Below are 134,102 nucleotides of genomic sequence, written 5' to 3' on the forward strand. Positions count from 1 at the left end.
AGAAATACTTTATGAATCTCCAACAAAAGCTTCTTAAAACACAGAGTGTTTATATCCGATACTGTTTTTACCTTCATCTGTACAACGTTTCTGTCGGAGTCATTAATCACTGACATTCTCCCACCTGACTTCCTCAGAATCATCTAACTTTTTGTACAAAAATGTAATCAATCCATGCATTTCTTTAAGAAAAGAAAAGAGACGATTTTGTGTTTGTGGTGATTAATTTAATCATTTAATTAATCCTCTGATCTTCAGCAGCTCTGTGTTAGAGAAAGAAAGAAACAGAGAAGTAACAAACAATGGAAGCTTTTTCAGTTACACAGGTAAATGTGCAGAGACAACTTCCCACTCCACTCTGTTTATGAATTTAGATCAGCTCAGTCTAACGAATAAAAGTAAAAGGTCATGACTTCCTATACAAAGTGTTTGGACACAAATACAGCAAGAACAATTTGCAGTTAATACTTCAAATACTTTATATAAATAAACCTGATCTAAGGTATTATTCCAAACTATACCTCAAATTTAAGGATAAATCAGGCTGATCTGGTACTCATGACACAAAAACTAAAATAGTAATGAATAGAAATGAATCTTAAAACACACTCACACAGAGCTGCTCTACAGAAAATCTCTGAGCTCCTCCCACCTGAACCTTCAAAATCAGCTGATTTGTGTGTGTAATCACTTATTTATTAGCTGGGACTACATCCTCATTTAAGGTTTGACAGCATTTCTAGTAGATAATGACAGATGGACTGAACATGAATTGAGGCTGGAGTTTAGGGAAGGCCTCAGAGGGGACTGGCTGCAGCTCCCGAGTCGGGCAGAAGTAAAGTGAAGCTTTAATCCTGGTTCAGATGGATTAACATTAACAATCTGTAAATCATCAGGATGGAAAAATAAAAAATTTCTACAGAAAGATTAAAAAAGGGAAAGTTAAAAGAAACATGAAAAATTATTATTCAAAAATTAAAAGAAATTAAAAATCAAAAATATAAAATACAGCAAGTTGAAATCTCAAAGTCTGTGGTTAAAGGACCTCCTTAGCAAACAGCCACAGATCAAACTAACCCGTACATCCGTGTGTGTCATCCTGTTTTACACAACACACCCATCACCTGTGTGACACCAACATCTCCACCTCTAAGTAAACATATGTGAGGAAATGTTGCCACATATACAAAGTAACAGGAAGAGAACATGTTTCAATTAAACAGGCAGATGTGCAGAGACAAACTCGCAACACTCTGTTTATGAATTTAGATCAGCTCAGTCTCATGAATAAAAGTAAAAGGTTTTGATTTCCTCTGTAACATGTTAGGTCACGAATAAAACAAGAGCTTGAATTTGCAGGTAAAACTACACAAACTATATATAAATAAACCTGATGTAAGATATTATTTTAAAACCTGCCTTTAACTAAAAGGTGAAAAGCAGACATTATAAATAAAGTTGATCACATACTGAAAGCAGCAATAAAACCATCACACCTGATGGTGTTTTTACCTTCATCTGAACAAAGTCTCTCCTGATCTCTTCAGAATCAGTTGATTTATGTGTAAAAAGCTTAATAAAGCTACAAATTTGTTGAAAAGTAAAAGAAGGAAACCACAGAAGCATATTTTTCTGTTTCCAAATACTGAAAATATGATCCGTTTGCTCAGAAATGTTTTAAAAGTCATGTAAAATCGTCTTTGTGGTTGTGGAGACGTGACTCTCATGAAGAGTGTCACACTTCCCTCATGAAGTGCTTTGAAATGGTTTAAAAATCATTAATTTAATGATTTAATTAATCACTGGATCCTCAGGTCTGTGTTTGTGGAAAAGAGATGTATGTGTGTTTGTGTCAACATCCTGGTCAAATTGGTTCAGAAGTGTGTGTTTGTCATTGGTACAGATTGACCCTGTGAATCAATGACATGACCTGTGTGTACAGTAAAGTACATTTATTAACACTAAAAACAAACCTGACTTTTGTCTCCTTGTTTTGTGTTCATGAAATGTGTGACTGTGAAGTGATTTCATATCAAAGCTTCTTGTTAGAGCTAACATAGCTGTGGTCAGCTCAGCCTGTTTAATTAATCCAAACAGTTTGAAACATCTTATTACAAAACTTTATTCAATTACTTTATGTCCCACTGAGATGCACCCTACACTGCTTACCAGCTTGTGTTTAATGAAAAGCAATGAAAAGTCAGTCTCACAGGTGACTAAGTACATTTACTCAAGTAAAGTTTATAAGTAAAACTGATAAGTACTTTTATGCTTTCATTAATTTATATTTTAAAAAAATGTATAAATATCATGTTCTTTACAAACTAAATATGGAAAATAAATGATTAACTAACCTACAGAAAATTCATTAGCAGCGACTTTCATCTTTAAGTCCATTATTTTTTAGAAAAACAGAGAAATAGATTTCATACCTCCAGCTTCATTGAATGTGAATGTTTGCTTCTCTCCCTGTGTATTTGTCCACTAAGATCCTATCAGAGACAGAGACGTGATGTGAAAGACACACATGATGAATCAGCAGCAGAGATGTTCCTCTTGGATTGAATAAGAGGAACCATTACATGTTCACTTCCCTTCTCTGTGCTGGACGTGAGCTATCATAACAAAATTTGTGACGTGTGGTCATCAAACAGTCAGTTTGATGACCATTTGTTTTCTGTCACACACATATACCTCTAACAAAGAAAATAAAATCAGGAGATGGGGAAGAAACTAGTACTGTATTGCTTTACACAAATTCCTTTTAATATCCCAACACATTTTATTGTCTTCTTCTCTGGTTTTAAAAATACTATATTCTTCTGTGGGCCACATTTCAGTCAGAAAACACTTCCACCATGAGGTCAAACTGGAACATTGAACGTGACTTTCAACAATTTTGTGTTTGTTTATTAAATCTGTTATTTATATTTTCAAAATAAAAATTTGAAATAATTAATCGAGTGATTGGTTGGTAGACCTGAACCCCCTAAAAGTAGCATATTAAATTTCATGTGCAGCAGTACATTTATGTTTCAACTCATCTAACCTCTCTGTACTATTGCTATGTGATTGTGACTTTCTTGTGGAAAACACTGAGTGTGCAAGATGGAAAAAACAAGCTGTAAGCTTCAAGCTTCAGTGTTGATCATGACACACTTCATGTGTCTTCATTATTATGGCGCCTACATAATGATGAGAAATCAACTCCCAACCACTAGAAAGATTATATCCACACATTGGATATAATGTTGGTACGAAGACTGTTCATGCTGCACTGATCATTTTGCAAAGTTTTTGTCCAGTAAATCTCAGAAAATCAGTTTGGTTTCGATGCTCAATTTATTTTTCACACCAACATATTAAAAATAATTTGCTATCCTCAGGGTTACAGAACATCTGCCCCTTCTCCTTTTTTTTTGTCTTTGCAATTTGGACAGCCAAACATTTTTTTCTACCAATGGTCAGTCTAACAGATCCTCCTCACTGACCCGTAGGTCACAAACAGTTGTGATGACGTACAAAAAACATTGTTTTAAACATTTCAAAATTGGCTTACTCTTGTTTAAAACCCTGTGGATTTTTTTCAAGTCAAAAGCAAAAAAATATAAAAAAAAAAAAACATTTTTAAAGAAAATAAAACCTGAGACTGAAATTATACTCCAAAATCAGAAATCCTAATCCATTCAATACAGTGTATTCACAAGTTGAAAAAACAGCAACAGCGAAGGTTTTTCTCCCTGTCAAAAAACTGTGAAGATGAAAAAACACTGTAGTTCACAGAGTCTCTGACAGACAGCACAGAGACACATTAAGACAGTCTGAACAGGTTTGAAATAATCAGAGAAATTTACAATAAAACCAACTCTGGGCGTGTGTGATGTCTGTCTGCTGGATGATCAGATCATCTGTCTGTACCTGAATGTTCACTGACAACACTGAGAGTCTGAACAGCAGCAGGAGACTCAGAGTTTATGTGGGAAAACTAATTTGAAACATGCTGCAGTTCAACAGGAGGCTGGTAAGAATCCTGAATCTGTTGTTGTTTATGTTTATTGTAGATCAGAAATCCAACAACAGCAGCAACAAAAAGTAGAGCAGAAACTGGCAGACCAACTTTCAGTCCAACAGATCCATCCTCCTTCCCTCCATCCTCTGTGTCTCCTCCTGTCTGACCTGCAGGTGAGAAACAGGTGTGAGGTGTCAGCTGTCAGGTAGGTGATGAGTGAAGAACAGAACAGAATCCATTTCCTCTTCAAACTGCTGTCAAACATTATCTACTGCACTCTGATCACATCACTCAGACCAGCTGCTTTCTACAAAGTCTCATCAACAACATCTTTAGAAACAAACATCAACAAGCAGGAAGCAGCTTCACCTCTGATCACACACACACTCAACTCTACTCACTCACCTGGAGGTACGACAATATGTGTGATGCTGCTGAATGCGTTTTCATTTAAAATTGGTTCTTTGATTACAATTGATTGATTCTCTCTACGTTTTTTTTCTGTCTTGACACAATACTCGTATGTATGTATGTATGTATCATTAATCGTCACATTCTTCAGTATCAAAGACACGTCTCCATCCTTCATCTGTCTGTCCTGCAGATCCACCTGGTGCTTAAAAGATCGATGTTGGTTGTCTGGATCAAACAGGTTATCTCTGTAAAAAAGCACATACAGGGAGTGCAGAATTATTAGGCAAGTTGTATTTTTGAGGAATAATTTTATTATTGAACAACAACCATGTTCTGAACCCAAAAAACTCATTAATATCAAAGCTGAATGTTCTTGGAAGTAGTTTGTAGTTTGTTTTTAGTTTTAGCTATTTTAGGGGGATATCTGTGTGTGCAGGTGACTATTACTGTGCATAATTATTAGACAACTTATCAAAAAACAAATATATACCCATTTCAATTATTTATTTTTACCAGTGAAACCAATATAACATCTCCACATTCACAAATATACATTTCTGACATTCAAAAACAAAACAAAAACAAATCAGCGACCAATATAGCCACCTTTCTTTGCAAGGACACTCAAAAGCCTGCCATCCATGGATTCTGTCAGTGTTTTGATCTGTTCACCATCAACATTGCGTGCAACATTGCCTCCCAGACACTGTTCAGAGAGGTGTACTGTTGTCCCTCCTTGTAAATCTCACATTTGATGATGGACCACAGGTTCTCAATGGGGTTCAGATCAGGTGAACAAGGAGGCCATGTCATTAGTTTTTCTTCTTTTATACCCTTTCTTGCCAGCCACGCTGTGGAGTACTTGGACGCGTGTGATGGAGCACTGTCCTGCATGAAAATCATGTTTTTCTTGAAGGATGCAGACTTCTTCCTGTACCACTGCTTGAAGAAGGTGTCTTCCAGAAACTGGCAGTAGGACTGGGAGTTGAGCTTGACTCCATCCTCAACCAGAAAAGGCCCCACAAGCTCATCTTTGATGATACCAGCCCAAACCAGTACTCCACCTTGCTGGCGTCTGAGTCGGACTGGAGCTCTCTGCCCTTTACCAATCCAGCCACGGGCCCATCCATCTGGCCCATCAAGACTCACTCTCATTTCATCAGTCCATAAAACCTTAGAAAAACCAGTCTTGAGATATTTCTTGGCCCAGTCTTGACGTTTCAGCTTGTGTGTCTTGTTCAGTGGTGGTCGTCTTTCAGCCTTTCTTACCTTGGCCCTGTCTCTGAGTATTGCACACCTTGTGCTTTTGGGCACTCCAGTGATGTTGCAGCTCTGAAATATGGCCAAACTGGTGGCAAGTGGCATCTTGGCAGCTGCACGCTTGACTTTTCTCAGTTCATGGGCAGTTATTTTGCGCCTTGGTTTTTCCACACGCTTCTTGCGACCCTGTTGACTATTTTGAATGAAACGCTTGATTGTTCGATGATCACGCTTCAGAAGCTTTGCAATTTTGAGACTGCTGCATCCCTCTGCAAGATATCTCACTATTTTTGACTTTTCTGAGCCTGTCAAGTCCTTCTTTTGACCCATTTTGCCAAAGGAAAGGACGTTGCCTAATAATTATGCACACCTGATATAGGGTGTTGATGTCATTAGACCACACCCCTTCTCATTACAGAGATGCACATCATCTAATATGCTTAATTGGTAGTAGGCTTTCGAGCCTATACAGCTTGGAGTAAGACAACATGCATGAAGAGCATGATGTGGACAAAATACTCATTTGCCTAATAATTCTGCACTCCCTGTATTGTGTCTCCAGGTCAGCTCTGTTCCACTCTACACTTATGATGATGTTGTTGTTTGGAGCTCGACATGGCAGAGTGACGTTCTGTCCAGATTCAGCTGTGATGATTTTCTGGTCTGAAAGAGGAAACGACACAGAGCAGAGAGGTTAAAGGTCAAAGTGCAACTGATCACTACTTCAGCAGCCAGAGGGAGTGAGGAGTGTATGCACATATATTAAATTATAGTACATCCGTGCACGATATACATAAAAAAGGAATCAAAAAAATATTTTATTAATGCTAAAGTACACACGTGATCATTATGACAGTAAATGCTGTTAATATCACACAGTACCACTGCACCCCACCCTACAGAGATCTGACCTTAATCTATTCCTACTGACACAAAAGTCAGTTACAACCTTCATCACTCTATATTAACAAGATGTCTTCATACAGTCAATTGTGCTGTTATTTTATTTTTATTTACCTACTTATTTTTCGCTGCATAGAATTTGAGTAGTGCTTTTTTTTGTTAAAGCTCCCAAATCTTATATTATGACAGTACAGGGTCAAAGTTAGTTTAATTTTAAGTCGGAAACTCAGAGGGTTGAAGGGATGCAATAAATGAGGAGATTACTGTGGATGACAGTAGCTGTGTTATATAAACACTTATACAGTGAAACGTGCTGATAATAAGTGAACATAATGTGTGAGAGAAAGCAGCCTCTCATTATAAGACACTGTGAGTCTCTGCATGCTGCCTTTATGGAGCTACTGCTGTTTGTATACACTGAACAAAAAGCTTTATATAGAGGCATTTCTTTACACATAATATCTGTAGAATGCCTTGAAATGTAGACAATGATTCTGACATTTTTTTTTGTACAACCATTTAAAACATTGGGACAGATCTACAGAGAATCAGAATCAGAAAGGGCTTTATTGCCAAATGTTGAGCAGGTTTACAACATTAGGAAATCGCTGCGGTGGCATGTGCCACCCTAAAATAATCTGTGGCACTAGAGGTGGCAAGAGATCATTTTAAGGCGCCACATGCCACTCCACCTCTGTAGATCGGCCTCTGGCTGTATGCTGACTCCTGAAACTACAACACATTACACTTCTTTGTCTCTGTGCTGGAAACTGCACCGCTGACCAAGCGGGTAAATTCACTTCTCCGAACCTCATGACGTTTACACACAAACAGACAAACTGATTCAATATGAAACTACATGTTTGGGAAGTAACATGTAAACCAGACTGATGTTTATTCCTCTTTATCTCAGAGGGAAACACCGTTTGGTTTATAAACCTCACCTGCAGAGACAAACACGAAGACACCGACAAACAGCAAAGTCGAGCAGAGCGACAGACATTTCCGTGTTTTCTGTTTTTGACGATCTAACCCTTAGTTTGTTCTAAAAGTTTTAGTCTGTTGGTATTTTCAGTTAATAACAAAACCAGAGTTTTAAAACTGACTATATGAGATTTAATTTAAGGTTTAAATAAAGATAAAATATTTGTTTTTCAGCTACCCGTTCAAACTCCACACCTTCGTTTTCTAAGAAAAAATCGCGTTGGAGTGATGTGTGTTTACGCTGCTCTGTAGGACTAAAAGGTGTGATTTGTTTTTGTAATAAACTTTATTTAGAACAATAGTAATGTCTCAAACAGACACGCGAAATATTGAATCATTCAGAACAGTATATCACACCTCCTTTTCCTTTTCTCCCTAATATATATATATATATATATATATATATATATATATATATATATATATATATATATATATATATATATATATATATATATATATATATATATATATATATATATATATGGGGCTAGGGGAGGGTCTGTGCTGACAGACATGGGTTACTGACCTGGTAGCCTGGCTGCCCCTGGGTGGGTCCGGGACGGGCGTGGGGTTCTGGGGGTGTTCCGTCTCTGGGCTGGGGCCCTGGCTGGGCCTTGGGGGCTTGGGTCCTGGTTGGTATGTTGCCGGGGTTGTGGGCGGGTGGGTGTATGGGGGCCCAGCCCTGGCGCAGGGTGCCGCCAGTTCATTGAACCGCCCCGCAGGTGGTTCAATGAACTGGTGGGGGAGGTTGTTACATCTTCCAGGAGATCTCCTCTCTTCAGGAACTCACTCTGCAGGAGGGGAGATACAGGAGAGGCGGAGGAAGATCTCAGCCTGGGCGTCTATTGTCTTGTGTAGTCTGGAAGATGAGTGGATGACGTGGTGGGTGCAGTTTTCTCTGTGGTGGGGTCAGGTGGGCTGTCCCGGGCTCTGTGGGGCCAGGCGGCGCTGCTGTTCTGGCCCCCCGGATGGGCCTGGGCCCCCTTTCCCTGGCGGGTTGCAGAGTATGGGGGTGCCTACTAGGGTCAGCGGGGGAGCTGGCCCCAGGGAGGGGTCACTTGCACCTCCCTTCCTTCCCTCCCAATCTCCAGCTTCCTCCCTCTTCTCGCTCCACCACAATCACCCACACATGCAGGGCCGTGGGGTAAAGGTGTGTCACCAGGGTGCAGGGGAGGTATCCCCCCCTCTGTCCCCTTCTGGCTGCCTGTGCCTCAATTTTATCTCACAACTTAGACATTCACATTACTCACACTCTCATTGCACATACATATAGGATCTTTGGGGTGGGCACACTACACGGACTCCAAAAGACCTTCAGGGTGTACACCTCACCCCTGGCGTCCTTGCCCACCTTTCAATTTTAAATACACGTAGACACTGAGGGCTATAAGGAGGGGCTATGTGCTTACCTGCTGCTCTCTGGCAGGTAGCTCCATGCCCTCCTGGGTTTTAAATGCACCTTAGAACACACATGCATCAACACTACATATGAGCGGGCGGAGGGAGGTTTGGAGTCTTCACACCCCCGTTCTCTGCTGTCTGCTGGAGCGGGGGGGCCAGGAGGAGGAGTTGGCCGTCTGATTGGGGTCTGGAATGTGGGGCCTCCCTGCTGCTGCCAAGTCGGGGCGGTCTGCTTCCCTCCACCCCAGTGAAAAGGGTGACATCACCTTGGTCTGGGTGCAGTTTCCCCCTCCAGGGGCAAGGGTACCTAGACCTGGGTCTTAGAGTACGCTTGGGGAGTGTGATTGTGTGTACAGTGTCTCTTTATGTCTGTCTCCACGTTGGATGAGTGTTTAGTAATTGCATATAACATAAACAGATTTTGTGATGGGAAACTGTTCTTGAAGTACAGAGAGAGAGAGAGAGCTGTGCATGAAGTGGAAGCAAAACCGTAAAAGTCAGAGGGAATTCATGACGATGTTTATGTGAAGCGAAGTTTGGATCTTCTTTTGCTACTGGTTCGGTCAATATTGTTTGGAGAGAGATAAAACTAACAGCTTTAGAATCAGCACTAAAAGGGCGTAAACACAAAGCCCGGACCCTCGCCGACAGATCAGAATCAGCGAGCTGTCGGCTTTCAGCCCCGACTGCGTCCGTGCCGTCAGGTGAGAAAGGCGACATCTCACTGATTCTGACCCGCAGGTTGTGCTGTGTGTTTACGTCTTTGTGCAGAATCCGTGTACCTGCTCTCATTTACTGTTCTAGCTGTTTGGTGGTTGTTAAAATTTTGTGAGATCTCACCAGAGATTCTGGCATTTCGGGCAAAATAAATTTATATTAAAAAATCGATTCAGGATTTTAATGAATCGATTTCACGTTATCCAAGCCAGAATTGATTTTAACCGATAAATCGATTATAAAAACCCACCCCTACTTACAACACAAGAAACAGATCTTTCAGATATGATGTATCTACAATAAAACCACGTCAGCCTCCTCCAAATTGGCTGGAGAAGTGGTCAGAGACAAAGGAATGTCTTTGATCACTGCTTGAACTAAGACTTTACAAATTTAAGAAACACAATGACAACATTCAACAATTTGACTCTAACAATAACAATCACAAGCACTGTTCCCTCTAGTTTTATATGTGTCTGAATAAACACACAAACTCCCTGGGCGATCCCTTGGACCACTGTGAGCAACATCAGACGTGTGCACTGTGGTCACGCCAGCATTGAATCCATCCAAGTTACATGGTTTATTAAAATGACAACATTTACATGTATGTTAGACTACTTTTAATTAACTGCTTTAGCCCACTTACAATGAAATTAAAAAAAAAAAAAATCTTGTTCATGACCTGTGTAGTATGTTAACACTATTGGAAGTAAAAATACCTTGAACTCCAATTTTGAAAACACAATTTTGAGAGAAGCCAATTGAGTCTAATAACAGATTAAATGCCATGTTGAGGCTGTCATTTTTAGCATCTACATGGATGTTAAAATCACCCACAATAACTATTTTATCTGAGCTGAGCACTAAATCAGATAAAAAGTCTGAGAAATCAGACAGAAACTCTGTGTAAGGCCCAGGTGGACGATAGATGATAACAAATAAAACTGGTTTCTGAGTTTTACAGCTGGGGTGGACAATGTTAAGCATCAGGCTTTCAAATGAATAAAAGTCTGTCAGGGTCTTTCGCTGATTAATAGGCTGGTGTGAAAACTTACTCGGCCTGTGCTTTGAGATTTCTGGTAGTTAGAATGACTCGGGGGTGTTGATTCATTTAAACTAACATAATCATCCTGCTGCAACCAGGTTTCTGTAAGGCAGAGTAAATCGATTTGTTGATCAATTATTAAGTTATGTACTAACAGAGACTTGGAGGAGAGAGACCTAATATTTAATAATCCACATTTCACTGTTTTACTCTTTGGTTCAGATGTGGATACTGTATTGTTCTTTCTTAGTGATTTTTTTTTATGTTTAAGTTGTTTGTTGCTGGTTTTTAGTTTGTTTTTTGACTGTTTTGGAAGCTGACACAGTCTCTATGGAGATGGGGTTTGGGGTAACAGAAGGAGAGAAGCTGCAGAGAGACGTGTAAGACTGCAACTCTGTTTCCTGGTCCCAACTCTGGATAGTCATATTTTGGGGGGTTTAATAAATTTGTCCATATTTCTAGAAATGAGAGCTGCTCCATCCAAAGTGGGATGGATGCCGTCTCTCCTAACAAGACCAGGTTTCCTCCAGAAGGTTTGCCAACTATCTATGAAGCCCACATCGTTTTTTGGACACCACTCAGACAGCCAGCAATTTAAGGAAAACATTGCGGCTAAACATGTCACTCCTGGTCTGATTGGGGAGGGGATCAGAGAAAACCACAGAGTCTGACATTGTTTTTGCAAAGTTACACACTGATTCAATATTGATTTTAGTGACTTCCGATTGGTGTAACCGGGTGTCATTACTGCCGACGTGAATTATAATTTTACTGAATTTACGTTTACCCTTAGTCAGCAGTTTTAAATTTCCTTCAATGTCGCCTGCTCTGGCCACTGGAAGACAATTGACTATGGTTGCCGGTGTCTCTAGCTCCACATGTCTGAGAACAGAATTACCAATTACCAGAGTTAGACCCCCGGCGGGTAAGTCGCCGAGTGGGGAAAAACTGTTAGACACGTGAACAGGTTGGTCGTGTACCTGGGGCTTCTGTTTAAGACTATGCTTCCTTCTCACCATCGCCCAGCCACCCTATTTCCTGAGCTGCTTGGGGTCTGCCAGGGAACAGCTAGCGGGGCCTACGCTATCTTTGGCTGCACCAGCTACAGGGGCCTGGCTAGCTATGGGTGAATGAAGGGTGCGAAGCCGAGTCTCCAATTCAGTAATCCTGGCCTCCAGAGCCGCAAATATGCTACATTTGTTACAAGTATCACTACTGCTGAAGGAGGCCAAGGAGAAACTAAACATCTGACACACTGAGCAGGAAAGTGCAGGAGGGACAGGTGAAGTAGCCATGGTGCTAACGAGTCGGCTACAAGCTAAGCTAAGCTAACAAAACATTAAAGACACAGTCAGTGAATACTTTGGCTATAAATTAGGTAGTGAGTACACAGAAAATGTGCTTCGGATGAAGCATGTGAAGATTATGCTATGAAGAGAGAATGTATCTAAAACTTTTTTAATAAATCGCTAAGCAGATAAGCTACTCAAAAACATGACCGTGTTTGAGCAGGAACAGGAAGTGATACTCTAGTCTCGTGATGGCACCCTACGCTCAGCCTTCGACCAGGTGATTAAGATTGATGGTCACGTGGTGCACCCTGAAGCCGTGCAGACCTAGCCGCGCTTCGTGTTATTTAAAGATAGTGTCATACTTCGGCTGGGTGGCAGGCGAGAATTGGACCTAAATGCAAACTCACAGGAATGGAACTTAAACTCAAAAGCACAGCTTTATTGCTGGGAAACAAGCGATACAACAATACAAAACTAAACTGGGAAAAACTAATTATAATACAGGGAGAATCAAACACAGCTATGAGGGACAGCGCGATATGGAACAGAGGGAGACTCAGACATAAATACCCAGAGGGTAACGAAGAAAGTGGAAGCACATGGGGAACACAGCTGAGGATAATTACACGTGACAGGACGGGAAAGACACGGAAACTGAAAATGCTGACACCAGACACGGACCTTCAACTCAACACAGGACGTACATAGAGGCAACCTGGAGGGAGAGAGAGAAAAAGGAGCAGCACATGACAGGGTGAGAAAAACACAGAACACGAGGCACCAGAACTAATATCACAATATAGACACAGTTACACAAAGGGAGACACGGAGGGCAACCCTATTAAATATACAGGGAACCAAACAGAAAACAAGTCCAGGAGCCGCAGGACCAGACAAAGTCACAGGCAAAGAAGCTGGACCAGATGGCGATATGGCAGCCACAGAGGTTGGAGCGGATGGAGGCGCTGATGGCAGAAGCAGTTCCTCTGATCCTCAAGTAGGAACAGATGGCTGAATGGGCCCCTCGGACCCTCCAGCAGAGACGAGGAAGTGCTTGCCGGGCCCGAGTCAAAGAAAGGACAAAGAGAAGAGAATTACTGAGCATTTAACTGGATTTATTTGGATCAAAGATAACAAGAAGAAGTAAATTATCTGAGTCAGTAGAATAGCAGGAGAAGTAGAAACAAATAAACACAAAACTAGAACCCAACCAGAAAGAGAGAGAGCAAGAAACTGATTCCAGCAGGTGATTTACTTCCTGTTTTACTTCTAAAAATGGCTAAGCTCCGCCCACACAGAACAGTCCAGACAGGAAGTGTTGGAGCTGTCACACCTCTCAAATGGTGAAAATCAGATGACCACTGAAGGTGGTATGATGGTTTTGAGTGTCAAATATCCTTGAATTAGCCCAGAGACGTACAGACACCTGATCTCCAACCTCTAGAAGCAGTGAGGCTCCATTAGAGGCGCTCACACCACCAGATGTTGGATTTTCTTGTGCAGCAAAAATGTGTTCTCCATTCCTGTACAACGGAGCAGCAGCACGGACGTTTCCAAGTCCAAATATGTGCAACTCAAAGTGGTAGACTCCTTTCACTGGTGCATTGAAAATACCTGTGGGACATTTGTTTTTGTTAAATGGAAAATCAGCTTTTAGAACATTTGGAACATCAACCTTTCATCAACATAACTGACAAGTGACATTCAGTGTTATTACCTGTGTGTGGGTTGTAGGCATTTCCAATGTTTGTGAACACGTGTTTGAAGATCAGTATAATATTTGTGTTAAAGGGTCCAGTATATCCATGACCTTGATCCAGCAGAGAGGCTGAGAAAGCCACCTGTTTGACTGAGAGAGAAAGAAATGTCATCATTTTAAACTTTCTGTTTTAGAGTTTTAGACTCTTCCCAAAAAAAGTCACCATGACAAAAACTTTAATCTCCAATGAAATAAATGTTTTGACAGCTGAAAGCATTTTATTGTCACAGAAGAAATCAAACTCTGTGATTAGAAAATGAAATTTGAAAACTCGTCCTTTAGATCAGACAGGAAGTTATTTTGTAGCTTCTGCCAAGACAACAAACTGTGTTATTCAGTGTTTCAGTTGCATCTGGATTTGTGCTTTAGACAAACAAAACATGAATTCAGATGAATGTCATTCAGTAAATTAGATCAAGTAACAAACTTAATGTGTGTTCTGATGTCTAAAGAGTGATGTTTAGCTGTTTTTAGTGTCAGTGTCTTAAATTCAGACATTCAAACATAAACACTAATTCCTGATTCCTGATAAGATTTACATTTACAATAATTGATTACACAGCAGTGGAGAGTAGACTTTATCACAAAAGATGTCTTTCTGAAAGCACTGTAACTAAGTTTAAGAATATAATCCACCCACTGTTATCATCTTCAATGCCCTGTACCAACACAGAGCAGAGCACCTATCTGAATTGATTATCTTGTTAATAATTTTACCTCCTCACTACGTACGACTCTGGCTACTGTAGCTCCTGTGAAAACTAAGGTCTCTAATCAGAAGTACCTGACTCCGTGGTATAATTCTCAAACACGTACCCTAAAGCAGATGACTCGTAAGCTGGAGAGGAAATGGCGTGTCACAAATTTAGAGGATCATCATTTAGCCTGGAGAAATAGTTTGCTGCTTTATAAGAAAGCCCTCCGCAAAGCCAGAACATCTTACTATTCATCACTGATTGAAGAAAATAAGAACAACCCCAAGTTTCTCTTCAGCACTGTAGCCAGGCTGACATAAAGTCAGAGCTCTACTGAGCCAACCATCCCTTTAACGTTAACTAGTAATGACCTTCACGAACTTCTTCACAAATAAAATTTTTATCATTAGAGAAAAATTTACCAATAATCATCCCACAGATGTAATATTATCTACAGCTACTTTTAGTACCATTGATGTTAAGTTAGACTCTTTTTCTCCAATTGATCTTTCTGAGTTAACTTCAATAATTACTTCCTCCAAACCATCAACGTGTCTTTTAGACCCCATTCCTACAAAACTGCTCAAAGAAGTCCTGCCATTAATTAATGCTTCAATCTTAAAAATGACCAACCTATCTCTAATAATCGGCTATGTACCACAGGCCTTCAAGCTGGCTGTAGTTAAACCTTTACTCAAAAAGCCATCTCTAGACCCAGCAGTCTTAGCTAATTATAGGCCAATCTCCAATCAACCTTTCATATCAAAAATCCTTGAAAGAGTAGTTGTCAAACAGCTAACAGATCATCTGCAGAGGAATGGTTTATTTGAAGAGTTTCAGTCAGGTTTCAGAGCTCATCACAGCACAGAAACAGCTTTAGTGAAGGTTACAAATGATCTTCTTATGGCCTCTGACAGTGGACTCATCTCTGTCCTTGTCCTGCTAGACCTTAGTGCAGCATTCGATACTGTTGACCATAATATCCTATTAGAGCGATTAGAAAATGCTGTAGGTATTACAGGTACTGTGCTGCAGTGGTTTGTATCATATCTATCTAATAGACTTGTTAGGAGTTGGGTTCTGGTTATGTGGTGTTTTTGTCTGTGTGTGTGTTTTGGTGCCCCCCTTTTTGTATAGATAGGCGGGGCAGTGAGTCACTGAACCTCGCACACCTGTTACTCATCAGATGCATTCTTCAGAAGTGTTCTTTAGGAGCTACCTGACAGAAGACTAGTGTCGGAGTATTGACGTTTTTGGAGAGTCTGTGATTCTGCCCCTGCCTGCTGGAGCCGTTGGATTATTTCTGGTGACTGTAAGGAGTTTTGTTTCCTCCCCAGGATTTCGCCTTGTCTGGTTTTTTTCCGTCTGGAGGTTTTGGCAATAAACAGTACCAAGTAACTTCTCCAACTCTCTGTGTAGTCTACTTTAAGCTTTTCTCGGTTATCGGGCAAGACCCTCCTAATTCTCACGTCCCTCTCCTTTTTTAGATCGAGTGCACTACCTGTGTGTGTTTCCGTCACCTGCACGTCCTGGCTCCGCATCCCCATTCATATGCTGTTGTACATACTGTGTCCTTGTAAAACCTCCCCATCACTGTAAATAAACTGTCTTCACCGCAACTCTGCCTCCGTGCGTTCTGCTCCCTGGGTCCATCTGCATTTGCCATAACAAGACTCCAATTTGTACATGTAAATGGAGAGTCCTCTTCACACACTGAGGTTAATTATGGAGTTCCACAGGGTTCAGTGCTAGGACCAATTCTGTTTACATTATACATGCTTCCCCTAGGCAGTATCATTAGAAGACATAGCATACATTTTCACTGCTATGCAGATGACACCCAGCTCTATCTGTCCATGAAGCCAGATAACACACACCAATTAGTTAAACTGCAGGAATGTCTTAAAGACATAAAGAGCTGGATGGCCGCTAACTTTCAGCTTCTTAATTCAGATAAAACTGAGGTTATTGTACTTGGCCCTGAAAATCTTAGAAATATGGTATCTAACCAGATTCTTACTCTGGATGGCATTACCTTGGCCTCCAGTAACGCTGTGAGGAACCTTGGAGTCATTTTTGACCAGGATATGTCCTTCAACGCACATAATAAACAAATATGTAAGACTGCTTTCTTCCATTTGCGCAACATCTCTAAAATTACAAATATCCTGTCTCAGAGTGACGCTGAAAAACTAGTTCATGCATTTATTACTTCCAGGCTGGACTACTGCAATTCATTATTATCAGGATGTCCAAAAACTCGCTGAAAAGCCTTCAGTTAATCCAAAATGCTGCAGCAAGAGTACTGACAGGGACTAGAAAGACAGAGCTGATTTCTCCTGTTTTGTCTTCCCTTCATTGGCTTCCTGTTAAATCCAGAATTGAATTCAAAATCCTGCTCCTCACATACAAGGTCTTAAATAATCAGGCCCCATCTTATCTTAATGACCTTGTACTACCATATCACCCTATTAGAGCACTTCGCTCTCGCTCTGCAGGCCTACTTGTTGTTCCTAGAGTATTTAAAAGTAGAATGGGAGGGAGAGCCTTCAGTTTTCAGGCCCCTCTTCTGTGAAACCAGCTTCCAGTCTGGATTCGGGAGAGAGACACTATCTCTACTTTCAAGATTAGGCTGAAAACTTTCCTTTTTGCTAAAGCATATAGTTAGGGCTGGACCAGGTGACCCTGAATCCTCCCTTAGTTATGCTGCAATAGACGTAGGCTGCCGGGGATTCCCATGATGCATTGAGTTTTTCCTTTCCAGTCACATTTCTCACTCAATATGTGTTAATAGACCTCTCTGCATTGAATCATATCTGTTATTAATCTCTGTCTCTCTTCCACAGCATGTCTTTTATCCTGTCTTCCTTCTCTCACCCCAACCGGTCGCAGCAGATGGCCCCGCCCCTCCCTGAGCCTGGTTCTGCCGGAGGTTTCTTCCTGTTAAAAGGGAGTTTTTCCTTCCCACTGTCGCCAAAGTTCTTGCTCATAGGGGGTCATGTGATTGCTGGGTTTTTCTCTGTATCAACTGTACAATATAAAGCGGCTTGAGGTGACTTTTGTTGTGATTTGGGGCTATATAAATAAAATTGAATTGAATTGAACAGTGTTCAGATATTCAGTTCAGATATTGAGGAGGGATACAAAACAACACTGTTCCAGAAGGGTTAGGTCAAACGATGATTCTAATGAACACACGCGTGGGGAGATGAACACTGTCAAACAATCAGCATCGATCTCCGCCCAAACAATACACAAGCAGTTGTTTTATAGCCTCAGGGTATTATTATGACGCCAGGTGCTTCCTGTAGATCTTTTCTCGCTTATCTCTGGAACATCAGAACACGTACTACAACAAACTGTCACTTATTCAGGCACAAAATGCAGTTACAAGCTTGCAAAATATGTCTGAACTCTTACCTAGAAATGAATCTACGTACGATGTGTGTGTGTGTGCGTCTCGACCTCAATTGCACTCTGCCTCACCTCTCACCTCGCCTACTAAAGCTCACAACCAGACAGAGGCCACTCTCATATGTGTAACAATCTACTGAAACTATATGCGTAATATATTGAATAAATGTTTTAATCAAATGCCACTATTCAAAGCTTAATAAAAAGGATATAAACGAATAAAAGATAATAATGAATAACCTGGTTATGTGTGTTTTGTAAGCGTTTAGGCAATCCTTCCATAGCTCTAAGTCGCTTTGCACAATAGATCATCCGGACCTAGCGCCGGACGAAGCTTCTGACCATCAATTACCTGACTGAGCTTCAACTCTTTAAAAGCGCAAACTGCAAGGTGTTTATAAAAATAGTTATAATTGCACCTGGAATAAAGGCTAATTGGGTGCCAATATGTTTAAACATCTGAATGCAATATCAATGCTGTAGATTATATTATTAATGCAATGGTAATGATGATGGTTATGAATAGTAGCAGTAAAATATTTGGCTCATATCAACAACAGTAATCTGGATATTTTAATTTTGGATTTAACATCAAACATTAAGTACTGTGCTAAAGGCTCTACACTACCATGCCGGCCATGCATGATGACAGCAGAGTGAGCATTAGTCAGCGCTCCCTATGTTCCCCCAAGGCTTAATGCAGACAAAGAACCATGACACAGTTGACAGTTTTACTGCAGCACAGAGAATATGTGTGTGTGATTCTAAAAAATCTGAAAAAAAGATGTCATTAATAACTCAGTTATAACAAATCAAGATGCAACAGCATGAGCTAGCTATATGTCAACTTACCCGCTATATCCAAGGTACAATTAATGTAGTAGGCTAGCATGACACAACATCCTCCTCACAATATTATATGGCATGTTAAAGTTTGCCAGAAACTGAAAACTCGTTCACAGCCTGCACGACTTAATGAACAGTTGGACGCACACAAAGACACACAAGCAGCAGTCAACTGTGAATGTGATGAAGCCCTGAACCAAGAGACTACCCAGATAGCAAGACGACATTGAATTGATGTTGATTTTTCATCCGATCCGTTGTTATGGTCAGGGTTGAAATGCCAATGTTGTAACAACATTGAAATACTGTGGTAAACCGACAGTCTTGCTATAGGGACATTGTAATGATGTTGATTTACCGTTGTTTTTTGTCATTGATATTTGATCTATTTGTAGTCGACCAGGTGACAACAACAACGTCGAGAAAACGTCTATTTATAGTTGACCATCATTCGGCGCCGGCCACCATCAAAAAGCCATCAATTTGTAGTTGAGCGTTAAATTGCATTGCAACTGAGGGGGTATAAAGTACCAGAGAAAGTAGATTTATTGTTCTTTTGTTATCAATGATTTCTTTTTTTTTTTTTTTCTTTTTTTTTTTTGCCTGTCCCATTTGGTTCTTTAGCCATCAGAATTGTTGTCTGAAGACCAACAAGGATACCCAATGGATTTACTTTGCCAAATGGATCTTCGTGGCATTGCCGTATTGGTCCATTTGGTCGATCTTTGTTTTTATTATTTATTATATTTTATTTTCAGATGTTACAGACGGGACAGACATCAGTGAGGGATAGGAAAGGGAGAAAGAAAGAGGAAGGAAAGGAAAAACAGAAGGGGAGAGGGACAGTGAGAAAGGGGGGGAGAAAAAAAATAAAAATCTGCTGGATCACCTGTTGAGAGAAGAATAGAAGACAAGCAAAAAAACAAAAAAAAACAAAGCAACATACTAAACACAACACCATCGCATTAATCTAGCTAAGTGTAAACAGCAGTAAATACTAAATATTCAATGTTGTTGTGCAGCACGCAGGACAGATGTGCTTCGAAGTAGTAGCCAAGAAGGGTGTAATTTAAGTCTACGAGCAGTGAACACCCGTGTGCATACCTGTGTGGATCAGCGTGCTTGTATTCCAAAGGTTTCTCCATGTAACGATCTGCTAGGGAGTGTGGGGGGGGCCACAGCCCCGTCCTCCAGGGTATGAAGCAGGTATGGAGGAGATCAAAACTCCAGACATCCAGAGGCCCCCAGAACACAAGAGACCATGGAAAACCAACAGAGGGGCAGCCGCGCCACTGTCCCAGCAAGAGCTGAGGAGAGTCCCAGATGAGGGTTCACTCAGCAGCCGCGGAGCAGAAGCCAGGGGGAGTTGCAGTGACGCGCCCGTGAGCTCCGCCGGCAGCCAGCTGTGCCTGAGTGACCGAGCCCCAGGCCGAGAGGCCGGGGGCACCCCACCTCCGAAGTGGTCCGAGCGAGCCCCAGGTTCCAGGCCCCGATAAGCGGCCGCCAAGGAGTGAGCCGGTGTGTACCTGGACGCCCACCCCCAGACACAAAGAACCACCAACGCACTGATACCTGAGGGAGTCCGCCACCGGCAGGGGAAGTGGTGGTGGGTGGAGATAGGCCTCCAAACCTTGGAGGGCCTGAGGTGTCCCCAGAGAGGTGGTGTCTGATACCCAACCTGACATATAGACACAGACATACAGGCACACACAGACACAAACATCCATTCCCCCCCTCATGCTCTCATGTGCACTCACTCCACACTCAACCAACGTGGAGACAGACATAAAGAGACGCTGTACACACGATCACACTCCCCAAGCGTACTCTACAAACCGGGTCTAGGTACCCTTGCCCCTGGAGGGGGGAACTGCACCCAGACCCAGGTGGTGTTACCCTTTTCCCTGCGGTGGGGAGAGGCAGACCACCCCGACTCCGTAGCAGCAGGGAGGCCCCACACTCCAGACCGCAGTCGGACGGCCAACTCCTCCTAGCCCTCCCGCTCCAGCAGGCCGCAGAGAATGGGGGTGGGAGAAGACTCCAAACCTCCCTCCACCCGCTCATTGTAGTGTTGATGCATGTGTGTTCTAAGGTGCAATTAAAACCCAGGAGGGCATGGAGCTACCTGCCAGAGAGCAGCAGGTAAGCGCATAGTCCCTCCTGATAGCCCTCAATGTCTAAGTGTATTTAAAATTGAGAGGTGGGCAACGACGCCAGGGGTGAGGTGTACACCCTGATGGTAATATGGACTCGGTGATTGTGCCCACCCCCAAGATCCTATATGTATGTGTAATGAGAGTGTGAATAATGTGAATGTCTAAGTTGTGGGATAAAATTGAGGCAAAGGCAGCCGGAAGGGGACAGAGGGGGGGGGGGGGGGGGGTAGCCTCCTCTGCACCCTGGTGACATACCCCTACTCCAAGGCCCTGCATGTGTGGGTGGTTGTGGTGGAGCGGGAAGAGGGAGGCAGCTGGAGATGGGGAGGGAAGGAAGGGAGGGGCAGGTAACCCCTCCCTGGGGCCAGCTCCCCCGCTGACCCCAGTAGGCACTCCCACACTCCGCGACCCGCCAGGGAAAGAGGGCCCAGGCCCATCCAGACCGGGGCCCAGTGCAGCAGCGCCTCCCGGCCCCACAGAGCCCGGGACAGTTCACCCAACCCCACCACAGAGAAAACTGCACCCACCCCACCATCCACTCATCTTCCAGACTACATAAGACAGTAAACGCCCAGGCTGAGATCTTCCTCCACCTCTCCTGTATCTCCCCCTCCTGCAGAGAGAGTCCCTGAAGAGAGGAAAGCTCCTGCAGATGTGACCATCTCCCCCACCAGTTGAAGAGCCCCCCAGGTGGCTCGACGCACCGGCGGCACCCTGCTCCAGGGCTGGGCCCCCATGCACCCACCCGCCCACAACCCCGGCAACACACCAACCAGGACCCAAGCCCCCGAGGCCCGGCCCGGGCCCCAGCCCGGAGACGGAGCGCCCCCAGAACCTCACGCCCATCCCGGACCCACCCAGGGGCAGCCAAGCTACCAGGTCAGTAACCCACGTCCGTCAGCACAGACCCTCCCCTAGCCCCGCTGCACGCAGCCGCAAGGAAACAGTCACCTGAGAGCCAACAGAGCCCCCAACCGGACATGACCGCTACCCCGGGTTGAGCCCCCCAAGGAAGATGCCTCCGGGGAACCCCCCGACGCCCTAAGCCTGTCCCTACCCCCACACCAATCACAACAGTGAAGGCGGGACCAAACTATGACCCCCCACCCCCACTAGGTGATGGAGCTGATAAAAGGAGCCCAGAGCAATTGATCTGATGTGGTGGCAGAGGCTGTATCAAGACTAATGTAATCTAATAGATAATTTCTATATTGGTTAGAATTAAGATTATTTTTATTTTTCCAGTTCATGAGGACTGTTTTCTTGGCTATGCATAGGGCAGTGAAAACCATATGGGCTATATTCTTTTCTGAAGTGACATTATCTAAGCTGCCCAACAAACACACTAAGGGGGAAGTTGGAATGTTACATTTCAGACACTTTGATAAGTCTTCACATATCTCGCGCCAAAACTTTTGCACTGGTGGACAGAACCAAAGAGCGTGGATGTAATTGTCTGGTGTATTGCCTTGACAGTGTGAGCAGTTGTTGGAGGATGTAAAGCCCATCTTGAACATCCGATGACCTGTATAGTGCACTCTATGTAGTATTTTGTATTGTATTAATTGCAGACTGGGATTTTTAATTAATTTAAAGGTTCTTAAGCAAATCTCAGACCAGAAGTTTTGGTCTAAGCTGACTGATAAATCTGCTTCCCACTTTGCAATAGGAAGGGATATTGATTCATCTAATTTAGAAAGTGTTCTGTATATTTTAGATAATAATTTGGGGGATTTAAGAGTAAGAAAATGTGCCGCACTTAGTGGTGTTTGTAATTCAACTTGACTGAGGTTAAATTTCTTTTTTACTATGGATTTAATTTGTTGATATTCTAAAAATCTTGTCTTGTTGATCCCATATTGTGCAACTAGTCTGTCAAATGGAATAAATTCTGTTCCCTCTAATATATGTTCTAAGTATTTAATTCCTTTACAACTCCATTCTGGGAAATTAATCATATTATTGTTTTGTAATATGTCAGGGTTATTCCAGATAGGTGTACGTTTGCATGGAATTAATGAAGAATCCATTATTTTTAGAAACTCCCACCATGCTGTCAGAGAAAAGCTGATGTTGATACTTTTAAAGCATTCATGTCTTTTGATGTTTGAGCTAATAAATGGTAGGTCTGAAATCTCTAGATCCTTGCATAGTGCCTGTTCAACATCTAGCCAGGGCTCAACTAAGAAGGTATGTTTTAACCATTCTGAGATGAACTGAAGCCTGTTGGCTAAGAAGTATTGGTAAAAATTAGGCAGATCTAATCCTCCTCTATCCTTGGTTCTTTGTAGCGTTTTTAAGCTGATACGCGGGGGTTTATCTTTCCAAAGGAATTTGGAAATATATGAATCCAGAGATCTGAACCAATCTTGTGATGGTTTGTTAGGGATCATCAAAAATAAGTAATTTATTTTTGGCAAGATCATCATTTTTATAGTGGCGACCCTTCCCATGAGTGATATGGGTAAAGATTTCCATCTAGTCAGATCGCCTTCTACTTTCTTTAGAAGTGGGATGTGGTTTAATTTAGTTAAGTCTGAAAGCTTAGGAGAGACATTAATACCTAAATATTTAATATTTCCGGATTGCAGTGGGGCAGAGGAAGAATTATGGAAGGAGCAGTTAATGGGGAGAACTGTAGATTTTGGCCAGTTAATTGAATAATCTGAAACTCTTGAAAACCAGTTTATTAAAGTAATTACCTCAGAGAGGTTGGTTTGTGTGTTTTGCAGAAAAAGCAACACATCATCCGCATAGAGACTGATTTTATGTTCTATGTTCTTACATTTTATGCCCTTAATTGTTGTAGCCTGTCTAAATGTTGCTGCTAGAGGTTCGATAAAAATTGCAAAAAGTGAAGGGGAGAGTGGGCATCCCTGTCTGGTGCCCCTCAGGAGACAGAAGCTGGAGGATGTCTGGTCATTTGTTCTGATACGAGCTGTTGGGGAATTGTATAATATTCTTATCCAGTTTATGAAAGAGTTTCCAAAACCAAATTTGTGTAAAGTTGCGAATAAAAATTTCCAGTTAACTCTGTCAAATGCTTTTTCTGCATCTAGAGATAATATTATGGTTTCGATGTTTTTATCGTATGAGTAGTCTATTAAATTAAGTAATCTACGAGTGTTTGTTGAGGAGTGCCGACCTTTTATGAAACCAGTTTGGTCAGGATGAATTAAGAGGGGAGTCATTTTCTCTAATCTCTTTGAGAGAGCTTTGCAGATTATTTTAAGGTCTACATTTAAAAGAGAGATTGGACGATAGCTTGAGGGAAATAAAGGGTCTTTGCCTGGTTTTAGCAGGAGACTAATGTTGGCAGAATTCATATTTGGTGGTAGTCTGCCATTTTCCTCGATTTCCTGCAACATGCCGTGGAATACTGGTGCCAAAATTGTCCAGAATTCTTTGTAGAATTCTGCAGGGAAACCGTCTGGACCTGGGGCCTTATTATTGGGCATACTTATCAGGGCTTCCTGGAGTTCACTTGGCGTCAGTGGCGAATCCAGTTCCATTGCTTGACTGTCTAGTAATTTTGGAAGAGTTACGTTGTCAAGAAACAGATCAATTTCATTTTTAGATGGGTTTATTTGTGGTGAGTATAAAGTTTCATAGAAATCCCTAAAAATGTTGTTTATTCTTCCAGGATCATATATTGTGTTCCCCGATAAATCTTTAGCAGCACATATAGTTGTTTTTTCTTTATTTATTTTTAGCTGGTTAGCTAGAAATCGACCTGATTTGTTACTGTGTTCAAAATTCTGCAAGCGTAGTCTTTGTATAAGGAATTGTGTTTTTTTATTAATAATTTCATTTAATTCTAGTTTTGTTTTGCATATTTTGTTCAATGTTTCCTGATCTTGGTTGCACGCGTAGGCTTCTTCTAGTGATTTGATGGTTTTTTCTAATTCCTGAATATTTTTGTTTTCTTCTTTCTTTTTGTGTGATGAGAAAGAAATTATTTTACCTCTCATCACCGCTTTCCCTGCTTCCCATAGAACAGAAGCAGATATTCCGGGAGTGTCATTAAAGTCTAAATATGAAGTCCATTCCTTTTTAAAAAATTTAATAAAGTCTTCATCTTTAAGTAGTGATATTTTAAATCTCCAGTTTTTTCTTGGCGTAGTGTTATTCTTGTGTATTAGTGTTAAGGATACGGGAGCATGATTGCTGACAGCTATAGGATGAATCTCAGTGTCTGAAATGTCACACAGCAGTGAGCTGCTGACCAAAAAATAATCCAAACGAGAGTAAGAGTGATGGACATGCGAGAAAAAAGTATATTCCTTACTGGTGGGGTGAAGAGAGCGCCATGCATCGCAAAGACCAAAGTCGCTCATATACTGATTGATTATATTTGTGGACTGCCAATTGCGCTGAGTTCCTGTTGTGTTGAGCCTATCCATGTCTTCATTTAGTCCAAGGTTGAGGTCACCGCCAAGAATGAGTGTGCAATCAAGGTGTTCAGAGAGTGCACTAAAAAATCCGTGGAAGAATGAGGGTTCATCAACATTTGGACCATATATACTTACAATACATAGTTTTTTGTTCAATATTGATAGTTTAATAATTAGAAATCTACCCTCTGGATCTATAACTGTATCGAGTACTGTAAAATTAACATTTTTATGTATTAAAATTGCTACTCCCCGTTGTCTAGAATTATAACAGGCTGCAAACACGTTAGGAAACTCAGGTGTTTTAAGTTCGTTTAAACCTGTGACAGGTCTGTGAGTTTCTTGTAATAAAACAACATCTGCCTGTAGTTTTTTAAGCTGGTTAAATATCTTTAACCTCTTTCCTCTGGAGCCAGCTCCATTTACATTCCATGTGACAAACCTCAGCATGCCCATAATTGTGTGTGTATGTCTAATGATGTACGCTGGGTGTTTCGTTTAGACAGGTGGAGAGGATGTGGAAACATCACTTGTTTGTAAATAGAAAGAGAAAAAGAAGTGTGGTGAGAGGCTCCATAAGTCTGACTATGTGTGTGAATATTCACTAATATGAACAAGCGTGGCTTGCTTATGTGTCCTGCAAGTCTGTGCGTGCTGTGAGGCTGTTGTGAATGTTATCAATGATTTCTGGTGTAGTTCACCAGCTTTAAAAAATTGTGTCGACGTGCAATTTATGTATAGTTGACCGGGAAATTAAAGCAGCGATCACTTGGACTATTCCGCAGCACCCCTATCACATGGTACATCCCTCCAGGTAACCATTGTCTTGTACAGTAGAGCAGGACATTAGATTTACTCTCAGCGGAATTGACCGGAGAAGGCATCAGTTCATGCACTGCACTGACTTGCACCACAATTAGTATAAGGTAAGAATGAATGAATTTTGTTCTATACGTTATTTCCACGGTTGCATTTGAATAACAGTAAAAAAACTCGTTAATGTACACTTTCGGACAAAATGTGGGAGCCCGAAATTGTGTCTACTTTCATCTTACAATCTGGCAACAAATAAATAGCATTGCGAACAAAGTCTATCAACAAAAAAAACATTTTCATTTCATACTTTTCCGTTATATTCCCTTAAACAAGCTAGCTTTAACGCTTCGAGCAGTGGCAGTCCTAGCCTGTTTGGCGCCCTGGGCGAACACTCCCTCTGACGCCCCCCAGCACCACCACCACCATCACACACAAACACACATAAAACATATTATGGATTGTACATTAACATAAAACTGTTGTCGGAACCATACTGAATTTCACCAGAGAAACACACACATGCATATATGAAGAGAGAGAGAGTATGCATAGTATGCAACCAGCTACCAAACAGCCATCATAATTCGTTATACAATGAGACAAATCAACAATTGACACTGACTAATTAATGTTAAAATCTGTAACATAATGTATTGTTTGGAGTTTAGTCTGTTACTGTTACTATTTTTACCATTTCTTCTTGGAGCAACTGTAACCCACATAATTTCCTTAGGGATTAACCCTTTAAAGCCAGTCGGAGCGGGCACGCTCGGTTTTGTGTAACTATTTTTAAATCCTGGTAGCACTGCAACCACGTAAGCTAGCGCAATAATTTTTTTTGCATATGAAACTGGAGGAGTTGTACTTACATCTTATGCCATCAGCTTGTCCTAGGTCACAGTTTCCTTCCACATATAGCTTTGCAAAAACTGCATAAAAAGCACTTGCAGCAACAAAAACATAATGTTCCAGAAACACGCTTTGCCGATCCGAGCAGCTGTTTGTAAGACTTCCTACGTCCATCAGCGCGAACTATCGCATGTCCGCCATGACCTGCCCGGAACCGGAAGTGACGTCATTTTGCGGAAATGTAGTTTTTTACCATCAGTGCCTTATGAGCCTATACTGGTGTTTTTAAAAGTTATGTTTGACTTTATGACTTTCTGTGTCGTTTCTGGGATTATTTTGATCCATATGCTGTTTTTTTGCAAATTTGCATTAAAATTTATTTTTCATTTTTCCTGCAGTATATAAAAATTGGTGTATTTCAAAAATAAAACTATGAAGACACTTAAAATAAATTTCCTGTGGTGGGAAACTATTTTGTGCAACTTTTTTGTATTTACAGTTTTGAGGGTTAAGCCTCTTAAATTTCTCTAACTAGAAATATATGTTAAAAAAACAAAAACTATTTTCAATTTTTTTGTAGTTTATTGCACTTTTTTGCAATTTATGTAATTACTATCCACTTAATGCATACATATTATTAAAATTTGGACTATAATGGTTGTATTGATGTATATCAACTTGAAATGCTCCCAAAAATGGCACTACAACATGTAAAAATATAATATAAGCTCTGGCGGACTTGGTTCTATGGTAGGTCTTAAAGGGTTAATAAAGTATTCTGATTGTTTCAGGATACATGACCTGCCATTATCCAATGACACATCTGCTTACCTGTATCTTTTGCTCATTTATCCTCCTCTTCTTTTCTCCTTTTTCAAAATGAGGACCTGATGGCTTTGAACTTTTCTTGTCCATCTTGGTTTTAATTTTGTACTCCAGTATGAACACCATTCCCCAACCTGAGGATCACCACAACATAACCTAACAGACCTACACCTTAGTTCACAGATTCGCTTTGTCTAGGGTTTATTTCTGGGATTTCGACCAACCCAGGATTCAAATCATGAATCCATAATGGGCTTCGATTTACAACATTATGAATGAAATGTGCTCTATTTGGAAGCAACAGGTCTCCCTCCCCTTTCGACGGGTTGTGTGAGGCTTTAAATCGTCAAACTATAAAATATAAATTTTAAATTGTTATTGATCCCTTTACCCCTTGTCCGAAAGTGTATATTTATTTTCTTACTCTTCTTATATTTATTGTTTGTTTACTTGCACTGTTGTAACTTCAGCACGGCAGCAAGCAGCCGAGGGCTCTCTCGCTCACTTTTCACGTATAGAATTTCGAAAAAACATCGGTGCAAATTATAAGTCTGTTTGCTGGTTTATTTTTTTGTTTTATCTTGCGAGTTGGTTATTAGATGCTGCTCCAGCCAGCCAGAGAATCCCCCGCCCTCTCCTGCCTGTGCCGCAAGCAGCAGGCGCGCCTCGCGAAAGGAGGGCGCCCTTACTCCCAGCAAATGGGCGATAGAAAACCGATCGGTGCCTATGCATCCCTAATATGCGCTGGCTGATGTCGGGGCAGCATGAGTACGAGCAATTTTTTATTTATTTATTTTTTTGCCGATGCCCATGATGCCGCCCCCCACCTCGATGCCGCCCCGGGCAACTGCCCGTGTCGCCCGTATCAAAAACCGCTACTGGCTTCGAGGGTTCCTTTCTTGCCGTCGCCTCGGCGCTTGACCCAGACTTTCGCTCTGTAGTTGCTTTTTAGCATAGTACTACAAAAAATTGTAAATCTGTGATATATGATGGATAAACCTAAAGTTAACTGTATAAATGTGTTCAATGACTTTGTTAATTTTAATGATTGGAGAGCACCCGCTTCAATTCGCACTCAATTCAAACTTTACGCTGCACGCTCACCTAACTTTACGTTGCACGCGTTTGCACCTTTTGTCCACACGTAAACTGCGTTTTCGTTAACTGAGGACTGAGATTTTAAATTATTTTTTATTTTCGAAAACTCCATTTTAGCATTTACGTGTGGACGAGGCAAACGGAGAAAACGCAGCGTCAAAGGTGTGCGCCTATTTTGACGTCACACTGTGCACCACGTTTTGTCTCGGTGCCATGAATTCCTACAATGGCAGACTTAGACAAAATACTGCTAATTTTTTTATCTTCAGTATTTAAATGCTTACATATACACACGCAGTTACTGTCCCTTCGCACATAGGACTCGGTTCAGCTTCTTTGAGCCATCTTTGTATCTAGTTTATTGACTCTTTTGACTCTTTATTGACATTGTGCACTATTTTTCCTCTTTTTTTAAGATCTGATTTGGTAACTACAATCCACTTAAAAAAATTAACTTTTTCTAAACAGCCCTCACCACTCCGCAGTCTTCCCCCCAGCCCACTGACAGCGGGCATCATAATGCCCCGCCCAGCTTCCGACACCTTTCGCCACTCTGGCAGAACACACAAAACGACACAGCTTTGCAATCTCCCCAGCATGCAGAGTCTGATGTCGAGGACTTCCCTATAGATGGTATGCTTTTAAATTTGTTTTAAAGCTGAATCACAATGTCATTGTACTCTTATCTTCAAAACACCAATTTATACTCCTGAATGTCATCTTGTTGTGATTTGTTTTTCTGTAGATTCCAGAAACTCTGTGAGGCCACTATTACAAGGCAAGTTCGAAAATCTTGGAATTTCAGATTTTACATGGTATAAATGGTAAATGGCCTATATTTGTACGGCGCTTTAACTAGTTCCTAAGGACCCCAAAGCGCTTTACACATTCAGTCATCCACCCATTCACACACAATTCACACACTGGTGATGGCAAGGTGCATATACAAATATCAAATATATGTGACAGGCAAAAACTAGCAAACACTTTTAGCAGTTAGAACAACTTATACTTGAATGCAGAATGTTACACCATCACTTATGGATATATTAGTTTTTCGCCTCTCACTGCTAATCTAATTAATCTTTCTAGAATTGTTCTTTGAAACAGATGCGACCTCACAAAAGATGTTAACTATGCTGTCAGACCTGACCAGAGCAGTTAACGAACTCCGTGAGGAGCTCAGAGCCATCTGCCATCCCTGCTGCAATGAATCGGTAGATGCTGGGGTACTGCCTCTGAAATCCAGAGGCAGTAAAACATTGAGGAGCTAAACAATGGAGCTAAACAATGCAGAGGCAGCTCTTCAATCACAAGAGGCAAATAAGGCAATGGTAAGCAGTGTTGGTCAAGTTACTTGAAAAAGTAATCAGTAACTAATTACTGATTACTTCCCCCAAAATGTAATCCGGTTACTTTACTGATTACTTATTTTCCAAAATAATTAATTACTTAGTTACTTAGTGACTTTTTAAAAACACGATTTACAACCTGAATAGGCGATAAAGCAATAGATCTTTCAGCCCAATTCTACTTTTTCTGCATAATTCATCATACAAAATGTAATCAAATGGAAAAGTCTCTTTTTAAAACTTGTTTTATTAGTTTTAATCTTTTAACTTTATGCATCAAGCAAAAATGTAATTATATGCAACATTCTCTGACTGGAAGAAATTTGTTTAATATTTAAACCTATTTTCTGCACATTCCAGCACATAAAATAAAATATTTTTTTGTGTTTACACTCAGTCTTTCAAATACACTCAACAAAAATATAAACGCAACACCTTTGTTTCTGCTCCGATTTGACATGGGATGGACATAAAGACCTAAAAGTCACTCCAGATACACAATATTACCATCCCTCCCAAACATTGTTCACAAATCAGTCTAAATGTGTGATAGTGAGCACTTCTGCTTTGCTGAGATAATCCATCCCACCTCACAGGTGTGCCACATCAAGATGCTGATCTGACATCATGAGTAGTGCACAGGTGTACCTTATACTGCCCACAATAAAAGGCCACCCTGGAATGTGCAGTTTTGTCTCACAGCAAAATGCCACAGATGCCACATGCATTGAGGGAGCGTGCAATTGGCATGCTGACAGCAGGAATGTCAACCAGATCTGTTGCCCGTGCATTGAATGTCCATCCCTCAACCATAAGCCGTCTCCACAGGCGTTTCAGAGAATATGGCAGCACATCCAACCGGCCTCACAACCGCAGACCACGTGTAACCACACCAGCCCAGGACCACCACATCCAGCAGGTTCACCTCCAAGATCGTCAGAGACCAGCCACTCAGACAGCTGCTGGAACAATTGGTGTGCATAACCAAACAATTTCTGCACAAACTGTCAGAAACCGTCTCAGGGAGGCTCAACTGCATGCTCGCCGTCCTCATCGGGGTCTTGACCTGACTCCAGCTCGTCGCCGCAACAGACTTGTGGCATCTGGCACGTTGGAGAGGTGTTCTCTTCACGGATGAATCTCGGTTCACATTGTTCAGGGCAGATGGCAGACAGCGTGTGTGGCGTTGTGTGGGTGAGCGCTTTGCTGATGTCAATGTTGTGGATCGAGTGGCCCATGGTGGTGGTGGGGTTATGGTATGGGCAGGCATCTGTTATGGACGAAGAACACGGGTGCATTTCATTGATGGCATTCTGAATGCACAGAGATACCGTGATGAGATCCTGAGGCCCATTGTTGTGCCATACATCCATGAACATCACCTCATGTTCCAGCAAGATAATGCACGGCCCCATGTTGCAAGGATCTGTACACAGTTCTTGGAAGCTGAAAATGTCCCAGTTCTTGCATGGCCAGCATACTCACCGGACATGTCACCCATTGAGCATGTTTGGGATGTGCTTGACCGGTGTATACGACAGCATGTACCAGTTCCCACTAATATCCAACAACTTCGCACAGCCATTGAAGAGGAGTGGACCAACATTCCACAGGCCACAATTGACAATCTGATAAACTCCATGCGAAGACGATGTGTTGCACTGCATGAGGCAAATGGTGGTCACACCAGATACTGACCGGTTCTGAGTCCCCAGACCCCCAATAAAGCAAAAAACTGCACATTCCAGGGTGGCCTTTTATTGTGGGCAGTATAAGGTACACCTGTGCACTACTCATGATGTCAGATCAGCATCTTGATGTGGCACACCTGTGAGGTGGGATGGATTATCTCAGCAAAGCAGAAGTGCTCACTATCACACATTTAGACTGATTTGTGAACAATGTTTGGGAGGGATGGTAATATTGTGTATCTGGAGTGACTTTTAGGTCTTTATGTCCATCCCATGTCAAATCGGAGCAGGAACAAAGGTGTTGCGTTTATATTTTTGTTGAGTGTAGATGCAAGTAAAACACAGCAGAAAATAAATAAAATCAAAGACTAGCGGTCCTGTTGCTCTATTTTCACCTGTAAAGCAGGAGTAGGTTAGGCGGAGGTTTACCCTGGTGCAGGTGTGCCGCAGCGGTCAGTTGAAGAATCCGCGAGTTTCTCTGTGAATTTCCCATTACGTCGTAGCGCACTCGGTGCTTGCTTGGAAGTTTAGGGGTTTTTTTTGCTGTAAAAAGAAGTTTTCTTCCTACACACAAGGGACGCTAATGTTTTGTCACTTTTTATGGAATCAAACTCAAAGTAAAGTCAGTACTTCCACGCTTTAAACGCTGCATGCTCATACTCTCTCCCGCACTCAATATATTATCCATTGTTGATCTGCAGACAGCTGTTGTCACGAACGTCGCATTCGCTTACGTCACTGTCATGAGACATTCTCGCAAAAAAACTCACGGTTTTAGTAACGCAGTAACGCAGCGTTCCTACGGGAAAGTAACGGTAATCTAATTACCGTTTTTGCAATAGTAATCCCTTACTTTACTCATTACTTGAAAAAAGTAATCGGATTACAGTAACGCGTAACTGCCCATCTCTGATGGTAAGTATATAAAGATTATGTACACTTTGTAACTATAAAGTGTCAGATGTAATTTAAATACATAACGACGGCATGTTGCACTTGCATACACATTTAAGACATGAGACACGCTAGTAGTCCTGCAGAGCGAGAGCGAAGTGCTCTAATAGGGTGATATGGTACTACAAGGTCATTAAGATAAGATGGGGCCTGATTATTTAAGACCTTGTATGTGAGGAGCAGGATTTTGAATTCAATTCTGGATTTAACAGGAAGCCAATGAAGGGAAGCCAAAACAGGAGAAATATGCTCTCTCTTTCTAGTCCCTGTCAGTACTCTTGCTGCAGCATTTTGGATTAGCTGAAGGCTTTTCAGTGAGTTTTTTGGACATCCTGATAATAATGAATTACAGTAGTCCAGCCTGGAAGTAATAAATGCATGAACTAGTTTTTCAGCGTCACTCTGAGCGCAAATGGAAGAACGCAGTCTTACATATTTGTTTAATATGTGCATTGAAGGACATGTCCTGGTCAAAAATGACTCCAAGGTTCCTCACAGCATTACTGGAGGCCAAGGTAATGCCATCTAGAGTAAGAATCTGCTTAGATACCATATTTCTAGGCTTTTCAGGGCCGAGTACAATAACCTCAGTTTTATCTGAATTAAGAAGCAGAAAGTTAGCGGCCATCCAGGTCTTTATGTCTTTAAGACATTCCTGCAGTTTAACTAATTGGTGTGTGTTATCTGGCTTCATGGACAGATAGAGCTGGGTGTCATCTGCATAGCAGTGAAAATGTATGCTATGTCTTCTAATGATGCTGCCTAAGGGAAGCATGTATAATGTAAACAGAATTGGTCCTAGCACTGAACCCTGTGGAACTCCATAATTAACCTCAGTGTGTGAAGAGGACTCTCCATTTACATGCACAAACTGGAGTCTATTAGATAGATATGATACAAACCACTGCAGTGCAGTACCTGTAATACCTACAGCGTGTTCTAATCGCTCTAATAGGATATTATGGTCGACAGTATCGAATGCTGCACTAAGGTCTAGCAGGACAAGCACAGAGATGAGTCCACCGTCAGAGGCCATAAGAAGATCATTTGTAACCTTCACTAAAGCTGTTTCTGTGCTGTGATGAGCTCTGAAACCTGACTGAAACTCTTCAAATAAACCATTCCTCTGCAGATGATCAGTTAGCTGTTTGACAACTACTCTTTCAAGGATTTTTGATATGAAAGGAAGGTTGGAGATTGGCCTATAATTAGCTAAGACTGCTGGGTCTAGAGATGGCTTTTTGAGTAAAGGTTTAACTACAGCTAGCTTGAAGGCCTGTGGTACTGTAACAGTTGCTATTGTAATGCAGTGTATCACCACATGGCGGCGCCTCCTGTCTCACGACTGGTGTCACCCCTTTTTGTTCTTCTTCGCACTTCTCCTGTAATGGATGCTCCCGTGTGTACGCGGACTAGTGTGCTCTTTAGTAATGTGTGGTAGAGGTAACACTTTTATTTTTGATATTGTAAATAAATAAGTACTTTTTGGAAAGTCAGAAGCTGTTGCTCCTTCGCTATCCACCTGCACACCTCCGCGGCTGGCTTCACCTCCACTGCACGTTACAACTGGCGCCCGAACTTTTTCCCCTTGGACTTCAGACGATTTTTACATCCCGCCGAGGATTCTTCTCTTCTAGCACGTGAACTGTCTCGGAAATCCCCCCAGTTTTGCGGACGCTCGGACATTTTCTCCAGCCATGGCCGCAGCCTCAGCTCAGGTGGGACCCGACTAATTTCTGGATACCGTGGTGTGCCGCTGCTCCGCTTGTGAGAAAGAAAAAGAGAGAAGCTGACTCCGCGACGCGAATGGACTCCGTGGATTTGTTATTTGGACGTGCTGTTAGTTTCGTCTTCTAAGGATTAATTCTTCTGTGGAGAGCCTGGACATGAACATTTCTGCTGGCTTTTCATTCCCCTTTCCCTCTGCTGAGACTGACTGTAGCACATGTAAGTGATAGCTTGGCCGACTACAACCGTTGGTGCTGGTCTTCGGCTCAGTATAACGAAACGATTTAAAACTAATCTTGAATTGAGCTCTAGTGTTGCAGACATGCTATTGTAATAACATGGTTCTGATCACCCCAGTCTAATTTAAGTTGTTGGGCGAAATTTTATTTGTGGTTTTTCTAAATTTAATCTTGAATGCATTTTTGCAGTTTTGTCTTTCTAGTCTGACCTAACTGACTCTTTTACTGCTATATCAATAACTGCGCTGTGGCCTGGAGCGGCTTACTTTTTTTGAAATTGCAATGGCACACTACCCAGAGGACTCTGACTCAGACATGGAACTTACCTCGTTACCTATGTGCCAGATAGTTGAAAATGTGACTCCTAGCCTTACCCAACAAGTGGTGGAGTTAAGAACTGAGGTGAATAGAGACTGAACAGGGTGATCCGAAGGGCCAGCTCTGTTCTAGGATGCCCTCTGGACCCAGTGGAGGTGGTGAGTGACAGGAGAATGGCGGCTAAGCTGTCATCCCTGTTGGACAACGTCTCCCACCCCATGCAGCAGACTGTGACAGCACTGAGCAGCTCCTTCAGTGGGAGACTGCGGCACCCACGGTGTGGGACGGAGAGATTTCGCAGGTCTTTCCTCCCCACTGCTGTCAGACTCCACAACAAAGACTTTAACTGAACAAACACACACATCCACACATGTGCAATAACACTAAGTGCAATAATCCTTTCTGGCATCGTTGTATTTTTACTCAGTTGTATATAGCATTCGTATTCTATTTTTATCTTATTGTATATTTTTATTCTATTTTATTCTACTGTATATAGTATATTATTTTATTCTATTCTGTACAGCTGTGTACTGTATTTATTAGGGCCCGAGCACCGAGAGTGCGAAGGCCCTATTGTATCTGCTCCGTTTCTTATTATTAGGGCCCGAGCACCGAGAGTGCGAAGGCCCTATTGTATCTGCTCCGTTTCTTATTATTAGGGCCCGAGCACTGACAGTGCGAAGGCCCTATTGTAATTGCTCTGTTTATTATTATTATTATTATTAGGGCCCGAGCACCGAGAGTGCGAAGGCCCTATTGTATCTGCTCCGTTTCTTATTATTATTATTATTATTATTATTATTATTATTATTATTATTATTAGGGCCCGAGCACTGACTGTGCGAAGGCCCTATTGTATCTGCTCCGTTTCTTATTATTATTATTATTATTCACCCCAAACAAGGGCCTTTTTGAGGGCCTAAACATGCTCAAAAACTCATGAAATTTTGCAGACATGCCAGGTCTGGTGAAAAATTTTGTATTTTAATGGTTTTACTTATGAGCACTGGGAAATGGCTCTAGAGCGCCACCTATGCCTTGTTAAATGCAGCCCTACGACCACATAGTTTGAGCTACATGTATGAAATTTGGCACACATGTGTATCATGACGAGCCGAACAAAAAAGTCAGTGGGCCCATTGATGCAAACCCAACAGGAAGTCCGCAATTTAGAAGTGAAGGTGACATTTTGGCTCTAATTTTGTCGTTTCCATGCCTCGAACTTTAACGAACTCCTCCTTGGAAATTGGTCGTATAAGCTTCATATTTGGTCAGTGCCAACTACACCCTTGTGCCATGTTAAATTGCGGAGCTTTTGAGTTTTCACAATACCATGAGGCCGTGGCGCCACGGCGAATTTCGATGACTCGCCATGAAAATCTTATTGCCTCTCATTCTGTCATACATTGTCCGATCTGGACCAAAGAGCACACATATGATAAGGCTCCAGCCCTGAACATATTTCAACTGCCATATTTGACGTCAGCGACAGCGCCACCTAGTGGGAACAGGAAATGTCATGTTTTACACTTTGGGGTACAGTATTGTGATGGGTGACATCTGCAGCCTCAAATTTCTCCAGGAAAGGCGTAAGGAGTTGGTCTTGGGGTACAGTGAAAACTGTGACTTTTCACGAAAGGGTGTGACCTCAGCAGCATGGCGAACTTTGATATCTCGCCATGAAGAAACAAATTAGTATAACTCCATGAAATCCAGTCTGATTAGTACCAGACTTTACAGGCATGATATCAGACCCGCCCTGAACAAATTGATGTGCCCATTGTCAGGAATATGAAGAGTGCCACCTAGTGGGAACAGGAAATGTCACGTCTTACACTTTGTTGTACTGATTTTCACAGGTTCATTGTGGATACCTCAAAAGCGGTGAATGTCACCGTCAGTCCTTCATGATGCTGCAGTGCGAAAATTGTGACTTTATACTGAACGGTGCACCCTGGTGGCAACGCTGTTCACCATGAAAAATGAAGTGGTTTTTGAGGGGCTTGGAAAGTTGAAAAAGTCTTGAAATTTGGCCCACACCTCCAATGTGCTTAAGGCTTTGTTGTTATGTGATCATTTTCATTGAATATCCCAAAATGGCTCCACAGCGCCCCCTACAAAATTTCAAAACCACAGCCCCAGCTCTGTGTTTTATGTATGAGTCTGAAACCTGGTAAGCTTATAGGAGATATCAAGATGTACAAAAAAGTCTCTTGGAGCAATATCCCAAATACAACAGGAAGTCAGCCATTTTAAAATTAATGTGCAATTTTGGCAACATTTTCCCCTCTTTCCAGGCGCCGTTCTTTGACGAACTCCTCCAAGGGATTTCATCATATTGAACCAATCTCCAGTGTGTGGAATCTAAAGACCTTTGTGATGTTAAATTGCGAAGCTTTTTACGTTCAGGGAAACGGGGTTGTCATGGCGGCACGTGGAGTTTCAATCACTCGCCAAAAGGCAGTAATCTGCTGTCACTCAAAATCAAAATGTCCAAACTCTCCCAAAGGTCGCAGGCGTGATGAGACACGAGCTAGGAAATGTTTGTTATGCCATTTGTCAGTAATGGTTAGAGCGCCACCTAGTGGGACGACTATAATGATGATTGAATGAGATGAAATGTTAGCTGGTGGTTAAATGCATGAATTCCATCAATGTGACATCAGATCGGAGGTGCTGGTTGTAGGTGTTGGGCGTGGCTCGACGCGATGGGGTGCGAGGGCCCTCATAACGCTGCTTGCAGCTTTAATTATTATTATTATTATTCAGGCGAAACAAGGGCCTTTTTGAGGGCCTAAACATGCTCAAAAACTCATGAAATTTTGCACACATGCCAGGTCTGGTGAAAAATTTTGTATTTTAATGGTTTTACATATGAGCACTGGGAAATGGCTCTAGAGCGCCACCTATGCCTTGTTAAATGCAGCCCTACGACCACATCGTTTGGGCTACATGTATGAAATTTGGCACACATGTGTATCATGCCAAGACAAACAAAAAAGTCTGTGGGCCCATTGACGCAAACCCAACAGGAAGTCCGCCATTTGGAAGAGAAGGTGACATTTTGGCTCTAATTTTGCCATTTCCATGCCTCGAACTTTTGCGAACTCCTCCTTGGGGTTTGATTTCATAACCTTCATATTTGGTCAGTGTCAACTACACCCTTGTGCCATGTTAAATTGCGGAGCTTTTGAGTTTTCACAATACTATGAGGCCGTGGCGCCATGGCGAATTTCGATGACTCGCCATGAAAATCTTATTGCCTCTCATTTTGTCATACATTTTCTGACCTTGACCAAAGTGAACACATATGATAAGGCTCCACCCCTAAACATATTTCAACTGCCATATTTGACATCAAGGACAGCGCCACCTAGTGGGAACAGGAAATGTCATGTTTTACACTTTGGGGTACAGTATAGTGATGGGTGACATCTGCAGCCTCAAATTTCTCCAGAAAAGCCTTAAGGAGTTGGTCTTGGGTTACAGTGAAAACTGTGACTTTTCGCAAAAGGGTGTGACCCCAGCAGCATGGCGAACTTTGATGTCACGCCATGAAGAAACAAATTAGTATAACTCAATGAAATCCAGTCTGATCAGTACCAGACTTTACAGGCATGATGACAGACCCGCCCTGAACAGATTGATGTGCCCATTGTCGGGAATACGGACAGCGCCACCTAGTGGGAACAGGAAATGTCATGGCTTTAATTTTGTTGTACTGATTTTCACAGGTTCATCGTGGCCACCTCAAAAGCGGTGAATATCACCATCAGTCCCTTGTGATGCTTCAGTGCAAAAATTGTGACTTTAAACTGAACGCCGCACCCTGGTGGCAACGCTGTTCACCATGAAAGATGAAGTGGCTTTTGAGGGGCTTGAAAAGTTTAAAAAGTCTTGAAATTTGGCGCACACCTCCAATGTGGTTAAGGCTTTGTTGTTATGTGATCATTTTCATTGAATATCCCAAAATGGCTCCACAGCGCCCCCTACAAAATTTCAAAATCACAGCCCCTGCTCTGTGTTTTATGTATGAGTCTGAAACCTGGTAAGCTTATAGGAGATATCAAGATGTACAAAAAAGTCTCTTGGAGCAATATCCCAAATCCAACAGGAAGTCAGCCATTTTAAAATTAATGTGCAATTTTGGCAACATTTTCCCCTCTTTTCAGGCATCGTTCTTTGACGAACTCCTCCAAGGGATTTCATCAGATTGGACCGATCTGCAGTTTGTGGAATCTAAAGACCTTTGTGATGTTAAATTGCGAAGCTTTTTACGTCCAGGGAAACGGGGTGGTTATGGCGGCACGTGGAGTTTCAATCACTCGCCAAAAAGCAGTAATCTGCTGTCACTCAAAAACACAATGTCCAATCTCTCCCAAACGTCTCAGGTGTGATGAGACTCGAGCTTGGAAGTGTTTGTTATGCCATTTGTACATAATGGTTAGAGCGCCACCTAGTGGAACGACTAACTAATCATGAATGAATGAGTTGAAATGTTAGCTGGTGGTTAAATGCATGAATTCCATCAATGTGACATCAGATCGGACGTGCTGGTTTTAGGTGTTGGGCGTGGCTCGACGTGCCGGGGGTGCGAGGGCCCTCATAACGCTGCTTGCAGCTTTAATTATTATTAGGGCCCGAGCACCGAGAGTGCGAAGGCCCTATTGTATCTGCTCCGTTTCTTATTATTATTATTATTATTAGGGCCCGAGCACTGACAGTGCGAAGGCCCTATTGTAATTGCTCTGTTTATTATTATTATTATTATTATTATTATTATTCCGGCAAATGAATTGGCCTTTTGAGGGCCTAAACATGCTCGAAAACTCATGAAATTTTGCACACGCGTCAGGTCTGGTGAAAATTTACGTATTTTAATGTTCTCAGACATGGCCAGGGAAAATTAGCTCAGTAGCGCCACCTAGAAAAATGAAAAATGCGAGCCCCCGGTATGGGTATGACCTACATATTTGAAAGTCGGTACACCTATATAACGTTGAGAGTCGAACAAAAAAGTCTATTATGGCAATGTCCTAAACCCAACAGGAAGTCCGCCATTTTGGATTGAAGGTGACATTTTGGGTCTGATTTTACCGTTTCCATGCGTTGTACTTTAACGAACTCCTCCTTGGGATTTGGTCCTATAAGCTTCAAATTTGGACAGTGTCAACTACACCCTTGTGCCATGTTAAATTGCGGAGCTTTTGAGTTTTCACAATAGTATGAGGCCGTGGCGCCATGGCGAATTTTGATGACTCGCCATGAAAATCTTATTGCCTCTCATTCTGTCATACATGTTCCGATCTGGACCAAAGAGCACACATATGATAAGGCTCCACCCCTGAACATATTTCAACTGCCATATTTGACATCAAGGACAGCGCCACCTAGTGGGAACAGGAAATGTCATGTTTTACACTTTGGGGTACAGTATTGTGATGGGTGACATCTGCAGCCTCAAATTTCTCCAGGAAAGCCTTAAGGAGTTGGTCTTGGGTTACAGTGAAAACTGTGCATTTTCGCAAAAGGGTGTGACCCCAGCGGCATGGCGAACTTTGATGTCACGCCATGAAGAAACAAATTAGTATAACTCAATGAAATCCAGTCTGATCAGTACCAGACTTTACAGGCATGATGTCAGACCCGCCCTGAACAGATTGATGTGCCCATTGTCGGAAATACGGACAGCGCCACCTAGTGGCAACAGGAAATGTCATGGCTTTAATTTTGTTGTACTGATTTTCACAGGTTCATCTTGGCCACCTCAAAAGCGGTGAATATCACCATCAGTCCCTCGTGATGCTTCAGTGCAAAAATTGTGAGTTTAAACTGAACGGCGCACCCTGGTGGCAACGCTGTTCAACATGAAAGATGAAGTGGCTTTTGAGGGTCTTGGCAAGTTTATAGAGGCTTGAAATTTGGCACACACCTCCAAATGGATGAAGGCTTTGTTGGCATGTGATCATTTTCATTGAATAGCGCGAAATTGCTCCACAGCGCCCCCTACAAAATTTCAAAACCACAGCCCCTGCTCTGTGTTCTATGTATGATTCTGAAACCTGGTAAGCTTATAGGAGATATCAAGATGTACAAAAAAGTCTCTTGGAGCAATATCCCAAATCCAACAGGAAGTCAGCCATTTAAAAATTAATGTGTAATTTTGGCGACATTTTCCCCTCTTTTCAGGCTTCATACTTTGACGAACTCCTCCAAGGGATTTCATCATATTGAACCATTCTCCAGTGTGTGGAATCTAAAGACCTTTGTGATGTTAAATTGCGAAGCTTTTTACGTTCAAGGAAACGGGTTGGTCATGGCGGCACGTGGAGTTTCAATCACTCGCCAAAAAGCAGTAATATGCTGTCACTCAAAGACACAAAGTCCAGTCTCTCCCAAAGGTCGCAGGCGTGATGAGACTCGAGCTCGGAAATGTTTGTTATGCCCTTTGTCTATAATGGTTAGAGCGCCACCTAGTGGGACGACTATACTCATGGTTGAACCAAATGAAATGTTAACTGGTGGTTAAATGCATGAATTCCATCAATGTGACATCAGATCGGACGTGCTGGTTTTAGGTGTTGGGCGTGGCTCGACACACCGGGGGTGCGAGGGCCCTCATAACGCTGCTTGCAGCTTTAATTATTATTATTATTAGGGCCCGAGCACCGAGAGTGCGAAGGCCCTATTGTATCTGCTCCGTTTCTTATTATTATTATTATTATTATTATTATTATTATTATTATTATTATTATTATTATTATTATTCAGGCGAAACAAGGGCCTTTTTGAGGGCCTAAACATGCTCAAAAACTCATGAAATTTTGCACACATGCCAGGTCTGGTGAAAAATTTTGTATTTTAATGGTTTTACATATGAGCACTGGGAAATGGCTCTAGAGCGCCACCTATGCCTTGTTAAATGCAGCCCTACGACCACATCGTTTGAGCTACATGTATGAAATTTGGCACACATATGTATCATGCCAAGACGAACAAAAAAGTCTATGGGCCCATTGACGCAAACCCAACAGGAAGTCCGCCATTTGGAAGAGAAGGTGACATTTTGGCTCTAATTTTGCCATTTCCATGCCTCGAACTTTTGCGAACTCCTCCTTGGGGTTTCATTTCATAACCTTCAAATTTGGACAGTGTCAACTACACCCTTGTGCCATGTTAAATTGCGGAGCTTTTGAGTTTTCACAATACTATGAGGCCGTGGCGCCATGGCGAATTTCGATGACTCGCCATGAAAATCTTATTGCCTCTCATTTTGTCATACATTTTCTGACCTTGACCAAAGTGAACACATATGATAAGGCTCCACCCCTGAACATATTTCAACTGCCATATTTGACACCAGGTACAGCGCCACCTAGTGGGAACAGGAAATGTCATGTTTTACACTTTGGGGTACAGTATTGTGATGGGTGACATCTGCAGCCTCAAATTTCTCCAGGAAAGCCTTAAGGAGTTGGTCTTGGGTTACAGTGAAAACTGTGACTTTTCACGAAAGGGTGTGACCCCAGCAGCATGGCGAACTTTGATGTCACGCCATGAAGAAACAAATTAGTATAACTCAATGAAATCCAGTCTGATCAGTACCAGACTTTACAGGCATGATGTCAGACCCGCCCTGAACAGATTGATGTGCCCATTGTCGGAAATACGGACAGCGCCACCTAGTGGCAACAGGAAATGTCATGGCTTTAATTTTGTTGTACTGATTTTCACAGGTTCATCGTGGCCACCTCAAAAGCGGTGAATATCAACATCAGTCCCTCGTGATGCTTCAGTGCAAAAATTGTGACTTTAAACTGAACGGCGCACCCTGGTGGTAACGCGGTTCACCATGAAAGATGAAGTGGCTTTTGAGGGGCTTGGAAAGTTTATAGAGGCTTGAAATTTGGCACACACCTCCAAATGGATGAAGGCTTTGTTGGCATGTGATCATTTTCATTGAATAGCGCGAAATGGCTCCACAGCGCCCCCTACAATATTTCAAAACATCAGCCCCTGCTCTGTGTTTCATCTATGAGTCTGACACTTGGTAAGCTTGTGTAAGATATCAAGATGTACAAAAAAGTCTCTTGGAGCAATATCCCAAATCCAACAGGAAGTCAGCCATTTTAAAATTAATGTGTAATTTTGATGACATTTTCCCCCCTTTTCAGGCCTCATACTTTGACGAACTCCTCCAAGGGATTTCATCATATTGAAGCATTCTTCAGTGTGTAGAATCTAAAGACCTTTGTGATGTTAAATTGCGAAGCTTTTTCCGTTCAGGGAAACGGGGTGGTCATGGCGGCACGTAGAGTTTCAATCACTCGCAAAAAGCAGTAATCTGCTGTCACTAAAAAACACAATGTCCAATCTCTCCCAAAGGTCGCAGGTGTGATGAGACTCGAGCTTGGAAATGTTTGTTATGCTATTTGTCAATAATGGTTAGAGCGCCACCTAGTGGCATGACTATAATCCTGGTTGAATAAGATGAAATGTTAGCTGGTGATTAAAAGCATGAAATCCATCAATGTGACATCACATCGGACGTGCCGGTTTGAGGTGTTGGCAGTGGCTCGACGTGCCGGGGGTGCGAGGGCCCTCATAACGCTGCTTGCAGCTTTAATTATTATTATTATTATTATTATTCACCCCAAACAAGGGCCTTTTTGAGGGCCTAAACATGCTCAAAAACTCATGAAATTTTGCACACATGCCAGGTCTGGTGAAAAATTTTGTATTTTAATGGTTTTACATATGAGCACTGGGAAATGGCTCTACAGCGCCACCTATGCCTTGTTAAATGCAGCCCTACGACCACATCGTTTGAGCTACATGTATGAAATTTGGCACACATGTGTATCATGCCAAGACGAACAAAAAAGTCAGTGGGCCCATTGACGCAAACCCAACAGGAAGTCCGCCATTTGGAAGAGAAGGTGACATTTTGGCTCTAATTTTGCCATTTCCATGCCTCGAACTTTTGCGAACTCCTCCTTGGGGTTTCATTTCATAACCTTCAAATTTGGACAGTGTCAACTACACCCTTGTGCCATGTTAAATTGCGGAGCTTTTGAGTTTTCACAATACTATGAGGCCGTGGCGCCATGGCGAATTTCGATGACTCGCCATGAAAATCTTATTGCCTCTCATTTTGTCATACATTTTCTGACCTTGACCAAAGTGAACACATATGATAAGGCTCCACCCCTGAACATATTTCAACTGCCATATTTGACACCAGGGACAGTGCCACCTAGTGGGAACAGGAAATGTCATGTTTTACACTTTGGGGTACAGTATAGTGATGGGTGACATCTGCAGCCTCAAATTTCTCCAGGAAAGCCTTAAGGAGTTGGTCTTGGGTTACAGTGAAAACTGTGAGTTTTCGCGAAAGGGTGTGACCCCAGCAGCATGGCGAACTTTGATGTCACGCCATGAAGAAACAAATTAGTATAACTCAATGAAATCCAGTCTGATCAGTACCCGACTTTACAGGCATGATGTCAGACCCGCCCTGAACAGATTGATGTGCCCATTGTCGGAAATACGGACAGCGCCACCTAGTGGCAACAGGAAATGTCATGGCTTTAACTTTGTTGTACTGATTTTCACAGGTTGATCGTGGCCACCTCAAAAGCGGTGAATATCACCATCAGTCCCTCGTGATGCTTCAGTGCAAAAATTGTGACTTTAAACTGAACGGCGCACCCTGGTGGCAACGCGGTTCATCATGAAAGATGAAGTGGCTTTTGAGGGGCTTGGAAAGTTTATAGAGGCTTGAAATTTGGCACACACCTCCAAATGGATGTAGGCTTTGTTGTCATGTGATCATTTTCATTGAATAGCGCGAAATTGCTCCACAGCGCCCCCTACAAAATTTCAAAACATCAGCCCCAGCTCTGTGTTTGATCTATGTTCTGAAACCTGGTAAGCTTATGGAAAATATCAAGATGTACAAAAAAGTCTCTTGGAGCAATATCCCAAATCCAACAGGAAGTCAGCCATTTTAAAATTAATGTGTAATTTTGGCGGCATTTTCCCCTCTTTTCAGGCTTCATACTTTGACGAACTCCTCCAAGGGATTTCATCATATTGAACCATTCTCCAGTGTGTGGAATCTAAAGACCTTTGTGATGTTAAATTGCGAAGCTTTTTCCGTTCAGGGAAACGGGGTGGTCATGGCGGCACGTAGAGTTTCAATCACTCGCAAAAAGCAGTAATCTGCTGTCACTAAAAAACACAATGTCCAATCTCTCCCAAAGGTCGCAGGTGTGATGAGACTCGAGCTTGGAAATGTTTGTTATGCTATTTGTCAATAATGGTTAGAGCGCCACCTAGTGGCATGACTATAATCCTGGTTGAATAAGATGAAATGTTAGCTGGTGATTAAAAGCATGAAATCCATCAATGTGACATCACATCGGACGTGCCGATTTGAGGTGTTGGCAGTGGCTCGACGTGCCGGGGGTGCGAGGGCCCTCATAACGCTGCTTGCAGCTTTAATTAGGGCCCGAGCACTGAGAGTGCGAAGGCCCTATTGTATCTGCTCCGTTTCTTATTATTATTATTAGGGCCCGAGCACCGAGAGTGCGAAGGCCCTATTGTATTTATTATTATTATTATTATTATTATTCACCCCAAACAAGGGCCTTTTTGAGGGCCTAAACATGCTCAAAAACTCATGAAATTTTGCACACATGCCAGGTCTGGTGAAAAATTTTGTATTTTAATGGTTTTACATATGAGCACTGGGAAATGGCTCTACAGCGCCACCTATGCCTTGTTAAATGCAGCCCTACGACCACATCGTTTGAGCTACATGTATGAAATTTGGCACACATGTGTATCATGCCAAGACGAACAAAAAAGTCATTGGGCCCATTGACGCAAACCCAACAGGAAGTCCGCCATTTGGAAGTGAAGCTGACATTTTGGCTCTAATTTTGCCATTTCCATGCCTCGAACTTTAACGAACTCCTCCTTGGGATTTGGTCGTATAAGCTTCATATTTGGTCAGTGCCAACTACACCCTTGTGCCATGTTAAATTGCGGAGCTTTTGAGTTTTCACAATACTATGAGGCCGTGGCGCCATGGCGAATTTCGATGACTCGCCATGAAAATCTTATTGCCTCTCATTTTGTCATACAATTTCTGACCTTGACCAAAGTGAACACATATGATAAGGCTCCAGCCCTGAACATATTTCAACTGCCATATTTGACATCAAGGACAGCGCCACCTAGTGGGAACAGGAAATGTCATGTTTTACACTTTGGGGTACAGTATAGTGATGGGTGACACCTGCAGCCTCAAATTTCTCCAGGAAAGCCTTAAGGAGTTGGTCTTGGGTTACAGTGAAAACTGTGAGTTTTCGCGAAAGGGTGTGACCCCAGCAGCATGGCAAACTTTGATGTCACGCCATGAAGAAACAAATTAGTATAACTCAATGAAATCCAGTCTGATCAGTACCAGACTTTACAGGCATGATGTCAGACGCGCCCTGAACAGATTGATGTGCCCATTGTCAGGAATATGAAGAGCGCCACCTAGTGGGAACAGGAAATGTCATGTCTTACACTTTGTTGTACTGATTTTCACAGGTTCATTGTGGACACCTCAAAAGCGGTGAATATCACCATCAGTCCTTCATGATGCTGCAGTGCGAATATTGTGACTTTATACTGAACGGCGCACCCTGGTGGCAACGCTGTTCACCATGAAAAATGAAGTGGCTTTTGAGGGGCTTGGAAAGTTTAAAAAGTCTTGAAATTTGGCGCACACCTCCAATGTGCATAAGGCTTTGTTGTTATGTGATCATTTTCATTGAATAGCGCAAAATGGCTCCACAGCGCCCCCTATGAAATTTCAAAACATCAGCCCCAGCTCTGTGTTTTATGTATGAGTCTTAAACCTGGTAAGCTTATAGGAGATATCAAGATGTACAAAAAAGTCTCTTGGAGCAATATCCCAAATCCAACAGGAAGTCAGCCATTTTAAAATTAATGTGTAATTTTGATGACATTTTCCCCCCTTTTCAGGCCTCATACTTTGACGAACTCCTCCAAGGGATTTCATCAGATTGGACCGATCTGCAGTTTGTGGAATCTAAAGACCTTTGTGATGTTAAATTGCGAAGCTTTTTACGTCCAGGGAAACGGGGTGGTTATGGCGGCACTTAGAGTTTGAATCACTCGCCAAAAAGCAGTAATCTGCTGTCACTCAAAAACACAATGTCCAATCTCTCCCAAACGTCTCAGGTGTGATGAGACTCGAGCTTGGAAGTGTTTGTTATGCCATTTGTACATAATGGTTAGAGCGCCACCTAGTGGAACGACTAACTAATCATGAATGAATGAGTTGAAATGTTAGCTGGTGGTTAAATGCATGAATTCCATCAATGTGACATCAGATCGGACGTGCTGGTTTTAGGTGTTGGGCGTGGCTCGACGTGCCGGGGGTGCGAGGGCCCTCATAACGCTGCTTGCAGCTTTAATTATTAGGGCCCGAGCACCGAGAGTGCGAAGGCCCTATTGTATCTGCTCCGTTTCTTATTATTATTATTATTATTATTATTATTATTATTCAGGCAAAACAAGGGCCTTTTTGAGGGCCTAAACATGCTCAAAAACTCATGAAATTTTGCACACATGCCAGGTCTGGTGAAAAATTTTGTATTTTAATGGTTTTACATATGAGCACTGGGAAATGGCTCTACAGCGCCACCTATGCCTTGTTAAATGCAGCCCTACGACCACATCGTTTCAGCTACATGTATGAAATTTGGCACACATGTGTATCATGCCAAGACGAACAAAAAAGTCAGTGGGCCCATTGACGCAAACCCAACAGGAAGTCCGCCATTTGGAAGAGAAGGTGACATTTTGGCTCTAATTTTGCCATTTCCATGCCTCGAACTTTTGCGAACTCCTCCTTGGGGTTTCATTTCATAACCTTCAAATTTGGACAGTGTCAACTACACCCTTGTGCCATGTTAAATTGCGGAGCTTTTGAGTTTTCACAATACTATGAGGCCGTGGCGCCATGGCGAATTTCGATGACTCGCCATGAAAATCTTATTGCCTCTCATTTTGTCATACATTTTCTGACCTTGACCAAAGTGAACACATATGATAAGGCTCCACCCCTGAACATATTTCAACTGCCATATTTGACATCAAGGACAGCGCCACCTAGTGGGAACAGGAAATGTCATGTTTTACACTTTGGGGTACAGTATAGTGATGGGTGACATCTGCAGCCTCAAATTTCTCCAGGAAAGCCTTAAGGAGTTGGTCTTGGGTTACAGTGAAAACTATGAGTTTTCGCAAAAGGGTGTGACCCCAGCAGCATGGCGAACTTTGATGTCACGCCATGAAGAAACAAATTAGTATAACTCAATGAAATCCAGTCTGATCAGTACCAGACTTTACAGGCATGATGTCAGACCCGCCCTGAACAGATTGATGTGCCCATTGTCGGAAATACGGACAGCGCCACCTAGTGGCAACAGGAAATGTCATGGCTTTAACTTTGTTGTACTGATTTTCACAGGTTGATCGTGGCCACCTCAAAAGCGGTGAATATCACCATCAGTCCCTCGTGATGCTTCAGTGCAAAAATTGTGACTTTAAACTGAACGGCGCACCCTGGTGGCAACGCGGTTCATCATGAAAGATGAAGTGGCTTTTGAGGGGCTTGGAAAGTTTATAGAGGCTTGAAATTTGGCACACACCTCCAAATGGATGAAGGCATTGTTGTTATGTAACCATTTTCCTTGAATAGCGCAAAATGGCTCCACAGCGCCCCCTACAATATTTCAAAACCACAGCCCCTGCTCTGTGTTCTATGTATGATTCTGAAACCTGGTAAGCTTATAGGAGATATCAAGATGTACAAAAAAGTCTCTTGGAGCAATATCCCAAATCCAACAGGAAGTCAGCCATTTTAAAATTAATGTGTAATTTTGATGACATTTTCCCCTCTTTTCAGGCCTCATACTTTGACGAACTCCTCCAAGGGATTTCATCATATTGAAGCATTCTTCAGTGTGTAGAATCTAAAGACCTTTGTGATGTTAAATTGCGAAGCTTTTTCCGTTCAGGGAAACGGGGTGGTCATGGCGGCACGTAGAGTTTCAATCACTCGCAAAAAGCAGTAATCTGCTGTCACTAAAAAACACAATGTCCAATCTCTCCCAAAGGTCGCAGGTGTGATGAGACTCGAGCTTGGAAATGTTTGTTATGCTATTTGTCAATAATGGTTAGAGCGCCACCTAGTGGCATGACTATAATCCTGGTTGAATAAGATGAAATGTTAGCTGGTGATTAAAAGCATGAAATCCATCAATGTGACATCACATCGGACGTGCCGGTTTGAGGTGTTGGCAGTGGCTCGACGTGCCGGGGGTGCGAGGGCCCTCATAACGCTGCTTGCAGCTTTAATTATTATTATTATTATTATTATTATTTCGGCAAATGAATTGGCCGTTTGAGGGCCTAAACATGCTCGAAAACTCATGAAATTTTGCACACGCGTCAGGTCTGGTGAAAATTTACGTATTTTAATGTTCTTAGACATGGCCAGGGAAAATTAGCTCAGTAGCGCCACCTAGAAAAATGAAAAACGCGAGCCCCCGATATGGGTATGACCTACATGTTTGAAAGTCGGTACACCTATATAATGTTCAGAGTCGAACAAAAAAGTCTATTATGGCAATGTCCTAAACCCAACAGGAAGTCCGCCATTTTGGATTGAAGGTGACATTTTGGCTCTGATTTTACCATTTCCATGCCTCGAACTTTGACGAACTCCTCCTTGGGGTTTGATTTCATAACCTTCATATTTGGTCAGTGCCAACTACACCCTTATGCCATGTTAAATTGCGGAGCTTTTGAGTTTTCACAATACCATGAGGCCGTGGCGCCATGGCGAATTTCGATGACTCGCCATGAAAATCTTATTGCCTCTCATTCTGTCATAGATTTTCTGACCTTGACCAAAGTGAACACATATGATAAGGCTCCATCCCTGAACATATTTCAACTGCCATATTTTACATCAGGGACAGCGCCACCTAGTGGGAACAGGGAATGTCATGTTTTACACTTTGGGGTACAGTATTGTGATGGGTGACATCTGCAGCCTCAAATTTCTCCAGGAAAGCCTTAAGGAGTTGGTCTTGGGTTACAGTGAAAACTGTGACTTTTCGCCAAAGGGTGTGACCCCAGTGGCGTGGCGAACTTTGATGTCACGCCATGAAGAAACAAATTAGTATAACTCAATGAAATCCAGTCTGATCAGTACCAGACTTTACAGGCATGATGTCAGACCCGCCCTGAACAGATTGATGTGCCCATTGTCGGAAATACGGACAGCGCCACCTAGTGGCAACAGGAAATGTCATGGCTTTAATTTTGTTGTACTGATTTTCACAGGTTCATCGTGGCCACCTCAAAAGCGGTGAATATCACCATCAGTCCCTCGTGATGCTTCAGTGCAAAAATTGTGACTTTAAACTGTACGGCGCACCCTGGTGGCAACGCGGTTCAACATGAAAGATGAAGTGGCTTTTGAGGGGCTTGGAAAGTGTATAGAGGCTTGAAATTTGGCACACACCTCCAAATGGATGAAGGCATTGTTGTTATGTAACCATTTTCCTTGAATAGCGCAAAATGGCTCCACAGCGCCCCCTACAATATTTCAAAACATCAGCCCCTGCTCTGTGTTTCATCTATGAGTCTGACACTTGGAAAGCTTGTGTAAGATATCAAGATGTACAAAAAAGTCTCTTGGAGCAATATCCCAAATCCAACAGGAAGTCAGCCATTTTAAAATTAATGTGTAATTTTGATGACATTTTCCCCCCTTTTCAGGCCTCATACTTTGACGAACTCCTCCAAGGGATTTCATCATATTGAAGCATTCTTCAGTGTGTAGAATCTAAAGACCTTTGTGATGTTAAATTGCGAAGCTTTTTCCGTTCAGGGAAACGGGGTGGTCATGGCGGCACGTAGAGTTTCAATCACTCGCAAAAAGCAGTAATCTGCTGTCACTAAAAAACACAATGTCCAATCTCTCCCAAAGGTCGCAGGTGTGATGAGACTCGAGCTCGGAAATGTTTGTTATGCTATTTGTCAATAATGGTTAGAGCGCCACCTAGTGGCATGACTATAATCCTGGTTGAATAAGATGAAATGTTAGCTGGTGATTAAAAGCATGAAATCCATCAATGTGACATCACATCGGACGTGCCGGTTTGAGGTGTTGGCAGTGGCTCGACGTGCCGGGGGTGCGAGGGCCCTCATAACGCTGCTTGCAGCTTTAATTATTATTATTATTATTTCGGCAAATGAATTGGCCGTTTGAGGGCCTAAACATGCTCGAAAACTCATGAAATTTTGCACACGCGTCCGGTCTGGTGAAAATTTACGTATTTTAATGTTCTCAGACATGGCCAGGGAAAATTAGCTCAGTAGCGCCACCTAGAAAATTGAAAAACGCGAGCCCCCGGTATGGGTATGGCCTACAAGTTTGAAAGTCGGTACACCGTTATAACGTTCAGAGTCGAACAAAAAAGTCTATTATGGCAATGTCTTAAACCCAACAGGAAGTCCGCCATTTTGGATTGAAGGTGACATTTTGGCTCTGATTTTACCGTTTCCATGCCTTGTACTTTAACGAACTCCTCCTTGGGATTTGGTCCTATATACTTCAAATTTGGACAGTGTCAACTACACCCTTGTGCCATGTTAAATTGCGGAGCTTTTGAGTTTTCACAATACTATGAGGCCGTGGCGCCATGGCGAATTTTGATGACTCGCCATGAAAATCTTATTGCCTCTCATTCTGTCATACATGTTCCGATCTGGACCAAAGAGCACACATATGATAAGGCTCCACCCCTGAACATATTTCAACTGCCATATTTAACATCAAGGACAGCGCCACCTAGTGGGAACAGGAAATGTCATGTTTTACACTTTGGGGTACAGTATTGTGATGGGTGACACCTGCAGCCTCAAATTTCTCCAGGAAAGCCTTAAGGAGTTGGTCTTGGGTTACAGTGAAAACTGTGACTTTTCGCAAAAGGGTGTGACCCCAGCAGCATGGCGAACTTTGATGTCACGCCATGAAGAAACAAATTAGTATAACTCAATGAAATCCAGTCTGTTCAGTACCAGACTTTACAGGCATGATGTCAGACCCACCCTGAACAGATTGTTGTGCCCATTGTCGGGAATACGTACAGCGCCACCTAGTGGCAACAGGAAATGTCATGGCTTTAATTTTGTTGTACTGATTTTCACAGGTTCATCGTGGCCACCTCAAAAGCGGTGAATATCAACATCAGTCCCTCGTGATGCTTCAGTGCAAAAATTGTGACTTTAAACTGAACGGCGCACCCTGGTGGCAACGCCGTCCACCATGAAAGATGAAGTGGCTTTTGAGGGGCTTGGAAAGTATATAGAGGCTTTAAATTAAGCACACCCCTCCAAATGGATGAAGGCTTTGTTGTCATGTGATCATTTTCATTGAATAGCGCGAAATGGCTCCACAGCGCCCCCTACAAAATTTCAAAACCACAGCCCCAGCTCTGTGTTTTATGTATGAGTCTGAAACCTGGTAAGCTTATAGGAGATATCAAGATGTACAAAAAAGTCTCTTGGAGCAATATCCAAAATCCAAAAGGAAGTCAGCCATTTTAAAATTAATGTGCAATTTTGGCAACATTTTCCCCTCTTTCCAGGCACCGTTCTTTGACGAACTCCTCCAAGGGATTTCATCAGATTGAACCAATCTCCAGTGTGTGGAATCTAAAGACCTTTGTGATGTTAAATTGCGAAGCTTTTTACGTTCAGGGAAACGGGGTTGTCATGGCGGCACGTGGAGTTTCAATCATTCGCCAAAAAGCAGTAATCTGCTGTCACTCAAAATCAAAATGTCCAAACTCTCCCAAAGGTCTCCCAAAGGTAGCAGGCGTGACGAGACTCGAGCTCGGAAATGTTTGTTATGCCATTTGTCAGTAATGGTTAGAGCGCCACCTAGTGGGACGACTATAATGATGATTGAATGAGATGAAATGTTAGCTGGTGGTTAAATGCATGAATTCCATCAATGTGACATCAGATCGGAGGTGCTGGTTGTAGGTGTTGGGCGTGGCTCGACGCGATGGGGTGCGAGGGCCCTCATAACGCTGCTTGCAGCTTTAATTAGGGCCCGAGCACTGACAGTGCGAAGGCCCTATTGTAATTGCTCTGTTTATTATTATTATTATTATTATTATTAGGGCCCGAGCACTGACAGTGCGAAGGCCCTATTGTAATTGCTCTGTTTATTATTATTATTATTATTTCGGCAAATGAATTGGCCTTTTGAGGGCCTAAACATGCTCGAAAACTCATGAAATTTTGCACACGCGTCAGGTCTGGTGAAAATTTACGTATTTTAATGTTCTCAGACATGGCCAGGGAAAATTAGCTCAGTAGCGCCACCTAGAAAAATGAAAAACGCGAGCCCCCGGTATGGGTATGATCTACATGTTTGAAAGTCGGTACACCTATATAACTTTCAGAGTCGAACAAAAAAGTCTATTATGGCAATGTCCTAAACCCAACAGGAAGTCCGCCATTTTGGATTGAAGGTGACATTTTGGCTCTGATTTTACCGTTTCCATGCCTCGAACTTTAACGAACTCCTCCTTGGGATTTGGTCCTATAAGCTTCAAATTTGGACAGTGTCAACTACACCCTTGTGCCATGTTAAATTGCGGAGCTTTTGAGTTTTCACAATACTATGAGGCCGTGGCGCCATGGCGAATTTCGATGACTCACCATGAAAATCTTATTGCCTCTCATTTTGTCATACATTTTCTGACCTTGACCAAAGTGAACACATATGATAAGGCTCCACCCCTGAACATATTTCAACTGCCATATTTGACACCAGGGACAGCGCCACCTAGTGGGAACAGGAAATGTCATGTTTTACACTTTGGGGTACAGTATTGTGATGGGTGACATCTGCAGCCTCAAATTTCTCCAGGAAAGCCTTAAGGAGTTGGTCTTGGGTTACAGTGAAAACTGTGACTTTTCACGAAAGGGTGTGACCCCAGCAGCATGGCGAACTTTGATGTCACGCCATGAAGAAACAAATTAGTATAACTCAATGAAATCCAGTCTGATCAGTACCAGACTTTACAGGCATGATGTCAGACCCGCCCTGAACAGATTGATATGCCCATTGTCGGAAATACGGACAGCGCCACCTAGTGGCAACAGGAAATGTCATGGCTTTAACTTTGTTGTACTGATTTTCACAGGTTGATCGTGGCCACCTCAAAAGCGGTGAATATCACCATCAGTCCCTCGTGATGCTTTAGTGCAAAAATTGTGAGTTTAAACTGAACGGCGCACCCTGGTGGCAACGCGGTTCATCATGAAAGATGAAGTGGCTTTTGAGGGGCTTGGAAAGTTTATAGAGGCCTGAAATTTGGCACACACCTCCAAATGGATGAAGGCATTGTTGTTATGTAACCATTTTCCTTGAATAGCGCAAAATGGCTCCACAGCGCCCCCTACAATATTTCAAAACATCAGCCCCTGCTCTGTGTTTCATCTATGAGTCTGACACTTGGTAAGCTTGTGTAAGATATCAAGATGTACAAAAAAGTCTCTTGGAGCAATATCCCAAATCCAACAGGAAGTCAGCCATTTTAAAATTAATGTGTAATTTTGATGACATTTTCCCCACTTTTCAGGCCTCATACTTTGACGAACTCCTGCAAGGGATTTCATCATATTGAAGCATTCTTCAGTGTGTAGAATCTAAAGACCTTTGTGATGTTAAATTGCGAAGCTTTTTCCGTTCAGGGAAACGGGGTGGTCATGGCGGCACGTAGAGTTTCAATCACTCGCAAAAAGCAGTAATCTGCTGTCACTAAAAAACACAATGTCCAATCTCTCCCAAAGGTCGCAGGTGTGATGAGACTCGAGCTTGGAAATGTTTGTTATGCTATTTGTCAATAATGGTTAGAGCGCCACCTAGTGGCATGACTATAATCCTGGTTGAATAAAATGAAATGTTAGCTGGTGATTAAAAGCATGAAATCCATCAATGTGACATCACATCGGACGTGCCGGTTTGAGGTGTTGGCAGTGGCTCGACGTGCCGGGGGTGCGAGGGCCCTCATAACGCTGCTTGCAGCTTTAATTATTATTATTATTATTATTATTATTATTATTATTATTATTATTATTATTATTATTATTATTATTCCGGCAAATGAATTGGCCGTTTGAGGGCCTAAACATGCTCGAAAACTCATGAAATTTTGCACACGCGTCAGGTCTGGTGAAAATTTACGTATTTTAATGTTCTCAGACATGGCCAGGGAAAATTAGCTCAGTAGCGCCACCTAGAAAAATGAAAAACGCGAGCCCCCGGTATGGGTATGACCTACATGTTTGAAAGTCGGTACACCTATATAACGTTCAGAGTCGAACAAAAAAGTCTATTATGGCAATGTCCTAAACCCAACAGGAAGTCCGCCATTTTGGATTGAAGGTGACATTTTGGCTCTGATTTTACCGTTTCCATGCCTTGTACTTTAACGAACTCCTCCTTGGGATTTGGTCCTATAAACTTCAAATTTGGACAGTGTCAACTACACCCTTGTGCCATGTTAAATTGCGGAGCTTTTGAGTTTTCACAATACTATGAGGCCGTGGCGCCATGGCGAATTTTGATGACTCGCCATGAAAATCTTATTGCCTCTCATTCTGTCATACATGTTCCGATCTGGACCAAACAGCACACATATGATAAGGCTCCACCCCTGAACATATTTCAACTGCCATATTTGACATCAAGGACAGCGCCACCTAGTGGGAACAGGAAATGTCATGTTTTACACTTTGGGGTACAGTATAGTGATGGGTGACATCTGCAGCCTCAAATTTCTCCAGGAAAGCCTTAAGGAGTTGGTCTTGGGTTACAGTGAAAACTGTGACTTTTCGCAAAAGGGTGTGACCCCAGCGGCGTGGCGAACTTTGATGTCACGCCATGAAGAAACAAATTAGTATAACTCAATGAAATCCAGTCTGATCAGTACCAGACTTTACAGGCATGATGTCAGACCCGCCCTGAACAGATTGATGTGCCCATTGTCGGAAATACGGACAGCGCCACCTAGTGGCAACAGGAAATGTCATGGCTTTAATTTTGTTGTACTGATTTTCACAGGTTCATCGTGGCCACCTCAAAAGCGGTGAATATCACCATCAGTCCCTCGTGATGCTTCAGTGCAAAAATTGTGAGTTTAAACTGAACGGCGCACCCTGGTGGCAACGCGGTCCACCATGAAAGATGAAGTGGCTTTTGAGGGGCTTGGAAAGTTTATAGAGGCTTGAAATTTGGCACACACCTCCAAATGGATGAAGGCTTTGTTGGCATGTGATCATTTTCATTGAATAGCGCGAAATTGCTCCACAGCGCCCCCTACAAAATTTCAAAACCACAGCCCCTGCTCTGTGTTCTATGTATGATTCTGAAACCTGGTAAGCTTATAGGAGATATCAAGATGTACAAAAAAGTCTCTTGGTGCAATATCCCAAATCCAACAGGAAGTCAGCCATTTTAAAATTTATGTGTAATTTTGGCAACATTTTCCCCTCTTTCCAGGCACCGTTCTTTGACGAACTCCTCCAAGGGATTTCATCATATTGAACCAATCTCCAGTGTGTGTAATCTAAAGACCTTTGTGATGTTAAATTGCGAAGGTTTTTACGTTCAGTGAAACGGGGTGGTTATGGCGGCACTTAGAGTTTGAATCACTCGCCAAAAAGCAATAATCTGCTGTCACTCAAAAACACAATGTCCAATCTCTCCCAAAGCTCATAGGCGTGATGAGACTCGAGCTCGGAAATGTTTGTTATGCCATTTATACATAATGGTTAGAGCGCCACCTAGTGGAACGACTAACTAATCATGAATGAATGAGTTGAAATGTTAGCTGGTGGTTAAATGCATGAATTCCATCAATGTGACATCAGATCGGACGTGCTGGTTTCAGGTGTTGGGCATGGCTCGACACGCCGGGGGTGCGAGGGCCCTCATAACGCTGCTTGCAGCTTTAATTAGGGCCCGAGCACTGACAGTGCGAAGGCCCTATTGTAATTGCTCTGTTTATTATTATTATTATTATTATTATTATTATTATTATTTCGGCAAATGAATTGGCCGTTTGAGGGCCTAAACATGCTCGAAAACTCATGAAATTTTGCACACGCGTCAGGTCTGGTGAATATTTACGTATTTTAATGTTCCCAGACATGGCCAGGGAAAATTAGCTCAGTAGCGCCACCTAGAAAAATGAAAAACGCGAGCCCCCGGTATGGGTATGACCTACACGTTTGAAAGTCGGTACACCTATATAACGTTCAGAGTCGAACAAAAAAGTCTATTATGGCAATGTCCTAAACCCAACAGGAAGTCCGCCATTTTGGATTGAAGGTGACATTTTGGGTCTGATTTTACCGTTTCCATGCCTTGTACTTTAACGAACTCCTCCTTGGGATTTGGTCCTATAAACTTCAAATTTGGACAGTGTCAACTACACCCTTGTGCCATGTTAAATTGCGGAGCTTTTGAGTTTTCACAATACTATGAGGCCGTGGCGCCATGGCGAATTTCGATGACTCGCCATGAAAATCTTATTGCCTCTCATTCTGTCATACATGTTCCGATCTGGACCAAAGAGCACACATATGATAAGGCTCCACCCCTGAACATATTTCAACTGCCATATTTGACATCAAGGACAGCGCCACCTAGTGGGAACAGGAAATGTCATGTTTTACACTTTGGGGTACAGTATAGTGATGGGTGACATCTGCAGCCTCAAATTTCTCCAGGAAAGGCGTAAGTAGTTGGTCTTGGGGTACAGTGAAAACTGTGGCTTTTCACGAAAGGGTGTGACCTCAGCAGCATGGCGAACTTTGATATCTCGCCATGAAGAAACAAATTAGTATAACTCCATGAAATCCAGTCTGATCAGTACCAGACTTTACAGGCATGATGTCAGACCCGCCCTGAACAGATTGATGTGCCCATTGTCGGAAATACGGACAGCGCCACCTAGTGGCAACAGGAAATGTCATGGCTTTAATTTTGTTGTACTGATTTTCACAGGTTCATCGTGGCCACCTCAAAAGCGGTGAATATCACCATCAGTCCTTGATGATGCTTTAGTGCAAACATTGTGACTTTAAACTGAACGGCGCACCCTGGTGGCAACGCTGTTCACCATGAAAAATGAAGTGGCTTTTGAGGGGCTTGGAAAGTTTATAGAGGCTTGAAATTTGGCGCACACCTCCATTGTTCTGAAGGCTTTGTTGTCATGTGATCATTTTCATTGAATATCCCAAAATGGCTCCACAGCGCCCCCTACAAAATTTCAAAACCACAGCCCCTGCTCTGTGTTTTATGTATGAATCTGAAACCTGGTAGGCTTATAGGAGATATCAAGATGTACAAAAAAGTCTCTTGGAGCAATATCCCAAATCCAACAGGAAGTCAGCCATTTTAAAATTAATGTGTAATTTTTGTGACATTTTCCCCTCTTTCCAGGCACCGTTCTTTGACGAACTCCTCCAAGGGATTTCATCATATTGAACCAATCTCCAGTGTGTGGAATCTAAAGACCTTTGTGATGTTAAATTGCGAAGCTTTTTACGTTCAGGGAAACGGGGTGGTCATGGCGGCATGTGGAGTTTCAGTCACTCGCCAAAAAGCAGTAATCTGCTGTCACTCAAAATCAAAATGTCCAATATGTCCCAAAGGTCGCAGGCGTGATGAGACTCGAGCTTGGAAATGTTTGTTATGCCATTTGTCAGTAATGGTTAGAGCGCCACCTAGTGGGACGACTATAATCATGATTGAATGAGATGAAATGTTAGCTGGTGGTTGAATGCATGAATTTCATCAATGTGACATCAGATCGGAGGTGCTGGTTGTAGGTGTTGGGCGTAGCTCGACGCGATGGGGTGCGAGGGCCCTCATAACGCTGCTTGCAGCTTTAATTAGGGCCCGAGCACTGAGAGTGCGAAGGCCCTATTGTATCTGCTCCGTTTCTTATTAGGGCCCGAGCACCGAGAGTGCGAAGGCCCTATTGTATCTGCTCCGTTTCTTATTATTATTATTATTATTATTCACCCCAAACAAGGGCCTTTTTGAGGGCCTAAACATGCTCAAAAACTCATGAAATTTTGCACACATGCCAGGTCTGGTGAAAAATTTTGTATTTTAATGGTTTTACATATGAGCACTGGGAAATGGCTCTAGAGCGCCACCTATGCCTTGTTAAATGCAGCCCTACGACCACATAGTTTGAGCTACATGTATGAAATTTGGCACACATGTGTATCATGCCGAGTCGAACAAAAAAGTCTGTGGGCCCATTGATGCAAACCCAACAGGAAGTCCGCCATTTAGAAGTGAAGGTGACATTTTGGCTCTAATTTTGCCATTTCCATGCCTCGAACTTTTTCGAACTCCTCCTTGGGATTTGGGCGTATAAGCTTCAAATTTGGACAGTGTCAACTACACCCTTGTGCCATGTTAAATTGCGGAGCTTTTGAGTTTTCACAATACTATGAGGCCGTGGCGCCATGGCGAATTTCGATGACTCGCCATCAAAATCTTATTGCCTCTCATTTTGTCATACATTTTCTGACCTTGACCAAAGTGAACACATATGATAAGGCTCCACCCCTGAACATATTTCAACTGCCATATTTGACATAAGGGCCAGCGCCACCTAGTGGGAACAGGAAATGTCATGTTTTACACTTTGGGGTACAGTATAGTGATGGGTGACATCTGCAGCCTCAAATTTCTCCAGGAAAGCCTTAAGGAGTTGGTCTTGGGTTACAGTGAAAACTGTGACTTTTCGCAAAAGGGTGTGACCCCAGCAGCATGGCGAACTTTGATGTCACGCCATGAAGAAACAAATTAGTATAACTCAATGAAATCCAGTCTGATCAGTACCAGACTTTACAGGCATGATGTCAGACCCGCCCTGAACAGATTGATGTGCCCATTGTCGGGAATACGGACAGCGCCACCTAGTGGCAACAGGAAATGTCATGGCTTTAATTTTGTTGTACTGATTTTCACAGGTTCATCGTGGCCACCTCAAAAGCGGTGAATATCACCATCAGTCCCTCGTGATGCTTCAGTGCAAAAATTGTGACTTTAAACTGAACGGCGCACCCTGGTGGCAACGCTGTTCACCATGAAAGATGAAGTGGCTTTTGAGGGTCTTGGCAAGTTTATAGAGGCTTGAAATTTGGCACACACCTCCAATGTGATGAAGGCTTTGTTGTCATGTGATCATTTTCATTGAATATCCCAAAATGGCTCCACAGCGCCCCCTACAAAATTTCAAAACCACAGCCCCTGCTCTGTGTTTTATGTATGAATCTGAAATCTGGTAGGCTTATAGGAGATATCAAGATGTACAAAAAAGTCTCTTGGAGCAATATCCCAAATCCAACAGGAAGTCAGCCATTTTAAAATTAATGTGCAATTTTGGCAAGATTTTCCCCTCTTTTCAGGCACCGTGCTTTGACGTACTCCTCCAAGGGATTTCATCAGATTGATGCAATCTCCTGTGTGTGGAATCTAAAGACCTTTGTGATGTTAAATTGCGAAGCTTTTTACATTCAGGGAAACGGGGTGGTCATGGCGGCACGTAGAGTTTCAGTCACTTGCCAAAAAGCAGTAATCTGCTGTCACTCAAAAACACAATGTCCAATCTCTCCCAAAGCTCATAGGCGTGATGAGACTCGAGCTCGGAAATGTTTGTTATGCCATTTGTACATAATGGTTAGAGCGCCACCTAGTGGAACGACTAACTAATCACGAATGAATGAGTTGAAATGTTAGCTGGTGGTTAAATGCATGAATTCCATCAATGTGACATCAGATCGGACGTGCTGGTTTTAGGTGTTGGGCGTGGCTCGACGCGCCGGGGGTGCGAGGGCCCTCATAACGCTGCTTGCAGCTTTAATTATTATTATTATTATTATTATTATTATTATTCAGGCGAAACAAGGGCCTTTTTGAGGGCCTAAACATGCTCAAAAACTCATGAAATTTTGCACACATGCCAGGTCTGGTGAAAAATTTTGTATTTTAATGGTTTTACATATGAGCACTGGGAAATGGCTCTAGAGCGCCACCTATGCCTTGTTAAATGCATCCCTACGACCACATCGTTTGAGCTACATGTATGAAATTTGGCACACATGTGTATCATGCCAAGACGAACAAAAAAGTCTGGGGGCCCATTAACGCAAACCCAACAGGAAGTCCGCCATTTGGAAGAGAAGGTGACATTTTGGCTCTAATTTTGCCATTTCCATGCCTCGAACTTTTGCGAACTCCTCCTTGGGGTTTGATTTCATAACCTTCATATTTGGTCAGTGTCAACTACACCCTTGTGCCATGTTAAATTGCGGAGCTTTTGAGTTTTCACAATACTATGAGGCCGTGGCGCCATGGCGAATTTCGATGACTCGCCATGAAAATCTTATTGCCTCTCATTTTGTCATACATTTTCTGACCTTGACCAAAGTGAACACATATGATAAGGCTCCACCCCTGAACATATTTCAACTGCCATATTTGACACCAGGGACAGCGCCACCTAGTGGGAACAGGAAATGTCATGTTTTACACTTTGGGGTACAGTATTGTGATGGGTGACATCTGCAGCCTCAAATTTCTCCAGGAAAGCCTTAAGGAGTTGGTCTTGGGTTACAGTGAAAACTGTGACTTTTCACGAAAGGGTGTGACCCCAGCAGCATGGCGAACTTTGATGTCACACCATGAAGAAACAAATTAGTATAACTCAATGAAATCCAGTCTGATCAGTACCAGACTTTACAGGCATGATGTCAGACCCGCCCTGAACAGATTGATATGCCCATTGTCGGAAATACGGACAGCGCCACCTAGTGGCAACAGGAAATGTCATGGCTTTAACTTTGTTGTACTGATTTTCACAGGTTGATCGTGGCCACCTCAAAAGCGGTGAATATCACCATCAGTCCCTCGTGATGCTTCAGTGCAAAAATTGTGACTTTAAACTGAACGGCGCACCCTGGTGGCAACGCGGTTCATCATGAAAGATGAAGTGGCTTTTGAGGGGCTTGGAAAGTTTATAGAGGCTTGAAATTTGGCACACACCTCCAAATGGATGAAGGCATTGTTGTTATGTAACCATTTTCCTTGAATAGCGCAAAATGGCTCCACAGCGCCCCCTACAATATTTCAAAACATCAGCCCCTGCTCTGTGTTTCATCTATGAGTCTGACACTTGGTAAGCTTGTGTAAGATATCAAGATGTACAAAAAAGTCTCTTGGAGCAATATCCCAAATCCAACAGGAAGTCAGCCATTTTAAAATTAATGTGTAATTTTGATGACATTTTCCCCCCTTTTCAGGCCTCATACTTTGACGAACTCCTCCAAGGGATTTCATCATATTGAAGCATTCTTCAGTGTGTAGAATCTAAAGACCTTTGTGATGTTAAATTGCGAAGCTTTTTACGTTCAGGGAAACGGGGTGGTCATGGCGGCACGTAGAGTTTCAATCACTCGCAAAAAGCAGTAATCTGTTGTCACTAAAAAACACAATGTCCAATCTCTCCCAAAGGTCGCAGGTGTGATGAGACTCGAGCTTGGAAATGTTTGTTATGCTATTTGTCAATAATGGTTAGAGCGCCACCTAGTGGCATGACTATAATCCTGGTTGAATAAGATGAAATGTTAGCTGGTGATTAAAAGCATGAAATCCATCAATGTGACATCACATCGGACGTGCCGGTTTGAGGTGTTGGCAGTGGCTCGACGTGCCGGGGGTGCGAGGGCCCTCATAACGCTGCTTGCAGCTTTAATTATTATTATTATTATTATTCCGGCAAATGAATTGGCCGTTTGAGGGCCTAAACATGCTCGAAAACTCATGAAATTTTGCACACGCGTCAGGTCTGGTGAAAATTTACGTATTTTAATGTTCCCAGACATGGCCAGGGAAAATTAGCTCAGTAGCGCCACCTAGAAAAATGAAAAACGCGAGCCCCCGGTATGGGTATGACCTACACATTTGAAAGTCGGTACACCTATATAACGTTCAGAGTCGAACAAAAAAGTCTATTATGGCAATGTCCTAAACCCAACAGGAAGTCCGCCATTTTGGATTGAAGGTGACATTTTGGGTCTGATTTTACCGTTTCCATGCCTTGAACTTTAACGAACTCCTCCTTGGGATTTGGTCCTATAAACTTCAAATTTGGACAGTGTCAACTACACCCTTGTGCCATGTTAAATTGCGGAGCTTTTGAGTTTTCACAATACTATGAGGCCGTGGCGCCATGGCGAATTTCGATGACTCGCCATGAAAATCTTATTGCCTCTCATTCTGTCATACATGTTCCGATCTGGACCAAAGAGCACACATATGATAAGGCTCCACCCCTGAACATATTTCAACTGCCATATTTGACATCAAGGACAGCGCCACCTAGTGGGAACAGGAAATGTCATGTTTTACACTTTGGGGTACAGTATAGTGATGGGTGACATCTGCAGCCTCAAATTTCTCCAGGAAAGCCTTAAGGAGTTGGTCTTGGGTTACAGTGAAAACTGTGAGTTTTCGCCAAAGGGTGTGACCCCAGCAGCATGGCGAACTTTGATGTCACGCCATGAAGAAACAAATTAGTATAACTCAATGAAATCCAGTCTGATCAGTACCAGACTTTACAGGCATGATGTCAGACCCGCCCTGAACAGATTGATGTGCCCATTGTCGGAAATACGGACAGCGCCACCTAGTGGCAACAGGAAATGTCATGGCTTTAACTTTGTTGTACTGATTTTCACAGGTTCATCGTGGCCACCTCAAAAGCGGTGAATATCACCATCAGTCCCTCGTGATGCTTCAGTGCAAAAATTGTGACTTTAAACTGAACGGCGCACCCTGGTGGCAACGCGGTCCAACATGAAAGATGAAGTGGCTTTTGAGGGGCTTGGAAAGTCTATAGAGGCTTGAAATTTGGCACACACCTCCAATGTGATGAAGGCTTTGTTGTCATGTGATCATTTTCATTGAATAGCGCGAAATGGCTCCACAGCGCCCCCTACAATATTTCAAAACATCAGCCCTTGCTCTGTGTTTTATCTATGAGTCTGAAACCTGGTAAGCTTATGGAAAATATCAAGATGTACAAAAAAGTCTCTTGGAGCAATATCCCAAATCCAACAGGAAGTCAGCCATTTTAAAATTAATTTGTAATTTTGGCGACATTTTCCCCTCTTTTCAGGCTTCATACTTTGACGAACTCCTCCAAGGGATTTCATCATATTGAACCATTCTCCAGTGTGTGGAATCTAAAGACCTTTGTTATGTTAAATTGCGAAGCTTTTTACGTTCAAGGAAACGGGGTGGTCATGGCGGCACTTAGAGTTTGAATCACTCGCCAAAAAGCAGTAATCTGCTGTCACTCAAAAACACAATATCCAATCTCTCCCAAAGGTCGCAGGCGTGATGAGACTCGAGCTCGGAAATGTTTGTTATGCCATTTGTACATAATGGTTAGAGCGCCACCTAGTGGAACGACTAACTAATCATGAATGAATGAGTTGAAATGTTAGCTGGTGGTTAAATGCATGAATTCCATCAATGTGACATCAGATCGGAGGTGCTGGTTTTAGGTGTTGGGCGTGGCTCGACGTGCCGGGGGTGCGAGGGCCCTCATAACGCTGCTTGCAGCTTTAATTATTATTATTATTAGGGCCCGAGCACTGATAGTGCGAAGGCCCTATTGTAATTGCTCTGTTTATTATTATTATTAGGGCCCGAGCACTGACAGTGCGAAGGCCCTATTGTAATTGCTCTGTTTATTATTATTATTAGGGCCCGAGCACTGATAGTGCGAAGGCCCTATTGTAATTGCTCTGTTTATTATTATTATTATTATTATTATTATTATTATTATTATTATTAGGGCCCGAGCACCGAGAGTGCGAAGGCCCTATTGTATCTGCTCCGTTTCTTATTATTATTATTATTATTATTATTATTATTATTATTATTATTATTATTATTATTCACCCCAAACAAGGGCCTTTTTGAGGGCCTAAACATGCTCAAAAACTCATGAAATTTTGCACACATGCCAGGTCTGGTGAAAAATTTTGTATTTTAATGGTTTTACATATGAGCACTGGGAAATGGCTCTACAGCGCCACCTATGCCTTGTTAAATGCAGCCCTACGACCACATCGTTTGAGCTACATGTATGAAATTTGGCACACATGTGTATCATGCCAAGACGAACAAAAAAGTCTGTGGGCCCATTGACACAAACCCAACAGGAAGTCCGCCATTTGGAAGAGAAGGTGACATTTTGGCTCTAATTTTGCCATTTCCATGCCTCGAACTTTTGCGAACTCCTCCTTGGGGTTTCATTTCATAACCTTCAAATTTGGACAGTGTCAACTACACCCTTGTGCCATGTTAAATTGCGGAGCTTTTGAGTTTTCACAATACTATGAGGCCGTGGCGCCATGGCGAATTTCGATGACTCGCCATCAAAATCTTATTGCCTCTCATTTTGTCATACATTTTCTGACCTTGACCAAAGTGAACACATATGATAAGGCTCCACCCCTGAACATATTTCAACTGCCATATTTGACATCAAGGACAGCGCCACCTAGTGGGAACAGGAAATGTCATGTTTTACACTTTGGGGTACAGTATAGTGATGGGTGACATCTGCAGCCTCAAATTTCTCCAGGAAAGCCTTAAGGAGTTGGTCTTGGGTTACAGTGAAAACTGTGAGTTTTCGCGAAAGGGTGTGACCCCAGCAGCATGGCGAACTTTGATGTCACGCCATGAAGAAACAAATTAGTATAACTCAATGAAATCCAGTCTGATCAGTACCAGACTTTACACGCATGATGTCAGACCCGCCCTGAACAGATTGATGTGCCCATTGTCGGAAATACGGACAGCGCCACCTAGTGGCAACAGGAAATGTCATGGCTTTAATTTTGTTGTACTGATTTTCACAGGTTCATCGTGGCCACCTCAAAAGCGGTGAATATCACCATCAGTCCCTCGTGATGCTTCAGTGCAAACATTGTGACTTTAAACTGAACGGCGCACCCTGGTGGCAACGCTGTTCAACATGAAAGATGAAGTGGCTTTTGAGGGTCTTGGCAAGTTTATAGAGGCTTGAAATTTGGCACACACCTCCAAATGGATGAAGGCTTTGTTGGCATGTGATCATTTTCATTGAATAGTGCGAAATGGCTCCACAGCGCCCCCTACAAACATTCAAAACCACAGCCCCTGCTCTGTGTTTTATGTATGAGTCTGAAACCTGGTAAGCTTATAGGAGATATCAAGAAGTACAAAAAAGTCTCTTAGAGCAATATCCCAAATCCAACAGGAAGTCAGCCATTTTAAAATTAATGTGTAATTTTGGCAACATTTTCCCATCTTTTCAGGCACCGTACTTTGACGAACTCCTCCAAGGGATTTCATCAGATTGGACCGATCTGCAGCTTGTGGAATCTAAAGACCTTTGTGATGTTAAATTGCGAAGCTTTTTACGTTCAGGGAAACGGGGTGGTCATGGCGGCACGTAGAGTTTCAATCACTCGCAAAAAGCAGTAATCTGCTGTCACTAAAAAACACAATGTCCAATCTCTCCCAAAGGTCGCAGGTGTGATGAGACTCGAGCTTGGAAATGTTTGTTATGCTATTTGTCAATAATGGTTAGAGCGCCACCTAGTGGCATGACTATAATCCTGGTTGAATAAGATGAAATGTTAGCTGGTGATTAAACGCATGAAATCCATCAATGTGACATCACATCGGACGTGCCGGTTTGAGGTGTTGGCAGTGGCTCGACGTGCCGGGGGTGCGAGGGCCCTCATAACGCTGCTTGCAGCTTTAATTATTATTATTATTATTATTCCGGCAAATGAATTGGCCGTTTGAGGGCCTAAACATGCTCGAAAACTCATGAAATTTTGCACACGCGTCAGGTCTGGTGAAAATTTACGTATTTTAATGTTCTCAGACATGGCCAGGGAAAATTAGCTCAGTAGCGCCACCTAGAAAAATGAAAAACGCGAGCCCCCGGTATGGGTATGACCTACATGTTTGAAAGTCGGTACACCTATATAACGTTCAGAGTGGAACAAAAAAGTCTATTATGGCAATGTCCTAAACCCAACAGGAAGTCCGCCATTTTGGATTGAAGGTGACATTTTGGGTCTGATTTTACCGTTTCCATGCCTTGTACTTTAACGAACTCCTCCTTGGGATTTGGTCCTATAAACTTCAAATTTGGACAGTGTCAACTACACCCTTGTGCCATGTTAAATTGCGGAGCTTTTGAGTTTTCACAATAGTATGAGGCCGTGGCGCCATGGCGAATTTTGATGACTCGCCATGAAAATCTTATTGCCTCTCATTCTGTCATACATGTTCCGATCTGGACCAAAGAGCACACATATGATAAGGCTCCACCCCTGAACATATTTCAACTGCCATATTTGACATCAAGGACAGCGCCACCTAGTGGGAACAGGAAATGTCATGTTTTACACTTTGGGGTACAGTATAGTGATGGGTGACATCTGCAGCCTCAAATTTCTCCAGGAAAGCCTTAAGGAGTTGGTCTTGGGTTACAGTGAAAACTGTGACTTTTCGCAAAAGGGTGTGACCCCAGCGGCGTGGTGAACTTTGATGTCACGCCATGAAGAAACAAATTAGTATAACTCAATGAAATCCAGTCTGATCAGTACCAGACTTTACAGGCATGATGTCAGACCCGCCCTGAACAGATTGATGTGCCCATTGTCGGAAATACGGACAGCGCCACCTAGTGGCAACAGGAAATGTCATGGCTTTAATTTTGTTGTACTGATTTTCACAGGTTCATCTTGGCCACCTCAAAAGCGGTGAATATCACCATCAGTCCCTCGTGATGCTTCAGTGCAAAAATTGTGAGTTTAAACTGAACGGCGCACCCTGGTGGCAACGCGGTCCACCATGAAAGATGAAGTGGCTTTTGAGGGGCTTGGAAAGTTTATAGAGGCTTGAAATTTGGCACACACCTCCAATGTGATGAAGGCTTTGTTGTTATGTGATCATTTTCATTGAATAGCGCGAAATGGCTCCACAGCGCCCCCTACAATATTTCAAAACATCAGCCCTTGCTCTGTGTTTTATCTATGAGTCTGAAACCTGGTAAGCTTATGGAAGATATTAAGATGTACAAAAAAGTCTCTTGGAGCAATATCCCAAATCCAACAGGAAGTCAGCCATTTTAAAATTAATGTGTAATTTTGGCGACATTTTCCCCTCTTTTCAGGCACCGTACTTTGACGAACTCCTCCAAGGGATTTCATCAGATTGGACCGATCTGAAGTTTGTGGAATCTAAAGACCTTTGTGATGTTAAATTGCGAAGCTTTTTACGTTCAGGGAAAAGGGGTGGTTATGGCGGCACTTAGAGTTTGAATCACTCGCCAAAAAGCAGTAATCTGCTGTCACTCAAAAACACAATATCCAATCTCTCCCAAAGGTCGCAGGCGTGATGAGACTCGAGCTCGGAAATGTTTGTTATGCCATTTGTACATAATGGTTAGAGCGCCACCTAGTGGAACGACTAACTAATCATGAATGAATGAGTTGAAATGTTAGCTGGTGGTTAAATGCATGAATTCCATCAATGTGACATCAGATCGGACGTGCTGGTTTTAGGTGTTGGGCGTGGCTCGACGTGCCGGGGGTGCGAGGGCCCTCATAACGCTGCTTGCAGCTTTAATTAGGGCCCGAGCACCGAGAGTGCGAAGGCCCTATTGTATCTGCTCCGTTTCTTATTAGGGCCCGAGCACTGACAGTGCGAAGGCCCTATTGTAATTGCTCTGTTTATTATTATTATTATTATTATTATTATTTCGGCAAATGAATTGGCCGTTTGAGGGCCTAAACATGCTCGAAAACTCATGAAATTTTGCACACGCGTCAGGTCTGGTGAAAATTTACGTATTTTAATGTTCTCAGACATGGCCAGGGAAAATTAGCTCAGTAGCGCCACCTAGAAAAATGAAAAACGCGAGCCCCCGGTATGGGTATGACCTACATGTTTGAAAGTCGGTACACCTATATAATGTTCAGAGTCGAACAAAAAAGTCTATTATGGCAATGTCCTAAACCCAACAGGAAGTCCGCCATTTTGGATTGAAGGTGACATTTTGGCTCTGATTTTACCATTTCCATGCCTCGAACTTTGACGAACTCCTCCTTGGGGTTTGATTTCATAACCTTCATATTTGGTCAGTGCCAACTACACCCTTATGCCATGTTAAATTGCGGAGCTTTTGAGTTTTCACAATACCATGAGGCCGTGGCGCCATGGCGAATTTCGATGACTCGCCATGAAAATCTTATTGCCTCTCATTCTGTCATAGATTTTCTGACCTTGACCAAAGTGAACACATATGATAAGGCTCCATCCCTGAACATATTTCAACTGCCATATTTTACATCAGGGACAGCGCCACCTAGTGGGAACAGGAAATGTCATGTTTTACACTTTGGGGTACAGTATTGTGATGGGTGACATCTGCAGCCTCAAATTTCTCCAGGAAAGCCTTAAGGAGTTGGTCTTGGGTTACAGTGAAAACTGTGACTTTTCGCAAAAGGGTGTGACACCAGCGGCATGGCGAACTTTGATGTCACGCCATGAAGAAACAAATTAGTATAACTCAATGAAATCCAGTCTGATCAGTACCAGACTTTACAGGCATGACGTCAGACCCGCCCTGAACAGATTGATGTGCCCATTGTCGGGAATACGTACAGCGCCACCTAGTGGCAACAGGAAATGTCATGTCTTACACTTTGTTGTACTGATTTTCACAGGTTCATTGTGGCCACCTCAAAACCAGTAAATATCACCATCAGTCCTTCATGATGGTTTAGTGTGAAAATTGTGACTTTAAACTGAACAGCGCACCCTGGTGGCAATGCTGTTCACCATGAAAGATGAAGTGGCTTTTGAGGGTCTTGGCAAGTTTATAGAGGCTTGAAATTTGGCACACACCTCCAAATGGATGAAGGCTTTGTTGTCATGTGATCATTTTCATTGAATATCCCAAAATGGCTCCACAGCGCCCCCTACAAAATTTCAAAACCACAGCCCCTGCTCTGTGTTTTATGTATGAATCTGAAACCTGGTAGGCTTATAGGAGATATCAAGATGTACAAAAAAGTCTCTTGGAGCAATATCCCAAATCCAACAGGAAGTCAGCCATTTTAAAATTAATGTGCAATTTTGGCAACATTTTCCCCTCTTTTCAGGCACCGTGCTTTGACGTACTCCTCCAAGGGATTTCATCAGATTGATGCAATCTCCTGTGTGTGGAATCTAAAGACCTTTGTGATGTTAAATTGCGAAGCTTTTTACATTCAGGGAAACGGGGTGGTTATGGCGGCACTTAGAGTTTCAGTCACTCGCCAAAAAGCACTAATCTGCTGTCACTCAAAAACAAAATGTCCAATCTCTCCCAAAGCTCATAGGCGTGATGAGACTCGAGCTCGGAAATGTTTGTTATGCCATTTGTACATAATGGTTAGAGCGCCACCTAGTGGAACGACTAACTAATCATGAATGAATGAGTTGAAATGTTAGCTGGTGGTTAAATGCATGAATTCCATCAATGTGACATCAGATCGGACGTGCTGGTTTTAGGTGTTGGGCGTGGCTCGACGCGACGGGGGTGCGAGGGCCCTCATAACGCTGCTTGCAGCTTTAATTATTATTATTATTATTATTCAGGCAAAACAAGGGCCTTTTTGAGGGCCTAAACATGCTCAAAAACTCATGAAATTTTGCACACATGCCAGGTCTGGTGAAAAATTTTGTATTTTGATGGTTTTGCATATGAGCACTGGGAAATGGCTCTACAGCGCCACCTATGCCTTGTTAAATGCAGCCCTACGACCACATCGTTTCAGCTACATGTATGAAATTTGGCACACATGTGTATCATGCCGAGTCGAACAAAAAAGTCTGTGGGCCCATTGATGCAAACCCAACAGGAAGTCCGCCATTTGGAAGAGAAGGTGACATTTTGGCTCTAATTTTGCCATTTCCATGCCTCGAACTTTTGCGAACTCCTCCTTGGGATTTGGTTGTATAAGCTTCATCTTTGGTCAGTGTCAACTACACACCTGGGCCATGTTAAATTGCGGAGCTTTTGAGTTTTCACAATACTATGAGGCCGTGGCGCCATGGCGAATTTCGATGACTCGCCATGAAAATCTTATTGCCTCTCATTTTGTCATACATTTTCTGACCTTGACCAAAGTGAACACATATGATAAGGCTCCACCCCTGAACATATTTCAACTGCCATATTTGACACCAGGGACAGCGCCACCTAGTGGGAACAGGAAATGTCATGTTTTACACTTTGGGGTACAGTATAGTGATGGGTGACACCTGCAGCCTCAAATTTCTCCAGGAAAGCCTTAAGGAGTTGGTCTTGGGTTACAGTGAAAACTGTGAGTTTTCGCGAAAGGGTGTGACCCCAGCAGCATGGCGAACTTTGATGTCACGCCATGAAGAAACAAATTAGTATAACTCAATGAAATCCAGTCTGTTCAGTACCAGACTTTACAGGCATGATGTCAGACCCGCCCTGAACAGATTGATGTGCCCATTGTCGGGAATACGTACAGCGCCACCTAGTGGCAACAGGAAATGTCATGGCTTTAATTTTGTTGTACTGATTTTCACAGGTTCATCGTGGCCACCTCAAAAGCGGTGAATATCACCATCAGTCCGTCATGATGCTTCAGTGCGAAAATTGTGACTTTATACTGAACGGCGCACCCTGTTGGCAACGCGGTTCACCATGGAAAATGAAGTGGCTTTTGAGGGGCTTGAAAAGTTTAAAAAGTCTTGAAATTTGGCCCACACCTCCAATGTGCTTAAGGCTTTGTTGTTATGTGATCATTTTCATTGAATATCCCAAAATGGCTCCACAGCGCCCCCTACAAAATTTCAAAACCACAGCCCCTGCTCTGTGTTTTATGTATGAGTCTGAAACCTGGTCAGCTTATAGGAGATATCAAGATGTACAAAAAAGTCTCTTGGAGCAATATCCCAAATCCAACAGGAAGTCAGCCATTTTAAAATTATTGTGCAATTTTGGCGACATTTTCCCCTCTTTTCAGTCACCGTTCTTTGACGAACTCCTCCAAGGGATTTCATCAGATTGGACCAATCTGCAGTTTGTGGAATCTAAAGACCTTTGTGATGTTAAATTGCGAAGCTTTTTACGTTCAGGGGAACGGGGTGGTTATGGCGGCACGTACACTTTCAATCACTCGCCAAAAAGAAGTAATCTGCTGTCACTCAAAAACACAATGTCCAATCTCTCCCAAAGGTCGCAGGCATGATGAGACTCAAGCTTGGAAAGGTTTGGTATGCCATTTGTCATTAATGGTTAGAGCGCCACCTAGTGGGACGACTATAATCATGATTGAATGAGATGAAAGGTTAGCTGGTGGTTAAATGCATGAATTCCATCAATGTGACATCAGATCGGAGGTGCTGGTTTTAGGTGTTGGGCTTGGCTCGACACGCCGGGGTGCGAGGGCCCTCATAACGCTGCTTGCAGCTTTAATTAGGGCCCGAGCACTGAGAGTGCGAAGGCCCTATTGTATCTGCTCTGTTTCTTATTATTATTATTATTATTATTATTATTATTATTATTATTATTATTATTATTCAGGCAAAACAAGGGCCTTTTTGAGGGCCTAAACATGCTCAAAAACTCATGAAATTTTGCACACATGCCAGGTCTGGTGAAAAATTTTGTATTTTAATGGTTTTACATATGAGCACTGGGAAATGGCTCTACAGCGCCACCTATGCCTTGTTAAATGCAGCCCTACGACCACATCGTTTGAGCTACATGTATGACATTTGGCACACATGTGTATCATGCCAAGACGAACAAAAAAGTCTGTGGGCCCATTGACGCAAACCCAACAGGAAGTCCGCCATTTGGAAGAGAAGGTGACATTTTGGCTCTAATTTTGCCATTTCCATGCCTCGAACTTTTGCGAACTCCTCCTTGGGGTTTCATTTCATAACCTTCATATTTGGTCAGTGTCAACTACACCCTTGTGCCATGTTAAATTGCGGAGCTTTTGAGTTTTCACAATACTATGAGGCCGTGGCGCCATGGCGAATTTCGATGACTCGCCATGAAAATCTTATTGCCTCTCATTTTGTCATACATTTTCTGACCTTGACCAAAGTGAACACATATGATAAGGCTCCACCCCTGAACATATTTCAACTGCCATATTTGACATCAAGGACAGCGCCACCTAGTGGGAACAGGAAATGTCATGTTTTACACTTTGGGGTACAGTATAGTGATGGGTGACATCTGCAGCCTCAAATTTCTCCAGGAAAGCCTTAAGGAGTTGGTCTTGGGTTAGAGTGAAAACTGTGACTTTTCGCAAAAGGGTGTGACCCCAGCAGCATGGCGAACTTTGATGTCACGCCATGAAGAAACAAATTAGTATAACTCAATGAAATCCAGTCTGATCAGTACCAGACTTTACAGGCATGATGTCAGACCCGCCCTGAACAGATTGATGTGCCCATTGTCGGAAATACGGACAGCGCCACCTAGTGGGAACAGGAAATGTCATGGCTTTCATTTTGTTGTACTGATTTTCACAGGTTCATCGTGGCCACCTCAAAAGCGGTGAATATCACCATCAGTCCTTGATGATGCTTTAGTGCAAAAATTGTGACTTTAAACTGAACGGCGCACCCTGGTGGCAACGCTGTTCACCATGAAAGATGAAGTGGCTTTTGAGGGTCTTGGCAAGTTTATAGAGGCTTGAAATTTGGCACACACCTCCAATGTGACGATGGCTTTGTTGTCATGTGATCATTTTCATTGAATATCCCAAAATGGCTCCACAGCGCCCCCTACAAAATTTCAAAACCACAGCCCCAGCTCTGTGTTTTATGTATGAATCTGAAACCTGGTAGGCTTATAGGAGATATCAAGATGTACAAAAAAGTCTCTTGGAGCAATATCCCAAATCCAACAGGAAGTCAGCCATTTTCAAATTAATGTGCAATTTTGGCAACATTTTCCCCTCTTTTCAGGCATCGTTCTTTGACGAACTCCTCCAAGGGATTTCATCAGATTGGACCGATCTGCAGTTTGTGGAATCTAAAGACCTTTGTGATGTTAAATTGCGAAGCTTTTTACGTCCAGGGAAACGGGGTGGTTATGGCGGCACTTAGAGTTTGAATCACTCGCCAAAAAGCAGTAATCTGCTGTCACTCAAAAACACAATGTCCAATCTCTCCCAAACGTCTCAGGTGTGATTAGACTCGAGCTCGGAAGTGTTTGTTATGCCATTTGTACATAATGGTTAGAGCGCCACCTAGTGGAACGACTAACTAATCATGAATGAATGAGTTGAAATGTTAGCTGGTGGTTAAATGCATGAATTCCATCAATGTGACATCAGATCGGACGTGCTGGTTTTAGGTGTTGGGCGTGGCTCGACGCGCCGGGGGTGCGAGGGCCCTCATAACGCTGCTTGCAGCTTTAATTATTATTATTATTATTATTTCGGCAAATGAATTGGCCGTTTGAGGGCCTAAACATGCTCGAAAACTCATGAAATTTTGCACACGCGTCAGGTCTGGTGAAAATTTACGTATTTTAATGTTCTCAGACATGGCCAGGGAAAATTAGCTCAGTAGCGCCACCTAGAAAAATGAAAAACGCGAGCCCCCGGTATGGGTATTGCCTACAAGTTTGAAAGTCGGTACACCTATATAACGTTCAGAGTCGAACAAAAAAGTCTATTATGGCAATGTCCTAAACCCAACAGGAAGTCCGCCATTTTGGATTGAAGGTGACATTTTGGCTCTGATTTTACCGTTTCCACGCCTCGAACTTTAACGAACTCCTCCTTGGGGTTTGATTTCATAACCTTCATATTTGGTCAGTGCCAACTACACCCTTGTGCCATGTTAAATTGCGGAGCTTTTGAGTTTTCACAATACTATGAGGCCGTGGCGCCATGGCGAATTTCGATGACTCGCCATGAAAATCTTATTGCCTCTCATTTTGTCATACATTTTCTGACCTTGACCAAAGTGAACACATATGATAAGGCTCCACCCCTGAACATATTTCAACTGCCATATTTGACCTCAAGGACAGCGCCACCTAGTGGGAACAGGAAATGTCATGTTTTACACTTTGGGGTACAGTATAGTGATGGGTGACATCTGCAGCCTCAAATTTCTCCAGGAAAGCCTTAAGGAGTTGGTCTTGGGGTACAGTGAAAACTGTGGCTTTTCACGAAAGGGTGTGACCTCAGCAGCATGGCGAACTTTGATATCTCGCCATGAAGAAACAAATTAGTATAACTCCATGAAATCCAGTCTGATTAGTACCAGACTTTACAGGCATGATGTCACACCCGCCCTGAACAGATTGATGTGCCCATTGTCAGGAATATGAAGAGCGCCACCTAGTGGGAACAGGAAATGTCATGGCTTTAATTTTGTTGTACTGATTTTCACAGGTTGATCGTGGCCACCTCAAAAGCGGTGAATATCACCATCAGTCCCTCGTGATGCTTCAGTGCAAAAAATGTGACTTTAAACTGAACGGCGCACCCTGGTGGCAACGCTGTTTAACATGAAAGATGAAGTTACTTTTGAGGGGCTTGGAAAGTTTATAGAGGCTTTAAACTTGGCCCACGCCTCCAATGTGATGAAGGCTTTGTTGTTATCTAACCATTTTCCTTGAATAGGGCAAAATGGCTCCACAGCGCCCCCTACAAAATTCCAAAATATCAGCCCCTGCTCTGTGTTTTATCTATGAGTCTGAAACTTGGTAAGCTTATGGAAGATCTTAAGATGTACAAAAAAGTCTCTTGGAGCAATATCCCAAATCCAACAGGAAGTCAGCCATTTTAAAGTTAATGTGTAATTTTGGCGACATTTTCCCATCTTTTCAGGCACCGTACTTTGACGAACTCCTCCAAGGGATTTCATCAGATTGGACCGATCTGCAGTTTGTGGAATCTAAAGACCTTTGTGATGTTAAATTGCGAAGCTTTTTACGTCCAGGGAAACGGGGTGGTTATGGCGGCACTTAGAGTTTGAATCACTCGCCAAAAAGCAGTAATCTGCTGTCACTCAAAAACACAATGTCCAATCTCTCCCAAACGTCTCAGGTGTGATGAGACTCGAGCTTGGAAGTGTTTGTTATGCCATTTGTACATAATGGTTAGAGCGCCACCTAGTGGAACGACTAACTAATCATGAATGAATGAGTTGAAATGTTAGCTGGTGGTTAAATGCATGAATTCCATCAATGTGACATCAGATCGGAGGTGCTGGTTTTAGGTGTTGGGCGTGGCTCGACGCGCCAGGGGTGCGAGGGCCCTCATAACGCTGCTTGCAGCTTTAATTATTAGGGCCCGAGCACCGAGAGTGCGAAGGCCCTATTGTATCTGCTCCGTTTCTTATTATTATTATTATTATTATTATTATTATTATTATTATTATTATTATTATTATTATTATTATTCAGGCAAAACAAGGGCCTTTTTGAGGGCCTAAACATGCTCAAAAACTCATGAAATTTTGCACACATGCCAGGTCTGGTGAAAAATTTTGTATTTTAATGGTTTTAGATATGAGCACTGGGAAATGACTCTACAGCGCCACCTATGCCTTGTTAAATGCAGCCCTACGACCACATCGTTTGAGCTACATGTATGAAATTTGGCACACATGTGTATCATGCCAAGACGAACAAAAAAGTCTGTGGGCCCATTGACGCAAACCCAACAGGAAGTCCGCCATTTGGAAGAGAAGGTGACATTTTGGCTCTAATTTTGCCATTTCCATGCCTCGAACTTTTGCGAACTCCTCCTTGGGGTTTCATTTCATAACCTTCAAATTTGGACAGTGTCAACTACACCCTTGTGCCATGTTAAATTGCGGAGCTTTTGAGTTTTCACAATACTATGAGGCCGTGGCGCCATGGCGAATTTCGATGACTCGCCATGAAAATCTTATTGCCTCTCATTTTGTCATACATTTTCTGACCTTGACCAAAGTGAACACATATGATAAGGCTCCACCCCTGAACATATTTCAACTGCCATATTTGACATCAAGGACAGCGCCACCTAGTGGGAACAGGAAATGTCATGTTTTACACTTTGGGGTACAGTATAGTGATGGGTGACATCTGCAGCCTCAAATTTCTCCAGAAAAGCCTTAAGGAGTTGGTCTTGGGGTACAGTGAAAACTGTGACTTTTCACGAAAGGGTGTGACCTCAGCAGCATGGCGAACTTTGATATCTCGCCATGAAGAAACAAATTAGTATAACTCAATGAAATCCAGTCTGATCAGTACCAGACTTTACAGGCATGATGTCAGACCCGCCCTGAACAGATTGATGTGCCCATTGTCAGGAATATGAAGAGCGCCACCTAGTGGGAACAGGAAATGTCATGTCTTATACTTTGTTGTACTGATTTTCACAGGTTCATTGTGGACATCTCAAAAGCGGTGAATATCACCGTCAGTCCTTCATGATGCGGCAGTGCGAATATTGTGACTTTATACTGAACGGCGCACCCTGGTGGCAACGCTGTTCACCATGAAAAATGAAGTGGCTTTTGAGGGGCTTGGAAAGTTTAAAAAGTCTTGAAATTTGGCGCACACCTCCAATGTGCATAAGGCTTTGTTGTTATGTGATCATTTTCATTGAATAGCGCAAAATGGCTCCACAGCGCCCCCTACGAAATTTCAAAACATCAGCCCCAGCTCTGTGTTTTATGTATGAGTCTTAAACCTGGTAAGCTTATAGGAGATATCAAGATGTACAAAAAAGTCTCTTGGAGCAATATCCCAAATCCAACAGGAAGTCAGCCATTTTAAAATTAATGTGTAATTTAGGCAACATTTTCCCCTCTTTCCAGGCACCGTTCTTTGACGAACTCCTCCAAGGGATTTCATCATATTGAACCAATCTCCAGTGTGTGGAATCTAAAGACCTTTGTGATGTTAAATTGCGAAGCTTTTTACGTTCAGGGAAACGGGGTTGTCATGGTGGCACGTGGAGTTTCAATCACTCGCCAAAAAGCAGTAATCTGCTGTCACTCAAAATCTAAATGTCCAAATTCTCCCAAAGGTCGCAGGCGTGATGAGACTCGAGCTTGGAAATGTTTGTTATGCCATTTGTTAGTAATGGTTAGAGCGCCACCTAGTGGGACGACTATAATGATGATTGAATGAGATGAAATGTTAGCTGGTGGTTAAATGCATGAATTCCATCAATGTGACATCAGATCGGAGGTGCTGGTTGTAGGTGTTGGGCGTGGCTCGACGCGATGGGGTGCGAGGGCCCTCATAACGCTGCTTGCAGCTTTAATTATTATTATTATTATTCCGGCAAATGAATTGGCCTTTTGAGGGCCTAAACATGCTCGAAAACTCATGAAATTTTGCACACGCGTCAGGTCTGGTGAAAATTTACGTATTTTAATGTTCTCAGACATGGCCAGGGAAAATTAGCTCAGTAGCGCCACCTAGAAAAATGAAAAATGCGAGCCCCCGGTATGGGTATGACCTACATATTTGTAAGTCGGTACACCTATATAACGTTAAGAGTCGAACAAAAAAGTCTATTATGGCAATGTCCTAAACCCAACAGGAAGTCCGCCATTTTGGATTGAAGGTGACATTTTGGGTCTGATTTTACCGTTTCCATGCCTTGTACTTTAACGAACTCCTCCTTGGGATTTGGTCCTATAAACTTCAAATTTGGACAGTGTCAACTACACCCTTGTGCCACGTTAAATTGCGGAGCTTTTGAGTTTTCACAATACTATGAGGCCGTGGCGCCATGGCGAATTTTGATGACTCGCCATGAAAATCTTATTGGCTCTCATTCTGTCATACATGTTCCGATCTGGACCAAAGAGCACACATATGATAAGGCTCCACCCCTGAACATATTTCAACTGCCATATTTGACATCAAGGACAGCGCCACCTAGTGGGAACAGGAAATGTCATGTTTTACACTTTGGGGTACAGTATAGTGATGGGTGACATCTGCAGCCTCAAATTTCTCCAGGAAAGCCTTAAGGAGTTGGTCTTGGGTTACAGTGAAAACTGTGACTTTTCGCAAAAGGGTGTGACCCCAGCGGCGTGGCGAACTTTGATGTCACGCCATGAAGAAACAAATTAGTATAACTCAATGAAATCCAGTCTGATCAGTACCAGACTTTACAGGCATGATGTCAGACCCGCCCTGAACAGATTGATGTGCCCATTGTCGGAAATACGGACAGCGCCACCTAGTGGCAACAGGAAATGTCATGGCTTTAATTTTGTTGTACTGATTTTCACAGGTTCATCTTGGCCACCTCAAAAGCGGTGAATATCACCATCAGTCCCTCGTGATGCTTCAGTGCAAAAATTGTGACTTTAAACTGAACGGCGCACCCTGGTGGCAACGCTGTTCAACATGAAAGATGAAGTGGCTTTTGAGGGTCTTGGCAAGTTTATAGAGGCTTGAAATTTGGCACACACCTCCAAATGGATGAAGGCTTTGTTGGCATGTGATCATTTTCATTGAATAGCGCGAAATTGTTCCACAGCGCCCCCTACAAAATTTCAAAACCACAGCCCCTGCTCTGTGTTCTATGTATGATTCTGAAACCTGGTAAGCTTATAGGAGATATCAAGATGTACAAAAAAGTCTCTTGGTGCAATATCCCAAATCCAACAGGAAGTCAGCCATTTTAAAATTTATGTGTAATTTTGGCAACATTTTCCCCTCTTTCCAGGCACCGTTCTTTGACGAACTCCTCCAAGGGATTTCATCATATTGAACCAATCTCCAGTGTGTGGAATCTAAAGACCTTTGTGATGTTAAATTGCGAAGCTTTTTACGTTCAGTGAAACGGGGTGGTTATGGTGGCACTTAGAGTTTGAATCACTCGCCAAAAAGCAGTAATCTGCTGTCACTCAAAAACACAATGTCCAATCTCTCCCAAACGTCTCAGGTGTGATGAGACTCGAGCTCGGAAGTGTTTGTTATGCCATTTGTACATAATGGTTAGAGCGCCACCTAGTGGAACGACTAACTAATCATGAATGAATGAGTTGAAATGTTAGCTGGTGGTTAAATGCATGAATTCCATCAATGTGACATCAGATTGGAGGTGCTGGTTTTAGGTGTTGGGCTTGGCTCGACGCGCCGGGGGTGCGAGGGCCCTCGTAACGCTGCTTGCAGCTTTAATTAGGGCCCGAGCACTGACAGTGCGAAGGCCCTTTTGTAATTGCTCTGTTTATTATTAGGGCCCGAGCACTGATAGTGCGAAGGCCCTATTGTAATTGCTCTGTTTATTATTATTATTATTATTATTATTATTATTATTATTATTATTATTTCGGCAAATGAATTGGCCGTTTGAGGGCCTAAACATGCTCGAAAACTCATGAAATTTTGCACACGCATCAGGTCTGGTGAAAATTTACGTATTTTAATGTTCTCAGACATGGCCAGGGAAAATTAGCTCAGTAGCGCCACCTAGAAAAATGAAAAACGCGAGCCCCCGGTATGGGTATGGCCTACAAGTTTGAAAGTCGGTACACCTATATAACGTTCAGAGTCGAACAAAAAAGTCTATTATGGCAATGTCCTAAACCCAACAGGAAGTCCGCCATTTTGGATTGAAGGTGACATTTTGGCTCTGATTTTACCGTTTCCATGCCTTGTACTTTAACGAACTCCTCCTTGGGATTTGGTCCTATAAACTTCAAATTTGGACAGTGTCAACTACACCCTTGTGCCATGTTAAATTGCGGAGCTTTTGAGTTTTCACAATACTATGAGGCCGTGGCGCCATGGCGAATTTCGATGACTCGCCATGAAAATCTTATTGCCTCTCATTTTGTCATACATTTTCTGACCTTGACCAAAGTGAAGACATATGATAAGGCTCCACCCCTGAACATATTTCAACTGCCATATTTGACATCAAGGACAGCGCCACCTAGTGGGAACAGGAAATGTCATGTTTTACACTTTGGGGTACAGTATAGTGATGGGTGACATCTGCAGCCTCAAATTTCTCCAGGAAAGCCTTAAGGAGTTGGTCTTGGGTTACAGTGAAAACTGTGAGTTTTCGCGAAAGGGTGTGACCCCAGCAGCATGGCGAACTTTGATGTCACGCCATGAAGAAACAAATTAGTATAACTCAATGAAATCCAGTCTGATCAGTACCAGACTTTACAGGCATGATGTCAGACCCCCCCTGAACAGATTGATGTGCCCATTGTCAGGAATATGAAGAGCGCCCCCTAGTGGGAACAGGAAATGTCATGTCTTACACTTTGTTGTACTGATTTTCACAGGTTCATTGTGGACACTTCAAAAGCGGTGAATATCAACATCAGTCCCTCGTGATGCTTCAGTGCAAAAATTGTGACTTTAAACTGAACGGCGCACCCTGGTGGCAACGCGGTTCACCATGAAAGATGAAGTGGCTTTTGAGGGGCTTGGAAAGTTTATAGAGGCTTGAAATTTGGCACACACCTCCAAATCGATGTAGGCTTTGTTGTCCTGTGATCATTTTCATTGAATAGCACGAAATTGCTCCACAGCGCCCCCTACAAAATTTCAAAACATCAGCCCCAGCTCTGTGTTTCATCTATGAATCTGAAACCTGGTAAGCTTATGGAAAATATCAAGATGTACAAAAAAGTCTCTTGGAGCAATATCCCAAATCCAACAGGAAGTCAGCCATTTTAAAATTAATGTGTAATTTTGGCGACATTTTCCCCTCTTTTCAGGCTTCATACTTTGACGAACTCCTCCAAGGGATTTCATCATATTGAACCATTCTCCAGTGTGTGGAATCTAAAGACCTTTGTGATGTTAAATTGTGAAGCTTTTTACGTTCAAGGAAATGGGGTGGTCATGGCGGCACGTGGAGTTTCAATCACTCGCCAAAAAGAAGTAATATGCTGTCACTCAAAGACACAAAGTCCAATCTCTCCCAAAGGTCACAGGCGTGATGAGACTCGAGCTCGGAAATGTTTGTTATGCCCTTTGTCTATAATGGTTAGAGCGCCACCTAGTGGGACGACTATACTCATGGTTGAACCAAATGAAATGCTAGCTGGTGGTTAAATGCATGAATTCCATCAATGTGACATCAGATCGGACGTGCTGGTTTCAGGTGTTGGGCATGGCTCGACACGCCGGGGGTGCGAGGGCCCTCATAACGCTGCTTGCAGCTTTAATTATTATTATTATTATTAGGGCCCGAGCACTGACAGTGCGAAGGCCCTATTGTAATTGCTCTGTTTATTATTATTATTATTATTATTATTATTATTATTATTAGGGCCCGAGCACTGACAGTGCGAAGGCCCTATTGTATCTGCTCCGTTTCTTATTATTATTATTAGGGCCCGAGCACTGACTGTGCGAAGGCCCTATTGTATCTGCTCCGTTTCTTATTATTATTATTATTATTATTATTATTCACCCCAAACAAGGGCCTTTTTGAGGGCCTAAACATGCTCAAAAACTCATGAAATTTTGCACACATGCCAGGTTTGGTGAAAAATTTTGTATTTTAATGGTTTTACATATGAGCACTGGGAAATGGCTCTAGAGCGCCACCTATGCCTTGTTAAATGCAGCCCTACGACCACATCGTTTGAGCTACATGTATGAAATTTGGCACACATGTGTATCATGCCAAGACGAACAAAAAAGTCTGTGGGCCCATTGACGCAAACCCAACAGGAAGTCCGCCATTTGGAAGAGAAGGTGACATTTTGGCTCTAATTTTGCCATTTCCATGCCTCGAACTTTTGCGAACTCCTCCTTGGGGTTTCATTTCATAACCTTCAAATTTGGACAGTGTCAACTACACCCTTGTGCCATGTTAAATTGCGGAGCTTTTGAGTTTTCACAATACTATGAGGCCGTGGCGCCATGGCGAATTTCGATGACTCGCCATGAAAATCTTATTGCCTCTCATTTTGTCATACATTTTCTGACCTTGACCAAAGTGAACACATATGATAAGGCTCCATCCCTGAACATATTTCAACTGCCATATTTGACATCAAGGACAGCGCCACCTAGTGGGAACAGGAAATGTCATGTTTTACACTTTGGGGTACAGTATAGTGATGGGTGACATCTGCAGCCTCAAATTTCTCCAGGAAAGCCTTAAGGAGTTGGTCTTGGGTTACAGTGAAAACTGTGACTTTTCGCAAAAGGGTGTGACCCCGGCGGCATGGCGAACTTTGATGTCACGCCATGAAGAAACAAATTAGTATAACTCAATGAAATCCAGTCTGATCAGTACCAGACTTTAAAGGCATGATGACAGACCCGCCCTGAACAGATTGATGTGCCCATTGTCGGGAATACGGACAGCGCCACCTAGTGGGAACAGGAAATGTCATGGCTTTAATTTTGTTGTACTGATTTTCACAGGTTCATCGTGGCCACCTCAAAAGCGGTGAATATCACCATCAGTCCCTTGTGATGCTTCAGTGCAAAAATTGTGACTTTAAACTGAACGCCGCACCCTGGTGGCAACGCGGTTCACCATGAAAGATGAAGTGGCTTTTGAGGGGCTTGGAAAGTTTAAAAAGTCTTGAAATTTGGCGCACACCTCCAATGTGGTTAAGGCTTTGTTGTACTGTGATCATTTTCATTGAATATCCCAAAATGGCTCCACAGCGCCCCCTACAAAATTTCAAAATCACAGCCCCTGCTCTGTGTTTTATGTATGAGTCTGAAACCTGGTAAGCTTATAGGAGATATCAAGATGTACAAAAAAGTCTCTTGGAGCAATATCCCAAATCCAACAGGAAGTCAGCCATTTTAAAATTAATGTGCAATTTTGGCAACATTTTCCCCTCTTTTCAGGCATCGTTCTTTGACGAACTCCTCCAAGGGATTTCATCAGATTGGACCGATCTGCAGTTTGTGGAATCTAAAGACCTTTGTGATGTTAAATTGCGAAGCTTTTTACGTCCAGGGAAACGGGGTGGTTATGGCGGCACGTGGAGTTTCAATCACTCGCCAAAAAGCAGTAATCTGCTGTCACTCAAAAACACAATGTCCAATCTCTCCCAAACGTCTCAGGTGTGATGAGACTCGAGCTTGGAAGTGTTTGTTATGCCATTTGTACATAATGGTTAGAGCGCCACCTAGTGGAACAACTAACTAATCATGAATGAATGAGTTGAAATGTTAGCTGGTGGTTAAATGCATGAATTCCATCAATGTGACATCAGATCGGACGTGCTGGTTTTAGGTGTTGGGCGTGGCTCGACGCGCCGGGGGTGCGAGGGCCCTCATAACGCTGCTTGCAGCTTTAATTTATTATTATTATTATTCAGGCGAAACAAGGGCCTTTTTGAGGGCCTAAACATGCTCAAAAACTCATGAAATTTTGCACACATGCCAGGTCTGGTGAAAAATTTTGTATTTTAATGGTTTTACATATGAGCACTGGGAAATGGCTCTAGAGCGCCACCTATGCCTTGTTAAATGCAGCCCTACGACCACATCGTTTGAGCTACATGTATGAAATTTGGCACACATGTGTATCATGCCAAGACGAACAAAAAAGTCGGTGGGCCCGTTGACGCAAACCCAACAGGAAGTCCGCCATTTGGAAGAGAAGGTGACATTTTGGCTCTAATTTTGCCATTTCCATGCCTCGAACTTTTGCGAACTCCTCCTTGGGGTTTGATTTCATAACCTTCATATTTGGTCAGTGTCAACTACACCCTTGTGCCATGTTAAATTGCGGAGCTTTTGAGTTTTCACAATACGGTGAGGCCGTGGCGCCATGGCGAATTTCGATGACTCGCCATGAAAATCTTATTGCCTCTCATTTTGTCATACATTTTCTGACCTTGACCAAAGTGAACACATATGATAAGGCTCCACCCCTGAACATATTTCAACTGCCATATTTGACACCAGGGACAGCGCCACCTAGTGGGAACAGGAAATGTCATGTTTTACACTTTGGGGTACAGTATTGTGATGGGTGACATCTGCAGCCTCAAATTTCTCCAGGAAAGCCTTAAGGAGTTGGTCTTGGGTTACAGTGAAAACTGTGACTTTTCACGAAAGGGTGTGACCCCAGCAGCATGGCGAACTTTGATGTCACGCCATGAAGAAACAAATTAGTATAACTCAATGAAATCCAGTCTGATCAGTACCAGACTTTACAGGCATGATGTCAGACCCGCCCTGAACAAATTGATATGCCCATTGTCGGAAATACGGACAGCGCCACCTAGTGGCAACAGGAAATGTCATGGCTTTAACTTTGTTGTACTGATTTTCACAGGTTGATCGTGGACACCTCAAAAGCGGTGAATATCACCATCAGTCCCTCGTGATGCTTCAGTGCAAAAATTGTGACTTTAAACTGAACGGCGCACCCTGGTGGCAACGCAGTTCATCATGAAAGATGAAGTGGCTTTTGAGGGGCTTGGAAAGTTTATAGAGGCTTGAAATTTGGCACACACCTCCAAATGGATGAAAGCATTGTTGTTATGTAACCATTTTCCTTGAATAGCGCAAAATGGCTCCACAGCGCCCCCTACAATATTTCAAAACATCAGCCCCTGCTCTGTGTTTCATCTATGAGTCTGACACTTGGTAAGCTTGTGTAAGATATCAAGATGTACAAAAAAGTCTCTTGGAGCAATATCCCAAATCCAACAGGAAGTCAGCCATTTTAAAATTAATGTGTAATTTTGATGACATTTTCCCCTCTTTTCAGGCTTCATACTTTGACGAACTCCTCCAAGGGATTTCATCATATTGAAGCATTCTTCAGTGTGTAGAATCTAAAGACCTTTGTGATGTTAAATTGCGAAGCTTTTTCCGTTCAGGGAAACGGGGTGGTCATGGCGGCACGTAGAGTTTCAATCACTCGCAAAAAGCAGTAATCTGCTGTCACTAAAAAACACAATGTCCAATCTCTCCCAAAGGTCGCAGGTGTGATGAGACTCGAGCTTGGAAATGTTTGTTATGCTATTTGTCAATAATGGTTAGAGCGCCACCTAGTGGCATGACTATAATCCTGGTTGAATAAGATGAAATGTTAGCTGGTGATTAAAAGCATGAAATCCATCAATGTGACATCACATCGGACGTGCCGGTTTGAGGTGTTGGCAGTGGCTCGACGTGCCGGGGGTGCGAGGGCCCTCATAACGCTGCTTGCAGCTTTAATTATTATTATTATTATTATTATTATTCCGGCAAATGAATTGGCCTTTTGAGGGCCTAAACATGCTCGAAAACTCATGAAATTTTGCACACGCGTCAGGTCTGGTGAAAATTTACGTATTTTAATGTTCCCAGACATGGCCAGGGAAAATTAGCTCAGTAGCGCCACCTAGAAAAATGAAAAACGCGAGCCCCCGGTATGGGTATGACCTACACGTTTGAAAGTCGGTACACCTATATAACGTTCAGAGTCGAACAAAAAAGTCTATTATGGCAATGTCCTAAACCCAACAGGAAGTCCGCCATTTTGGATTGAAGGTGACATTTTGGGTCTGATTTTACCGTTTCCATGCCTTGTACTTTAACGAACTCCTCCTTGGGATTTGGTCCTATAAACTTCAAATTTGGACAGTGTCAACTACACCCTTGTGCCATGTTAAATTGCGGAGCTTTTGAGTTTTCACAATACTATGAGGCCGTGGCGCCATGGCGAATTTCGATGACTCGCCATGAAAATCTTATTGCCTCTCATTCTGTCATACATGTTCCGATCTGGACCAAAGAGCACACATATGATAAGGCTCCACCCCTGAACATATTTCAACTGCCATATTTGACATCAAGGACAGCGCCACCTAGTGGGAACAGGAAATGTCATGTTTTACACTTTGGGGTACAGTATAGTGATGGGTGACATCTGCAGCCTCAAATTTCTCCAGGAAAGCCTTAAGGAGTTGGTCTTGGGTTACAGTGAAAACTGTGACTTTTCGTGAAAGGGTGTGACCCCAGCAGCATGGCGAACTTTGATGTCACGCCATGAAGAAACAAATTAGTATAACTCAATGAAATCCAGTCTGATCAGTACCAGACTTTACAGGCATGATGTCAGACCCGCCCTGAACAGATTGATGTGCCCATTGTCGGAAATACGGACAGCGCCACCTAGTGGCAACAGGAAATGTCATGGCTTTAATTTTGTTGTACTGATTTTCACAGGTTCATCTTGGCCACCTCAAAAGCGGTGAATATCACCATCAGTCCCTCGTGATGCTTCAGTGCAAAAATTGTGACTTTAAACTGAACGGCGCACCCTGGTGGCAACGCTGTTCAACATGAAAGATGAAGTGGCTTTTGAGGGTCTTGGCAAGTTTATAGAGGCTTGAAATTTAGCACACACCTCCATTGTACTTAAGGCTTTGTTGGCATGTGATCATTTTCATTGAATAGCGCGAAGTGGCTCCACAGCGCCCCCTACAAAATTTCAAAACCACAGCCCCTGCTCTGTGTTCTATGTATGATTCTGAAACCTGGTAAGCTTATAGGAGATATCAAGATGTACAAAAAAGTCTCTTGGTGCAATATCCCAAATCCAACAGGAAGTCAGCCATTTTAAAATTAATGTGTAATTTTGGCAACATTTTCCCCTCTTTCCAGGCACCGTTCTTTGACGAACTCCTCCAAGGGATTTCATCATATTGAACCAATCTCCAGTGTGTGGAATCTAAAGACCTTTGTGATGTTAAATTGCGAAGCTTTTTACGTTCAGTGAAACGGGGTGGTTATGGTGGCACTTAGAGTTTGAATCACTCGCCAAAAAGCAGTAATCTGCTGTCACTCAAAAACACAATGTCCACTCTCTCCCAAACGTCTCAGGTGTGATGAGACTCGAGCTCGGAAGTGATTGTTATGCCATTTGTACATAATGGTTAGAGCGCCACCTAGTGGAACGACTAACTAATCATGAATGAATGAGTTGAAATGTTAGCTGGTGGTTAAATGCATGAATTCCATCAATGTGACATCAGATCGGAGGTGCTGGTTTTAGGTGTTGGGCTTGGCTCGACGCGCCGGGGGTGCGAGGGCCCTCGTAACGCTGCTTGCAGCTTTAATTATTATTATTAGGGCCCGAGCACTGACTGTGCGAAGGCCCTATTGTATCTGCTCTGTTTCTTATTATTATTATTATTATTCAGGCAAAACAAGGGCCTTTTTGAGGGCCTAAACATGCTCAAAAACTCATGAAATTTTGCACACATGCCAGGTCTGGTGAAAAATTTTGTATTTTAATGGTTTTACATATGAGCACTGGGAAATGGCTCTACAGCGCCACCTATGCCTTGTTAAATGCAGCCCTACGACCACATCGTTTGAGCTACATGTATGAAATTTGGCACACATGTGTATCATGCCAAGACGAACAAAAAAGTCTGTGGGCCCATTGATGCAAACCCAACAGGAAGTCCGCCATTTGGAAGAGAAGGTGACATTTTGGCTCTAATTTTGCCATTTCCATGCCTCGAACTTTTGCGAACTCCTCCTTGGGGTTTCATTTCATAACCTTCATATTTGGTCAGTGTCAACTACACCCTTGTGCCATGTTAAATTGCGGAGCTTTTGAGTTTTCACAATACGGTGAGGCCGTGGCGCCATGGCGAATTTCGATGACTCGCCATCAAAATCTTATTGCCTCTCATTTTGTCATACATTTTCTGATCTTGACCAAAGTGAACACATATGATAAGGCTCCACCCCTGAACATATTTCAACTGCCATATTTGACACCAGGGACAGCGCCACCTAGTGGGAACAGGAAATGTCATGTTTTACACTTTGGGGTACAGTATAGTGATGGGTGACACCTGCAGCCTCAAATTTCTCCAGGAAAGCCTTAAGGAGTTGGTCTTGGGTTACAGTGAAAACTGTGACTTTTCGCAAAAGGGTGTGACCCCAGCGGCATGGCGAACTTTGATGTCACGCCATGAAGAAACAAATTAGTATAACTCAATGAAATCCAGTCTGATCAGTACCAGACTTTACAGGCATGATGTCAGACCCGCCCTGAACAGATTGATGTGCCCATTGTCGGGAATACGGACAGCGCCACCTAGTGGGAACAGGAAATGTTATGGCTTTAATTTTGTTGTACTGATTTTCACAGGTTCATCGTGGCCACCTCAAAAGCGGTGAATATCACCATCAGTCCCTTGTGATGCTTCAGTGCAAAAATTGTGAGTTTAAACTGAACGCCGCACCCTGGTGGCAACGCGGTTCACCATGAAAGATGAAGTGGCTTTTGAGGGGCTTGGAAAGTTTAAAAAGTCTTGAAATTTGGTGCACACCTCCAATGTGGATAAGGCTTTGTTGTTATGTGATCATTTTCATTGAATATCCCAAAATGGCTCTACAGCGCCCCCTACAAAATTTCAAAATCACAGCCCCTGCTCTGTGTTTTATGTATGAGTCTGAAACCTGGTAAGCTTATAGGAGATATCAAGATGTACAAAAAAGTCTCTTGGAGCAATATCCCAAATCCAACAGGAAGTCAGCCATTTTAAAATTAATGTGCAATTTTGGCAACATTTTCCCCTCTTTTCAGGCATCGTTCTTTGACGAACTCCTCCAAGGGATTTCATCATATTGAACCATTCTTCAGTGTGTGGAATCCAAAGACCTTTGTGTTGTTAAATTGCGAAGCTTTTTACGTTCAGGGAAACGGGGTGGTTATGGCGGCACGTAGACTCTCAATCACTCGCCAAAACGCAGTAATCTGCTGTTACTCAAAAACACAATGTCCAATCTCACCCAAAGGTCGCAGGCATAATGAGACTCGAGTTCGGAAATGTTTGTTATGCCATTTGTACATAATGGTTAGAGTGCCACCTAGTGGAACGACTAGCTAATCATGAATGAATGAGTTGAAATGTTAGCTGGTGGTTAAATGCATGAATTCCATCAATGTGACATCGATCGGACGTGCTGGTTTTAGGTGTTGGGCGTGGCTTGACGCGCCGGGGGTGCGAGGGCCCTCATAACGCTGCTTGCAGCTTTAATTAGGGCCCGAGCACCGAGAGTGCGAAGGCCCTATTGTATCTGCTCCGTTTCTTATTAGGGCCCGAGCACTGACAGTGCGAAGGCCCTATTGTAATTGCTCTGTTTATTATTATTATTATTATTATTATTATTATTATTATTATTATTATTATTATTATTATTATTATTATTATTATTATTATTCCGGCAAATGAATTGGCCGTTTGAGGGCCTAAACATGCTCGAAAACTCATGAAATTTTGCACACGCGTCAGGTCTGGTGAAAATTTACGTATTTTAATGTTCTCAGACATGGCCGGGGAAAATTAGCTCAGTAGCGCCACCTAGAAAAATGAAAAACGCGAGCCCCCGGTATGGGTATGACCTACACGTTTGAAATTCGGTACACCTATATAACGTTCAGAGTCGAACAAAAAAGTCTATTATGGCAATGTCCTAAACCCAACAGGAAGTCCGCCATTTTGGATTGAAGGTGACATTTTGGGTCTGATTTTACCGTTTCCATGCCTTGTACTTTAACGAACTCCTCCTTGGGATTTGGTCCTATAAACTTCAAATTTGGACAGTGTCAACTACACCCTTGTGCCATGTTAAATTGCGGAGCTTTTGAGTTTTCACAATACTATGAGGCCGTGGCGCCATGGCGAATTTCGATGACTCGCCATGAAAATCTTATTGCCTCTCATTCTGTCATACATGTTCCGATCTGGACCAAAGAGCACACATATGATAAGGCTCCACCCCTGAACATATTTCAACTGCCATATTTACAATCAAGGACAGCGCCACCTAGTGGGAACAGGAAATGTCATGTTTTACACTTTGGGGTACAGTATAGTGATGGGTGACATCTGCAGCCTCAAATTTCTCCAGGAAAGCCTTAAGGAGTTGGTCTTGGGTTACAGTGAAAACTGTGACTTTTCGCAAAAGGGTGTGACCCCAGCGGCATGGCGAACTTTGATGTCACGCCATGAAGAAACAAATTAGTATAACTCAATGAAATCCAGTCTGATCAGTACCAGACTTTACAGGCATGATGTCAGACCCGCCCTGAACAGATTGATGTGCCCATTGTCGGAAATACGCACAGCGCCACCTACTGGCAACAGGAAATGTCATGGCTTTAATTTTGTTGTACTGATTTTTACAGGTTCATCGTGGCCACCTCAAAAGCGGTGAATATCACCATCAGTCCCTCGTGATGCTTCAGTGCAAAAATTGTGACTTTAAACTGAACGACGCACCCTGGTGGCAACGCGGTCCACCATGAAAGATGAAGTGGCTTTTGAGGGGCTTGGAAAGTTTATAGAGGCTTGAAAGTTGGCACACACCTCCAAATGTATGAAGGCTTTGTTGTGATGTGATCATTTTCATTGAATAGCGCAAAATGGCTCCACAGCGCCCCCTACAAAATTTCAAAACATCAGCCCCAGCTCTGTGTTTTATGTATGAGTCTTAAACCTGGTAAGCTTATAGGAGATATCAAGATGTACAAAAAAGTCTCTTGGAGCAATATCCCAAATCCAACAGGAAGTCAGCCATTTTAAAATTAATGTGTAATTTTTGTGACATTTTCCCCTCTTTCCAGGCATCGTTCTTTGACGAACTCCTCCAAGGGATTTCATCATATTGAACCAATCTCCAGTGTGTGGAATCTAAAGACCTTTGTGATGTTAAATTGCGAAGGCTTTTACGTTCAGGGAAACGGGGTGGTCATGGCGGCACGTGGAGTTTCAGTCACTCGCCAAAAAGCAGGAATCTGCTGTCACTCAAAATCAAAATGTCCAATATGTCCCAAAGGTCGCAGGCGTGATGAGACTCGAGCTCGGAAATGTTTGTTATGCCATTTGTCAGTAATGGTTAGAGCGCCACCTAGTGGGACGACTATAATCATGATTGAATGAGATGAAATGTTAGCTGGTGGTTGAATGCATGAATTTCATCAATGTGACATCAGATCGGAGGTGCTGGTTGTAGGTTTTGGGCGTAGCTCGACGCAATGGGGTGCGAGGGCCCTCATAACGCTGCTTGCAGCTTTAATTATTATTATTATTATTATTCAGGCAAAACAAGGGCCTTTTTGAGGGCCTAAACATGCTCAAAAACTCATGAAATTTTGCACACATGCCAGGTCTGGTGAAAAATTTTGTATTTTAATGGTTTTACATATGAGCACTGGGAAATGGCTCTACAGCGCCACCTATGCCTTGTTAAATGCAGCCCTACGACCACATCGTTTCAGCTACATGTATGAAATTTGGCACACATGTGTATCATGCCGAGTCGAACAAAAAAGTCTGTGGGCCCATTGATGCAAACCCAACAGGAAGTCCGCCATTTGGAAGAGAAGGTGACATTTTGGCTCTAATTTTGCCATTTCCATGCCTCGAACTTTTGCGAACTCCTCCTTGGGATTTGGTTGTATAAGCTTCATCTTTGGTCAGTGTCAACTACACACCTGGGCCATGTTAAATTGCGGAGCTTTTGAGTTTTCACAATACTATGAGGCCGTGGCGCCATGGCGAATTTCGATGACTCGCCATGAAAATCTTATTGCCTCTCATTTTGTCATACATTTTCTGACCTTGACCAAAGTGAACACATATGATAAGGCTCCACCCCTGAACATATTTCAACTGCCATATTTGACACCAGGGACAGCGCCACCTAGTGGGAACAGGAAATGTCATGTTTTACACTTTGGGGTACAGTATAGTGATGGGTGACACCTGCAGCCTCAAATTTCTCCAGGAAAGCCTTAAGGAGTTGGTCTTGGGTTACAGTGAAAACTGTGACTTTTCGCAAAAGGGTGTGACCCCAGCAGCATGGCGAACTTTGATGTCACGCCATGAAGAAACAAATTAGTATAACTCAATGAAATCCAGTCTGTTCAGTACCAGACTTTACAGGCATGATGTCAGACCCGCCCTGAACAGATTGATGTGCCCATTGTCGGGAATACGTACAGCGCCACCTAGTGGCAACAGGAAATGTCATGGCTTTAATTTTGTTGTACTGATTTTCACAGGTTCATCGTGGCCACCTCAAAAGCGGTGAATATCAACATCAGTCCCTCGTGATGCTTCAGTGCAAAAATTGTGACTTTAAACTGAACGGCGCACCCTGGTGGCAACGCTGTTCAACATGAAAGATGAAGTGGCTTTTGAGGGGCTTGCAAGTTTATAGAGGCTTGAAATTTGGCCCACACCTCCAAGTGGATGAAGGCTTTGTTGTCATGTGATCATTTTCATTGAATAGCGCGAAATTGCTCCACAGCGCCCCCTACAAAATTTCAAAACAACAGCCCCTGCTCTGTGTTTCATCTATGAGTCTGAAACCTGGTAAGCTTATGGAAAATATCAAGATGTACAAAAAAGTCTCTTGGAGCAATATCCCAAATCCAACAGGAAGTCAGCCATTTTAAAATTAATGTGCAATTTTGGCGACATTTTCCCCTCTTTTCAGGCTTCATACTTTGACGAACTCCTCCAAGGGATTTCATCATATTGAACCATTCTCCAGTGTGTGGAATCTAAAGACCTTTGTGATGTTAAATTGCGAAGCTTTTTACGTTCAAGGAAACGGGGTGGTTATGGCGGCACTTAGAGTTTGAATCACTCGCCAAAAAGCAGTAATCTGCTGTCACTCAAAAACACAATGTCCAATCTCTCCCAAACGTCTCAGGTGTGATGAGACTCGAGCTTGGAAGTGTTTGTTATGCCATTTGTACATAATGGTTAGAGCGCCACCTAGTGGAACGACTAACTAATCATGAATGAATGAGTTGAAATGTTAGCTGGTGGTTAAATGCATGAATTCCATCAATGTGACATGAGATCGGACGTGCTGGTTTTAGGTGTTGGGCGTGGCTCGACGCGCCGGGGGTGCGAGGGCCCTCATAACGCTGCTTGCAGCTTTAATTATTATTAGGGCCCGAGCACCGAGAGTGCGAAGGCCCTATTGTATCTGCTCCGTTTCTTATTATTATTATTAGGGCCCGAGCACTGACAGTGCGAAGGCCCTATTGTAATTGCTCTGTTTATTATTATTATTATTATTCCGGCAAATGAATTGGCCTTTTGAGGGCCTAAACATGCTCGAAAACTCATGAAATTTTGCACACGCGTCAGGTCTGGTGAAAATTTACGTATTTTAATGTTCTCAGACATGGCCAGGGAAAATTAGCTCAGTAGCGCCACCTAGAAAAATGAAAAACGCGAGCCCCCGGTATGGGTATGATCTACATGTTTGAAAGTCGGTACACCTATATAACTTTCAGAGTCGAACAAAAAAGTCTATTATGGCAATGTCCTAAACCCAACAGGAAGTCCACCATTTTGGATTGAAGGTGACATTTTGGCTCTGATTTTACCGTTTCCATGCCTCGAACTTTAACGAACTCCTCCTTGGGATTTGGTCCTATAAGCTTCAAATTTGGACAGTGTCAACTACACCCTTGTGCCATGTTAAATTGCGGAGCTTTTGAGTTTTCACAATACTATGAGGCCGTGGCGCCATGGCGAATTTCGATGACTCGCCATGAAAATCTTATTGCCTCTCATTTTGTCATACATTTTCTGACCTTGACCAAAGTGAACACATATGATAAGGCTCCACCCCTGAACATATTTCAACTGCCATATTTGACACCAGGGACAGCGCCACCTAGTGGGAACAGGAAATGTCATGTTTTACACTTTGGGGTACAGTATTGTGATGGGTGACATCTGCAGCCTCAAATTTCTCCAGGAAAGCCTTAAGGAGTTGGTCTTGGGTTACAGTGAAAACTGTGACTTTTCACGAAAGGGTGTGACCCCAGCAGCATGGCGAACTTTGATGTCACGCCATGAAGAAACAAATTAGTATAACTCAATGAAATCCAGTCTGATCAGTACCAGACTTTACAGGCATGATGTCAGACCCGCCCTGAACAGATTGATATGCCCATTGTCGGAAATACGGACAGCGCCACCTAGTGGCAACAGGAAATGTCATGGCTTTAACTTTGTTGTACTGATTTTCACAGGTTGATCGTGGCCACCTCAAAAGCGGTGAATATCACCATCAGTCCCTCGTGATGCTTCAGTGCAAAAATTGTGACTTTAAACTGAACGGCGCACCCTGGTGGCAACGCGGTTCATCATGAAAGATGAAGTGGCTTTTGAGGGGCTTGGAAAGTTTATAGAGGCTTGAAATTTGGCACACACCTCCAAATGGATGAAGGCATTGTTGTTATGTAACCATTTTCCTTGAATAGCGCAAAATGGCTCCACAGCGCCCCCTACAATATTTCAAAACATCAGCCCCTGCTCTGTGTTTCATCTATGAGTCTGACACTTGGTAAGCTTGTGTAAGATATCAAGATGTACAAAAAAGTCTCTTGGAGCAATATCCCAAATCCAACAGGAAGTCAGCCATTTTAAAATTAATGTGTAATTTTGATGACATTTTCCCCCCTTTTCAGGCCTCATACTTTGACGAACTCCTCCAAGGGATTTCATCATATTGAAGCATTCTTCAGTGTGTAGAATCTAAAGACCTTTGTGATGTTAAATTGCGAAGCTTTTTCCGTTCAGGGAAACGGGGTGGTCATGGCGGCACGTAGAGTTTCAATCACTCGCAAAAAGCAGTAATCTGCTGTCACTAAAAAACACAATGTCCAATCTCTCCCAAAGGTCGCAGGTGTGATGAGACTCGAGCTTGGAAATGTTTGTTATGCCATTTGTACATAATGGTTAGAGCGCCACCTAGTGGCATGACTATAATCCTGGTTGAATAAGATGAAATGTTAGCTGGTGATTAAAAGCATGAAATCCATCAATGTGACATCACATCGGACGTGCCGGTTTGAGGTGTTGGCAGTGGCTCGACGTGCCGGGGGTGCGAGGGCCCTCATAACGCTGCTTGCAGCTTTAATTAGGGCCCGAGCACCGAGAGTGCGAAGGCCCTATTGTATCTGCTCCGTTTCTTATTATTATTATTATTATTATTATTATTATTATTATTATTATTATTATTATTATTCACCCCAAACAAGGGCCTTTTTGAGGGCCTAAACATGCTCAAAAACTCATGAAATTTTGCACACATGCCAGGTCTGGTGAAAAATTTTGTATTTTAATGGTTTTACATATGAGCACTGGGAAATGGCTCTACAGCGCCACCTATGCCTTGTTAAATGCAGCCCTACGACCACATCGTTTGAGCTACATGTATGAAATTTGGCACATATGTGTATCATGCCAAGACGAACAAAAAAGTCTGTGGGCCCATTGACGCAAACCCAACAGGAAGTCCGCCATTTGGAAGAGAAGGTGACATTTTGGCTCTAATTTTGCCATTTCCATGCCTCGAACTTTTGCGAACTCCTCCTTGGGGTTTCATTTCATAACCTTCAAATTTGGACAGTGTCAACTACACCCTTGTGCCATGTTAAATTGCGGAGCTTTTGAGTTTTCACAATACTATGAGGCCGTGGCGCCATGGCGAATTTCGATGACTCGCCATGAAAATCTTATTGCCTCTCATTTTGTCATACATTTTCTGACCTTGACCAAAGTGAACACATATGATAAGGCTCCACCCCTGAACATATTTCAACTGCCATATTTGACACCAGGGACAGCGCCACCTAGTGGGAACAGGAAATGTCATGTTTTACACTTTGGGGTACAGTATAGTGATGGGTGACACCTGCAGCCTCAAATTTCTCCAGGAAAGCCTTAAGGAGTTGGTCTTGGGTTACAGTGAAAACTGTGACTTTTCGCAAAAGGGTGTGACCCCAGCAGCATGGCGAACTTTGATGTCACGCCATGAAGAAACAAATTAGTATAACTCAATGAAATCCAGTCTGTTCAGTACCAGACTTTACAGGCATGATGTCAGACCCGCCCTGAACAGATTGATGTGCCCATTGTTGGGAATACGTACAGCGCCACCTAGTGGCAACAGGAAATGTCATGGCTTTAATTTTGTTGTACTGATTTTCACAGGTTCATCGTGGCCACCTCAAAAGCGGTGAATATCAACATCAGTCCCTCGTGATGCTTCAGTGCAAAAATTGTGACTTTAAACTGAACGGCGCACCCTGGTGGCAACGCTGTTCAACATGAAAGATGAAGTGGCTTTTGAGGGGCTTGCAAGTTTATAGAGGCTTGAAATTTGGCCCACACCTCCAAATGGATGAAGGCTTTGTTGTCATGTGATCATTTTCATTGAATAGCGCGAAATTGCTCCACAGCGCCCCCTACAATATTTCAAAACCACAGCCCCTGCTCTGTGTTCTATGTATGATTCTGAAACCTGGTAAGCTTATAGGAGATATCAAGATGTACAAAAAAGTCTCTTGGAGCAATATCCCAAATCCAACAGGAAGTCAGCCATTTTAAAATTAATGTGTAATTTTGATGACATTTTCCCCCCTTTTCAGGCCTCATACTTTGACGAACTCCTCCAAGGGATTTCATCATATTGAAGCATTCTTCAGTGTGTAGAATCTAAAGACCTTTGTGATGTTAAATTGCGAAGCTTTTTCCGTTCAGGGAAACGGGGTGGTCATGGCGGCACGTAGAGTTTCAATCACTCGCAAAAAGCAGTAATCTGCTGTCACTAAAAAACACAATGTCCAATCTCTCCCAAAGGTCGCAGGTGTGATGAGACTCGAGCTTGGAAATGTTTGTTATGCTATTTGTCAATAATGGTTAGAGCGCCACCTAGTGGCATGACTATAATCCTGGTCGAATAAGATGAAATGTTAGCTGGTGATTAAAAGCATGAAATCCATCAATGTGACATCACATCGGACGTGCCGGTTTGAGGTGTTGGCAGTGGCTCGACGTGCCGGGGGTGCGAGGGCCCTCATAACGCTGCTTGCAGCTTTAATTATTATTATTATTATTCACCCCAAACAAGGGCCTTTTTGAGGGCCTAAACATGCTCAAAAACTCATGAAATTTTGCACACATGCCAGGTCTGGTGAAAAATTTTGTATTTTAATGGTTTTACATATGAGCACTGGGAAATGGCTCTACAGCGCCACCTATGCCTTGTTAAATGCAGCCCTACGACCACATCGTTTGAGCTACATGTATGAAATTTGGCACACATGTGTATCATGCCAAGACGAACAAAAAAGTCTGTGGGCCCATTGACGCAAACCCAACAGGAAGTCCGCCATTTGGAAGAGAAGGTGACATTTTGGCTCTAATTTTGCCATTTCCATGCCTCGAACTTTTGCGAACTCCTCCTTGGGGTTTCATTTCATAACCTTCAAATTTGGACAGTGTCAACTACACCCTTGTGCCATGTTAAATTGCGGAGCTTTTGAGTTTTCACAATACTATGAGGCCGTGGCGCCATGGCGAATTTCGATGACTCGCCATGAAAATCTTATTGCCTCTCATTTTGTCATACATTTTCTGACCTTGACCAAAGTGAACACATATGATAAGGCTCCAGCCCTGAACATATTTCAACTGCCATATTTGACACCAGGGACAGCGCCACCTAGTGGGAACAGGAAATGTCATGTTTTACACTTTGGGGTACAGTATAGTGATGGGTGACATCTGCAGCCTCAAATTTCTCCAGGAAAGCCTTAAGGAGTTGGTCTTGGGTTACAGTGAAAACTGTGAGTTTTCGCGAAAGGGTGTGACCCCAGCAGCATGGCGAACTTTGATGTCACGCCATGAAGAAACAAATTAGTATAACTCAATGAAATCCAGTCTGATCAGTACCAGACTTTACAGGCATGATGTCAGACCCGCCCTGAACAGATTGATGTGCCCATTGTCGGAAATACGGACAGCGCCACCTAGTGGGAACAGGAAATGTCATGGCTTTCATTTTGTTGTACTGATTTTCACAGGTTCATCGTGGCCACCTCAAAAGCGGTGAATATCACCATCAGTCCCTCGTGATGCTTCAGTGCAAAAATTGTGACTTTAAACTGAACGGCGCACCCTGGTGGCAACGCTGTTCACCATGAAAGATGAAGTGGCTTTTGAGGGTCTTGGCAAGTGTATAGAGGCTTGAAATTTGGCACACACCTCCAATGTGACGAAGGCTTTGTTGTCATGTGATAATTTTCATTGAATATCCCAAAATGGCTCCACAGCGCCCCCTACAAAATTTCAAAACCACAGCCCCAGCTCTGTGTTTTATGTATGAATCTGAAACCTGGTAGGCTTATAGGAGATATCAAGATGTACAAAAAAGTCTCTTGGAGCAATATCCCAAATCCAACAGGAAGTCAGCCATTTTAAAATTAATGTGTAATTTTGGCGACATTTTCCCCTCTTTTCAGGCTTCATACTTTGACGAACTCCTCCAAGGGATTTCATCAGATTGGACCGATCTGAAGTTTGTGGAATCTAAAGACCTTTGTGATGTTAAATTGCGAAGGTTTTTACGTTCAGGGAAACGGGGTGGTCATAGCGGCACTTAGAGTTTCAATCACTCACCAAAAAGCAGTAATCTGCTGTCACTCAAAAACACAATATCCAATCTCTCCCAAACGTCGCAGGTGTGATGAGACTCGAGCTCGGAAATGTTTGTTATGCCATTTGTCGGTAATAGTTAGAGCGCCACCTAGTGGGACGACTATAATCATGGTTCAATGAGATGAAATGTTAGCTGGTGGTTAAATGCATGAATTCCATCAATGTGACATCACATCGGACGTGCTGGTTTTAGGTGTTGGGCATGGCTCGACACGCCAGGGTGCGAGGGCCCTCATAACGCTGCTTGCAGCTTTAATTATTATTATTATTCAGGCGAAACAAGGGCCTTTTTGAGGGCCTAAACATGCTCAAAAACTCATGAAATTTTGCACACATGCCAGGTCTGGTGAAAAATTTTGTATTTTAATGGTTTTACATATGAGCACTGGGAAATGGCTCTAGAGCGCCACCTATGCCTTGTTAAATGCAGCCCTACGACCACATCGTTTGAGCTACATGTATGAAATTTGGCACACATGTGTATCATGCCAAGACGAACAAAAAAGTCTGTGGGCCCATTGACGCAAACCCAACAGGAAGTCCGCCATTTGGAAGAGAAGGTGACATTTTGGCTCTAATTTTGCCATTTCCATGCCTCGAACTTTTGCGAACTCCTCCTTGGGGTTTCATTTCATAACCTTCATATTTGGTCAGTGTCAACTACACCCTTGTGCCATGTTAAATTGCGGAGCTTTTGAGTTTTCACAATACCATGAGGCCGTGGCGCCATGGCGAATTTCGATGACTCGCCATGAAAATCTTATTGCCTCTCATTCTGTCATACATGTTCCGATCTGGACCAAAGAGCACACATATGATAAGGCTCCACCCCTGAACATATTTCAACTGCCATATTTGACATCAAGGACAGCGCCACCTAGTGGGAACAGGAAATGTCATGTTTTACACTTTGGGGTACAGTATAGTGATGGGTGACATCTGCAGCCTCAAATTTCTCCAGGAAAGGCGTAAGGAGTTGGTCTTGGGTTACAGTGAAAACTGTGACTTTTCGCAAAAGGGTGTGACCCCAGCGGCGTGGCGAACTTTGATGTCACGCCATGAAGAAACAAATTAGTATAACTCAATGAAATCCAGTCTGATCAGTACCAGACTTTACAGGCATGATGTCAGACCCGCCCTGAACAGATTGATGTGCCCATTGTCGGAAATACGGACAGCGCCACCTAGTGGCAACAGGAAATGTCATGGCTTTAATTTTGTTGTACTGATTTTCACAGGTTCATCTTGGCCACCTCAAAAGCGGTGAATATCACCATCAGTCCCTCGTGATGCTTCAGTGCAAAAATTGTGAGTTTAAACTGAACGGCGCACCCTGGTGGCAACGCTGTTCAACATGAAAGATGAAGTGGCTTTTGAGGGGCTTGGCAAGTTTATAGAGGCTTGAAATTTGGCCCACACCTCCAAGTGGATGAAGGCTTTGTTGTCATGTGATCATTTTCATTGAATAGCGCGAAATTGCTCCACAGCGCCCCCTACAAAATTTCAAAACAACAGCCCCTGCTCTGTGTTTCATCTATGAGTCTGAAACCTGGTAAGCTTATGGAAAATATCAAGATGTACAAAAAAGTCTCTTGGAGCAATATCCCAAATCCAACAGGAAGTCAGCCATTTTAAAATTAATGTGCAATTTTGGCGACATTTTCCCCTCTTTTCAGGCTTCATACTTTGACGAACTCCTCCAAGGGATTTCATCATATTGAACCATTCTCCAGTGTGTGGAATCTAAAGACCTTTGTGATGTTAAATTGCGAAGCTTTTTACGTTCAAGGAAATGGGGTGGTCATGGCGGCACGTAGAGTTTCAATCACTCGCCAAAAAGCAGTAATCTGCTGTCACTCAAAAACACAATGTCCAATCTCTCCCAAAGCTCATAGGCGTGATGAGACTCGAGCTCGGAAACGTTTGTTATGCCATTTGTGCATAAGGGTTAGAGCGCCACCTATTGGAACGACTAACAAATCATGAATGAATGAGTTGAATTGTTAGCTGGTGGTTAAATGCATGAATTCCATCAATGTGACATGAGATCGGAGGTGCTGGTTTTAGGTGTTGGGCGTGGCTCGACACGCCGGGGGTGCGAGGGCCCTCATAACGCTGCTTGCAGCTTTAATTATTATTATTATTATTATTATTATTATTATTCAGGCGAAACAAGGGCCTTTTTGAGGGCCTAAACATGCTCAAAAACTCATGAAATTTTGCACACATGCCAGGTCTGGTGAAAAATTTTGTATTTTAATGGTTTTACATATGAGCACTGGGAAATGGCTCTAGAGCGCCACCTATGCCTTGTTAAATGCAGCCCTACGACCACATCGTTTGAGCTACATGTATGAAATTTGGCACACATGTGTATCATGCCAAGACGAACAAAAAAGTCTGGGGGCCCATTGACGCAAACCCAACAGGAAGTCCGCCATTTGGAAGAGAAGGTGACATTTTGGCTCTAATTTTGCCATTTCCATGCCTCGAACTTTAACGAACTCCTCCTTGGGATTTGGTCCTATAAGCTTCAAATTTGGACAGTGTCAACTACACCCTTGTGCCATGTTAAATTGCGGAGCTTTTGAGTTTTCACAATAGTATGAGGCCGTGGCGCCATGGCGAATTTTGATGACTCGCCATGAAAATCTTATTGCCTCTCATTCTGTCATACATGTTCCGATCTGGACCAAAGAGCACACATATGATAAGGCTCCACCCCTGAACATATTTCAACTGCCATATTTGACATCAAGGACAGCGCCACCTAGTGGGAACAGGAAATGTCATGTTTTACACTTTGGGGTACAGTATAGTGATGGGTGACATCTGCAGCCTCAAATTTCTCCAGGAAAGCCTTAAGGAGTTGGTCTTGGGTTACAGTGAAAACTGTGACTTTTCACGAAAGGGTGTGACCCCAGCAGCATGGCGAACTTTGATGTCACGCCATGAAGAAACAAATTAGTATAACTCAATGAAATCCAGTCTGATCAGTACCAGACTTTACAGGCATGATGTCAGACGCGCCCTGAACAGATTGATGTGCCCATTGTCGGGAATACGGACAGCGCCACCTAGTGGCAACAGGAAATGTCATGTCTTACACTTTGTTGTACTGATTTTCACAGGTTCATCGTGGCCACCTCAAAAGCGGTGAATATCACCATCAGTCCCTCGTGATGCTTCAGTGCAAAAATTGTGACTTTAAACTGAACGGCGCACCCTGGTGGCAACGCTGTTCACCATGAAAGATGAAGTGGCTTTTGAGGGTCTTGGCAAGTTTATAGAGGCTTGAAATTTGGCACACACCTCCAATGTGACGAAGGCTTTGTTGTTATGTGATCATTTTCATTGAATATCCCAAAATGGCTCCACAGCGCCCCCTACAAAATTTCAAAACCACAGCCCCAGCTCTGTGTTTTATGTATGAATCTGAAACCTGGTAGGCTTATAGGAGATATCAAGATGTACAAAAAAGTCTCTTGGAGCAATATCCCAAATCCAACAGGAAGTCAGCCATTTTAAAATTAATGTGCAATTTTGGCGACATTTTCTCCTCTTTTCAGGCTTCATACTTTGACGAACTCCTCCAAGGGATTTCATCAGATTGAACCAATCTCCAGTGTGAGGAATCTAAAGACCTTTGTGATGTTAAATTGCGAAGCTTTTTACATTAAGGGAAATGGGGTGGTCATGGCGGCACGTGGAGTTTCAATCACTCGCCAAAAAGCAGTAATCTGCTGTCACTCAAAATCAAAATGTTCAATCTCTCCCAAAGGTCGCAGGCGTGATGAGACTCGAGCTAGGAAATGTTTGTTATGCCATTTGTCAGTAATGGTTAGAGCGCCACCTAGTGGGACAACTATACTCATGGTTGAACCAAATGAAATGTTAGCTGGTGGTTAAATGCATGAATTACATCAATGTGACATCAGATCGGAGGTGCTGGTTTTAGGTGTTGGGCGTGGCTCCACGCGCCGGGGGTGCGAGGGCCCTCATAACGCTGCTTGCAGCTTTAATTCTTATTGTATTCTAATTTTTGCGTCATAACTTTTGCACTGTCCACTTCCTGCTGTGACAAAACAAATTTCCCACGTGTGGGACTAATAAAGGTTATCTTATCTTATCTTAAGCTTAGTGATTGTTTACGTGACTCACTGAACATACAGCAGAGTTTACTAAGGCAGTGGGACCAACTCACAACGGGGAACTCTCCCCCTCCTGCAGTCCCACAGTCTCCTGTTTTCCCAATAGCCACATCGACACCTCATGTTCCTGCGAGGGACAAAACTGAACCCACCAACAGTACCAATCCGTTCCTGCCCAGCAACCCATTTCAACCTACAAATCCTTTCCTCCCATCTCACTCACTTGAACTCAGCAGCACTTCCAGAGTGATTGCGGCAGCTTTACATCACGCAAAGCTGGAGCCTCCTGTGTGTGCTGGGGATGGAAAAGTGCAACCTGAGGACTGGTTAAGTGCAGTTGGCACATACAAAGCCTCATTGAACCTAACCGATGGGCAATTGCTAAACGAACTGCCACACTTTCTTGCAAAAGAGCCCGGGAAATGGTTCAAGGCACTGAGCTCCCACATCACATCATGGGCTCAATTCTGTCAACTGTTTAAGACAGTTTTTCTGCCCTCCGACAACCAAGAACGCATCCTGAGAGGAATTTTGGATCGTGTTCAGGCTCAGGACGAGCCGCTCCCAACCTTTGTCGCCCACATGTTGAGTGAGTTTGACAAACTGAAGAGCCCCCCACCTGAAAAAGACAGAATTGACCTAATTAGTAAACATGCTCTCGAAAAATACAGAGTTGCCCTGTATGGCGCTAATGTCACTTCTGTAATGGACCTGCTGCTACGCGCTCATGAGCTTCACTCAGTGCTTGGACCACAAAGACCACAGCCTGCTTTATGTAGCAAAGACAACTATAAGCCTGAACCTTACTGCTTCAAATGCTCTCAGCCAGGGTTCACTACACGCACCTGCCCAAACTGTAACACCCAACCTCATTTGCCACAACGAGCCTCGAACACCGCTAGGCATGGCCCAGTCCAGCCATTGCCAGCACCTGGCCCCTCTGACCCTGGCCATGAAAAGGTGGAATTAAGCAGCACCACGTCCCAGCCACAATACAGGCAGTCGGGAAACTACAGGGGGGGGAGGACATTTCACAGAGGCCAACCTTCCCCCAGTTACTAACGGAGCCTCACACGCCCGATTCACTACAGGGTGGACACAGTCTTGGACACTTGGAAGACAATTTTTCACAAGTCCACTGGAATACCCCACTAAGAACGAAAGTGAACTTCAATGCTTCATCTGTGGATGCTACCCTCGACACGGGTGCTTCCCTCTCGGCTGTACGAACAGATCTCATTCAAGTAAATGACTCTTACCCTAGAAACACAAGTGAGTGGAATGGTCCTGCAGTTAACCTCGCCAATAATGCTCCCTGTATCCCTGCTGGTGTTATTTGGCTCAATATTGGATTCATGAACAAGAACTTTTACCAGCGTTTTGCAATAATACCAGATTTGTCCTCTCCCTTCATTCTGGGAATGGATTTTATGGCAAGAGCTTCTGTTTCTATTCACAGTCCCACTAGAACAGTCTACATTGAGGACATCCCCTGCCCACTCGCAGACGGTGAAGAGGACCTTCAAAATGATTACTCACATTCACCTGGAACACTGATGTCTTTGGACTTGGTTCGCTCAGACTTAGCAGCCAAACTGTCTGAAGCAAGTCTCTCAGAGAACAACAAGGATGCTTTACTCAATCTGCTCAGCCAGTTTAGCTCCTTGTTTGATGGTCAACTTGGTCGAACGGCTCTCACTGAGCACGCCATAGAGACTGGCAATGCAACACCTGTCAATCTCCCACCCTATCGCACGTCACCTGCTAAGAAACGTGTGATTGAAGAACAAGTGCAACAAATGTTGAAGGACAACATCATTGAACCTTCCACAAGCCCTTGGGCAGCTCCTGTAGTCATTGTAAATAGAGCAGCCACGGATCCAAGGTTTTGTGTGGACTTTCGAGGGCTCAACCAAGTTACCCGAAAAGACTCTTATCCCCTGCCTCGTGTAGATGAGTCTTTGGACTTTCTGGCAAGAGGAAAGTTTGTCTCGACATTGGACTTAGCGCGAGGCTATTGGCAGGTTGCTGTAGCAGAGGACTCAAAGCCTAAAACTGCCTTCATCTCTCACTGCGGTCTCTTCCAGTTTCGGGTGCTGCCCTTTGGGCTCTGCAACGCACCTGCAACTTTTCAGAGACTCATGAACTCTGTGCTTGCTGGCCTCATTTACAAAACGTGCGCAGTCTACCTGGATGACATTGTTATCGCCTCACCTACCTTTGAACAGCACTTAGTGGATCTTGAGGAGGTGCTGGGCAGACTCCAGGCTGCTGGCTTGTCATTGAAGCTCAAAAAGTGCCAATTCTGCCTCGATGAATTCACCTTTCTCGGGTACCGCATCACATCATCAGGTGTTAAGCCCGATCCAGACAAAGTAAAGGCGGTGTCAGGGAGTTTTTAATGTTTTATTTGATTATGCTTCACATGTTATGTTAAACTTATGTTCACATATTTCACCAGACAGATTTCTGTAGAAACAGGAAGCTGACCCTGTGACAAGAGTGACAAGAGTTCAGCTCAGTACAGAAATACACATCTGCAGAAGTTGAATTGCATTATACTATTCTTAGAAATTGACTTCTAGCACACATACAGCTTACACACAGACAGCATCAGGACCTGCGTAACAGGAAATGTGATTATATTTGCATATTGACGATGTAACCTATAAAAATAAACAAATGCTGCAGTTCGGTGTGCCGCACGTTATCAGTAACAAGTGTCTCAGTGTTGTTTATTCACCTGACTGTTTGTTAACTATAAATCTCTGACAGGCGGTTAAGGAGTTTGATACCCCAACCTCAGTGAAACACGTCCGTCAGTTCCTTGGCTTGACTGGCTATTATCGACACTTCGTTCAGAATTATGCCCGCCATGCCGAACCTCTTTACGCCATCACCAGAAAGGACAATGCTTTCCACTGGGACGACAGCTGTCGAAGGGCCATGGACACTTTGAAGGATCATGTCACATCAGCCCCGATCCTGTCATTTCCAGACTTCAACCGTCCCTTTTCCATTCACGCCGATGCATGTGACATTGGTCTTGGGGCAGTGTTGATGCAAAAGGATGACAAGGGTCGTGAGTACGTTGTGGCTTTTGCTAGTCGCTCCCTTCACAAAGCTGAACTCCCCTACTGCACTTCAGAGAAGGAGTGCCTCGCTGTGATATAGGCTCTGGAACACTTCCGCCCATATGTTGAAGGTGTTCATGTTACTATCTTCACTGACCACAACAGTCTCAGGTGGCTCATGTCTCGTCAAAACCCAACGGGCCGACTCGCCCGCTGGTCACTTCGTTTGCAGGACTTTGATTTCACAATAGTGCACAAACCTGGTGCACAGAACAAAGTTCCCGATGCACTGTCACGCAACCCTTTGCCTCTGACCTGTGACAGGCCGACTGATCTTTTACCAGATCATGCTGTTATGGGCAGCCTGGACATTCGTACTCTGCCCCCCATCATTCTGGCTGACCGTTCACAATTGAGACAGCTGCAGTTAGACGATCATGTCACAGGTCCACTCCTCAGAGACATTGAAGCAGACTCTCTGAACAGCTCGGACAATGCCACCTTGTTACAGTATGTTGTGTATGACTCTCTTTTGTATCACAGAGAACCCAAGTCCACATGTGCTTTGCACCCTTTGAAAGAGCTGAAACTGTTTGCTCCTACTTCCATGAGAGGCACCTTGCTGGACTATTACCACGACCACCCCACAGCAGGTCACTTGGGTGTTTCTAAGACATTGGCTAGACTGCGTTTTAGGTTTTTCTGGCCCAAAATGGCAGCTGATGTGAAACGCTATGTGATTTCATGCTCAGTGTGCCAACTCACCAAGCCAAGTCAGAAAAAAGCAGCCGGTCTTATGGTTCCCATTGTCCCCCAGAAACCCTGGGAGTATGTGGGTGTGGATTTTGTTGGGCCACTTCCCCGCACCCCCACTGGTAATGCTTATTTGATCGTGTTTGTTGACTATTTGACTAAATGGGTTGAAGCCAGTGCTGTCAAAGAAGCTACATCTCAGGTAGCAGCTGGTAAATTCGTCACTGACATTTTTGCTAGGCATGGTACACCCACTTACCTGATTTCTGACAGAGGGTCTCCTTTTGTGAGTGAGCTTTTTGAACATGTTGTTTCTGCCTTAGGCTCGGTGCACAGACTCACTACGGCATATCACCCTCAGACAAATGCTACTGAACGTGTCAACCGGACTCTGAAAACTGCAATCCGCGCTTATGTAGGTGATAAGCACACATCATGGGACAAGTTTCTCCCTCAGATTTGCTTTGCTCTGCGCACCGCCCCCCATGACAGTACAGGTATGACTCCTGCCATGATGCTTTATGGTCGTGAGTTAGACACCCCGCTTGACCTTATCACTCAGCCTTCTACAGCAGGTGTTGATGAACCGGGTGTGCCTTACCCTGAGACTCTGAGAGCCTCCCTGCAGGAAGCTCACGACCACGCCAAAGCAGCTTTGGACTATAGCCATGACAGACAAAAACATTACTATGACTTGAGGCATCGACATGCCACGTTTCGTGTTGGTGACCTTGTGAGAGTTAAGACGCACCCCAGGTCAGACGCTCAGTCTAACTTTACTGCTAAACTTGCACCACTGTTTCAGGGACCATTGTGTGTATCTCAGAGACTCAGTGATGTTAATTACAGGCTCACTTGGGTGGACTCCGGTGTGGATGCAGGTGTTTATCATGTTGTGAACATGCAACCGTTCCATACCTGGGACTCTCTCACTTCCAAAGAACATTCTGTTTCATCGCCTGCTGAGAGAGAGACCGCAGAGGGTCTGAACTCTGACTCTCAGGCCCACCCTGGCCCCCCTGCAGACACTGACATTGACTCTGAGCCATTCCCCTTTGATTTACCGGACATTGACTCTTCTTCTGGTGTGGGCGCTGTTCCAGAGAGTGTTTCACCCAGATCTGTCCAGCACCCAGCTGCTGGTGGACATTACAATCTCAGGCCCAGACGTTGCCCCAGAGTTACGTCTGGCTGGAGCAACAAAAGATGGACTAATGATTTTCACACAACCAGGCTTGATCTGAAGTGAAATGTTTTGGTTAAACCTGTTTGATGCTGTCTTGTTGCATTGCTACTTTGAGTCATGTTATGTAGATGTTTCTGTTTGCTCTACTTAATCCAGTTTTGTGGCTCTTTAGTGCGTTAAGGTTCATTCTTGGCATTTACTTACCAAAAAAAAAAAAAAAAAAAGTGAAAAAAACTAAGAAAACTGATTTTCCACTGTACATATTCGTCTTATTTTCACCAATTTCATTTTTAAATGGTCTTTTGCCCTGTGTGTGCACCAATCTTAGCTGTAACCTCTATGTATAGGGTACTGTTAGGTGTGGTGTGTGCTTTTTCAGCTGAGTACGGCTGAGGACAGCCTTTTTCTCACCAGGGGGGACTATGTAACAGTTGCTATTGTAATGCAGTGTATCACCACATGGCTGCGCCTCCTGTCTCATGACTGGTGTCACCCCTTTTTGTTCTTCTTCGCACTTCTCCTGTAATGGATGCTCCCGTGTGTACGCGGACTAGTGTGCTCTTTAGTAATGTGTGGTAGAGGTAACACTTTTATGTTTGATATTGTAAATAAATGAGTACTTTTTGGATAGTCAGAAGCTGTTGCTCCTTCGCTATCCACCTGCACACCTCCGCGGCTGGCTTCACCTCCACTGCACGTTACAGTACATAGCCGATCATTAGAGATAGGTTGATCATATTTAAGATCGAAGAATTAATTAATGGCAGGACTTCTTTGAGCAGTTTTGTAGGAATGGGGTCTAAAAGACACGTTGATGGCTTGGAGGAAGTAATTATTGAAGTTAACTAAGAAAGATCAATTAGAGAAAAAGAGTCTAACTTAACATCAATGGTACTAAGAGTAGCTGTAGATAATATTACATCTGTGGGATGATTACTGGTAATTTTTTCTCTAATGATAAAAATTTTATTTGTGAAGAAGTTCATGAAGTCATTACTAGTTAACGTTAAAGGGATTTTTGGCTCAGTAGAGTTCTGACTTTTTGTCAGCCTGGCTACAGTGCTGAAGAGAAACCTGGGGTTGTTCTTATTTTCTTCAATCAGTGATGAATAGTAAGATGTTCTGGCTTTGCGGAGGGCTTTCTTATAAAGCAGCAAACTATTTCTCCAGGCTAAATGATGATCCTCTAAATTTGTGACACGCCATTTCCTCTCCAGATTACGAGTCATCTGCTTTAGGGTACGTGTTTGAGAATTATACCACGGAGTCAGGTACTTCTGATTTGAGACCTTAGTTTTCACAGGAGCTACAGTATCCAGAGTCGTACGTAGTGAGGAGGTGAAATTATTAACAAGATAATCGACCTCTGTTGGGGTAGCGTTCAGATAGCTGCTCTGCTCTATGTTGGTACAGGGCATTGAAGATGATAACAGTGGGTGGATTATATTCTTAAACTTAGTTACAGCGCTTTCAGAAAGACATCTACTTTGATAAAGGCTACTCTCCACCGCTGTGTAATCAATTATTGTAAATGTAAATGTTATCAGGAAATGATCAGACAGGAGAGGGTTTTCAGGAAACACTGTTAAATGTTCAGTTTCTATGCCATATGATAAAACAAGATCTAGAGTGTGATTAAAGTGGTGGGTGGGTTCTTTTACATTTTGAGAGAAACCAATTGAGTCTAATAACAGATTAAATGCCATGTTGAGGCTGTCATTTTTAGCATCTACATGGATGTTAAAATCACCCACAATAATGATTTTATCTGAGCTCAGAACTAAATTAGATATAAAGTCTGAGAAATCAGACAGAAACTCTGTTTAAGGCCCAGGTGGACGATAGATGATAACAAGTAAGACTGGTTTCTGAGTTTCACAGCTGGGGTGGACAATGTTAAGCATCAGGCTTTCAAATGAATTAAAAGTCTGTCTTGGTCTTTCATTAATTAATAGGCTGGTGTGAAAAATTGCTGCCACACCGCCCCCTCGGCCTGTGCTTCGAGATTTCTGGTAGTTAGAATGACTCGGGGGAGTTGATTCATTTAAACTAACATAATCATCCTGCTGCAACCAGGTTTCTGTAAGGCAGAGTAAATCAATTTGTTGATCAATTATTAAGTCATGTACTAACAGAGACTTGGAGGAGAGAGACCTAATATTTAATAATCCACATTTCACTGTTTTACTCTTTGGTTCAGATGTGGATACTGTATTGTTCTTTCTTTGTAATTGTTTATGTTTAAGTTGTTTGTTGCTGGTTTTTAGTTTGTTTTTTGTCTGTTTGGAAGCTGACACAGTCTCTATGGAGATGGGTTTTGGGGGGGTAGCAGGAGGAGAGAAGCTGCTGAGAGGCGTGTAAGACTGCAACTCTGCTTCCTGGTCCCAACTCTGGATAGTCATATTTTGGGGGGTTTAATAAATTTGTCCATATTTCTAGAAATGAGAGCTGCTCCATCCAAAGTGGGATGGATGCCGTCTCTCCTAACAAGACCAGGTTTCCTCCAGAAGGTTTGCCAATTATCTATGAAGCCCACATCGTTTCTGGGACACCACTCAGACAGCCAGCAATTTAAGGAGAACATGCGGCTAAACATGTCACTCCTGGTCTGATTGGGGAGGGGACCAGAGAAAACTACAGAGTCCGACATTGTTTTGGCAAAGTTGCACACCGATTCAATATTGATTTTAGTGACCTCCGATTGACGTAACCGGGTGTCATTACTGCCGACGTGAATTATGATCTTACTGAATTTATGTTTACCCTTAGCCAGCAGTTTTAAATTTCCTTCAATGTCGCCTGGTCTGGCCCCTGGAAGACAATTGACTATGGTTGCCGGTGTCTCTAGCTTCACATGTCTGAGAACAGAATCACCAATTACCAGAGTTTGACCCCCGGCGGGTGTGTCGCTGAGTGGGGAAAAACGGTTAGACACATGAACGGGTTGGTGGTGTACCTGGGGCTTCTGTTTAGGACTATGCTTCCTCCTCACCGTCACCCAGCCGCCCTCTTTCCCCAGCTGCTTGGGGTCTGCCGGGGAACAGCTAGCGGGGCCTACGCTATCTTCGGCTGCACCAGCTACAGGGGCCTGGCTAGCTATGGATGAATGAAGGGTGCGAAGCCGAGTTTCCAATTCAGTAATCCTGGCCTCCAGAGCTGCAAATATGCTACATTTGTTACAGGTATCATTACTGCTAAAGGAGGCCGAGGAGTAACTAAACATCTGACACAATGAGCAAGAAAGTGCAGGAGGGAGAGGTGAAGTAGCCATGGTGCTAACGAGTCGGCTACGAGCTAAGCTAAGCTAAGCTAGCGAAACAGTACAGAGACAGTGAGTGAATACTTTGGCTATAAATTAGGTAGTGAATACACAGAAAGTGTGCTTCGGATGACGCACGTGAAGATTATACTATGAAAAAGAATGTATTTAAAAGTTGTTAATTAAATTGCTAAGCAAATAAGCTACTCAGAAACACCACTGTGTTTGAGCAGGAACAGGAAGTGATACTCTACCGCAGAGCGAGCGAACACCAAGTGACAGCGCCACCAAGAGTCAGGATCAAATGGAAAAGTCCCTTTTTAAAACTTGTTTTATTAGTTTTAATCTTTTAACTTTATGCATCAAGCAAAAATTTAATTATATGCAACATTCTCTGACTGGAAGAAATTTGTTTAATATTTAAACCTATTTTCTGCACATTCCAGCACATAAAATAAAATAATTTTTTTTGTGTGTTTACACTCAGTCTTTGAAATAGATGCAAGTAAAACACAGCAGAAAATAAATAAAATCAAAGACTAGCGGTCCTTTTGCTCTATTTTCACCTGTAAAGCAGGAGTAGGTTAGGCGGAGGTTTACCCTGGTGCAGGTGTGCCGCGGCGGTCAGTGGAAGAATCCGCGAGTTTCTCTGTGAGTTTCCCATTACGTCGTAGCGCACTCGGTGCTTGCTTGGAAGTTTAGGGGGGGGGTTTTTCGCTGTAAAAAGAAGTTTTCTTCCCACGCACAACGGACACTAATGTTTTTGTCACTTTTTATGGAATCAAACTTAAAGTAAGGTCAGTACTTCCACGCTTTAAACGCTGCACGCTCATACTCTCTCCCACCCCGATATGTGATCCATTGTTGATCTGCACACAGCTGTTGTCAGGAACGTTGCACTTGCTTATGTCACTGTCATGAGACATTCTCACAGTTTTAATAACGCAGTAACGCAGCGTTCCTACAGGAAAGTAACGGTAATCTAATTACCGTTTTTGCAATAGTAATCCCTTACTTTACTCGTTACTTGAAAAAAGTAATCGGATTACAGTAACGCGTTACTGCCCATCTCTGGTTACATCACATGCAATGCTTTCTTATTTTAGGATATTACATTGACATGATATATTGTGAGACATTTTTTTTTATAAAGGTTGTCCAATTTGAGGAATAAGTACAATTATGTGTTTAGGTGGTTTAAGTATTGATGGAAACATGCAGTAGTTTAGTATTGGTTAAAATACCTACTAAAGAAAGGTAGATTTCCAGTCATGATTTAACTGTTGTTTTTGATAAAAAGCAACTGTGAAAGAGGTGGAAAATCAACACCATAGCTCAACAGTGTTCCAATATCAGAATCTGACATTGTTTCAATGTCAACAGTATTAGAAAATATAACGTCGAATCAATGTCAAGTTTCAACATTGATTCAACATCAAAACCTGACGTTGTTTCAACATTAAAAAAGGGTGCAAGAGTGACGTTAGGTCAACGTCACACCTCAACATTGATTCAATGACATCGTCTGATATTGACTCAACATTGTTTCAATGTTTCCTTGCTATCTGGGTACAGCATGGCTGAATCAGTTATAACTGCACCAAGAGCACTAAATACAGCCCGTTACTGGCCCCTTCTGGGAAGGCTTGCAATAACAACATGTCCCGCTAAATCTTTAGAACAATTACATAAAAGTGAATATGTATAAAGTACAGAAATAGTTCAACATTTCTATTTTCAGATTCCCACACAGTACCTTGTAGCTGTTGCTTCATGTGGTTGATCTCAGTCTTCTGGCTCTGTAGTTCAGTTTTCTGGGTCTCCAACTTTGCTGTTTGTTCTGAGAAAAATGTAAAACTGTCACTGTCTGGCAGCCCTCACCTGTCGACTTGTTTGTTGTGTCCATTGGTTGTGTTTTGTTTTGTCTCGGCTCCTATCCCCATCCCCCGTTTCCCTGATTATGTGTAAATGCATTTGGACGTGTGTGTGTTTCCGGAAGGCTGTTTTACAAGCGTAATCAGGCAGGGAAGAGTTCCCACATTGAAACCAGCTAAAATAGCTGCCGCTGATCAGCATCGTTAGCAATCTCCTAATTAACCATGTGACTGAGCATTAGTCGACACTGGATCATTGAGTTGGCTCGTCAGTACAGCCCTCTCTCTGGGTTTATAGTGAAGACTTTGTGTGTGTGTTGCTCATGAGATTATTCATTGCGTCTTTTCTTGTCAGGATTTGGGAAAAGAGTTTGAGTTTGCGATTCAAAGAGTTTGAATCGCAGTGCGATCGTTGGCCACAGTGCAGGGACTGTCACTTTGGTGTTCACCAAAAGTCCTCTATTTGGATCTGTTCTTACTGTGAACCTGACTAAAAATGTCACATGAACAAAAGATATTTAAACACAGTACAGCCACCTTATGGACATATTTATATCACTTTTATATATCAATGAGCCAAATGTGAGTAAAAAATCTGTTGATTTTCATACACTACCTTCTGACTGCTGTTTCAGCTGGTCGATCTCAGTTTTCTGACTCTGCAGTTCAGTTTTCTGACTCTCAAACTTTGCTGTTTGTTCTGAGAAAAAACAAACAGAAAACAAAATCTTACTGACAGCACACAGTAATTCACGTTTTTATCTGTAAGTAGGAAAGTAACTATGACTCTCATTCTGTTCATGCTACACTGAGCGGTGGTCTCCTCCACATCCCCTCGTCCTCCACCTCACACACTGCAGAGCCACAGGACCACACCTCCTACAAGTGCTGGGTGGAGAATGGTCGAAGAAGCTGATCAGTCTCAGTTTTCTGTCTCCAGTGTTACGACTGTGACCGTAATCATGTGTGTGAATTTGAGTGTCCAGGTGCTCCTCCGGGATTGGTGCACCCAGGGTGGATGGCTCACACCGATTGGCTGAGGACTGGGAGGCAGCGGATAAGAAGAGACCGCCAGGGACAACATTCATGTTGTGGTCTGGCCGCGCCTAGACGGGCCATAACACCAGCTTCTTTAAGCTTCTTTGTTTGCTCGTTAATTTTGTTTCCTTGCGTCATTGATTTCTCTGAAGACTGCTCCAATATTCTTGACATAAAAATTTTCAGTCTCATAAGAAAACACAAACATGAATATTGGTCATTCCTGTTTCTGGTATTCTGGATATTTCTGAAGTCACATTGATGTATGAAACTGTACCTTGATACGCTTTATGTAGGACAGTGATCCACTGCTTCTGCACAGCCAATGAGGCGGTCAGCTCTCTCAGCACAGCATGGATGTCCTGTGTAATCATGTGGACTGTAGTCTCATCTGCTGAAACAGAGCAGACCAGAAACAAAAATGGGAAAAACATGATGATTTTCATTCTGTCACCAGAAACCTGCTGTATAACTGTCATCTGTTATTCGGAGTGTTTTTATAACGTGGGGAAAAGAGGCGTGAATGCGGAGGTTACTGCCCCACATGTCCCCACATGTCCCCTCATCCTTCACCTCACACACTGCAGAGCGACAGGACCACACCTCCTACAGGTGCTTTTGGTGTATGACTCAATCATCAGACTTTGACTGCAGGACTGAACAAACTGGGTCATGTAAACAGAGCAGGAATGAAGAGTTATTCTCCTTTGAACTTTCTGCAGTTGACTGTGTACACAGAGTTCTCATTATATATGCTACACAGCTAGCATGGAGCAGCTTTGTTAACATTCATGACCCACTGATGTTTAACCACATTCTGACTTTCCTGGTGCAAAAAACAGGCTTAGAAATCTTTAGGCTGAAATGTTGATGCCGTAGATCTTTTTAGAAGAACTCACTCACTCAAGGGCTTTTCACACAAGAAGCAGATATTTATTTTAAAACAGTCATAAAAAAATGGAACTATTTTTTAATGTTTCAGCTTCACAAAGAAAGCAAATGTTTGTTTGTTGAGCTTGTTGAAAGAACTAAAGTACAATTCTACAACACAAACAACTCCTACACAATCACCTCAGCTTCTCTATGATTACAGAATCACTGATATTTAATTTGGCTGCATGTCTTTCTGACTCACACTCACAAACAAACACACACACATACACACACGGAAGATTTGTGACTCACAGGATTTTCCAGATATTTCAGACCATCCGATTCAGAACATTTAATTAATCCCTAAGAAAATGTTGTGCTTACAGTTGCTCCAAGACAATAACAGTAACAGGCATAAGTAAATTAAATATTACAATATATTACAGTTTACAAAATATAAGGAATAGCTCTAATATATATAAATAGCTCAATTATAAATATTACAGAATATTACAGCGGTGAAATCTTGAGACTTGAAGATTTTTCTTTGTTTCAACACAGTCAAGTTCACCCCTGTATGACATCTCCTAGATTTTGCATTATGACCCACTGTGGTGCGACGTGGTCAACTGCGGCCCGCGGTCCATTTTTAATAGCATTTCTTAATATATATAAGAAATGCTAGAAAAAGAATAGAAAATGGCCTGCACTTCAACTTTTGCTCGAGTGTATTGCACTTCTTCGTTTTAACACCAGGGGGAGCTACTGTTGATCAAGGCAACTGCTCCACCAAAAAGGACAATCACAGAAGAAATTTCCCCCCCAAGTTACTAAACATGGCAGAACCAAAGAAGCGAAAGGTAGAAAGTGAGTGCAGAAAATTTCAGACGCGGTGGGAGAGTGAATATCTCTTTAAAGAATTCAAGGGGAAGTGTGTCTGTTTGATCTGCACTGAAACTGTGGCAGTTATGAAAGAGTATAATGTACGGTGTCATTAAAAAAACAAAACATCAGGCCCATGCATCCTACACTGGTGCTGAGCGAGAGCAGAAAGTAAGGCAAATGGTAGCTATCCTGCAGGGTCAGCAACAGTATTTTCTTCGTGCTCAAAAAGTCCAGGAAAAGGCTACAATAGCCAGCTATGAGGTCACCCAACACATCGCAAGATATTATAAGCCTTTTTCAGATGGAGACCCTGTAAAACACTGTCTCGTTAAAGTCACCGAAATAATGTGCCCGGACTTCAACAACGTCAGCATGTCCAGAAATATAGTTGTGCAACGCATTGAAGACTTGTCTGCAACTGCAACTGTAATAAAGCTTGTGCTTTTGGTTTTTACTCCATTGCATGCGATGAGAGCACTGATGCCACAGACACCGCACGGCTGCTAATTTGTTTGCGGGGAGTGGACGAGAACTTTGGAGTTACAGAGGAGCTGCTGGATCTTAAGAGTCTAAAAGGCACAACTACGAGTATGGATATTTTTGAAGCTGTGTCAGACTCAATTGACAAAATGGGACTTTAATGGGACAAGCTGTGTGGAGTTACAACAGACGGGGCTCCAGGTATGGCAGGCAGAATGAGAACCAAAATGACCAACAGCATCTCAACCACTGAGTTTAGTCCAGATCAGCCAGCCATCCTTTGGTCCAGAGCGCAGCATCACTGCTCCCACTGAGTGCAATGCCGTTCCCATTTTAGGTGAGTAAAAAATATATTCCACAGTACCCGTGTGTTAGTAAGCATGCATGTGCAAGTACACACGCTTCAAATATCAATAATGCGCATCAATTCTGTCACTACCGTGCTTATGCACACCACTTTCTGATATGCGTTTTTCTTGTTAACACACAGAGTACACACCACTGTGCAAAGGCAGCTGATCTCATCTGATGCAGATGAGATCAGCTGAGAGACGTAGAGCTGAGATGAGATCATAATTTACTAATATTATATGCACTCCTTTTATTAAGTCCAATTCAGTCTGTTAATGTTGATAACCGTTTCAAACAAATGTTAATAGGTGTGTTGCGAAGCCTAATAACTTAAATAACAAGCTTGAAATGTACCCGTCCCATTTTCCCCTTTATTGTTTTTTCTCTGTACTGTAAATCTTCTGTTTAAGAAGACATCTGAGGCTGCAGTTCTGAGAATGAGCTACCAAAGCTTCTTCTGAATAAACCACTAAATATCCATTTATGGAAAGCTGTGATGAAGGCAGTTTTGTCTGAAGTTATATTCAATAAAATAACATATTTGACGACCTTTATTTGAGTTTTCTAACTTGAATACACTAAAGATAAGGCTATATTAGGGCTGGGCGATATGACCCAAAATTCATATCTCGATATTTTTTAGCTGGATGGCGATATATGATATGTATCTCGATATATTTTTTTAAGCCATAAGGTAAGACCAAAAAGAGAGTTCTTAATCAAAGCTGCGTCCCAGATGTCACACAGGCACTTTTATTAACATATAGTGTAGATGTACATGAAGAAACTACTCAAAAATAATATTATTAAATAATAATGCTCCATAAGTAAAAGAAAACAATGTTTTTGTGCATAACAAAAAGCTCACAATTGTGCAGTCAAAATGTAAACTAAAAGACGCTGAGCATAATAACAAAGACAGATTTCACAGCTGCTCTGTTCCCAAGTTCTACTGCGTGACTGACAGCCTGGAGTTTGAAATCCACTTAGTAACCGTGTCTCTTAACAGGTGCCATTTATGGTCCTTATACACACACAATACGGTAATATTACGTTGAAGCACAGTACGTATTACTCCGCGAGGCTTCGAGCATTACGGCTACTACGGTAACCGTAATGCTCCGACAATCCATCAAGCGGTGCAGCTCCGCAGCTTACCAAAGTCGAACTAAAACATTTATTGACAGATTGCTGAGCGCCGTGTACCACATAAAATCGGTTCGCGGTCAGTAAGCACAACCAGAATTCATACATAAGGCGCACTGTCGATTTTTGAGAAAATGAAAGGATTTAGCGTGGTTAGCTCGTTAACACGTTGACGCCGTCCAGCCCCACGCACGGGGCGATCCGCGGTAACTCGTTAACGGAGATTTGCCGTGTCCATCTTGTCGTTGCCTGCAGGTGAAGCGATGGGGGAGTTGTGTTCAGTGAAGGAGAGGCGAGGCCCAGTAACATTGCATAGAGACAAAAAGTGGACGAAAGAGAGGCAAACTTGCGGCTCCACAACTATAATTATAACGTAACATAGACTATATCGATATAAACGATATTGTCACATCTTATATCTCGTATGAAAATATATCATATTTTTTTAAAAACTCGATATATCGCCCAGTCCTAGGCTATATAACTAATTTCTAGTAAGTGGCCCACCCCCTCCTATATTTTTTTGTATGTGGCCCTCAGTGAAACAAGTTTGGACACCCGTGGTTTAGGGGAAGGATACAGAAAGCTGTCTCAGAGATTTAAGCTGTCTGTTTCCACAGTTAAGAACATATTGAGAAAATGGAAGACCACAGGCTCAGTTCAAGTTAAGGCTCGAAGTGGCAGACCAAGAACAATCTCGGATAGACAGAAGCGACGAATGGTGAGAACAGTCAGAGTCAACCTACAGACCAGCACCAAAGACCTACAACATCATCTTGCAGCAGATGGAGTCACTGTGCATCGTTCAACCATTCAGAGCACTTTACACAAGGAGATGCTGTATGTGAGATTGATGCTGAGTATTAAATCCAGTTCTTTGTATTCTTTAACGGCAAAGAAAGACACGTCTCAAAGTGGTCTAACTCAAAAAATGATCTTTAATTTTACATGTTCCGGAATATGGAGACTGAGCAGACACACAAACACACCAGCCCAAGTCTCAAGCAAAAGCAGGAAAACTGATTATTTATATACTTCCTCTAGACGTCACACACACTTTAAGTTTCGATACAAACACCTCCTTATATGTCAGTAGCTTCCTTTTTTTCTGTCTAGCTTCCTGTATTTATTAATATACTTGTACAGCTGCACACGGACTTCCAGTTTTTCAGTCTGGCTGAGCACTTAGTTTGTGAGTCAAAAGTCGCCTTGGTTTACAAGCATTCATTACTAAAATACATAAAACAATATAATCAGCACACTGCAAAAACTGTGATTTGGGTTAATTAGTTTCTAATAGGAAAGTAATAGTAACTATTAATCAGTAAAAACATGTATGTGTTGTTTTAATTAAATCTAAGAAAAAATTAAACATTTTTGAGATGTTCAGTTATTTAAATTTACACAATTTTGTTTGGGGTAAATTAAGCAATAGTTTGTTGAGCAGATTTAACAAAAATGAATGAGTACCATGAAAAATGAAGAAATCTAATAGATTTAACTAATGAAAGCATTTTCATTTCAATCATTCTACACTTCTGCCCGTAGTCTGTTGCAGGCAGTGTTGGGTAAGTTACTTTAAATTAGTAACTTAGTTACATTACTAGTTACTTCTATCAAAAGTAACTCAGTTACTTCAAGTTACTCGTTACTTTCAGAGTAACTAGTTACTAGGGAAAGTAACTTTGGTTTTACTCAGAATTCTCTTGTTAATGTGTTGCTTCTGTAACTGGATACCCAGCAAGTTTGCCACTCTTCTAGCTTGCTTACTTGCCACAAGTGCACTGTGCCACCTACCAATAGAAAGGAAAAAAATAATGTGCACATTTCCACGAGAGAAATCCCACGCCTGGACCATCGTTGACCGCCGCATGATTCTAGCCTGCTTTTTACATCCAACACAAAAACTGCAGTCGAGGTGCTTTCGATTGTACTCAGAACTCGGAAATTCTGCCTTCTGAATAGGAAGATGTAGGTAACACCAGACTGCAGATGAGCTGCATACAGAGCTGGACTGGGACAAAAAAAAAATCGTCCCAGGGAATATGACTAGAGACCGGCCCACCATTATAGGAAAAATCATAAAGCCTTTGAATGAAAACAAACGCTGTTGTGACAGTGATGTACACTGTTCTGATGGTATATATGTATCAATCTATCAATTGTTTGTTGTAAGATTCAGATAATTATTTGTTAAAAGCGAGACATTTTAAATGAGAATAAGAAAGAAAAGTATTTCCTTGTGCCCCCCTTTCCCCGTTAATGCCCTACATGGACCCCTGGCAACACTTTGCTAGATCCGCCCCTGCACAGTTACCAGCTGCCAGCTACTTAGAAAAGGATCCTGGTGTTATTTGTCTCTCAGAAACAGTTCATAACTTCAACTCATTCATGTCACCTAAAAGGTAAACCTGTTTCTCCATCACCTGTTCAGCTCTGATGATTCAGTAAGGACATCTCCTGGTATCATCTTCATGTGTCCCTCTCACCACATATCCAAACCGACATCATGACCAGCAGGTTTACAGCTGTGGCTCCAGCAAACATCAGCTGATACTAGAAATTAATATTAAATAAATTCTAACAACAGCTGATCAAGCTTAAACGTGCTGCTGTTGTTTAGCGCGACATCCGCTGGTTTCCTCTTTCTGGCCCAAAGTGGTCGATAAACAAACAAGAGAGAAAAGCAATCAGCTGATCATTGATCAGTTTCATGATTGAAGTAGCAACAGGAGAGGGCGGGGGGAGAATGAAAGAAGAAGAGGCAGCTGTGCAGCGTAAAGACACAGAATAACTCCAGCTTTGTGTCTTTTTCATTGTAGCTGAAGTCCGGGACAAACTGTTCCTTTTCACCTCAATACGAAACGTGTAATATTTTCTCTGAATACGAGACCATTCCGTTTTTTACGGGACGGTTGGCAACTCTAATAATTAACCTTATGAACAAAATAAAGTTCAACATCAGTAACATCATAGCACCCACCCAGCTGTATAGAAACTCCGTCATGCTAGCTAGCACGCAGTACGAAAAAGTCAGCATAACGAAAATAAACTCCACCTAAACTTGGTTCATATCTGACCCAGATGGACTGCAGGTCATAACTTCTTACCTGAAGTTCAGTTCTCCTGACACTCTCGGACCAGCGGCCGCTTCGGGTCTCTCCTCTTGCCTCCCTTTTCCTTCATCCACCTGCTGGCCTCCACCACTTGCTAATGTTATTGAATCTGTGGAAGCTCCGCGATAGCCACCACACGAAGTAACGAATAACGAGCATATTTAAATCCCAGTAACGAGTAACGCGTTCCTGGTTTTGGCATAATAACTAGTTACCGTGCTCGTTACCACAATGATAACGTAGTTACTGTAACGCGTTACTTAATAACGCGTTAGTCCCAACACTGGTTGCAGGACATACACTCTTCAGCAGTGGATGATCTCCATTTTGTCCAAGGTAAGATTATCTTAATTTGTACGAATATACGACATGTTTTAAACAATAACGTATAGCAGTTTTGAGTAAAAGTTCTAAACAGTATGATACGTCAAAATTAGATTAATAATAACCACTGTAATGACAGTATTGTATTTTTACGCAAAATGGCATGAAGTGGACTGCTAGCATCAGGTCACTTTCCAAGCCTTCGCGGCTGTGTTACTTCAGAGCTTTGACTAACCATGTTTTACCATATTAAAAATATATATCAATAATGTATTTCTATGGGCTATAGCCTCCCTCATTTACTTTTAAAGTTTTATGAAAAAGTTTTGCACTCAGTGGTGAGTGATTTAGTTAAAATCATTTGTGCGGGATTTTGTCAGTCACAATTTTTCAAAGCTTTTGTCTCCACGCAGTGTTTTTCAGTTGTGGTAATTAAGCTAAAGTGGCTCAGTCCAGCAAAATAACTGGTTTTCATTTTCATGCTGTCGGAGCCCTGTGAATTTAGTGCAGGCACAGCTCACATAGTGTCACGGCTAGACGGTCCTCACCGATCGCCTTGCCAATTTTTGGTGGTGTTTGTGTGTACTGTGTCGTGTTCTCCTCTCCATCCTGTGCATGTGTGTTTTTCTGTTGGAACATGTACTTCCGGAAGCCGTGGCACGGAACAGCAGCTGACCCGAGGGGAGTGTCCTGAGCTGGAATCGTCGCACCTGTGCGTAATCACTTCGCCGGCTACAACTAATCTGAAGCAGACCTATTTAACGGTGCGGTTGAGTCACAACCAACGCTGGAACGTTGAACTAAACCGGGTAGCGTAGTCGCGACTAGCATACCCAGTTTTGTGAAGGAGAGAACGTTTTCGTTACTGTGCGTGTGTTTTTCTCTTCTGCCTCCAGGATTCAGGGATCGGAGGAGGAGCGGGCACAAGGAGTTGTTTTGGATTGTCACTGCACTGTCACCACGGGGAGAAGTCACCGTATCACTGCACTGCCCTTTTTGGATTACAGACTCGAACTGTTGACTCACCTTTTCACTGTGAATAAATTCACTGTCACTCTGCAAGGAGTCTCGCACCTGAGTCCTTTAACCCAATTCTCCATGACACATAGAGGGATGATGCGAGTTTCCAGTTAAACTTGGTCGGTGTATCAGTGAGACCCATGCTCAGTCACGATGTAACGATCTTCAAGACAAAGGTACATTCAGGAAGTAATATAATAATACGTGTTTAATCTGACATAAGTCTTTCATAATTTCTATGTTTAACACCCAATGGTGTTTGGATACAGAGATAACATGGTGTAGATTAAAAGGACATCTTTTCAAATATGGGAAGATATATACAGTATATAAATACACAAATAGTGTTATTTCATGTCATGATCTGTCACCAAATAGGTACAGAAAATAGGGTTTATCACCTTTTTAATCTAATCAAGAGTTTCATTGTTTTATATGTGAACCTCACCTTTAAAAATTTTAGTATTAATTCAAATTTGTCTTTAACAATTTGTGTGTGTAAACTTTTTACTTTGGAGAGTGCGATTGTTATTAATGTTGTGTTCTTTTCAGTTGTTGGAAGATCCCTCAACTTAAATTCAGCTGATCAGTATGCATTTTAAATAGGTTGTGATGGATGATTGTATTGAATTAAACTACTAGTTTTGAAATTGAAGCAGCAGAAAATGACTAAGTTGACCCTACTTAATCTAACTTAACTCTGCCCATTTACATTTCATTCTAGGTTGAACGAGATAGAGCTCCATGTAATCACTGATGACCAAATGGAGAAGTTGGTTCTTCCATCAGGGATCCCACCAACAGTAGAGGAGCTGCAAAGTGTTGTGAAGGATACCTTTGGGATTTCAAACGACTTCAGTCTTCAGTATTTTAAACCAAAATTTCAGGACTACTTCACAATTCGCAGAAGTGACCAGATAAAAGACAAAGACACTGTGAAGGTTGTTGGCATCACCCTGGTCATCCTGCCAGTTTTCGGCAGCCCCTCTGATCAACTGTCAACTGACTATGACTCATCATCCAATCCAGTTGTATCCAATGCAGACTCTGCTGCAACCACATCTTCTCAGGATTATTCTCAAAAGGCAGAAGTTCACAGAACGTTGTGAACCCTGGCCAAAGCTGTTCCCCATTCCACAGTCTGCATATGAAACTGAAATGTAACTGGAAAGAGCCACTGAGGAGTATAAAAAGAATGGAAATCTTCTGCCCACCTCCAAAGTAAAGACTGACATTCTCGAGAAGTTGGCTGAAACTGTATTTTCAATTATGGCCTATTCTTCCTATTATTTTGGGGCAAGCACTAGTGAAGAATTTCAGTGCATACAATCTAAATTAATCAGAAAAATGTTATATTACATAAATTTTGTATATGTCTTATATTCCACAATAAAAACAATTACTGTTTCAATGTTGTCTTTGTGAAATTGATTCATTTTACTCAGAAAATAAGTTAAATTAATTTGATTTTCTCTTACTATTCAGTCATTAATTATAAAGTTTAATTGGAAAATTATTGAATCCAATTTGAGTTTTAATTAAAAAAAAGTTTTCATTTCTTTGTAATGGATATTTTAGTCAGTTTTTACTAATCCTTTGCCAGATTGTTAGTAAATTCAAAGTAATTTTCTCAGAGATTCATTTCAAATGAATTACTTTTTTGTTACAATTAGGCAATTTTAACCTTCAATTTGAGATTTTGTCCCTAAATCCAACACATATTTACAAGTGAATGTTATTAATATCTATTTTTGTTTTTTTGTTGAAATTAAATTAACATTTTATATAAATTTTACATAAGTAGATTTTAATTTCAAGTGATTTAAGTAAATTAAGTGTCACTTTGCTGTCATAGGTTTTTTAAGTAACCTCTAGTCACAGTTTTTACAGTGCAAATAAGCATTAAGAATATATATTAAATACATGACCGTTCACCCCCTTTTCATTTCTCTCCTGAGAAATGAACTAATTCCTTATTTATCCCTTTAAGTTTACTTGCATGTGAAAATAATAGCTAAAATATAACAAACATCTAGCTCTTAGACAGCACTTTTTCTCCGCCCACAGCACAAACAGAGCTGCTTGAGGTATTGCTAAAGCACATTTGGACAAGCCAGCTTCATTCTGGAATAAGGTGCTGTGGACTGATGACACTAAAATTGAGGCATTTGGGCATAACAAGGGGCATTATGCATGGAGGAGAAAGAACACTTGTGGGGATAGGTTAATTGGATAATTCAAATTGCCACTAGGTGTGAATGTGAGTGCGAATGGTTGTCTGTCCCTGTTTGTTGGCCCTGCGACAGACTGGCGACCTTGTCCAGGGTGTACCCCGCCTCTTGCCCTATGACAGCTGGGATAGACTCCAGCGCCCCCCGCGACCCTGAAAAGGATAAGCCGAAGCGAATGGATGGATGGATGGAGAAAGAACACAGCATTCCAAGAAGAACACCTGCTACCTACAGTAAAATATGGTTGTGGGGCTGTGTGGACAGTGCAGGGACTGGGAATCTTGTCAAACTTGAACCATCATACGTCAAAGAACATTTCTTTAGCTATTACAAATGGTTCTTCATCCTTAGCTATCTAAGTTTCCCCTGACATCATAGGGGAAACATAAAGCTGAACACAGGACCTCTTCAAAATAAAATAGGAAACAATGAAACGCAGACATGACAACATGAACTTGACAACAAAAGACATGAAACACATAAGGACAAGGGAGACTTTTTTTTTTTTAGAATGAAAGAAAGAGAGGGAGAGAAAGAAAACCAGAGGGGAGAAGAGACGGTGAGAAAGGGGGGAAGAAAGAAAGAAAACCAAACAAAACACCTGGATCACCTGTATGGAGAAAAAAAAACAGAAGAGAAAGCAAACAAAAAAAAAGAGCAACACAATAAAAAACAGCATCATCACAATAAACTTGCTAGCAGTAGAGAACAGTAGATACTAAATATTAAACGATATTGTGCAGCACGCAAGATAGACAGCGCACAATGTTCTTTGAGGCAGCAGCCAAGAAAGGTGTAGTCTGCGTCTGTGAACACCCGTGTGTACACCCGTGTGTACACCTGTGTGCATACCTGTGTGGATCAGCATGCTTGTATTCCAAAGGTTTCTCCATGTAACGATCTGCTAGGGAGTGTGGGGAGCCATAGCCCCATCCACCAGGGTATGAAGCAGGTATGGAGGAGATCCAGGCCCCAGATATCCAGAGGCCCCAGAGTACAATGCCACCCTCCTGGGAAGAGCTGAGTAGAGCCCCAAACGAGAGTTCACCCAGCAGCTACGGAGCAGAGGCCAGAGGGGGTTGCAGTGGCGTGCCCGCGGGCTCTGCCGGCAGCCAGCTGTGCCAGAGAGGACCGAGCTTCAGGTCCAGAGGCCTGAGGGCATCCCACCCCCCGGAAGGGGCTCAGCCGGGCCACAGGCGCCAGGCCCCGCCAATCGGCCACCAGGAGTGAGCCGGTACATACATGAGTGCCCAGCCCCAGACGACAAGGACCACAAACACACCAACGTCTGAGGGCATCAGTCACCGGCAGGGAGAGTGGTGAGGGGAGATAGGCCTCCGTTCTTTAGAGGGCCTGAGATGTACCCAGAGAGGTTGAGTCTAAGACCCATCCTGACATATAGACACAGACGAACAGGCGCACGCGGACACAGACGTGCATTCCCACCCCATATACACAACCAAATACTCGGCACTCACCCAACGTGTAGACAGACACAAATAGACACTGCACAGACAGTCGCACTCCCCAAACATACTCTATATCCCAGGTCCAGGTACCCCCGCCCTCAGAGGGGCAAGCCGCACCTAGACCCAGGAGATGTTACCCTTCTCTCTGGGGTGGAGGCAAGCGGACCACCTCCTTATCTGCAGTAGCAGGGGGGCCCCGCATCCCAGACCCCAGTCTGACGGCCAGCACCTCCTCCCAGCCCCCCAGCCCTGACGGCTAACAGAACCGGGGTGAGTGAAGACCCCAAACCTCCCTCCGCCCGCTCATATGTAGTGTTGCTGTGTGCTGGCCTATCCGGACCGGGGCCTGCAGCAGCAGCACCGCCCAGCCCCACAGAGTCCGGGGCAGCCCACCCGACTCCGTCCCAGAGAAAACTGCACCCACCCCATCATCCAATCATCTCCCAAACTACACAAGACAATAGACACCCAGGTTGAGTTCATTCTCCACCTCTCCTATATCTCTCCCCCCACCTGCAGAGTGAGCTCCTGTAGTGAGGAGACCACCTGCAAAGATATAGCAACCTCCCCACCAGTTAGAGAGCCCCCTAGTTGGGCCGATGCACCAGAGGTCCCCTGCACTGGGGCTGAGCCCCCCTGCACCCACCCGCCCACTGCTCCGGCGACACAACAGCCAGGACCCAAGCCCCCAAGGCCCGGCCAGCACCCCAGACCGGGGGGTGGAGCAAGCATACTAAAGGGGAGGCTGGACTGTTACATTTCAGACACTTTGATAAGTCTTCACATATCTCACGCCAAAATTTCTGAACTGGTGGACAGAACCAAAGAGCATGGATGTAATTGTCCGGTGTATTTGCTGTGCAGTGTGAGCAGTTGTTGGAAGGCGTATAGGACAAGGAAGACTTATCACAGGGGTTGAATACACAAGGGGAAGCTAATAAACAAATGAACTTAGAAAACCCAATGAACTTAAACATATACCATAAACATCAAAATAAACTAAAACTCAAAATGTCAAGGTCAAAAGACCCACGATCGTGACACTCACTGCTCTTTGCTCCACATGTTTTCATTCCTTTGTGGTTTCATTAATCTCATTCATGAAGATCTGGATCGATAAATCTTTATGTGCTCATCAGCACCATGTGCAGACTCGCTGCTGTGATGATGACGATGATGGTGATAGTGATGTGGGAGACTCTCAAAGTCACAAAGCTTTTTGTAAGATGTAAATGATGCCACAGGTCTGCAGACTGTCAGATGTTTACTGTGTCCTTACGTCATTAGGTCAAAGAAACCACCAAAGCTCTCCTCTGCAGCACTCTGTGCTTCATACTTTATACTCCATTTAAACCAGAGGAGGACAGCAGTGCTCGACATGCTGTACAGTGTATACAGAACAATCACGACACCCTCACCGAGTACAGGTGAACAGAAGGTCATAGCTTCAGTATCAACTTTACATTTCACAGATGAAAAAGAGGAACCAGTGCTGGTCCTCAGGATTTCAGTCATGACATTTGTTATGAGGAAAGTTAAAAACAGCTGATGTTTCAGGTCTGGCTTCACACTTCATGTTGCTGCAAACGGCTTCATAGCTTTCATCTGCTGAGATGGATTTATCCTCTCAGAAGGCTTCTACTTGCACACATTTAAACTAGAGAAGGAAAGAAACACCTGCACACTCCTGCAGACCAGCGTGTGATCAGCAAACAGATATATTCTAATAAAGTTCTTTTTAGTCAACAAAAAAATTAACAAGTAACATTAAAAACATTGAAGCAAAGTCTGTTAGTGTAAAAAGTGAGCTTTCAAGCATTTCCCCTGCATTTAAACACTGCAAACAGCACTCACACTGACTCACCTCTCCTCAGCAGGAAGTGACATAGACAGAAAGCCAAAGGTCACAAAAAGAAAAGAAAAGCTCCCCAAAATATAAACACACAAAATAAATATATTCCAGTTAAGTAAGCCATTTGATCCCTATACAACTGTTGCAAGAGATTGGTCCGCATAGCCGGCAATAAGTCGGACTCGTTCCTGGTGGGTGATGGGCTCTGCCAGGGCTGCCGTTTGTCACCGATTCTGTTCATAATTTTTATGGACAGAATTTCTAGGTGCAACCAACTGGCGGAAGGCTTTCACTTGGGTGGTTTCAGGATCTCATCTCTGCTTTTCACTTGTGCTCCCGCCCTGACTGTAATGCAGTCAGTTCTTCTTTTACTGTTACTTTTGTCGATCACAAGTTTTAAAACTACTTAAAGACACACGCACACACAAACACACAAAGAGTCCCTATTTCGGGTCACTTTTGGTGGTCGGTATTGTGACATTAATAAGAACAATAATTGCTAAAAGAAATTCAACTTGTAGTTCTAAATGTATTCTAAATGCATTTAGGGTGTTTTTACTCACTTTATGTCTCTTCCATGATGTTATTTCTCTCTCCTACAGCATAGGTTACAATTACATAGGCATGACCAATTATGCAAATTAGGCGATGACATCATTTAGTGACTTCTAGCAACTTTCCGGACAGCCAATAGCAATTTTCATTACTGAGGAGCTGGCAACACTGCACGCTTCCCAACAATCATGCGCTCTCTTTCTCTCATACACATAGTGCAAGTGAAGCTCTTGCTGTTCTGAGAGTCTGTGGTGAATGCGATGTTATACACCCACATACAAAGGTTGGCACTGCGACACTGGACTTGCTCTTACTCTGGGTTCCCTCTTTATTCCTGCACAAAGATAACAGCACACATTCAGGTCTCTTAAAAAGGATTAGAACAATTACAATCTCATACAAAACATTGGAGCTAGGGGTGAGCCAGAAAGCACCCAACTAGCAGCATGCTAACCAAAAATGCTACTTGTGAATAAAGTTACTATTAATTTACCAAAATGGCTGTAACGTTCATGGTACATGCTAGTACTGCTTACAATAAAAATACATGTTAACAATTACCACTGTGTCCTTATTAAGCTCTTTTTTTTTTTTTTACACAAGGACTGCTTCGTTTGCCCCTCTCTTCTTCTACAAGTCAGGTAGTTAAACTGAAGCATGACTTAAAGACATAAAGGTCTGGATGACCTCTGAAATCATGCTTCTAAATTCAAACAAAACTGAAGTTATTATAAAATCTTAGAAACGTGGTGTTGAATGAGACTCTTACTTAAGATTGCACATCTTCAGTCTGATTATTTGCTTTGCTTTAGGTTGTGTTTTCATTCTGATTTTTGGATTCATACTTTTCTTTGTTAAAATTGAAGTTTTTCCTGTCCTATGTGCCCCATACCTAGTCTGTGTTTCTGTTAGGTCTCCCATAGTCACTTTTGTAAACGTTTGTCATATTTATGTGTTTTAGTCTCAGTGTTAGTTTAATGTTTTATTTCCTACGTCAGTCTGACATAGTTCACCTGTGTCTTGTTTTCCCCAGCTGTAATTCCCTACTTAGCTTGTGCGTATTTAAGTCCTCAGTTTCCCTTTGATTGTTGTCACAAGCTGTGTATCCGTCCATTTATGCATCTCCCTGTCAGTTAATCATTTCTTGTTTGGTTATTTGTTAATTCAGTTGCAATAAAGCTACATTTTAACTTTAACTTCCGCCTACTGAGTCCTGCATTTGGCTCCTCTCTCTGCCACACACCACCCCCGGGCCAAATAATCACTATTTTGTGCACTAAAAGGAGGAGGAACCATATGGTTATTAGTTCCACGATTCACCTATCTCACATGGTCACATGATCAATGAATGTTTGCCTAAAATGCACTTTTTGAAATTTTCTCCAGTCATTTATCAGAAAACTGATCAAATATTTATAGAACAAAATTGTTTGTTTATATTTTCATTCATGCTGTTGTTTGAGGCGTTTATTGAGATCATAATGTAACTGATGGTGTGCTCGTCACGGCCCTGATCATGTCAGAGTTCATCCTCACAGAGCTGTCACCATTACTGTAGACCAGGGGTGTCGAACTCCAGGCCTCGAGGGCCGGTGTCCTGAAGTTTTTAGATCTCACCCTGGGTCAACACACCTGAATCAAATGATTAGTTCATTACCAGGCCTCTGGAGAACTTCAAGACATGTTGAGGAGGTAATTTAGCCTTTAAATCAGCTGTCTTGTATCAAGGTTACATCTAAAACCTGCAGGACACCGGCCCTCGAAGCCTGGAGTTCGACACCTGTGCTGTAGACGATGTTTTAAAAGCAGCTCTTTGTTCTAAACACCAGGTGTCACGTTACCTGTGATAGTAACTCCCAGCATGTGTAGGTTTGATCTCTGCTCTATGTATGAAACGCATATAAATAAATCAACAGCGTTAGTTCAATGATGCTTTTATTTTGAAACTAAAGAACTGAAAGAAATGAACCCGAGTAAGTTTACAGTCAGTTATCGGTGTCTGGATTTGGATTCAGATGAAAAATAAGGAAACATTTCAGCTTCTAGAAATTCCTCCACAGCACTGACACACATTTTTATATCAAACTAAATCAGCTGTTTACATTTTTATCATGATAGTCAGATTAAGTTTAACATCTGTTAAGTGTTTAAGAAAAATACCTGCATGATTATCAAAGAAGAGAAAAAAGAGGAACTGTTGGATTTTGCTAAACTTAACAGAAAAAACTCCAGTTAAAAGCAAACATGTGGGCCAGCATTCACCAAAATAACAGACCGACCAACACAGGACAGTAAAGGCAATAACAAAATAATGCAATTTACCAACTTATAGATAATAGTCATGACCTAATGGAGGAGCAGCACTTTATGAAGAGCCGACTCAAAGAAAGGACAAAGAGAAGAGAATCACTGAGCATTTAACTGGATTTATTTGAATCAAAGATAACAAGAAGAAGTAAATTATCTGAGTCAGTAGAATCAGAGAAGGAAAAACAAATAAACACAAAACTAGAACCCAACCAGAAAGAGAGAGAGAGCAAGAAGCTGATTCCAGCAGGTGATTTACTTCCTGTTTTATTTCTAAAAATGGCTAAGCTCCGCCCACACATGACAGTCGAAACAGGAAGTGTTCGAGGTGTAACACCTCTCACATGGTGAATATCAGATGACCACTGAAGGTGGTATGATGGTTTTGATTGTCATATAGCCTTGCACCAGGATCAATACGTACAGACACCTGATCTCCAACCTCTAGGAGCAGTGAGGCTCCATTACAGGCGCTCACCCACCCAGATGTTAGATGTTCATATGCAATAAAAATGTACTCTCCATTCCTGAACAAATAGGCACCTGCAGGAATATTTCCATTTCCATACACTGTCCAGTAAAAGTGGTAGACTCCTCTCACTGGTGCAGTGAAAATACCTGTGGGACATTTGTTTTTGTTAAATGGAAAATCAGCTGTTAGAACATCTGGAACATCAACCTGACATCAGCATAGCTGAGAAGAGACATTCAGTGTTATTACCTGTGTGTGGGTTGTAGGTATTTCCAATGTTTGTGACAACACGTTTGAAGATCAGAGTCATATGTGTGTTATAGGGTCCAGTGTATCCATAACCTTGATCCAGCAGACTGACTGAGAAAGCCACCTGTTTGACTGAGAGAGAGAGAGAAATGTCATTATTTGAAACTTTCTGTTTTAGAGTTAGACTCTTCCCAAAAAAGTGACTATGACAAAAACTTTAATCTCCAGTGAAAAAAATGCTTGACAGCTGAAAGCATTTCATTGTCACAGAAAATGTGACAATGAAAATGTGTCAGATATTTCAACGTTTCAAAAGAAATGATCAGATTCGGACACAGTACCTTGTAGTTCGTGCTTCAGCTGGTCGATCTCAGTTTTCTGACTCTCAAGCTTTGCTACATGTTCTGACAAAATGCAAATTGAAAGAAATCATTATTTTCAAACAGTGATTCACATGTTTTTATCTGTAAGTAGGAAAGTAACTTTGACTCTCATTCAGAAATTAGGCCCAGATTTGCTAAAACAGCCTGTGAGTGTAATGGTGAAACAGCACTAAAAAATTTGGTGTCACGGTTCTGAGTCCTTGCGACCCAGCATTTTTGAGTCTTTTGTATTTTGTATTATGGCTTATGTTCTGAATCATTTGTTTTGCAGTTTTGATTATTATATTTATTTTTACCCTAGGTTTGGTTATGGCTATTATGGTTTTAGTTCTAAGGTTTTGTTATATGGCTTCCTGTGTTCCATGTTGTGTTTTTTTTGTGCCTTTGTGTCCTGTGTTTAAGCCCTCTATGATCTGTCTCCCCAGTCTCAGTTAAGTTTTTATGTCTAGAGTTCAGTTGGTTTGTTTCCTGTTTTACTTTGAAGGTCTGTGTCTCATGTCAGTGTGTCTAGTTTTGCTTACCCTGTCCTGTTAAGTCTGATTTCTCCCTCATGTCTCTCATTTTCCTTGTTATCTCTCAGTGTATTTAAGCCTTGTGTTTGTCTTTGTCAGTGTCGCGATCTCCCTCATATATGTCTGTGTGTTTTGTCATGTCTGCCTAGTTCATTTTAGTTTGAGGTTTTGTTAAGTCTCTTTACAGGTCCAGCAATAAAGCTGCCATTTTGGAATTTAAGTTTTGATTCTGCGTTTTGAGTTTGCATTTGGATCCTTTTCCTGCTTACCTGCACACAGACCATGACATTTGGCTAGTTTTAGGTGTGTTGCTCTGTTTTCTGAACACTGGTGCAGTCGGTTCATTACCTCCACAAAGGAGGTTATATTGTTGGATGTGTTTGTGTGCATCTCATTCTTTGTGCCTGTAAACACAACAGCTCGAGAAATTTAGATTCTGATAAATCTTTGCACTGGCGTAGAGTGGAGTCATTTAATTCACTGTTCTTGATATAGTGCAAAAATCACAACAACAGTTGGCTCAAGGTAATTTATATTTTAAGGTAAAGACGGTACAATAAATGTTAATAC

General features: G+C 42.7%; 4 protein-coding genes and 1 pseudogene across 4 annotated transcripts in view; 1 reads left to right on the forward strand and 4 right to left on the reverse strand.

The window, feature by feature from the left end:
• Positions 1 to 3,357: 3,357 nt before the first annotated feature.
• LOC147334138 (uncharacterized) lies at positions 3,358 to 9,829 on the reverse strand. The gene is made up of 5 exons (XM_086285880.1): positions 9,815 to 9,829; positions 7,531 to 7,600; positions 6,235 to 6,346; positions 4,415 to 4,686; positions 3,358 to 4,176 (listed from the first exon to the last, which is right to left on the reverse strand). Exons 1-5 carry the CDS (start codon positions 9,827 to 9,829, stop codon positions 3,986 to 3,988), a joined length of 660 nt encoding a protein of 219 aa, XP_086142006.1. The 3' UTR covers positions 3,358 to 3,985.
• A 508-nt stretch (positions 9,830 to 10,337) lies between these two features.
• On the reverse strand, positions 10,338 to 12,982 carry LOC147334139 (uncharacterized; annotated as a pseudogene).
• Positions 12,983 to 13,129: 147 nt separating this feature from the next.
• LOC147334140 (caprin-2-like) lies at positions 13,130 to 115,786 on the reverse strand. Its single transcript, XM_086286674.1, has 5 exons — positions 115,585 to 115,786; positions 114,886 to 114,969; positions 114,152 to 114,235; positions 13,749 to 13,880; positions 13,130 to 13,645 (listed from the first exon to the last, which is right to left on the reverse strand). Exons 1-5 carry the CDS (start codon positions 115,784 to 115,786, stop codon positions 13,368 to 13,370), a joined length of 780 nt encoding a protein of 259 aa, XP_086142800.1. The 3' UTR covers positions 13,130 to 13,367.
• On the forward strand, positions 35,130 to 105,329 carry LOC147334141 (uncharacterized). The gene is made up of 2 exons (XM_086286562.1): positions 35,130 to 35,254; positions 104,105 to 105,329. The coding sequence occupies exons 1-2, from the start codon at positions 35,130 to 35,132 to the stop codon at positions 105,183 to 105,185; spliced, it is 1,206 nt and encodes a 401-aa protein (XP_086142688.1). The 3' UTR covers positions 105,186 to 105,329.
• A 15,756-nt stretch (positions 115,787 to 131,542) lies between the features above and the next one.
• LOC147334142 (uncharacterized) overlaps positions 131,543 to 134,102 on the reverse strand; it is a 7,360-nt gene continuing 4,800 nt past the window's right edge. Inside the window, exons 4-6 of the mRNA XM_086286661.1 lie at positions 132,979 to 133,041; positions 132,638 to 132,769; positions 131,543 to 132,534 (exon numbers count right to left, since the gene is read on the reverse strand). Coding sequence (XP_086142787.1) covers positions 132,257 to 132,534; positions 132,638 to 132,769; positions 132,979 to 133,041 — 473 coding nt within the window. The 3' untranslated portion in view covers positions 131,543 to 132,256. The remainder of the gene's footprint in view (positions 132,535 to 132,637; positions 132,770 to 132,978; positions 133,042 to 134,102) is intronic.

Source organism: Aulonocara sp. 'chitande type north' Nkhata Bay, linkage group LG3, assembly GCF_057382095.1.
Source record: "Aulonocara sp. 'chitande type north' Nkhata Bay isolate Kocher_YH1m ecotype deep benthic linkage group LG3, A_spYH_male_GT1.1, whole genome shotgun sequence".
NCBI lineage: Eukaryota > Metazoa > Chordata > Actinopteri > Cichliformes > Cichlidae > Aulonocara > Aulonocara sp. 'chitande type north' Nkhata Bay.

Excerpts from the sequence above, each read along its gene's own strand:
- LOC147334140 (XM_086286674.1), bottom strand. The coding sequence starts at position 115,786 with ATGACAGTTATACAGCAGGTTTCTGGTGACAGAATGAAAATCATCATG. Across the intron at positions 114,236-114,885 it reads GCTGAAACAGCAGTCAGAAG|AACAAACAGCAAAGTTGGAG; the intron begins GTAGTGTATGAA and ends CATTTTTCTCAG. Across the intron at positions 13,646-13,748 it reads TGCCTACAACCCACACACAG|GTATTTTCAATGCACCAGTG; the intron begins GTAATAACACTG and ends AATGTCCCACAG.
- LOC147334138 (XM_086285880.1), bottom strand. Across the intron at positions 6,347-7,530 it reads CTTCGTGTTTGTCTCTGCAG|ACCAGAAAATCATCACAGCT; the intron begins GTGAGGTTTATA and ends TTCCTCTTTCAG. Across the intron at positions 4,177-4,414 it reads ACATATTGTCGTACCTCCAG|GTCAGACAGGAGGAGACACA; the intron begins GTGAGTGAGTAG and ends TCTCACCTGCAG.
- LOC147334141 (XM_086286562.1), top strand. The coding sequence starts at position 35,130 with ATGGCACACTACCCAGAGGACTCTGACTCAGACATGGAACTTACCTCG. Across the intron at positions 35,255-104,104 it reads GAGTTAAGAACTGAGGTGAA|TAAGCTTAGTGATTGTTTAC; the intron begins TAGAGACTGAAC and ends CTTATCTTATCT.